The sequence below is a fragment of the Salmo salar genome, chromosome 07, assembly GCF_965601325.2.
Source record: "Salmo salar chromosome 07, fSalSal1, whole genome shotgun sequence".
Lineage (NCBI taxonomy): Eukaryota > Metazoa > Chordata > Actinopteri > Salmoniformes > Salmonidae > Salmo > Salmo salar.
In genome coordinates this window covers 49,630,170-49,772,837 of record NC_138297.1, presented here as the reverse complement: position 1 = coordinate 49,772,837, position 142,668 = coordinate 49,630,170, and the positions used below count along the sequence as shown (strand labels likewise).

The window sequence follows — 142,668 nt, the reverse complement described above, 5'->3', positions numbered from 1 at the left end:
CATTTTCAATTGACCAGGTGACCCATTTTGAATACAAATGACTAAGCTAATTGGGGCAACTGGGCCGAAGGACAAGTCTCACACCTTGCCGTTTCAATTATTGATGCAATAAAGCAGTCAAGAGACTGCTTAAAGACAACAATACACATGCCTCAACTTAATGACCTTCGTTGTGAGATGGAGAGGAAAAGCTAATACAATGTATTTTCCAAACAAGAGGTACTTTGGGGAAAAAGGACAGATTGAGCCCGCTTGGGATAGCCAGAGGATGTGCAATTTTCGGACAAATTGGGGTGAGTTTTTTTTTTGTAATTGGGCAAAAATGGGGGAGGAAATAGAGTCAGTTATGCTGCAAGCAATCAGGACTTATTAGAAGCATGCATTATTCAGGTTGTTTTGCCTCAAGGATCTCACGGAGTGAACTGCAATTCATGGAAATGTAACCAACTGGTATCAGACCCTAGCCAAAGTACACCTACAGTATGTCCACAGTTACACCTAATAACATGGGAGATTGAATGATAAGCCGAAGAGAAACAACAGAAAAGAGAATTTACAGGAAACTGGTCTTTCACACTCTGCTTACAGAAAGGCTCCATACATTACAATGGGCCATGAAGTGTCATGATGTGTCTTTCACATGGTAATAAATAATGACACAGGAGTTTCTTCAATTCTCATTGTAGTTCTTGTGTGGTTTTTATTCTTACTTTTATTTTATGTTCTATTTTCTATTATCTACATTATTATCATTGTTGGAAAGAGCTCTCAAGGTGAGAATTTCACTGTACTGTTTTACAACTGTTGTATTTCACATGGTAATAAGCAAAGAGAGTGGAAAGTAGCCTTCATCTTGCTGATGTAATCATTTATCAGCGATTACACATTGTTAAGCTTTCGCGAATTTACAACCAGTAATAAGTCATAAAAACAAATGACCTTTGGCCATGCATTCGCAAAAACCTTAGTTTTATCTGTGGTAAGACTGTCTTCGACACACACTAGCAAATATTTCTGTGAAATGTCTCCATTAAACAATAAGCAGTCTGTTTGTGTCATCAACATTACGGTGTACACAAAGTTGTGTAAAATTTGAATAAAATTCAACTGGAACAGTTGTAAAATGGTTGCTGGATCGAATCCCCGAACTGACAAGATAAAAATCTGTCGTTCTGCCCCTGAACAAGGCAGTTAACCCACTGTTCCCCGGTAGGCCTTCATTGTAAATAAGAATTTGTTCTTAACTGACTTGCCTAGTTAAATAAAGGTTAAATAAATAAAAAAAGATAGGCCTACTATCCACACTCCCCTCCCGGTGCGCATCACTCCAACAACCAATAGAGAGGCAGGCTGTTGGGAGCCTTGGAAGTAGTGGCTGCTGCGAGGGCAAGGCAAAAAGTAGGCTAGTACAGGCAACAACTTTTACGGAGGTATGGAGAAGTTTAGGTCCCGTAAAAATATTTTACATGTTCGTAGTGTTAAAGGAATACGGACGATGAATTGGATTTAAGGACTAACCTCTGACTAAACCGTACAACATTGTCCTTGGGTTGTAACTTTTACTATATTGGATTTTCTCGCGCTTTTCTCTAAAACTTGGGGAGGACTTGTGTGGCTAAAAGTGTGGCTAAAATGTCCGCATCTATGCAGCCTCTCAACGCTGCGATGTATGCGGTCGTTTTCTTACTGTTTTCCCGAATAGAAGTTATACTTGGATATAATGAAAACACAAGGACGTGTCCGTCTCCATGCACATGTTTTGGAGACCTGTTGGACTGCAGTCGGTTGAAAAGGCTTGGAATTCCTGAAAATCTTCCCGAATGGACCGTACAGTTGTAAGTCAATTTAGAGAGCTTTTGTTGACTTGCCATTTTATCTTCACTACCCATGTATACGAACAGCTATCTTAATTACTTTTCACACCTGTTTGAAATTAGTAATTTGATAGATACAGGTTTTAACATAGTTACAACAAGTGTATGAATGAATACTTGAATAGATAAATTACACATATGCAGAGAATTACGTGATTTCTTACATTGTTGCCAACTTTGTTAAATTGTTGCTTACTGACGATTCGAAGAGAATGAAACCGTTTGAAAACAAAGTTTATTTCCCATCACGTCGACAAGGAAGGGAAATCAGTCCTAAATCCTTACTTTTTAATCCCAAAGATTGTTTTGCAGTTTAGAAAGTATTTCGCAATGACGCAGGATAGGCCATTCCAATTCAGCAGACGCTGTAATCCAGAGCGATTTGATACATTTTTTTACTTTTCCCCGTACTGCTCCTCTGTGGGACTCGAACCCACAACCCCGGCGTTGCAAGCGCCATGTTCTACCAACTGAGCCATAGAGATATTTATTGAATAAAAGTTGTGTTTGTCACATTTAGAATGATATTATTGTTTTCTTAATATTGATTTATGGTGATTTCTAATTCTGAAAGATCTAGTGATATATTGGGTCACTTTACCCCATTGTTTACCATTCCTTAGCAGCATTTGGTGTTATTTCAGATATAGAAAAATACTCTAAACATGAAGGAAATAGGGATTTTGCACTCGACCTATGCTGTAATTTAAATCAAATGTATTTCTTGCAATGTCACGCTGCCTACAATTCTTCCATGTGAATACCTATAGGATATGTGAGCCATACTCCTCAGGAAGAGCAGAGAAGCTCAGTCTTGTGAATAATCAAGCAGGCCGTTTTAGAAGATATAACACAAATGACCTTTGTACATCAATGTCCCATTGTCAGTCTTTCTACACTAGTGAATCATTAGTTGGCCTACCTACTGCACAGAGTTTTTATATTAGGATTTTTCCAATCACCCATTAGGCCCAACAAGACATGCCAACATCAGTAGGCTAGTGAGTTGGTAGTACTGTTTGCTTTTGAGTTTGTTGTTAGTGCAGTGAGGTACAATAATTTGCTAACATTATATAGTTCATGGAAAACTTTCAACGGGCTTTTGGGATTTTGGAGCTATCACAATTTCCATGAACAAAGAGCCTAAAATGCCATCATAAACAATTGATCACAATTCATTTTGACAACTTGTTGAACCTGAAGAGGTTGGTCAACTGTTTTTTTCAGCATGTAAATATCAGGTGACATCATGATAAGGAGCTAATGCAGAATACAGATGTCCATTACAATAGGCCCTAGATGAGACCAACTGCTGAATGACAATTGTTTTCCTTTTGTTTATGAGGTGATACCATCATTGGGCCTTTCCATATTCTGTGAGCTCAGTAGTTCTTCAGGCCCCAGGGCTATTAAGACAATAAATACATAATGTCAAATGAAGTCATAGGCACTCCAGGCCAATCTCCCATGGTAACGCCTCAAATAGTTGTTTAACATGTATTAATAAGCAGATGTTCATAGGTCTGCCTCCCTGGCTTCCATTCAGACTGCACCATGTTGATGTATCCTCACTACTAGCTTGTGTTTTTTCTAGTTCATATTTCACAACACAGCTAGGCTAGTTAGTCCCCTGTTAGAATGTTTGTTTGGCATTTACAAAATGTGTGCTGCCTGCTCTGGAAATGTCACATTGCCAGAAAACACAGGCACAGCCTCGTAACCAAGGCAAGCCGACCAAAAAGGGAGAAAAAAAGTTCCACATGGGGGGAAAATTCTTTGCCCTCCGGCATGCTAATTTACGAGTGTCTCTCCAGCACATCTTAAACTGCCCGGCCCTTTGTTTTCCAGCACCCCATTATTTCTGCTGAATTTGCATCTCCAGAGCCACCGATGGTACTGATTAAGGAGCCACTGTTGGATTAGTTCGTACAAACTCTCTGAAAGAGATAGAAAGTGAGGGAGGGAGGGAGGGAGGGAGGGAGGGAGGGAGGGAGGGAGGGAGGGAGGGAGGGAGGGAGGGAGGGAGGGAGGGAGGGAGGGAGGGAGGGAAGGAGGGAATGTGGGAGGGAGAAGCATTTAGTTTGAGCTTCAGATTTCTCAGTGAGTGAGTGAGGGGTACAGATTTTATGATTCAAATGTAGACAAGTTTAAATTCTTCCTAGTTTTTTAGGGTTTATAGCCTGGAATGTAGCATAATATGCATTTGAGGAGGTAAGCACTCTCAGGAGACTCACTCAACATTGCTTTATTACCAGACCATCCCATCCACAGCCAGTTCTCACCTCACTAAAAGCCAATGTGATTGACTATTAGAATAACTTGGCATCATAAAATAACTTTACATTTTCACAGATTTACATGAGCGAGACGGGCTTCAGTGTCTACTGAAATAATCCCAGTTAAAGTGTGATATCAAGCCCTTATGTTATGGCACTTCAGAGATAAGGAGAGAAAGAGCTCTGGATTATAACGTGAGCGCTTTAGCTGGTGGGAAAGGGTATGCCTTTTATCAGCTTGGAAGTCAATGACCTATTTTCCCTTGTGAATCTGTATTAGTCCAAGTGCTTTATAACCACATCAAAGAACCAGCAGGTCTATCTTATCTCATTACTAAGAGGATGGATAGCTTGGTTTCATTCACTCATCAGACACGGATAAATGTGTGGCGCACATTTTCAAGTCTAATAGACACAGGCTAAAGCCTATATAGCTGTACTGATTTAATCTGGTCCACTTCTGGACCTGGATTTCTGAAGGAAGTGTAAGTGTCAGAAACCCTCAGGGTTTATCTGGACATTTTTGATACTACACATCTCCACTTCTCCCATATGGCCCGATTAGTGGAACAGAAACATACAGCTGCGTGTTGGGAAGGGAGAAAAGTTTCAGAGAGAGAAGTAAAACTCTTGGTGAAGAGTTGAAGAAACTATTTGCTGAAGAATAAAACCAGGGCCAGATCTAGAAAAATGGCTTGGAAACTCGCTTTCCCGGCATTGTGAATAGATTACCAGTTGTTAGGTTTTTCCCCTCCCTCCTCTCAGCTCCAGTTGATGGATTCCAGATGGGGGGCAAGCCAAAAAAAGGGTCTGGCACCACAATGTTGATCGTGCGCAGCAGCGTCAATAACTCCACAGCTTTATAACACTCTGGGCCAGGCAGGCTTCTCTAGGCATGTTTTTCACCCCCTCTTAAAAAGGGGAAAAAATTGAATCTCTCCCTTCCATAACTTAGCTGGTTGTCTGTTTTGGCTCTGTGATTCAAGAGCGGATTGGATGCATGAGCTTGTCTGGCTGGATTTTCTCTCAATGTTTTAAAAAAGGCTGCTATGTCAAAACTAGGCCTATAGCTGGTTAGCTTACATTTTTTTGCATACAGTGGTTTGTTTTGAAAATGACTCAGTTGCTTTCTGACATTACTTCAGTCGGAGCTGTATAGGCTAGGCTCACTCAGACAAGTTATGTCTCCTGTTTAAAAACAGAAAGGCCAGTATATGATTGGTTGTGAAGTGAACGGCCCTCCATGTTGTGTAACTTTCCTCTAACAAACGTCCTTTTTCACAGGGACCTGAGCCATAATAAATTGCAGTCGCTCGACAGCACTGTGTTTAGGAAACTGCGGCACCTAAGTGAGATGTAAGTATACTCTGTGTTCTGTACTTCCTAGAGTAAACAACATCAGTCACAAACACTCTCCCTCCACCGCCCCTTCACACCACATGTGACAAACAACCTTTGCGCCTGTGTGTTTACAGAAAGCTAAACAACAATGAATTCGAGACGGTACCTGATTTGGGCCCTCATGCGGCAAACATCACCACCCTCATTCTGTAAGTATTACTTTTGAAACACCCCTCCTACCCACCAATCCACCCATCAGAGTTGTCAGTGCTAGTTAACAATGTAGAGCTGCTAAGCCCTGATCCTCCCTCCTTGGTGGAACCCCTTTTGGCTGAGCTGGTTCCCAGACTGGGTTGTCCCAGGCATGGCAGCCAGTTTGAGACAAGTCAGTCACATGTCTGAAAATAAATGTCATCGTTAAAAATGGAATCGCCAGAGGTGGTTCCAGTGTTTCCATAAGTGCTGATCCAGGATCTGTAAGATTAGAGTTTTCTGTCTGTCCATCTCATTTCCGTTATAGAATCGTCTGTATGAATAGTGTGGTATTTCATCCATCTGGAGGTTGAGTGTTTGTATACACTCCTAGTAGGATGGCCCCAGAACATGATGGAGCAATGTGGGGCTTTCATGTGTTTTCAAAGACAAATAGACCCGTCAGTGTCAGAGGTTTCAAAGGCATTGATTTCAGACTTTTCCCCCGGCACAATGTCTCACAAAATCAATGGATAGGACATTTTCCCCCCACAAGAATGCATCCATCTCAAAAACTAGAAGAGGCATATTCCTCATCAAGCCTGAACTTGACAAGCAGTAACACCAGAGAAAGAAGCCAACAGCTAAAGGGGATTCAGACGTCGGCTATTAGTCAATTTGTCTTCAGACTTTTAGGTGTATCGCCTATGGGCCACAGATGCGGATGGAGGTATTACCTGGAACTATAGCAAAATACAGTACACCAGGGTATGTTTGATTTCCAGTAGGTCTGATGAATTTTTGAACTTGTAAACATTATCGGTCAGACAACATACAGAGGCTTTAGGAGTTGTACAATAGTATTCCCCTCTACTCTCAATTCTCCGCTCAAGATGCATATTTGGTTGATGTTGCTCATTGAAACACATCATGTATGAATTGGAGAACAATTCCAATAGATTTCACCATTGAATGTTCCAAAGTATGTCAGGCAGCCTAGTTGTCATCCTCAATGTGCATTTGGGAATGATCAATTCATACTTTCTTACCACAACGTGTGTTCATTTGTGTCTGTGAGTGCGTGCATAGCATTCCCAGTTGCATTGCTTAGTGTCTACTGGGCAACTAAAATCTCTGAGGGGGGGATTTAAATACAAAATCCCTCTCCCCACTCTTTATTTTTGTTGCTGGTATTGGCATCATTGATGGAGAATATGTGTGTGGTATTTCCTATTGGAAAAAGAACAGAGTTTTGAGAAGCCATCAGATGACTTATTTTTCTGACTGGCGCCTGTAATGAGAAGCAGGGCTGCTGCGTTAGCTGGGGCGGCTCAGGCACACATCAGACTCCATATTAAACAATACACCAGCATCTGACCCAAATGGCTAATACCACAGTAAACACATCATCACAACTAGGACCGCATCAACTACAGTGCTATAACCGATACATAATACACAACGTCTATCTGAAGGGAAACATGGTTAAACGATGAGAGAAAGAGTTATATTGTTGGTTTCGTACAGTGTTTCTAAACACTGATCCTCCAGTACCCCCAACAGTACACATTTTTGTTGTAGCCCTGTACAAACACACCTGATTCTTGCTAATTGAGGGCTTGATGATTAGTTGACCAGTTGAATCAGGTGTGCTTGTCCATGGTTACAATAAAAATGTGTACTGTTGGGGGTACTTGAGGACCAGGTTTGGGAAACACTGGTTTAGTAGATTTTAGGTTATTGCAGTATTGAGTTCCAATGTTTGTTGCCAAAAGCTTTGTAAGCAAGACATCCAGGTATATCTGTCAGCTTAGTTACCCACAGAGCTAACACTTTATAAGAAAGAATGAACTGGTAGATAAGCAGAATATGAAGCTCTTTCCAGTTCCAGCTTAGTTACCTTTTCCATACACAGAGATTCCATCAAACCGTCTTCTCCAAATACCTAATCAGCCCTGGAATCACCAGATAATTTGTAGATCCCACCAAACTCAATGAGAGGTGGTTTCACAGCAATCTGGTTAAAGCCCCCATTCCCTACCATAAATTCCTGGGAAATTATTCAGTTCATTAAGATGATCACGACTCAATTACTACCAGCTGCAGGGTTATTGCCGTTTGTTTCTACTCTGGGCTGTGGGGTCAAGGAAGTTGACGAGAGCTGCCGCTATGTCTGCCTGGCTGTTTGAATAAGTGGCATTTGATACCCCGGGTGTCACGCCCTGACCATAGAGAGTCCTTGTTTCTCTATGGTGTAGTAGGTCAGGGCGTGACGCAGGGGTGTTCTAGTTAAAAATTTGTATGTTGGTGTTTTGGTTTGGTTCCCAATTAGAGGCAGCTGGTAATCGTTGCCTCCAATTGGGGATCATATTTAAGTAGCTATTTTTCCCACCTGTGTTTGTGGGATATTATTTTGTGTTTGTGCATGTGCACCACGTAGTCACAGTTCATTGTTCGTTTATTGTTTTGTTTTGCTGAAGTTTCACTTGATATTAAAGATGTGGAACTCTACGTACGCTGCGCCTTGGTCCAGTTCTTACGACAACCGTGACACCGGGACTTTTTTCCCCCCATACTCCCCTCCCAGGCCAGAGTAATGAAGGAAGGGGAAGAAAATCTCCAGTATGTGCGAATGGAAGGAAAAAAATCAGACTGTACTAAATAGAGAAGAAAAGGGGGGTTCAGGATTAGGAAGCCTCCGTTGTTGATTCAATGTCATTGCGTTATTAAAAAGTGGAGTGTTGCTGCCTTTGGGGTAACTTGTTTGTGCATGTGTGTATCTGTTTGACAGCTGCTTCTGCTGTTTAGCTATAATTTATGTGGATTTTTTTATTCTTTAATTCAAAAAGGAACATTTCTGTTGCAGCGTCACCTGTCTATAATCGTCTCACACTGTGGTCTTGTTTATGTAGGTCATATTTCTTCAGATAAACAAATTCAGGTGTGAAGGCAACACAGTCCAAAAATATGGAGTAGATTTGCTCAAACTGCCAAATTAGACACAAGTGTAAATCAAATTGAGATGTGCTGCTGTGTGGTCTTATTTTTTTGAATGTTTGCTTTTTTTGACTGATATCAATCAAATTCCTTAGAGTACACTTTAATGAGTCTGGCAGCACATTTCAGCTGATCTAGGATCAGCTTACCATTAATGTAGGGTACACCGCCTTCTATTCAAATAGTTATTAAGTTGTCTACTATACCCAAAGGCTTGGAGTTTCCTCAAGTTGGGACACATGCATGTGCTACCTGCTTAATTTCATGAATAAACAAAGCACAGTTTGATAGATGCTTTAAATTCCCCTGGTCATACATTTCAATGTGTGTTAAAATGAGAAGTTAAAACCTGACGAGACCCAAACAAGAATGACAGGCAGGTCTTGAAACTATTAACATAACGGTGCATAGTAACCTTATTTGCGAGAAAATTGGTTAAACAAATTTGAAGTGTGTGCCGTCCAAATGGACAATGCCCCCGCTTGTTTGTCCGTGGAGTTGGTCCGTGGAGTTGGCCCGACGGGTGGAGATCAACAGATAAGCACATGGAACTCTCCGGTACACAGCGTTTAGGTTGGCCTTTCAAAAGATCTCATTAGATCTCTGGGCAGATGTAGGGGAGTAGGGGAGTAGAGAAAGATGGAGAGAAACTGATTTGTTGAATGGACCGTAGCCAAGTTCTCCTTCACATCTCTCCCTGTAGGCCTCAACTGCACAGTCTCAGTTGATATCACAGTTCTCATCTGCCACAATGTTTAAGGTTAGAGTTGGCTGGGTGTTGAGATTCTGTAGTATGTTGTACTTACAGGTTAATACAACAGGATTCAATGATTTGCTCAGTGGTCTCTGAGATTCAAGCAAGTGAAGCCATTACAGTTCCTGTAGGTCCTCACCTAGCCTATCTCCCTGTCTATCTGGAGAGGGCTGGCCTCTGCTGTGTGTAGTCCATGTTTTACCAGATGGTCTTGACCACATCCTTCAAAATAGGGGTCCTCATGGGGGTTATAAAAGGCGTTGACTTGTGTGGTCTCTGATTCGGACACATTTCAGTTGAAGGCATTCAGTTGTACAACTGACTAGGTATCCCCCTTTCCCTTTCTTTGTACTTCCCATGACATTACTTTTTTATGGATTCTCATGCTCCATATGGGTCATGTCAAGTTTTCAAAGCCATATGAGAGGCTCATTTGTAGCAGCACACTGGGTTCAAGTGGGAAGTGTGTCAGGGAGTAAGCATTAACAACATCAGCTTGGGACACCATGTTGTATTTGGGGTTTTCTCCGATGGAGGGGCTGCTCATTCTCCACAACTTAGCTGAGGGTTAGCATCACATGCAGCTAAACGGAATCCTTGATGTATCTGGCCCATTTGCACTCAAGCTAAAAAGGTTTGTTCATATATGAGTTGTCTGGTCGTGGAGTCTAGGCTTCAGGGTGATGCTCCACAGCTGGCCAGATGTTTACTGTGGGGGGAAGGGAGAGGGTGTTGGGGTACAAAGACCAGGGACTCATCATCATCATCATCACCAACACATCAGACCTCCCTCCAGCTGACAGGCCCCAGGGTCAGTCCGTCTTTTGTAGAGGAACATGGACTGAGCAGCCAGCGTTGACAGTTGCTTTCCAACCGCCCCCTCGCCTGAAAATATATTGAAGTCCGGGGCTCCACAAAACTGGAAATACAGGTTCTTTCTTTCTTTTTTTCCTCGCAGCCCCTCTTCTCTTCTCTCAGCGACCAGTCAGGGGAACATGTAAACCCAGGCCCAGGTGGTGTGTGCCCCTTTTGTTTGGGACCACAGAGGCCGTGGTGCGTGGAAAGTCCTTTGCAAATCTGCACACAAAAGGCTGTCTTGTACCGTTTCTACTGCGGGTGGTGTGCTGCACTGCACCTAGCTCAGCTTGTGGCTGTTGCCTAAATTGTGTTATTATTTAAAAAAATTAATTGAAATAAAAACATTTTTAGGCAGTGACTGAGTGTTTAAAATGAAAAAAAGAGGGGATTGGGTTTCAGCCTCCCAGAACCTACCCTCTACCCCCACCCTCAGCCCCACAGTCTTACCGTTGGTTGGCATAGAACCAAGCTTCGAGTCTTGGCCTTGCCGGAGGCTAGGCAGAGGGACGTGCTGTGGCAGGTTCTACCCCTACGTGCCCCAGACACCCCATCAGCCTCTCCTCCCTGGGCCTCTATCCATATATCCTCCTGGTGCTGCCTTTGTTCCAGGTTGGACTGACTGACAGACACACTCGTCTGTTTTCCTCTGTATGTTTTGGTGGTAAGGCTGCCAAGGGGTGTCACTGTCTCAACGTGGGGAGCCTAGTCATAAGAGAGGTATGGATGGCAGATTTAGGGAAATGTGTGGAAAATGACTGCTCCGTCCAAGTCAAAGATCACACTTTCTGAGGCTTTATGATGGACTGAGAAGCTATGTTGCCACTGTGCTCAATTTCTCGCTTGATTGTATCTTCAGTGCTTTTTTAGTCTCGCTTTGGCCAGGCGTACAGCGCAGCTGAGCCAGTTTGAGACTTGGTGTCTGGCTCTTGACTAGTGCTGGTTCAGTGTGTTCGTTTCATTGTTGTTTTCTTATTGGCAGCTTCTTGAAGGGTACTAGTGTTCACATAAACTAGTACTTCTCAGCCATGTCAATGTTCATCCATTTCTCCGAAGGGCTGTATGTTGACGTGTGCATTGCATGCATGCACAGTTTAGGGAAAACGCTAACATTCACTTAGGTCAGTATAAGGAAAATGTTCCAAAAATATGTATCATAAAGAAGATAAAATGAAGAACTGATGCGTTAATACAAGTTATAATTTTGGGGGGTGTTGTTGTTATGTTAGCCTTGCAATTAATACTGAAATGGGGCCTGCAGTCTGGTGTATTAGAGGGAATTCCTACTCTTTTCCCTCACTCTCCCTTTCCCTCGCTCTCTCTTTCTCTACCCGTTGAGGCCCATACACAAAGACGGCTCTGTACAGACACTGTTTATAACTAAGCAGTCCCTGCACTGCAATTTAGGAGGCGTGCAGCTCAGGAAATTGCCAGCCTCTGCTGAGGCATGCTTTCACTGAGGGAATGGTATTCATCAGCCAAGTAATTGGCAGGTTATTTTTTTAAATACCTTGTTAGTAATTACCTTATAAACAAAATAACACAGCACTAAACCAAACGGCTGTTTTGACCTTTTGAGATGAGTAGTGACATTGGTTAGCCCAAGTATTGCCCCGTCCTCCCCCCTTTCCTAGACAACGGTGTTATTTTTCATGGTTCAGGGAGAGACTCAATGTTCTAGGACAAATGTCTAATATTAACATCATAATAATGGTAAAACAGGGGTGGCGAGGGTCAAGGGCAACACTCGGGTGAGGTTGGCCATTTTTTGAATACCACCCGCTAATTGACTGCTCTGAGCGTTTGTATGTCTGGAAACGTTAGACTGGTGACCCGCGTTGTTAAAATACACTGTATTTTCTATCGTTCATTGGAGCCGTTCTATCTGTGTTTTCAGAGCAAACAACAGGATCACGCAGATCTCTCTGGAGCAGCTGAGGCCCCTGCAACGCCTGGAGACCCTGGACCTCAGCAATAACAGCATAGTGGATATCAAGGCTGACTCCTTCCCTGCGCTGCCTCTCAAGAACCTGTGAGTCCGTCCGTTTGGACTGTTTAACTAAAATGCATGGTTAAACTCCGTACAAGAATACTATATAAGTGTTTGGATCAAATAGTAACATTTTGGTGGAAGTACAACAATGTTTGGTCGTTTTTTTTCCTCTTTGGAATGAATTATGTGATCAATATCTCATTATGTATTTTCTTCTCCTCTAGTATCATGAACAACAATCGCATTTCCACCCTGGAGACGGGCTGTTTTGTCAACCTGTCCAGCACTCTGCAGATCCTCAGGCTGAACCGCAACCGCCTCTCCACCATCCCTGCCAAGATCTTCCAGCTCCCCAACCTCCAGCACCTGTAAGTCACAATTGCACTTTGAGCGCTGTTGGGGTTGACCACAAACTATACTATGACTGCTCTTTGAACGGTTGTGTAACAGTCCACGACGTTTCACTACTCTTTGATGTTTCTCTGACTGCTCTGTGAACTTCCTGAAAACGCTTTGTGACTGCACTCATTGACAGTGTGTTGACATCTTCAGCCACTCTTTGACCACTCTTCCAACAGTCATTGACATCTTCTTGGCTTCTCTTGGATGAATTAGATTCCTTTTTAGCCTCACTTCTTGAGCTGAGTGAACTCTTAATCCATCCCTGCATATATGATGCTGCGGTTCTCTTACGGTCTGGTTGTGGTCCAACCTTGCAGGGAGCTGAACAGGAATCGGGTGCGCAGGGTGGAGGGCCTGACGTTCCACGGTCTGCACGCGCTGCGCTCGCTGAAGATCCAGAGGAACGGTATCAGCCGCCTGATGGACGGAGCCTTCTGGGGCCTCAGTAACATGGAGGTCCTGTAAGTAACTGTCCTCTGTGACAAGAAAATGTGTCTTCCTTTACTAGTGTACATTGGTGGATTTAACAGCATATGTCTGGGTGCAAGTGTCTGCATACTATCTTTGGATACATATTTGTAGCCATATGTCTAGACAACGATAGTTGACTATAGCCTATACAGTGTGGTATCAGTCCAGGCTAGCATACGTCTTCATCTCTGTCTGTGTGTGTCTATATGTCTATATGTTGATGACTGACCTCTGTTTGTATGTCTCTGTGTGTCCCTGCAGGCAGCTGGACTACAACAACCTGACGGAGGTGAGTAAGGGCTGGCTGTACGGCCTGCTGACTCTGCAGCAGCTCCACCTGGGCCACAACGCCATCAGCCGGATCCGGCCCGACGCCTGGGAGTTCTGCCAGAAACTCAGCGAGCTGTGAGTGACCCTTTTTTCTTCTTCTTCTCCCTCCCTCTCTTTTTCCCTCTCACTTTCTCTCCTACTCACACTGTGAACTCCCAACACCTCTCTCTTTCTCTCTCTCCCTTGCTCTCGCCCACCTTCCTCACAGTCTCCAACTCTCCACTCCCCGCCTCTCTTCCTCCACCCCTAGTGCTCAGTGCCAACACCAATGCATGTCTCCTGACAAAGTATTACTCCCCCACTTCACCGCCGCCACTATAGCCCCCTTCCTTTAATGCCTCGCCACGTCTATAGGGGAGAAAGGGGGGAGAAGGAGGGAGGGATTTCACAACCAGAGTGTCTGCAGCGACATATTGTTTCCTTTGTTGTTAACGTTGTTTATGGCACCGGCCAATTTTCTAATTCCGCCATGTTTTTTTTGTTTCTGAAAGGGGAGTTGTTTTTTGACATTTCTCTTATCAAGTGAACCTGAGAGTTAACCAAATTGGCAGTTGACTGATCTTTTTTCCCCTTCTAAATAGCCTTCTTCCTGGTTTGTTTGTTTTTTTCGTCTGATGTTTGCGTTTGAGGATTTCTAGTACAAAGTTAATACTTTTTATTCTGTCTGCATACGGTTAAACAAAGTAGTCCAGCGGTGCAAGGTACGATCTAAATTTCAAAACTTAGTTTAAACTAGTCTATAACCAAAAGGTCTTTTACTGGATATGCCTTGATAATAATTAGATAACAGGTTTTAGTAGTGGTTATTAATGCTTATTACAAAGTACTTATTAGTAATTCACAGACTTATCTGGCTTATCTGGCTAGATTTGGTGCACGTTCCTAGTGATCTGAGGCCAGTTTATCCTCTACCTCAACTGTTTATTTCTACACCCCTTCCATTTGCCCTGGGTCTATGAACTGTGTGATGCTGATGCTCCTTCTCTCTCCACCCGACAGGGACATCTCGTCCAACCACTTGACAAGACTGGAGGAGTCCAGCTTTGTGGGCCTCAGCCTGCTTGACGAACTCCACATCGGGAACAATCGTGTGAGCTTCATCGCAGACGGAGCCTTCCGAGGACTCTCCCACCTACAGATGCTGTAAGTTTGAATAAGGATGACTAAACTCAATTTCAGTGAATTACTTGTCAGAGATGACAGCTCTATTGTATAATGGTGCCGAAGCATTAAATGATTATTTTCAACGTCCCACTGGCAGTGAGTGCATTAGCCATGGTTAATATCACTAATCCTGGTTCTTACTTTCCCCTAATGTTGTTTGAGAAGCCTCAAGGCTCATGAGAGTTTAGGGATGAACTTGATTTAAACTCATCAGTGACATGGTTATAACAGTCATCAGTCTACACTGTTTTTAAAATATATATTTGACCCCTTTTGGTAGTTACAGTCTTGTCCCATTGCTGCAACTCCCGCACCTCGGGAGAGGTGAAGGTCGAGGGCCTGCCGCCCACGAAAAATGACCCCGCTAAGCCACACTGCTTCTTGACACACTGCTCGCTTAAGCCAGCCGCACCAATGTGTCGGAGGAAACACCGTACAGCTGGCGACCGAAATCAGCATACATGCGCCCAGCCCGCCACAAGGAATCGCTAGAACGCAATGGGACAAGGACATCCTAACCTTCACGCCGCTGGGCCAATTGTGCGCTTCCTCATGGGTCTCATGGGATCGAACCCGGGTCTGTAGTGATGCCTCGCCTTAGACTGCTACTCCACTCGGGAGGCCTCATCAGCCTACACTTTATCATTGCTTTGTGTTCTATAAGAGAAGCCCTATCTCACATCTATGAGAGTACATTATCTGCTAGCTAACTTCTCAGATGCTGCCTGCTTGTTGGATTTCGCTCCCTGTCCCTCTCCACACTCATCGAGGCGTGAGTGGAAATATTCTGCCTTGTTTGTTTTCGGTATGTGAAATAGCTGAACGTACTGCCTGTGGTTTCCCCCCACACATAAAAACCTCAACAAGCCAGCAGAGTGAGACTGAGTCCACCGCTCCATCCCCCCATCTCCAGACCGGCTCCATAACATTGCCCCTGGTCCCTCTCTTAAATGGAACCAAATGTTAACTGTGCGTGAAAGGTCAGCAGAGGGCAGGTGTGTAGGTAGGTGGACGGGGAGTTGGGGTGGCTTAGAGGGCTTTACCCCCCCAGCCCCTCTCCACAACCCACTCCTCTACCCCCTCCACCCCTCCTCAACCCCAATCATTTGTAACCAGGCATGCAGAGGAGGAAACTAGCTGTTTGAAAGTATTTAAAGAGACTTGAGAGAGAAGGAACGGGGGAAGGGTGAAGAGGTCCCACAAATCTCTAACAGACATGAGGTACTGCTGTGTGCACATGACATTCAGTTAGTTTGAAAGATACTTTTTCAAAACCCTTTGATATTTAGTTAAAACATTTTTTCCCCCCAGCCATTAAACTCATTACTAAAAACGTATAATTTTTCACTAAATTTAGTAGCACCGACGTGTGGGTTTGAGTTCCTCCCTGTTAAACACGTTGCATTGCATGTGAAGCAGTATTATGCTGCGAGACACAGAGAAACCATCACAAAAATTTAAAAAAACCCAAAGTTAACGAGAAACATCCTCTAGTGATGGGACCACTTTGAATACAAATGTAAAGCCTTTGACTTCTTTCTCGTCCTTCAGACGAAACGCAAAGCCGCACCAAGGTTTGTGAAGACTATAATAAGTGCAGTTGTTTTCTGGGTGTGGATTTTTACAGTGTGGTTTGTCTTTGTTTCTCTGGAAATAGAGATCTGCAGAACAACGAAATCTCCTGGACCATTGAAGACATGAACGGACCATTTTCTGCTCTGGACAAACTGAGGAAACTGTAAGTAGGCTTGACTTTGCCATGGCGTTGTCTTCTACCTGTTGGTTTCCAGAAGATAGATTAGGAACTATAAAATGGACCATGGGAACGGATTTTAACTGGAAGTATTTGCTTCTTATCATAAAATAAATAGCTGTATTTGAATGAAAACTCAAATATACTTTTCTCAGGTTCCTTCAAGGAAATCAAATCCGCTCGGTGACCAAGAAATCGTTCTCTGGTCTGGACACACTGGAGCACCTGTGAGTTGACCTTCAAATCAATATCCTCATACGTCTGTCTCAACTGTGCTAAAGCTGTTAACTAAATATGGGAGAATCCATAACCATGAGAAACAACGCCTGTTAGTGAGAACCACACAACCTTATTGTCTCTGCTTCTTGTCCATACTTTGATGAAAAACAGAGCTGTCTGGTATTCACCACCTCCATATGTGGGGAGACTATTGATCACTAACTGCTTAGGCATGGCGAGAGGAGTGTGTGTGTGTGTGTGTGTGCGCCTGTGTGTTCGTGCTCATGTGTGCAGCTTTCTGTGTACAAGTGTGTGTGTGTGTGTGTGTGTGTGTGTGTATGTGCACATCTGTGTGTGTATTTCTATCTGTGAAACAGCTGCATTTGATTGTAATTAACTTTTTTCCCCAGTCGTGTCTGAGCTCAAAGGAGCTGAAGTCGGGCCCCTCTTGATTAACAAAGCACTGTGCTGCCCAGATTCTATTGTTCTCAAGACCTTTTCTTCCCTCTCTCTCTCTGATTATTGAAGTGTTAGCAGTCTTCCTCCAGATAGACCTAGACAGAGGGGAAAGTTTGCCATCTTTCTGTGTACATTCCCATGGTTCTGATCCATCCGTTCTTCCCTCTTTCCCCCTCCTCCTCAGAGATTTGAGTAACAATGCGATCATGTCAGTCCAAGGGAACGCCTTTGTGCAGATGAAGAAGCTTGAAGAACTGTAAGTATCTCTGGGTTCAGTCACACTGTATTCATATTCTGCAATGCCAATAGACCAGAGTCACTGTTCTGGACTAACTGAGGAAAGGAAAGAATCTTTCATAGACAATTACTTCAAAAGCACCTATACTGATAAAAGTGATTATCTTAAAATGTAACAACTATAACATTTCGCAAGTATTATGGATCATCTTTGTGCTGGGTCTCTCTTGTGATTCCTGGCTCAAATGCAGTACCTTCTCCCCCCCAGGCACCTGAACACATCCAGCCTGCTGTGTGACTGCCAGCTCAAGTGGTTTCCTCTGTGGGTGGCAGAGCAGACCTTCCTGCCCTACGTGAACGCCAGCTGTGCCCATCCCCTGATGCTGAAGGGCAAGAGTGTGTTCACCGTCAGACAGGAGGACTTTGTGTGTGGTGAGTGTGACAGACACACACACACACACACACTCACAAACCTCTTAATGTAGCCCTTGTTAAAAACAACCATTTAGCCGTGACAGGTTTTCCATTTTATGAACTGACCCAGATTGTTCCATATTTTCCTTCAACTCATGGACACTCTGATGGAGCCAGCATTGTAATGGGACCATGTGGAAACTGAGTGAGTTAACAGCTTGGCCGAGTGGAGTCAGAGAGAGCAGGGAGAAAAGAAATCATTGTTGAGGAATTTCTGGGATCAGTTTCTTTAAGTAATGACTACTATTAGAGCTGAGGTGCTTTGCCTTCAGAGCTTTCAACATTTCCCCAATCAGGTAGTTTGAATCTTGGCGGATAAAATAGTATAATTTCCATATTTAAGCTGTTTGTCGACCATCACGGTTTAAACAAAAACTGGTTAGCCTCAAAATGAATGTCAATTTGAGTTTAGCCCCATTCACATCAAATAGAAACGAATGTTTTTCCCCTCTTGTTTTCCAACCAGACGACTTCCCCAAACCTCAGATCACGGTGCAACCTGAGACCCAGTCGGCCATCAAAAGCACCAACGTCACCTTCGTGTGCTCGGCGGCCAGCTCCAGCGACTCACCCATGACCTTTGCCTGGAAGAAGGACAATGAGGTCCTGAATGACGCTGAAATCTACAACCAGGCACACCTCAGAGCCCAGGGGGGAGGCCAAGGCCGTGAAACAGAGGTTACAGAGTACACCACCACACTGCAGCTACGCAGTGTAGAGTTCACCAGCGAGGGGAAGTACCAGTGTGTCATCTCAAACCACTTTGGTTCCTCCTACTCCACCAAGGCCAAGCTCACTGTCAACAGTAAGTTAAATAACCTACTGGTATAGATTTCACTGGTTATTTCATGAGTTTTGTCTTTCTTAGTATAACGCTCAGCGTGATAAACTATGACGAACCAGTGCACAAGTACACTGCAAATATCAACTTGGAGTGACCTACAAACATATAAGGAATCTCATTATGACTGACATTGCAAAACCTTGTAACTTTGATGTTGCTCTTGAAGTGGTGCTGCCGTTAGATGTCAAATAAAATGTCCACCCCTTTTGTCCCTCCAGTGCTTCCGTCCTTCACCAAGATGCCCATGGACCTGAGTATCCGGGCCGGTGCCACGGCCAGACTGGAGTGTGCCGCCGTGGGTCACCCGTCTCCGCAGATCGCCTGGCAGAAAGACGGAGGTACGGACTTCCCCGCTGCCCGGGAGCGCCGTATGCACGTGATGCCTGAGGACGATGTGTTCTTCATCGTCGATGTGAAGACAGAGGACATCGGGTTGTACAGCTGCACCGCCCAGAATACCGCCGGAGCCATATCAGCTAATGCTACGCTAACTGTGCTAGGTGAGAATTATTCTTTCTATTTTCACCAGCTGTCAAAGAACTTTGCATTTATATGTGGGCGCCGCTTCATTTTGACACAGATCAATTTTATTTTATGGTATTCTATGAGCGTTTTCCCCCACAAATCAACATATAAATCAGGCGTTTTGAGACTGTAAGGCAGCTAACACGCGCCTTTACCCCATTCTCCTCCAGAAACGCCCTCCTTCCTGCGCCCTCTCATGGACCGCACCGTGGCCAAAGGGGAGACTGCGGTCCTCCAGTGCATCGCCGGCGGCAGCCCTTCCCCCAGGCTCAACTGGACCAAAGACGACAGCCCCCTTGTGGTCACAGAGCGCCACTTCTTCGCCGCCGGCAACCAGCTGCTCATAATCGTGGATGCAGCGGAGGGAGACGCCGGGAAGTACACATGCGAGATGTCCAACACGCTGGGCACCCAGCGGGGCAACGTGCGCCTAGCCGTACTGCCCAACCCTAACTGTGACTTTGGGGTGGGCGCCTCGGGAGGCGTAGACTCGGACGAGGACGGCTGGACCACGGTGGGCATCGTCATCATCGCAGTGGTGTGCTGCGTGGTGGGCACCTCGCTGGTCTGGGTGGTCATCATCTACCATACGCGTCGGCGCAACGAGGACTGCAGCGTCACCAACACAGGTGATGAGAGGGTGCCATTTTATTTTGTCAGCACGGGATTGGTTTTGAGGAGTTCAGTACTTGCATGCCCATGTTGCCTCCTCCTTCTAACAGAAAATAACATTTTTGATGGAGCTTGAGTTTTGGGCTCCAGCTCCACATACTTTGGCTGGCATGTTGTTAAAACAACACCTTTTACGAATGCTTTGAAATGAATCAGTGACGACCATTGCCTTGAACAGATTATTATAATTATTGTATTTCTCTATGAAAACATTTCTGAGACTTTTCCCTCCCTGGTGTTTTCCCTGCAGACGAGACCAACCTGCCTGCAGACATCCCCAGCTACCTGTCCTCTCAGGGCACGCTGGCCGACAGACAAGATGGCTACATCCCCTCAGAGAGTGGCAGTGGCAACCACCAGTTCATGGCTTCCTCCATGAGTGGATTCTACATGCAGCCTAAAGACATGAATGGTAGAAGAGGAGCTCTTTCATTGGAAATGCATGGGGACTTTTTATGTCATGAATATATGCATCAGTCAACTGTATTCTGAGCATTTTTCTATGTGTATTGTTTCACCTGAATACATATTGGAATAGTGTAAGTAATTTGAGGCAAGTACCAATGCATTACTAATGTGTCATGTGACTCGTACAGGTCTGTGTCAGCTGGACACGGGAAGTGAAGTGGACATGGAGGCGGCCATAGATCCCCTGCTCTGCCATTACCAAGGACCCATCAGCTCTCTCCTCAGGAGAGGCAACATGTACACCGGAGAACCCTCAGAGGCTTTCACAGGTTGGTGCAACAGATATATATTTTTAAAAAATATTGTAGCATAAGAAGTATTTTCCCCTAAATTAAACAATATCATCATGTGTTGCTGTCATACTACAGGCTGTGCTATGGACCAGCGGCCCATCTGCATAGACTCCTACAGTGGCAGCCTGACCAGCTCCAAAAGGAGAGACTACTATCCGTGTGGCGGGGCCCTCCAGGACCCCTTTGACCACGGGAGCCCCAGTGTGCTGATGCAGATGCCCAACAGCAGCAGCTTCCACGGGCCACCCCACCTACAGGGCGAGGGCCCCCCCTCCATGGACGAGGGAGATGGAAGCGAGTACGGCCGACCTCGGGAGACAAGGCTCTCCTCCTCCAATACTTTCATGGGTATGTCTGAGGACATTTCTAAGTTTGGATTTGGGTCAAGTCAAGCACATTTTAAATCCACTCAGAAATGTAATTCACTCAATTAGTAAGTGATTTATTGAATATTCATTTTCTTGACAACTAGCACAACATGTGAATGTCTCAGGCCTTACCCTGTATCTCCCTCCATCTTTCCCTCTGGCAGGAACGTTTGGGAAAGCCCCCTGGAGGCCTCAAAAGGAATTCTATCCCGGATTTGGACCACCGCCACTGGCCCTGCACAACAGCATGATGCTACACGAGAATCCCTACGCAGCCCTGGACACAGACTCGGAACACGAGGAAGACAAGAACAGCGTCCAGTCAAAGAATTCTAAATCGGAATCGGAAAAGAGCGGCAATAATATCTATGAACAACCATATGATCTCAACAGGACTGCTACTAGTCAGCAAGGTCGAGCGAGCACATAGCTGAATATGTGCGTTCAAACAAACTGACATTCCTTTGAGTATTTCTTCGTTATGAGGATGACCAAAAACAATACTACCTCAGTGAATGGACACTGCAAATGTGCAACGCTTGAATGTAAAAGGATAATGCATTGTGCCTACAAAATGCTGAAAAATTATATGAGGAGATATTAACAGTGAGGACTGTTCTTTTTTTTTAAGAAAGAAAAATGGGAAACATCTTCAATTGAAGATAGATATTGAATATATATATACGTTTTTATACAAAGTTTATTATATTTTGTAAATTAAGTGTAAAAGTAGAATCCATTATTTTTGCTGTACTTATTCCTGTAAATGAGTATTTTGTGTTGTGTGAACGACCACGCCTGTTCAGTTATTCTAGCTTTTGTTTTGCTTTGAGTTAAGCACCCCTTTGCACATACCTATACATAATAAAACACCATAACATGTGCTGCTACGTACATTAAAAGTACTGTGACTCTTTCTAATCTTTAAATGGCTGTACCATGCACAGACACCACTGTTCTGTAATGGAGGACAAAGAGAATAGAGGTATAAGAGAGTATTGCTGAATACTGCCGGGAATGAGAAGGGGGGTTGATGTGGCTTTTCCGAGCCGAACCACAGACCGCCAAGGACGGCTTGCGCCTGCCACGAGGCCCCCCACCATGCTCTCCAAATAGAATCCAACAAGTGTATGCTGGGAAAGTGTGTGTGTGTGTGCGTGTACGTTTGGCATTTTTCTGTGTGTGTGGGAAGTTCAGGGCTAGCTTCTTCAGTCTTTGGCTCAGTGTAGACTCAGTACCCTGGAGACAATCGATGGAGGGCCAAATTAGGGCAGACGTCAAGGAAAGGAACAGTCACATGAGGTCTCTGGAACTGTTGGAGCTGGCCGTCTGGTCTGGTCCTACTCTCTCCCAACCAGCCAGTCACAGGGCTCCCCTCTACCCCTCTTTGGGCCTTCGTCTCTGGGAAGGAGGGTGGGGGTTGCTGCTCTTGCTGTATCCAGCACATGGAAGCTTTTCACCAGATGAGTCACTCCCCAAGCCTGTCCCCTTCTGGCTTTTTCACATCTTGGGTTTGTTTTTTCAGGCCTCTCCTTTTCAACGTAGAGGAAAAAGGTGTTCTTGTCCGCTAGCTGTCGTAACTTGCACTTGGAAAGTGTCTTGCGGGCTCTCTCACTGCCACACTGGAGATGTGTGTATAAAATGGCTGATTCACTGAGTTCGGATGGTGGTGCCAGTATTTTGAGGTGGGCTTATAGAAAAATACCTTACTAAGGGGATTCAATTCAGCCATCCACTTCATTTGCCAATCTTCCAATGTGGAATATATTACAAAATCTTCTAAAGACATTGAGTTATAACACATTTTCTAGATGTATTCAAATGTTTTGTTTAAACCTTTTGTTTTATGGAATCATATTCAGAGTGGTTTGTTTGAAAACCCATCCATGTCCTTGAGCCTCAGCGACACACCTTGTTATTCACTGAGTGCTTATTGGGGAGTATGCATTCACCCCAGTGTAAAGGAATGAAACAATCTGTTGGAAGTCTTGCCAGCTCTTTGAGGAACTTGGGATAAGCACAAGATGGTGGAACCAGAACCACACACATTTAAACACCTGGAAGACAGCTGCTGAAGCTAGTCCTCAAACACAAGGCTTCCCATTGGTTTAGGGAAGCTTGTGGGGTCTAACAAACATGACCCGATACAGATGAGGTGGTGCAGAAAGATGTGATGTTTGATCAACTTGGAGAATTACCAAAGCCTGCAAGCATTCACATCAAACCTTCCTGAATTTAAACAGTGTAGCGAATTCATGGCTAGATAATTGATGTTTGATGAACACAAAGAATGCTGAGGTTGATGTTATTAGTCAGTTAAACCAAACTTCAACTCATGTCTTTTTCATTGATCTAGGAAATGTATATGTTGTTCCCATTACTGAGTTAGTTAGCTGCCCGTGTAAATAAAAAATCCTAGTTCATGAACTATCACCAAGGATTTCTTTAGGTTAAGATTATACCTTGTTGATTTCCCCACAATGTTGTTCAGATGAGACTTCTCACTAGCAAACATAGTTTTGCACTTAACTATTACTATGTATTACTATAACTACACACCAAACTACTATGCATATAGCAATTACCTGTGTGGATGTAATTTACCTCGACACATTTGGGTGAGGCCAAAATTGTTTATTTATTCCTCTGGGAAAGTTCCGAAAACAACTGCAATCGAGAAACAATTTGTGCCATAACAAGGGACTGAGGGGGGTTTAAAAGGTTTACTTGAGAAAAAAAAGAAATTATTTAGAGCCAGTAAACTCCTGCAGAGACTGCAGCCAGCGAGAACCTTCACGTTTCCAGCCAGGGGAAAAAGAAAACACTGGTCAGATTGCAGAATAATTTCCCCTCTTTGATTTCGGCTCCAGAGAAACGAGACAGGAAGCCGACTATTCCTCAGACCACCAATGACTGACAGTAGGGGTTAGTGAGTCCCCCCCCCCCCCCCCCCCCCAACCCCTGGTCCTGGATCAGCTTCTGAACCCTACACATTGACCCACACCAGTTTACTGGGAGCCATCGAACACTGATCTTGGATCTGTTCCTTAGGCCAGCATTGGACTCCCCACCCCTGTGAATGAGCCCAGAAAAGGAATTTAGCACGCCAGAGCCTTATCTCATTGCCAGACACTCTGAAATTCGTAGCTAATTTGTCTTCATTGTTGCCAGATGTGGCAACATGGATACAGATGTTTATGATATTAAATAGCCACGGGCGGCTCGCTGAAATTGTATTCTTTTGTTGTGAAGCTCAGAAAATCTGCTGGGGGAATGGAGTCTAACTCTTACTACCTTCCTCAACATCCCTATGTTCAGTTTTCAAACTCTGTCAGTGAGAAGTTTACAGACCGTGCATAGAGAAAATCATGTTTACTCAATGACATGAATAATTATAATTATTAATAAATATTCTCTTAAAAAAATGTTTTTCCTTTATCTGCTTCTGAACATGGTGAGGCCATACATTAACTGGTCTGTGGATATTATTTCAAGCCCTTCCAGACAACTACAAAACAAAATGGTGAGCGCTTGCTTCTTCCACGCATCATGTACTTTCTAAACAACACTACCACCCCCAAACCAACGCAAATTTGACTTTGTTTGCAAGTTTGTTCATGCAGTCACAGTTTACCCTTCTCAAGTAACTCAAACCCACTGCTGGTTTTGCCTGAAGGACGTTCTCTGTTTTTGGCTGATTGTCATTAACCGCATGATAAAATATTTAGATCTTCCACAAGCGGGGAGCTAGCTGTAGCATCTTGAGAGTTGGCTGATAACACTGGAGTAGTGGCCAGTGAGAGATACCTCCCGACCAAAGACTTTGACTGTTCTCTCCGCTACCGCATGGCAAGCGGTACCGGAGTGCCAAGTCTAGGTACCCCCCCCCCCTAAACCCCCCCCCCCCCCTTTGTTTTTACACTGCTGCTACTCGCTGTTTATTATCTATGCATAGTCACTTTACTCCAACCTACATGTACAAATTAAATCGACTAACCTGTATGCCGCACATTAACTCGGTACCGGTACCCCCTGTATATTACCTCATTATTGTTACTTTATTGTGTAACTTTTTTTAATAACTTTTTTTAACTTTTGTTTGTTTAGTAAATATTTTCTTAGTTATATTTTCCTAAAACTGCATTGTTGGTTAAGGGCTTGTAAGTAAGTATTTCACTGTAAGGTCTACACTTGTTGTATTCGGAGCGCATTTGACAAATACAATTTGATTTGATCAATTATGCAGCAGCATACAATACATTTTTAGACTCAGCTTGTTGTGCTGTGCTCACTTGAAAGGGAAGGTGGCGCGGCGGTCCTTCTTGTGGGCTCGAGAAAGAGGCCTGAAATCCCGACTTGGAATTCAGAGTTGGATGACCGTTAAGAAATATTTTCCATATTTTGAACTCACTGGTCTGAGACTTCCTAGATCTGAGTTTCCAGTTGTTTTGAACACAGCAGAAGTCATAATGGATTGACAGCCAATGTATTCAAACTTTTCTGGCTCATGGCGTTACCCCCTTTTTCGTGATATCCAATTGGTAGTTACGATTTTGTCTCATCACTGCAATTCCCCATTGGACTCGCAGAAGGTCCGCACTGCTTCTTGACACACTGCTCAATTAACCCGGAAGCCAGCCGCACCAATGTGTCGGATAAAACACTGTCGAGCTGATGACCGAAGTTGACCGACTGGCCCGCCACAAGGAGTCGCTATAGCACGACGAGACAAGGACATCCCGGCCGGCCAAACTCTGCCCTAACCCGGACGACGCTGGGCCAATTATGCACTGTCCCATGGGTCTCCCGGTCACGACCGGCTGTGACACAAGCTGGGATCGAATCCGGGGCTGCAGTGGTGCCTTAGCACTCATTGTTGAATTTGTGATTTCCAACTTGTTGTGTAATATTTATGTCCAATGGCCGATGAGAACCGATACGTTTTATCTATCATTTCTCTTCATATGACAAGGATTGAAAAGGATTTGCCAGTAGATTGACGACTTGATGCATGATGATAACTTCTTGTCTAGCTTGCTAGCTAAGATTTTGAAAGTATGATGTTGACATGCTCAGTCCGATCAAAGCTAAGGTAGATATAACGTGATTTGACGTAATTTTATCTGTGGCCAATGACCTTGAGCCTTCTTGGATGGGCACTTCTAATGTAAGTCTGCGGCAGGGGGCTTGAATGTTCGAGCTCTACCCGTAGATTTTGCAGTGACGTAGTGTTTCCATGAGTGACAGAACACTGAGTCAATCACGGTGCAACTAAAGAACATTACCAACCCCTACGCTCCGTATTTTCCTCTGGTTGCCCCACCACCACAGAAAGCACTGATCTAGGCTGAAACACCTTCATTTTGGAGCTGCCTTACTCAAGAAAGCAAAAAAAATACCATGTTTGTATGCGGCTTTATAACTCAATTATTATTTTTATATTTTGCCCCACCTGCCCTGAATGATGCGTCGTCACTGTAAGACAGTTATAATGCTCATAGATTATGCATGTATGAACTACAAATTGACAAATCGAGCCCAAAGCGGGAGGTTTAAAAAAATACTTCCGTAGTCGCCAAAGTTCCGGAACGTCTCTTTAAGTTAACCATCAGTGAATCCCACCCTCTCCGCCACTAAAAAGCTCTCCTTTGGCTCTCACATCGAACCATAGGGGCTCATATGATTAAAAGCAGATACAAGCATTTTTTGTCTTGCAGATGTTGTAATAAATCACTAGTTGGCCCTGCCTAGGCAACTGGCTGGCTGACAAATGTTCCACAATAACTAAGCCCCCCACCCACCCTTCCCGTAAAAACTATTTGAAGAAAAAAGTCTGGAATTTCTGCCAGGTTGCTTGTAACTCTTTCGGGACAATTGTAAACTCCCAGCCATGTCAGCACAGGTGAAAACCTGAAGGAACCATAAAAGGAAGGAAACAACGCCCACAGCCGGCTTTCTCTTTCTCTCACACTGGTTTATTTTCACCATGGAGGCTACAGTTAAACTCCCTTGTCTCCAATGCAGTCTACACTGTGACTAATTCCACACAAAACGATGGCGGCTGAACCAGCCAGACTGCCTAAGCCTCCATGGATGGTGTTAGCTAACACCCCCACCCCATAAAAAAGCCATAATGGCTGAGACGACGGCCAAGGCCATGAATCTGTCCCTTGACGGCTTTGAAAAAGATGCTGTCTCACTATAGCCTCAAAGCCACACTACTCACTACTCCCGACCCATTGCATTTCACACTGATAATGGTGGATTAGGACAGGGTCCCAGAGGATTTTATGTTTATAACGCAGGGGAGAAGACATCTTGCTATGCAGACACAAATACAAGAATAGTGACTAACACTGTACTGTCTACACAACTAATCTACTGTTAATTAGACTCAAATACAGTAAAACATCTTGTCTTCAGACCTTCAAACTCTAGATGGATTTGAATTCCAGTTCTCCCCATCTATTAAACCAAGACTTGTCTTATTCATCACCGTTTAAACTTTCTGTGCTTTAGTGTACAGTTACATGCCCCCATTATAGTTGACACAAACCCTGCAGGTGAAATATAGTCTAACTAACTCATAGTGGTGTGCCCCCTTTCATTCTCCATTTCCTGACCTTGTAACAGGGGTTTGTGACATTTTGCTCTGAGTGTAGTGGACTGGGGGAGTAATGTAGTGAGGGATAGGGGTGAGAGAAGAATAGGGGAGTACAGCGACGAGAGGCTAAGTGTCAGGATTTATGGAGGTGATGGTGACAGCAACCCACTAGAGAACATCAGTCTCGCCTGCACCAGGGTTACCTCAGACCCTATTAAGGTTTTTGTTTTGGTTTAAAGCTGCTTTGAAGGCTGACTGCGAGGCGTCCTTTCTTGTTTCATAAGTAGTACGTTTCAGTCAATTTATTTGTGTTGTCAGAGTGAACAGTTTTATTAATTCCATGGCATATTCCCCTTGATTAACAAAAGAAGGATTCGTTACTTTGTTTTGTTGGAAAGGGATAGTCATTATCATAGTAAAAACAAGAATAGAAAAGTTAGTGTATCAATAAAATAACAGTAGCTAATGGATCTAAACATAGTGTTACAATATTGATGGTGTCAAACACTCCAGAAATAATCCCTTAACAAATGACCAAAAGAAAAGAGATAAATGTTGTCTGTGTTTAGCCTGACTGAAATTACAGCCTTGGATAAACCCAGACTGGTTAAGTGTATGTCTTCGGGGCATCTTTTGTGAGCGGAGAGAGATATATTTTTTTTTAAAGAAAGGTGACCTTGCCTGTTTAATTTAACTCCAGGTGGTTTCCGCTCGTTCTGTTAACACGATCGACGTTCCAGCCTCTTTGCATTCTTTCACTGTACTGTATGCAAAGAGCCACTGCAGGGAGCAAACAATGTTCTTTGTGCCCAATGGGCACTGTAATTGGCAGGCTATCATTATGATATTTATTTGTTTGGGCTTCTCTGATCCCTCTTGAAACTCTGTTTCAAAATAAGCTGTGTGAAAAATAGAAATTCTGTGTTAAAATTCTTGTTAAAATTCATTTTGATGTGAAGAAACTCATATTGCAAGATGTAGAGTGGGGCAGGTGTTTGTAGATTTAAAGGAAGAATAAGGCAAACTTACAAACTTTATCACTGTATCATGCTTTGACCTCAGCAACTATGACATTATTGGTCATTGACACAAACCCACACTTCATGGCTTACTTCACTTAGTGAAGGACCTTGGAGGGCACCGGCACAAATATCAATCAATCAAGGGTGCCCCATGCTCTCTGTAGATAGAAGATGCCCCTAGGCACTGATAGATCTTCCACCGCCTTCATATTACAACTTCATATTAAAACAATATATTCAGTATTACAATGTTTCGTATTAAAGCTGTAGAAAACAGCAAAGTTGGGGAATAAACTAAAATATGCACGAATATTTCCCTTTTGTGGTGCTTTCACCAGCCACATGAAACTTCTAAGATCATGTGGCTAGTACCCCCCTTAAAAATGTGTGACTAGCCAGAGGGCCAATTCTCTTGTCTTTAGGGGATCTGCCTTGCACGCTTTAAGATGGAGAGAGGGTGATTCACTCGTGAGGAGGGCCTGATTGGCTTGACCCTAAGGCTATTCCATGTAAAATACCCCCCAATCTATCCATAGTGAAGCGAATAATATGTCTGGGTCTGTGTTGTTGAAGTGAATGCCATGCTAATTTCATCCGATTCAAGAATTTCAGAATTTATTTACAATTACAAGGAACCTAAAGATGAATGCTAACTTGAGGCACCTGCTCGAAATTGAGATGGTATTGTACATCAATGCCAATAGGAGATTTGCTCAAAGATAGGTCGATAGGGGGTTATTAAGTCATACATTCTTGGAGCAACTGACAGGTAAAATGGAGCAAAACTCAGGGTGTGACACAGTGTCTGATCATGTAGGCGACGGTGACACTCCCACACCGAGGCACCACCTGACTGATCTGACCCTTGACCTGTTGGAGCACCGCCACTTCAGACACTCCAGGGTCAAACACGCTGACACAACTCAGGAGAACCTCACCATATGCACACACAAATGTTCAAACCAAACACCCTGCAAAAATGGGCAAAGACCTGACCTCAAGGGTCTTTCACTTATTTGCTTAATTTCTTAAATAAAGAGAGCTTTCCTTTAAAGACATTGAAGATGCTGTCCTGGAATTGAGGTGCAGATAAGTCCTTGTCAAGCAATGACATGACATATCTTCAATTCCACCTTTGGGAGTCTACATACCGCATTGCAATGGATGGCCTGGGACAAGTCAATGGATGTACTTTGAAAAGGTGTAAGTGATGCTCCTCCATAAATGGATGGAAGAGGCCCTTTTGTTGACTATGAGCAAGCAAACACCAAAGGGCTGTAATGTGAAGCCAAGCCCCCTGTCATCAGCTCAAACAACACCTGAATGAGAGGAGGGATAAGGGGGAGGAAGGGGTAGGAAAGCAGGAGGAGGGCACACAGACATCGACCCCCCCTCCCAAAATGACTCCTTCATTGATTTGAAGTGCTCTATGTAGAAACCTGCTCTATGTATAAATCTGATGACAGAAAACAAACAGGGGAAGAGGTTTAGAGTAGCGGGGGTGTTTGGGTTGGTCTTTTACCATGGTAACCAATCCACTGTTTACTGAGAGCCTAAGCCACCAAATAGCTGCTGTTTTAGAATACTCCAAATGACTCAGCCGAACAGAAGGTGGACCAGGAATGGCATTGGGGAGTAATATGGCTACATACAGTGTAGGGAAGATAGCTAGCCAGTACTGTGCTATGGAGATTACCTGAATGTGCCAGAGACGTTTCATTATAGGGAGTACTTCTATATTCCCATAAACAGTATTATAGGTAGGCAGCTCCAAGAGTTTCTCTGTGGAACATCAGGGAGCTCTGCAGAAATGTTGAGTTCAAGTCTTCGCTAGTATGTTAAGGCAATTATCTAATGTTTTTCTGGGTTTTGCCAGTGATTAATGGAACGATCTGTTCGATCCCTTCACATGCAAAGAATCTACTCTTGGCTCCATGGTGTATTTGTTTGCCTCGTGCTCTACTGGTGCTGTCTGGGGAGTCCTGATGCGCCGCTGCCCTCAAAAAAAAGCAATTTGAAACACATAACTTGTGTGTTTTCCAGGCTAATCATGATATGTGCAGTCAATCTGAAACTGTACACACTTGACATATACCATGTGCCTAAAGACTATTGAACTGATAAAATCTTACAGTTGAAGTCGGAAGTTTACATACACAGCCAAAAACATTTCAAATCCGTTTTTTACAATTCCTGACATTTAATCCAAGTAAAAATTCTCTGTCTTAGTTAGGATCACCACTTTATTTGAAGAATGTGAAATGTCAGAATAATAGTAGAGAGAATTATTTATTTCAGCTTTAATTTCTTTCATCACATTCCCAGTGGGTCAGAAGTTTACAGACACTTAATTAGTATTTGGTAGCATTGCCTTGAAATTGTTTAATTTGGGTCAAACATTTCGGGTAGCCTTCCACAAGCTTCCTACAATAAGTTGGGTGAATTTTGGCCCATTCCTCCTGACAGAGCTGGTGTAACTGAGTCAGGTTTGTAGGCCTCCTTGCTCGCACACACTTTCTCAGTTCTGCCCACACATTTTCTATAGGATTGAGGTCAGAGCTTTGTGATGGCCACTCCAACACCTTGACTTTGCTGTCCTTAAGCCATTTTGCCACAACTTTGGCAGTATGCTTGGGGCCATTGTCCATTTGGAAGACCCATTTGCGACCAAGTTTTAACTTCCTGACTGATGTCTTGAGATGTTGCTTCAATATATCCACGTAATTTTCCTCCCTCATGGTGCCATCTATTTTGTGAAGTGCACCGGTCCCTCCTGCAGCAAAGCACCCCCACAACATGATGCTGCCACCCCCGTGCTTCACTGTTGGGATGGTGTTCTTCGGCTTGCAAACCTCCCCCTTTTTCCTCCAAACATAACAATGGTCATTATGGCCAAACAGTTATATTTTTGTTTCATCCGACCAGACCACACATTTCTCCAATAAGGACAATCTTTGTCCCCATGTGCAGTTGCAAACCGCAGTTTGGCTTTTTTATGGTGGTTTTGGAGCAGTGGCTTCTTCCTTTGCTTAGCGGCCTTTCAGGTTATGTTGATATAGGACTCGTTTTACTGTGGATATAGATATTTTGTACCGGTTTCCTTCAGCATCTTCACAAGGTCATTTGCTGTTGTTCTGGGATTGAGTTACACTTTTCGCACCAAAGTACGTTCATCTTTAGGAGACAGAACGCGTCTCCTTCCTGAGCGGTATGACGGCTGCGTGGTCCCATGGTGTTTATACTTGCATACTATTGTTTGTACAGACTAACCTGGTAACTTCAGGCCATTTGGAAATTGCTCCCAAGGATGAACCAGACTTGTGGAGGTCTACCTTTTTTTCTGAGGTCTTGGCTGATTTCTTTTGATTTTCCCATGATGTCAAGCAAAGAGGCACTGAGTTTGAAGGTAGGCCTTGAAATATATCCAAGGGTGCACCTCCAATTGACTCAAATGATGTCAATTAGCCTATCAGAAGCTTCTAAAGCCATGACATAATTTTCTGGAATTTTCCAAGCTGTTTAAAGGCACAGTCAACTTAGTGTATGTAAACTTCTGACCCACTGGAATTGTGATACAGTGAGTTATAAGTGAAATAATCTGCCTGTAAACAATTGTTGGAAAAATGACTTGGGTCATGCACAAAGTAGATGTCCTGACCGACTTGCCAAAACTATAGTTTGTTAACAAGAAATTTGTGCAGTGGTTAAAAAACGAGTTTTAATGACTCCAACCTAAGTGTATGTAAACTTCCGACTTCAACTGTATATGTAAAGGTACAGATAGATCTGTGCTGTTGGAGAACTTGCAATAAAGTTATGTAAGAGCCTGTGTGTGAAACCTCATTTGGGTTGTGTATAGTAGGTTACAGTATGTTTTGAGGCTGGTGGTTGACAATAGAAAAAGCCTCCACGTCGCCATAAAGCGAGCATGTTCGGGCGTGTACTTTTGTAGAAACACTGCTGCTTTTAAAACAACTAAACTGTCTAATATTTATTGTTTGGTTTTGGGTTACAACACTGAATTATGACACTGGACTTGAGTAGCAACAAGGCCCACAGTGGAGACAGAGAAAGGGGGATTTCCCCCAGCCCAGACCTGTACATCCCAAATGGCACCCTATTCCCTATGTAGTGCACTACTTTTTACAAGCGCCCCATGGACCCTGGGACCAGAGTGCTATGGATCCTGGTCAAAAGTAGTGCACTAAATAGGGAATAGTGTGCCATTTGGCTAGCAGTCTGTTGGTTCTGTTTAAGACATAACACCAACTCCAGTTGATAGATGAAGAGTTTCCATATCAGGTGAATTTGTCCAAAGGGGCTCTCCGTTGATGGATAGGTCTACCTTAGCCAGGGTCTTTTTGAAGCTGATGGCTCTCTCTCACCCCAAAATGATGGAGAAGTACAGAATAAGCCCCTGGAGACATCTTCTGAGAAGCCCACCCAGCAGAATATTACAATAAATGTTTATTAAGTTACACAACCCTCCTCTCTGTGAGTTGACTTTCTGGGTATGGTGCCAAAGTCTTGTATACATTACCCCCTCCTCCCCACATCAATTTAGTATGATCCAAATGGAATTATCGTTTTTTTTCTTCTTCTTCTTCTTCAAGACTCTCTACGACATGAAGACTGAGGCAGAGGAGCTCAAACGTGCAGTTAATTTTGGTGAGCATCACACTCTTTTCATAACAAAGATTTTCTAATGTTTTCCAGACCAGCGAAGGGGGGAAAAGCAGCAGCAGCAAGCACTGTGGTGGCTCCATCAGTGTGTTAGATAATGTCCTGGCACTGCTAGCTTTCTGAAACATAAATAAGATGATTATAAAAGATGGTGGTGGTGATGGCAGAATGAGTCCAGCAGCTCTCTGTCTCTGCTGCCTTGTGCCCCCTGCTGGAAAACTCAATGCACATGTAAAATAACATTTGATCCCTGCCTTGAATCTAGGGGGATTCCAATTATACATTCAGACTAATTCACTTCAGTCAAAGGCCTCAATCAGCTTTTGAGTGGGGCTAACCTGTGCTATTTCAGATGCCAATGTGTGTGTTCACAGTGAGTGAGAAGTATTGGGAGATATTAAAGTGAAACACAGACAAAGGAATTAAAGTGGACGGGAGGGAGAGAGAAAGTGAACGGACAAGAGGGGGAGAGAAAGAAAGAGAGAGGTGGAGGGAAGGAGGTAGAGAGAAAGCCTGCAGAGCTCTACATCAATCCTGGCTTGAATTACTATCATTATTGTAATGGCTCTGTAATGTTTTCTCTCCTGGGGCCAGTAATTGTTACCAAACCTGGTGTTCAGAAGTGCAGGTGGACAAATTACTCCCTACAGAAAAAACAGCATTACTTTCCATGGTAGTGGGTGGAACTTGCTTCGCTGGAGTTAAACTAATCATGTCCACAATAGAGGAGGTATCTGGGGAGAAAACATGCACAGTTTGGTGGCAGAATTGTCTGATTATCTCCCTGAGGAGATCCTTTCCTTGTACTGTTTGTTCCTTTCCATCCCCACTGTTATATCCTAAAATTATTCTAGGTTATGTACCCCGTGTGTATGAAACTGTTTTCCAACCTCCCTCCATTGCCCAGCACTATTGACTTTGATATGCCCCCTCGGTTAGCTAGCAGACACCACAACAGCACTCAGTTCTGAAAGCATTTGGTCATGCTGTTCCTTTGTACAATAAAGGCTGAAAAGTACTGCTAATAGACTTTTGATCAATGGCCTTCCTACTCCCTACTAAAATCAAGTGGGAAGACATCCACTCTTGGCTTAATGTGACATCCCTCATCTGTAGCCTGGTGGGTAGGAGCGTTGGGCCAGTAACCAAAAGATTGCTGGATCGAATCCCCAAGCTGACAAGGTAAACATCTGTTGTTCTGCCCTGAGCAAGGTAGTTAACCCACTGTTCCCTGGGTGCTGATGATGTTGATTAAGGCAGCCCACTGCACCTCTCTGAATCAGAGGGGTTGGGGTAAATGCGGAAGACACATTTCATTTGAATGCATTCAGTTGTTCAACTGACTAGGTATCCTGCTTCATTCAGACTTCTGTGTACTACAACTACATCACACATTTATGTGGTTATAGGGAAACGGCCCTACCATTTCCGCATGGACATACTACTCATGTTCCAACCGTGTACTGACCTCTTTAAACCTCCACGCTCCATATAACCCATATGAAAACCTCCCTCTAGCCGCCTCAAACTACCCATGAGTCTTAAAAACCACCATATGGTCCACTACGTCATGTAAATGCTGGACACGTCACAGCTCTCTCCAAAGTCAAGAGCTGAGAACTCTTGGCTCTGTTCAAACGACTTGTTGCACTGCGTTTTCAGACATGAATGTCACTGAGTGGCTTTTTTCCCTTTCTTTTCCTGACGAACGTCTTTCTTTTCAAACCCAGATGGCCTTTAGTTGGACTCTTCAAAGTCGATGCAGACGGACGCACATCAAAAGGCAAATTCCACGGCTTTCAAAGTGTTGTAATTACCAGAGTGCAAGAACACATATGTGGGCCATATTGCATCAACCCTCAAAGAAGAACGTCCAAGTTTAATCACTTCACCACGGTTGCAATGTTCATTCTGACACCCACAAAGTGGTTCAAACTTATATTTTGAGATAAGAAAAGAAAGAGAGGGGAACTATGTTGTTTATCTGGCATGAAATGGTTTTTGTATCTGTAACCAGAGAAGGTGACACTGTTCGTTTCTGTGTAGGCCGTATAACCAGATCATACCCACCAAATTCACAGTTCTTCAGATCAGTGGTCGTGTTGTTATGAACTTGTATGGCCTTGGATAAATAACATGAAAACCTATTGTTAATCACCACGTAGAACAAAAACTAAATGGTCTTTCAGTTTTTGTGGCAAGTACTGCTTAGGGGGAGCATGCATTCCCAGATTAGCATCTGACTTCACCACAATAAAGGGTTTTTACCTCAAATTAATTTCACTCAATTGACTTTTTCTTCAAGCAACTTGACTCCTATTGTGTTAACTTTGACACAAATCCTGATAAGGAGTGTTATATATTGTCTGATTGAAATTTTCATGTACACACCTCTTGAACATTATCCTATTATGTGTCCAGCAATATTTTGGGTTGATACACTCCCCCATTCTATGTGAGAAGAGTCATGTTTCTGGTCAATGACTCACAACCCCAAGGCCAACCGCAGGCCAGTGCCCTTGTGAAGGTTCCTTCAACCCTCTCCTCTCCCCCCCGCTCTCTCCACCCTCTTGTACAGTGCTCTTGTCTGATGGAACGTGCCTCAGAAACCATTTCCATGCTCTCTCACAGAGAAAACTTGCAAACAGCTGCATTTTCCATTAGAAGTGGTTAGAAAGTCGTTTTTCTTTCGGAGGGCGTAGGGGAGCGAGGGAACAAGTAGAATGGGAGGGAGGGGTGTAGATGAAAGCCAGAGAAGTCTAGAGAGTTTAAGTGAGAAAACATGTGGCGGTTGGTCAGCTGCATGGTACCTACCTTCCTTTATCAGCAAAACACAGCCTTGGTGAAACATGTTAGAATACAAATTCTATGACATACGGACGGACGGATGGATGGGCAGACATGCGGAAAGACAAGTACAGTGAGGGAAAAAAGTACTTGTTAATGCAGTGTGTTTTGTGCATTATACTATTCCCAACAGCACCTGGTCATCTAATTCTCTCCCAATCTAATTGTCTGGTAGAAAATAAACATGAATCGCCATTGTCTGTGAACTTTCTACAAAAAAGAAGTGTCAAACAAGACATTTGCAGGTTGAGAAAGGTCTCCTCTTTGGCATAGATATCATCATGTCATTCCGTCACCTGTAAATATTCACAATTCTTCAGTGCCTTGGCCATTCAGAACCTCTTTGATAGACAGTACGGTTGACCATAATGATTGTATAATTACTGTACTTGGCCATACAATGGAATGACATTTAGGAGGTTTTGAGGCTCTCTTTCTGTCTAAGGAACAAAGTCAGTTGCTATGGGTAAAGCTGAGAACAGTAATGAACACTGTGAATGTCACGCCTGCTCCCGCTCTTCCCCCCTGGCGCTTAAGGGCGCCAGGCTCCCCAACATTACGCACTCCTGCCACCAACATTACGCACACCTGCCACCATCATTGCGCACACCTGCTTTCCCCGTCACACGCATCAGCGATTATTGGACTCACCTGGACTCAATCACCTCTGTCATTACCTCCCCTATATCTAACTGTTCCCCCGCTCTGCTCCCCGCTTCCGCATTCATTGTCGTATGTCATTGTGTTACCCGTGTGCTGACGCTGTTCCATGTCTGTTCCTTATTAAATGTTGACTCCCAGTACTTGCTTCTCTACTCCAGCGTCGGTCCTTACATTGAAAGGTTGTGCTGCTTTGAGGACAAGATGTGAGGACGCTTTACCACTGCAGGTAAAGTGTCGCCATAGTAACATTTGGTGGCTTTGAGAAAATTACTGCCAGAACCTTTTTCAAGACAAAATGAATCTCATCTCATCTTATCTTTGGTTTGAGAATGTCTGTCTGATCTTATCATTACATGGTTATCCTTTACACTGGAAATATTTGATTCACTTTCTTCAAGACATGCTATGATGATTACATACGTATATAGGATCTTAATTTGACCAGTACTGTTGTAGAAAAATAATCCTGCAGCGCAAGGATTTGACTGTTTAGTCCTTAATGTTGCTTGATCAGTGGTGAGCTGGACAAAAGTAAGCTACATGAAAAGTGCAATACTGTTAATATATACTGAATAAAAATATAAATGCAACATGTAAAGTGTTAGTCCCATGTTTTATGAACTGAAATAAAAGATCATAGAAATGTGCACAAATTTGTTTACATCCCTGTTAGTGAGTATTTCTCCTCTGCCAAGATAATCCATCCACCTGACAGGTGTGACGTATCAAGAAGCTGATTAAACAGCATGATCATTACACAGGTGCACCTTGTGCTTGGGACTATAAAAAAACACTCTAAAATGTGCAGTTGTTTCACACAACACAATGCCACAGATGTCTCAAGTTTTGAGGAAGTGGCATTTGGCATGCTGACTGCAGGAATGTCCACCAGAGGTGTTGCCAGATAATTGAATGTTAATTTGTCTACTATAAGCCACCTCCAACATAATTTTAGAGAATTTGGCAGTATGTCCAACCGGCCTCACAACCACAGACCACGTGTAACCACACCAGCCCATGACCTCCACATCCGGCCTGTTTCCTTGTGGAATCATCAGAGACCAGCCACCTTGTTACGTTCGTCGATTGAAGGATCGGATCAAGGTGCAGCGTGGTAGGCGTACATTTTAATTTATTAAATGAACACCGAAAACAAAACAAAATACAAACGAAAACGGAACGTTCAGTAGGGCATACAGCACAGTACCAAAAACAAGATCCCACAAACTAAGGTTGGAAAAAGGCTGCCTAAGTATGATCCCCAATCAGAGACAGCGATAGACAGCTGCCTCTGATTGGGAACCATACCCGGCAAACAAAGAAATAGAAAAACTAGAATGCCCACCCAAATCACACCCTGATCAAACCAAATAGAGAAATAAAAAGTCTCTCTAAGGTCAGGGCATGACAGTACCCCCCCCAAAGGTGCGGACTCCGGCCGCAAAACCTGACTCTATAGGGGAGGGTCCGGGTGGGCATCTAGCCTCGGTGGCGGCTCCGGTGCGGGACGTAGACCCCGCTCCGCTCGCGGATCAGCCATCTTCGGTGGCGACTCTGGTGCGGGGATCGTCGCCGGAAGCTCCGGACCGTGTATCGTCGCTGGAGGAACCGGACCGTGGATCATCGCCGGAAACTCCGGACCGTGGGTCATCTCCGGAGACTCCGGACCGTAGATCGTCGCCGGGGACTCCGGACCGTAGATCGTCGCCGGAGACTCCGGACCGTAGATCGCAGCAGAAGGCTCCGGACTGGGAACCAGAATGCCCACCCAAATCACACCCTGACCTAACCAAATAGAGAAATAAAAAGGCTCTCTAAGGTCAGGGCGTGACACATCTGGACAGCTGATGAAACTGAGGAGTATTTCAATCTGTAATAAAGCCCTTTAGTGGAGAAAAACGAATTCTGATTGGCTGTGCCTGGCTCCCCAGTGTGTAGGCCTGGCTCCCAAGTGGGTGAGTCTATGCCCTCCCAGGCCCACCCATGACTGCGCCCCTGCCCAGTCATGTTAAATCCATAGATTAGGGCCTAACGAATTTATTCCAATTGACTGATTTCAGTATATGAACTGTAACTAATTTTTTTATGTATATCACAAAGCTCACCTGTATTTTCTGCAGCACAGGAAGATTCTCAGCAACAAAAGAATGATCAAATTAAGATCCTACATCTGTACTTTGTTTGTTTTCACTCTCTCCTCAACACCACTGTCTGAGAGTGCACAGTTTCTTTCCTACTCTCAAATGAAATAATTAGCATGCATTCATTATGTCACACTAAGTGTGTATGGTTTCACAGCTTTTGCTTTTTAATTGCTCACTGCCTCGGGGCGACCACAGCATAATACAAAGGCTGATCAATAACAGTGGGTTGTATTGTAGCACTGGGCTCGTGGCTCGGCTGCCTCGCTCGCCTAGCTGTTACTAATGAGAGTGAGATGCAACGTCGACGTGAGCCAGGTCAAAGACTGGGTCAGAGACGTACCGTGGAGGGCCATCCTCCCGGATAATGAACCCCCTGTGGATTGTGGGCCAGCGCAGGTTAACGAACATGCAAAGTGCAATTAGAGACTCGTTTGACCGGGGCACCCTAAAGAAGTTGATGAGGAGTTCATGTGGGTGAGAAGTCTTTCTGCTTTGACGTTGGATCAAAACATTGGATGGTTGTTTGGTTTGGTTGGATGAGAGAGAGAGAGAGTTGTGATTGTTTTTGTGTGTTCCTTTGTGTTCCTTACGGAACATAGGCCATCGATGAATCGCCTCCATCCCTTTCTGTCTTTTGCCTTCCACTCCAGGCGTTGCCATGTCAGACCCTCAGCCTTCATCTCCTGCTCCGTGCTTTGTCTCCGGGCCATTCTAGGTCTTCCTCTTATGCGTTTGCCTTGTGGGCTCCATGTTAGGGCCTGTTTTGTTATTTAATTATTGTTTCTTCAGAGTGTGTGACCTGTCCGACTTCACTCTCCTCTTAAGTTGTTCTTCTAATGGTTATTGTTTAGTTGTTTCCCACAGCTTGATGTTGCTGATGATCTCTGGCCAGTGGACTCCCAGAAGGTGTCTGAGACAGTGGCTGTTGTAATTTGTTCAGTATGTTAGTGGTGGTTCTCCATGTTTCAGATCCGTACAGAAGAATGGATTTCACCTTTGAGTTGAAGATTTTCCATTTTGTTTAAAGTGAGATGTTTTTGGTGTTCCAGATCTTATTTAGATTCAAGAGAGAGAGAGAGATAGAGAGAGGTCATGAGCAGATGAGCTCCCACATTGTATAGCATGTTTTTTTTTAAATAGATAGATTTAGAGTTAAACAAACTTGGATTTTTTGGCAGGGACATATACAGGATGCTACCCTAAACAATATAACCTTCACTCCAAATCAAAACTCCAAACCTACAACCTGATTTTGGACGGAATTATCTGGAATGCTTCTTACACCCAACGATTATTATTCTCAAGCTATACAGTAAATGCTCTGGCAAACAAACAAACAAAACACCATCCAACCTGGAACTGGGTGAGTAATGCTTAGTCTGAAGCTATTTTTTTACTTTCAAAATCCAAGAAGAAAAATACATTACAATTATATATTTTATAAGGACTGAATGCTAAGGCTACCAAGCTTGCTAGGACAAAGAGATACAACTTAAATTAGCACTGACGTGTGAAGTGAGATGTGTCGAAGCCTTTGAGCCCAACAAATGGCAGGCTACCCTACCCAAATCCAGAGGCCTTGAAGCCCCCTCCTGCTGTTCAGGGCCATCCACTGGCATGTTCTACAAGAAATGTACCTCCACAAATAAAAGCTTATCCCAAAGTGACTGAACTTACAATGGCTAGCCCCAAGTCATTATACATTTTGTTTTTGTCTTGTGCATTTTGCTATTTGCCTCATAACTCCTGCATGCTTTGTTGACAACAAACTTTCTTTACCCAATCGTGGGACAGACTATGTTTGTTCCCACACTCAGGACTCTGACTCTCTAATGGTTACACAGACTTTTGGCCTCCCATCCCATTCTAACCACCTCTCGCCGGCTTTGTATTCATGTTACCTGATGAAATTGCTGTTCAATATGATCTTGTTGCCATCTGATTCACATTCAGATGTCATAAATCAGCACTGCAGAGCTCTCCCTGTCCTATGCCCTGCCCTGATTGTACTACTGATGATAATAACTGGAAATGTGCATGTATATCCTGGCCCATCTACTGTTGCTAGCCCCAATTCTGACTTGTGCTCTGATATCTGCTTCACTGATTTCTGCTCTCGTAAAAGCCTGGGTTTTCTCCACGTTAACACTAGAAGCTTATTACCTAAAATGGATCAATTGAAAGTGTGGGTTCACAGCTCCAATCCAGATGTGTTGGTCATTACTGAGACGTGGTTAAGGAAGAGTGTTTTGAATACTGATATTAACCTTTCTGGTTACAACGTTTTTCGGCAAGACAGATCTTCCAAAGGTGGGGGAGTGGCAATATTTACCAAGGATCACCTTCAATGCTTGGTTGTCTCCACCAAGTCTGTCCCCAAACAATTTGATTTGCTGGTTTTAAGTATGGAACGTTCAAATAGCTCTTTGCTGACTGTTGCTGGGTGCTATCGTCCTCCATCAACACCGGCCTGTATGCCCTAAGCTCTCTCCTGGCCTTTTACACTATGTCTGAATTTATCCTGCTAGGTGACCTAAACTGGGACATGCTTAAACTACCTGACCAAGTCCTAAAGCAATGGGACTCCCTAAATCTTTCTCAGATTATTACCAATCCCACAAGGTATGACTCCAAACACCCAGAAAGGCTACTCTTCTTGATATCCTCACAAATAATCCTGATAGTTATCAGTCTGGTGTTTTCTGTAATGACCTTAGTGATCACTGTTTTACAGCCTGTGTTCGTAATGGCTGCTCAGTGAAATGACCTATCCTGATTTGTCATAGACGCTTGCTAAAAAACTTTAATGAGCAAGCCTTCCTTCATGAACTGGCCTCTGTAAAGTGGTATAGAATCAGCTTGATCCCCTCTGTCAAAGACATTTGGACCTTCTTTTTTGATATTTTCAGTGGTATTGTTAACAAACACGCCCCCATAAAGAAAATGAGAATTAAAAACAGGTTCAGCTCCTGGTTCGACCGTGATCTTGCAGAGTTAATCCACCTCTAGAATTGCATTTGGCGAAAGGCTCGGCACACGCATACTCAGGCTGACTGGCTCTTGTTCAGGCAAATGATAAATAAGTGCACTCAGGCTATCCGGAAGGCCAAAGTTAGTTACTTTAAGGAGCAGTTCTCTCTCTGTGGATCTAACCCCAAGAAGTTCTGGAAAACGGTTAAAGACCTGGAGAATAAACCCTCCTCCTCACAGCTGCCCATGTCCCATAAAGTTGATGATGTGTTTGTTGCTGACAAGAAACACATGGCTGAGCTCTTTAATCACCACTTCATTATGTCAGGATTCCTATTTGACTCAGCCATGCCTTCTTGGCCGTCCAACATTTCCTCATCTCCCACCCCTTTTAATGCGACTATCCCCGATGCTTCTCCTTCTTTTCCCCCTGCCCCGATACAAAGTTTCTCCCTGCAGGCAGTCACTGAGTCTGAGGTGCTAAAAGAGCTCCTGAAACTTGACCCCAAAAAAGAGGGAGATGGTTTAGACCCTTTCTTCTTTAAGGTTGCTGCCCCTATCTCTGACCTTTTTAACCTGTCTCTCCTTTATGGGGAGGTTCCCATTGCTTGGAATGCAGCCACGGTTCGTCCTTTATTTAAAGGGGGAGATCAAGCTGATCCTAACTGTTATAGGCCTATTTCTATTTTGCCCTGTTTATCAAAAGTGTTGGAAAAACTTGTCAATAATCAACTTACTGGCTTTCTTGATGTCTATAGTATTCTCTCTGGTATGCAATCTGGTTTCTGCTCAGGTTATGGATGTATCACTGCAACCTTAAAGGTCCTCAATGATGTCACCATTGCCCTTGATTCTAAGCAATGTTGTGCTGCTATTTTTATTGACTTGGCCAAAGCTTTTGATACGGTAGACCATTCCATTATTGTGGGCCGGCTAAGGAGTATTGGTGTCTCTGAGGGGTCTTTGGCATGGTTTGCTAACAACCTTTCTCAAAGAGTGCAGTGTATAAAGTCAAAGAATTTGCTGTCTCGGCTACTGCCTGTCACCAAGGGAGTACCCCAAGGCTCAATTCTAGGCCCCACGCTCTTCTTAATTTACATCAACAACATAGCTCAGGCAGTAGGAAGCTCTCTCATCCATTTATATGCAGATGATACAGTCTTATACTCAGCTGGCCCCTCCCAGGATTTTGTGTTAAATGCTCTACAACAAAGCTTTCTTAGTGTCCAACAAGTTTTCTCTACCCTTAACCTTGTTCTGAACATCTCCAAAACAAAGGTCATGTGGTTTGGTAATAAGAATGCCCCTCTCCCCACAGGTGTGATTTCTACCTCTGAGGGTTTAGAGCTTGAGGTAGTCACCTCATACAAGTACTTGGGAGTATGGCTAGACAGTACACTGTCCTTCTCTCAGCACATATCAAAGCTGCAGGCTAAGCTAAATGTAGACTTGGTTTCCTCAATCGTAATCTCTACTCTTTCACCCCAGCTTCCAAAATAACCCTGAGTTAGATGACCATCCTACCCATGCTAGATTATGGAGACATAATTTATAGATCGGCAGGTAAGGGTGCTCTCGAGTGGCTAGATGTTCTTTACCATTCGGCCATCCGATTTGCCACCAATGCTCCTTATAGGACACATCACTGCACTCTATACTCCTCTGTAATCTGGTCATCTCTGTATACCCGTCGCAAGACCCTCTGGTTGTTGCTTATTTATAAAACCCTCTTAGGCCTCATTCCCCCTATCTGAGATATCTACTGCAGCCCTCATCCTCCACATACAACACCCATTCTGCCAGTCACATTCTGTTAAAGGTCCCCAAAGCACACACATCCCTGGGTCGCTCCTCTTTTCAGTTCGCTGCATCTAGCGACTGGAACGAGCTGCAACAAACACTCAAACTGGACAGTTTAATCTCAATCTCTTCATTCAAAGACTCAATCATGGACACTCTTACTGGCTGCTTTGCGTGATGTATTGTTGTCTCTACTTTCTTGCCCTTTGTGCTGTTCTCTGTGCCCAATAATGTTTGTACCATATTTTGTGCTGCTACCATGTTGTGTTGCTACCATGTTGTTGTCATGTTGTGTTTCTACAATGCTGTGTTGTCATGTGTTGCTGCATTGCTATGTTGTTGTCTTAGGTCTCTCTTTATGTAGTGTTGTGTTGTCTATCTTGTCGTGATGTGTGTTTTGTCCTATATTTATATATTTTTTTAATATACTTTTTTAATCCCAGCCCCCGTCTCCGCAGAAGGCCTTTTGCCTTTTGGTAGGCCGTCATTGTAAATAATAATTTGGTCTTAACTGACTTGCCTAGTTAAATAAAGGTGAAATAAAAAAAATACAAAATAAAAATGTAGAGTGTTGAATGCTATTCTTGCTTTACCAATTATTTATTTCCCATCTTCCTCCATCCACAGTTATCACACTACCTAGGTAGGATACTCTGACTACAGTACCTCCTCTAGGTGGTTGCTTCCATGGTTATTGGTGCGTTGTCTTTATTGGTGATCCTCGCGACTTTCATTTTCGGGGGGTTGATCTTAAGTCCAAGCACAGCTGCTATTGTTTCTACAGTATGGGAGTCGTGCTGTTTCTGCTGGTGAGTGTGTGCTAATAGTGCCAAATCATCAGCAGAGATCCTCTAGCTGCTCGGTCAGGCTCCTCTGAATACGGCTTCGGTTATTGTTGGTTGTGTAACGCTGGACGTCGTGGGTGTGGAGTCAGGCGCAGGAAACAAGAGCGTTTACCATAGTGCTTTATTTGACGCACCACCAAAAAGAGTATTCACCCAAAATACAACAGGGCGTAATCAAAATACAAAGTCTCACACAAAACACGTTCCACTACACAACACACAGGGTGAAAGAACGAAACAAGGCCGCACACAGAACAGGTGGGGAGACGGGCTTAAATACCCATCTAATAACTAAATAGAACACAGGTGCAACAAATAAAGGCAAAACCAACAGAAAAGGAAAAAGGGATTGGTGGCAGCTAGTAGGCCGGTGACGACGACCGCCGAGCGCCACCCGAACAGAGAGAGGAGTCACCTCGGCAGGAGTCGTGACAGGTTGCTTGTTTCAAGATCCAGTCGACACAAAGGTGGAAGAGGAAGGAACAGAGCAGGCTGCCCTGCCGGACCCCGGTAAGGACTTGGAACTTTTCTGATGGACTTCCCTCATGAAGGACTTGACACTGCGTTCCTTGATAGGTGTGCTTAATGATATCCTGAATTTTGGTGGGATTCCATAGTGTGCCATCAGTTTCCAAAGCATCTCTCAGTCTATACTGTGAAACACCTTTTCAAAAATCAATCAAATTGATGTAGACAGGAGAATTCCATGCTATGGATTGCTCAAAGATAATTCTGAGGGTTTTTCATCCACCACTTCTTGGAGTCTCTCTAATCACCTTAGTAGTAGCTAATGAATGTAAACACACAGTACACTTCTGATCCTAAGTTGATAAAATGTTTGACCTTTCATCAAAATAAAACTAATTCCTACTGTAACTGTGTGCTAGGCAGTATGTGTTATACAATCCATTTTCCCCCAACAAAGTACTGAACATTTTCAGTGAAAGGCATCAAATCTGTTCTTATCTGTGTCCCTGGCTCTGCGTCTCAGTGAAGTCAAGGTAAATCCCTGTTGGTCAGAGTTGTTCAGGTTCACTTCCTTCTCATCGCTGCAGGACCACATGCACAGGGGTGTGACAAAGCCCCCAGATTGAGGGGACACTTATCAGGACTTCCAAACGCAGGGGACAACTCAAGGTCACTCTAAATTGGCTCACGAGAAATCTGCCCACCACCTCAAGGCAATCCTAGTCCTGCTCCTCCCTTCAATGATGTGTAACTCCCCTGGCCACTCTGTGGCGCAGAGAAGGCCGACCGCTGTCTTGCAAATGGGGCGATAGCTAGGAGAATGGAGTGATTCTCCTCTGTGTCCTTGGAGCAGAAACTGACAAAGAGCTCAACGTCGGGGAGCGTTTAACACAACCATACTGTTATGTTATATGAAGTTTGATGGTAGGTTTGGCCTTCATATCGACAGTATGTTTCAGGACATTTCACATCATAGCCACTACAGTAAGCTCTGACCTCAGGCTATCAAAGCCATGGTCAAAGTGACTTTCTTGTCTTGCATCTTACTCACAGACACTACACAGTGGGATCAGAGAGAAAGTTTTATTCACTGTTTCAAAGTCAAGTGTATGCAAAGGCTCTGCTGCACAAACTTCAAGCTAATTGCCTCCCAGTATCAGGGGGATCCCTCCTTCCCTCTCAGAGCAGCGAGAAAAAGCAGAGCCGTGGGCTGTGGTGTTTACTGGGGTGCCATGCCTCCTCAGTGGAGCTCTGGGACAGTCCTGTTGTGCACAGCAGAGGGGAGCAAATGCCGATTATCTCTTTCTCAGTTCCCTGTAGAGGAGTCATACTATTCTATAGCCCTGGTCCTCTCAGAATGTTGATCCTTGTGGCATATTAGTCTACATAGTAAATATGGATTACACTACCCTTCCCCCACTGTAACTCTACCTAATTCTTGTTCCTGCTGTTGATGTCTATATTTAAACATTTGATTAAATATGAATAGGCATTGAGTAATTTCCCCTTGCCTTGAACGTACATGGATTGAATCATCCTGTTAATTTTGACCCTGCACACATACACTAATGATAAACAAATTTCCATCTTCAGTGATGCTTGAAAAACTTTGCTTTCATTCAAATGCATTTTTAATCAATAACATCAGTAATTCGAGGCCAAACTGTGTTATTTTGCAACTATGTGCTTGGGTGTTGCTTCAAGGTGGACGAGTGAGGTACATCAAATTTGCCTCCAGATTCACGGAAAGAGAATATTAATGAATTAGCCAATATTAATGACAAAAATGTTTGTGGAGGAAAGTTTGTTAAGGTTATTGGAGTTAGCTGAAAGCATTCATTAATGAGCACATGGCTCACAGAGAGAAAAAGCAGCCCCCTTGCTCTTCCCCCAGGACATTGTCCAATGGTTGTTATGCTAATCACTTAATTAATACCACGCATATCATTAGTGGAAAATGAAGATTCAAATGCCAGCAGACATTAATTACCGCTGAAGAACTTGTCGAGCATTTCTGCCATGAATGCTAACAATCTGCCAAGAGTCATTTATGAACATTCGTTTCATCTCTGTCATCTAGCAGACACAATGAGGTGCGGTGCTAAGATGCTTCGTATCACTAAACCACCTGTTGTTCTGCCCTGCCCTTACATGCTATGTATGTCTGAGAGCAGAGATTAATACAACTGTTGTTGACTATGTTACACAGTTCCACATTTATTATACTGTGGTGATGTAGATACAGTGATGACTTCATAATGATCAAGCCAAAGTAGGGACACTAAATTGAAAAGGGACTAGCCTAATTATATTTTTCACTCATTAAAATAATTTCGCAAGAATACTAAGCCTACAGTGTTTCATTGGATCGTTCATTGCAGAAGCTTGGTAATGAACACATTCTGTGGGGGAGGTTGAATATATAGGTGTTTTAAATTATAAATTGATCTCAGTAATTTGAGTGACCTCTGTGTTCACATAAGAACTGTTTAGCCAGGTAATTGATTTGCTAATATGTGCAGTTCACCGTTAAAACTAGCCCGAGACTCAGTACCAAACCTTCATTACATTTTAAAATATATATAAAGAAGATGATGATGGCCATTGGGTCTGTGCCAACCTATAAACACCTTCTTAATTAAATTCCCTACACACATAATTAATTGATTTCCAACGGCCATGCTGAGCACCTCTTACAGCAATTACCTGCTGGGCAAGTTAATCGTCAGGTTAGATGCTTAGCCTGAGGTGCCTTTGTGCTGTGAATTATAATGATAGCTAGTCGTTTCAATTCCGTCAGAGTGAGCTGGTAACAGTTTTCCTAATCATATTAATACCCATAATGCCACAATGTGGGCACTTCTTCATTTACAGTAGGCCTACATATTACATATATTTCAATTTTATAATTCATAACATAAGTGATAATTTAACATCCTTTAAGGCGGTAGTAAACCAGCTGATATTTGTTTAGTTTTATTACATCATGATATTTTCATGTATTGAGTGATTTACAAGGACATTAAATGATTCAGGAATCCATCTTTAGAGAAGCAACCTTGTCCTCAATAAGCTGAAAGTCATTGTCCACTTCAGACTAAAGAACAGGCACTGATGGACTCAATATTTTTCTTTTGTTATAGCATTACCCACGAGCGAGGGAGATTGGGCGGTGCATGACCATCTTAGCAAAAAGAGTGACTTAACCTTTTATATCACTCCTCAGAACTCTTAATTTGGGCTTAAATGAAACCTCATAAAACATCCTAAAAAGTGTGAGAATGTACTGTCATTTATGGTAATCACCATACACAACAGATATGGAGAAACAGGCAATAATTAGCTAAAATACACCTTTAACATAATGGTGGACACATGCCAGGGTATTTTGAAAGACAGATAACATCAATATACTGTAAATTCTACTGGTCTAGTCTCTCTCCAGCTGGTTTTTACCCATGTTTCATGTTTACCGGTAAGTAGTGTATTACACTTCAGCATGCTTCTTAGCTCACTCTCTGGACTGGAAGAGCCATCCAAATAGAACGAGTACCTGCTTCAGTCCTGGCATAATACGCTTGGTTTCACACCTGCCTCTTCAAAACTGTACCGTGGCACAAAGCATCTCCCCAGGGCTGTCCCTGCCAAAAAGTCAAGAACAACCCAGTGCCAACATTACTAATGAGCCATGCTTTCAAAATGCTGGGAACCTATTTGTGGAATTTTGGCACAAACCAGATTCTTGTCATAGTTCCTTCTGTTTTTCAAGTTTAAAGATGACTTCCAAAAACACAAGTGAATGTTTTTAGTGTCTCTCTCAACCAAATCTGGAATTATTCAAATTAAACACATCAGTTCATCAGTGAGGTCTGGGTAAATGTGTTGTCCTATAGTAGATTAGAGAAGGCAAGGGGATTTAAATGATGCTGGAACATTCTAATTAGAACTCAGTGGGAGCTGCCTGTTTAAATGGATGGAGTAATGAGATAAGTCATTCTCTCAGTGGTAACTTAATCACCATGCTCTATTTTACCCTATAAAGGCCTGGCATTCACCTGAACCAGGGCTCATTGAAATGGATTAAATCATCTGTATCACTAAAACTGTGATTGCACTTTCTTCTGTCTTCTTTATGGAGTCTAATCGACCACTGTAGCCTGAAGTTTGATACATCAAGACTGCCATCCTGAGGACAATGATGGAACTACAGATAAGATGACTCATGATATGTCATAGGTCTTGAATGCAAGGATCAAACTTGAGCATGCAGATGTGCGGAGCATTTATATGTTCGACATTGGTGAAGTATACTACACTTCAACTGAGTTGTGTGAAATCACCCAATATGTACAGGAGTCAACTGCTTGGTCCTTTGTGCACCAAGTCAGTCAGTTCCAATTCCAAAATCATGTTGCTAAAGTTAACATGAGGCAGATTTGGGAAAATACCCTAAAATAAGGACCTATTGAATTAGAGTACAAATTACACCAGCCATTCAAACAAGTATAAAAGTCATAAATCCACATACTCAAGTACATGTATGGAAAAAAACAAGGAGAATGTCACAAAGCACAGTGTCATTCAATATGGCAATTAACATAGTTAAGTATATTTTATTGTGTTGTATTCCCATAGTCCTTTGGTTAATCTCCTCTAACTGCTGTTGTTGACTAGTTATTATGCAGTTAACACTAATCCCCTGCTTGCCTATGAGGGTGCAATGTTTTGTAAACTACTTCATTTCTTTGTCCTATTCAACCAACTCCTCTTGCTGTTTGATCCCGTGTAAATTGTATGCCCTCTGTAGTGCCTGTTGGTGGAGTGTACATTAAAGACAAGTACAGTGTAACTTTCACCACACAATTTTTAATTACAATTCAAATGTCGATGTCTAGACTCTTTGCGTCATTGTCTGGACTCTTTGCGATAGCCTGAAAGCCACCATATGCAGCAAATGGTGGTGGAAGATTATGAGGCTAATTCCCGCGTAACTGTTCCTCATTAATCCAAAGAAGATGGATAAAGGATTCTCAAAATGCTAATGTGCTATAAAAATGTCCCCAATTACATTTTACAGAAGTTCATAAGGTGTAGAGGTAGCGTTTGCCATCATCTGTCTGTGGAATAAGTTTAAAAATATATATTTCTCACACTGAGAAAGAGAGAGCCACACTGAAAAAGAGAGACACACTGAGAAAGAGAGAGCTCAGCTGCACTGACATTCAGAGGGCAACAGTGGAGGCTCCTCAGAGGAGGAAGGGGTGGACCATCTTCCTCAGTGAATTTCATAAAAATGTAAATTGTAAAACATTTTTAAAAGTGATCCTTTTTAGATAAAACTATATTAAATATAATCACATTTCTCCAAACAACTGTTTAAAACACACTATTTTGCAAAGAAGGTCTACATGAAAAAAATGGCACCGGAAGAAATGGCAGCAGTTTTATGGGTGCCCAACCAAGTGCTATTATGTGGGTTTTTTCATGTTATTTGTAACTTATTTTGTACATAATGTTTCTGCAACCGTATCTTACGGCAAAAAAGAGCTTCTGGATATCAGGACAGTGATCACTCACCTCGGATTAGAGGAAGATCTTTTCTTCAACAAGCAAGATGCACAGGACATTCTCCAAACACCCGACAGGGCCAACATCCCCGTTATTTGCAAGAGGAAGAAACGCAGGTACAGGGGACACAGAGCGGGATGCCTCGTGAGGACCCGCAGAAGGTGAGTGGGAAAGCTGCCGTTACCGTCAATATTACTCGCCAACGTGCAATCATTGGACAACAAATTAGACGAGGTACGATCACGAATATCCTTCCAACGGGACATAAAAAACTGTAATATCCTGTTTCACGGAATCGTGGCTGAATGACGACATAGATATTCAGCTAGCGGGACATACACTGCACCAGCAAGATAGAACAGAACACTCCAATAAGACGAGGGAGGGCGGTCTGTGCATATTTATAAACAACAGCTGGTGCACGAAATCTGAGGAAGTCTCTAGATTTTGCTCACCTGAAGTAGAGTATATTGTGATAAATTGCAGGCGACACTACTTGGCTAGAGAGTTTTCAGCTATACTTTTCGTGGCTGTTTATGTACCACCACAGACAGATGCTGGCACTAAGACCGTACTCAGTCAGCTGTATAAGGAAATAAGCAAACAGGAAAACACTCACCCAGAGGCGGCACTCCTAGTGGCCGGAGACTTTAATGCAGGGAAACTTAAATCAGTTTTACCAAATTTCTATCAACATGTTAAATGTGCAACCAGAGGGAAAAAATTCTAGATCACCTGTACTCCACACACAGAGACGCGTACAAAGCTCTCCCTCGCCCTCCATTTGGTAAATCCGACCAAAACTCTATCCTCCTGATTCCTGCTTACAAGCAAAAATTCAAGCAGGAAGCACCAGTGACTCGGTCTATAAAAAAGTGGTCAGATGAAGCAGATGCTAAACTACGGGACTGTTTTGCTATCACAGACTGGAACATGTTCCGGGATTCTTCCGATGGCATTGAGGAGTACACCACATCAGTCACTGGCTTTATCAACAAGTGCATCAAGGACGTCGTCCCCACAGTGACTGTACGTACATACCCCAACCAGAATCCATGGATTACAGGCAACATTCGCACTGAGCTAAAGGGCAAAGCTGCTGCTTTCAAGGTGCGGGACTCTAACCCGGAAGCCTACAAGAAATCCTGCTATGCCCTGCGATGAACCATCAAACAGGCAAAGCGTCAATACAGGGCTAAGATTGAATCATACTATACCGGCTCCGACGCTCATCTTATGTGGCAGGGCTTGAAACTATGACAGACTACAAAAAGGCAAGCACAGCCGCGAGCTGCCCAGTGTCACGAGCCTACCAGACGAGCTAAATCACTTCTATGCTCGCTTCGAGGCAAGCAACACTGAGGCATGCATGAGAGCATCAGCTGTTCCGGACGACTGTGTGATCACGCTCTCCGTAGCCGACGTGAGTAAGACCTTTAAACAGGTCAACATACACAAGGCTGCGGGGCCAGACGGATTACCAGGACATGTGCTCCGGGCATGTGCTGACCAACTGGCAGGTGTCTTCACTGACATGTTCAACATGTCCCTGATTGAGTCTGTAATACCAACATGTTTCAAGCAGACCACCATGGTCCCTGTGCCCAAGAACACAAAGGCAACCTGCCTAAATTACTACAGACCCGTAGCACTCACGTCCGTAGCCATGAAGTGCTTTGAAAGGCTGGTAATGGCTCACATCACCACCATTATCCCAGAAACCCTAGACCCACTTCAATTTGCATACCACCCAAACAGATCCACAGATGATGCAATCTCTTTTGCACTCCACACTGCCCTTTCCCACCTGGCCAAAAGGAACACTTATGTGAGAATGCTATTCAGTGACTATAGCTCATCGTTCAACACCATAGTACCCTCAAAGCTCATCACTAAGCTAAGGATCCTGGGACTAAACACCTCCCTCTGCAACTGGATCCTGGACTTCCTGACGGCCGCCCCCAGGTGGTGAGGGTAGGTAGCAACACATCTGCCACGCCAATCCTCAACACTGGAGCCCCCCAGGGTTGCCTGCTCAGTCCCCTCCTGTACTCCCTGTTCACCCACGATTGCATGGCCAGGCACAACTCCTACACCATCATTAAGTTTGCAGACGACACAACAGTGATAGGCCTGATCACCGACAACGACGAGACAGCCTATAGGGAGGAGGTCAGAGACCTGGCCGGGTGGTGCCAGAATAACAACCTATCCCTCAACGTAACCAAGACTAAGGAGATGATTGTGGACTACAGGAAAAGGAGGACCGTGTACGCCCCCATTCTCATCGACGGGGCTGTAGTGGAGCAGGTTGAGAGCTTTAAGTTCCTTGGTGTCCACATCACCAACAAACTAGAATGGTCCAAACACACCAAGACAGTCGTGAAGAGGGCACGACAAAGCCTATTCCCCCTCAGGAAACTAAAAAGATTTGGCATGGGTGCTGAGATCCTCAAAAGATTCTACAGCTGCAACATCGAGAGCATCCTAACTGGTTGCATCACTGTCTGGTATGGCAATTGCTCGGCCTCCGACCGCAAGGCACTACAGAGGGTAGTGCGTACGGCCCAGTACATCACTGGGGCTAAGCTGTCTGCCATCCAGGACATCTACACCAGGCAGTGTCAGAGGAAGGCCCTAAAAACTGTCAAAGACCCCAGCCACCCCAGTCATAGACTGTTCTCTTTACTACCGCATGGCAAGCTGTACCGGAATGCCAAGTCTAGGACAAAAAGGCTTCTCAACAGTTTTTACCCCAAAGCCATAAGACTCCTGAACAGGTAATCAAATGGCTACCCGGACTATTTGCATCGTGTCCCCCCCCCCCCCCCCCCCCCCCCAACCTCTCTTTTACGCTGCTGCTACTCTCTGTTTATCATATATGCACAGTCACTTTAACTATACATTCATGTACATATGCATCGAAGTCCACAAACGAAGGAAAGAGATGGAATACAACGTGGCTGTTATGAGAGTGTACTCTGTTTACGCATGATCAGGGGTGTGTTCTTCCCTCGATTCTGTTGAAAAAAAAATAATTAACGGACGCAAACGGAATAAAATGAGGATAAACATTCCTGAATTTGTCCAATAGAAACTCAGCTAGATGTAGGCAAGAGTGTACAACGCTGTATTGAATGTCACTGTCTGTCACCTCAAATTTGTCTCTCGACCTGTGTGCACCTACGTTGTAAACTTTAATTCATAGGCTAGGTTGTAGCAACCTCATGATGGGTACAGGGAAAATTTGAGTATCATGTAGTTGCCTAAACCTATCGCTGTTACATTGAACTGGGTGAATGAAATATGAATGAGAGTCATCCAATATTCTGTAATAGAAATAAGGCCAGGTTCATGAAAAAATAATCGTCCTTCCTCATCTTAAACGGGACTGACCGCCACTGGTGAGAATTGTCTCTATAGTGCCTTCAGAAAGTATTCACACACCCTTTTCCACATTTTGTTGTGTTACAGCCCGAACAAAACATTTATGAAATTTAGATTTTGTTGTCACTGGCCTACACACAATACTCCATAATGTCAAAGTGGAATAATGTTTTTAGACATTTTTACAAATGAATAAAAAATGTAAAGCTGAAATGTCTTGAGTCTATAAGTATTCAACCCCTTTGTTATGTTGCCGGAGAGGAAGGAAACCGCTCAGTGATTTCACCATGAGGCCAATGGTGACTTTAAAACATTTACGGAGTTTAATGGCTGTGATAGGAGAAAACTGAGGATGGATCAACAACATTGTAATTACTCCACAATATTAACCTGAATGACAGAGGGAAAAGAAGGAAGCCTGTACAGAATAAAAAATATTCCCAAACATGCATCCTGTTTGCAATAAGGCACTAAAGTAAAACTGCCAATAATATTGGCAAAGAGATTAACTTTATGTCCTGAATACAAAGCGTTATGTTTCGGGCAAATCCAACACAACACATCACTGATTACCACTCTTCATATTATCAAGCATGGTGGTGGCTGCATAATGTTATTGGCGTACTTGCCATCTGCAAGGACAAGGAAGTATTTTTTTTAAAGAAATCTGAATAATGCTAAGCACAGGCAAAACCCAAGAGGAAAACCTGGTTCCGTCAGCTTTCCAACAGACACTGGAGATGCTTACCAAGATGACATTGAATGTTCTTAAGTGGCCTAGTATAAAGCGTTGACTTACATCTGCTTGAAAATCTATGGCAAGATTTAAAATTGACTGTCTAGCAATGATGAACAACCAACTTGACAGAGCTTGAATAATTTTCAAAAGAATGATGCGCAAATATTGTGATATCCAGGGATGCAAAACTCTTATTCGAGATTTATGGACAATTTATCCTTGCTCCAAAGATGTGGTCGGAGGCGCAGTATGGCTTGTGTGACGCAATTGCGGAGCCTGGCGGAGGCAAAATTGAGCTCTGTACTGCATCGGCGTGCGTCCCTCAAATGTTATAACAACACTGAGGGCTCCGTATAGCTCCGCATTGACATGATTGGTTGACAGTAGGTGAGGGCAGGAGGTCCTGTATAAACACAAACTCACTTCCTTGACAACAGCTCGGAGCTGCTCGGCGAAGCGCAAGTATGAATGCCCTGATTCTGCAGAGGCCATATAACCATAAATTCTGCACGGCCAATGCAGATTCAACATGCAGCGTCTTTCACCCAGAAAGACTCACAGCTTTCATCGCTGACAAAGGTGATTCTAGCATGTATTGACTCAAAGGGTTAATAAATACATATGTAATGTTTTATTTTTCATATTTTTACACATTTTAATCCTACTTTGGAACACAATTTTATTTATTTTTAAGTCGAAGGGCGTGCATACTTTCAGAAGGCACTGTATATTAAGGTCTTGAGAAGTAACATCACTTGCCCAACTTGTTCAAGAAATGATTTGCTCATTTGATGGATAAAGGAATGATGCTAACATGGACTAATGCATGCTTCTTGATAACATATTTCTTGATAACATAAAACATGCTTATTTAGATTTCATACCGTCTTCGGGAATGCTGTGTCTGTTTAATGTAACTTGGGTATTAACTGAGCACTTTGTAGAATTCGTTTTTGAAACGTCTTTGTCAATTCATAAATGCTAATGCGATAATAATCAAGGATCAATATCATATTATTCATAATAATCACATATTTATTTCAACAGGTTGACTTATTCAGTACAGTACAATAAAATCTATTTACAGTGAACTCCCAGTTCAGTCACATGTTCAGTCACATTTCCCCTTGGAAATTTGTCCCCACCTTTCAGTCTTGAAATAAGTTTTAGAGGCATAATATACCCTTCATAAACACCAAACTTTGGAACCTCTCTAAAAGGATGACAAAAAAAATATTTGGGCCACATCAATGTTCAAAAGGAAACCACTCCATCACATTCTTTAGTTATAGCATTAGAGTCCACAAAAGTGTGCCATAAAAACATATAATTTATTATATCCTTTGATTTATTTAAATGACAGAGAGAAAGAACTCTGAATATTTCCCTTCAGGAGGTAATTTCATACCATTTTTGACATAGTCATTCGGCTGAGGGCAGTGGTAGGTTGCCCAGCTTTCTGCAAAGATCCTCACAATAGCACCCATGGAAATTAAATTACAATTAATTTGTGCATGTAACAACACATTAAAGGTTTGCGTAATACCGATCTCGGTTCTCAAAATCTCTGTAGGCAAAATTGGCATCCTTCTTGTCATGTGGGATGCGGCCAAAGGGGGCGTGGTCATTGAAGCAGGTATCGAATACCTCATCCACCACTTTCTCTGCCTCCTCTCGGCTCACCTTCCTAACAGCAAGGATGGAGCGCAAGGCACGTCCCCGAACACATTCCTGATAGGTAGTAGTGGATGGGTTAGGTAGCGAGTTCTTCATGTGAATATTGGCCATCATAAACACTTCTTGTTAATCGCTAAGCACTGAAAAAGGCAGTGCTATACTTGACATTACATTCAACTACAGTTTCAACTAAACCAGTTGTCAATTCAGACATACCAATTCACACGATTGGAAAAATCATGTTATGCTATACCATGAAGGATACTAGTTGACTGAAATACATGCAAGTAAGAATGTAATTTTGTTTGCAGTGAATTCACATAATCTCCAGATATTACCTGATGGTGCTTCTTGAGGCCAAAGTTGAACCTGGATACTTCATTGTGGAAGGAGCAATCTCCACTGAGATTGGCTGCTCGAATCTGAAAAATAAGAACCAAACAATTAACGACTTCCTTTAAAACACAATTAAAACTGAGCACAAACACAACGCCCATAACATGCACGTTTATCTCTTGGTCTCACCTCTGAGCAGGCCAAGTGCTTGAAGTTGTTAAACCAATCCACATGCGCCCGGCAGTGGTCAAAGGCATGGATGAGCTCATGTGTAACCACTCGGTTCATGTGGGACTGCTGGTGAATATTATTCTGACACAAAACAATCTAGAATTGGGAGTGGGAAAAAAAATGGTATCTTACAGATGTGATACAAAGTACATAGTGTAGCATGTGAACCTGTACACAAAGGTAACGGTTCTAGCTTTCTTACTTGTGATGACGTTGCATCGAAACCACCACTGACAGTCCCATCACAGTCTTCACAGGAGAAATGTCTGTCTTTGTACACTGCACTGAAGAGACAGGATAATACTTTACTAAGGGGCGGCATAATGAGGTCAAATGTACATTAGCATGAAAGTGTACATTAGCATAAAAAACGAACAATATAATGGCATGACATAGCTATTAAATCACATGTCAAACTCATTCCACGGAGGGCTGAGTGTCTGCGGGTTTCCGCTCAACCCCTGTACTTGACTGATGAATTAAGGTCAGTAATTAGTAAGGAACTCCCCTCACCCGACTGTCTAGATTTTAATCGAAAGGAGAAAAAAAAGAAGAAAAAAAAACACAGACACTCGGCCCTCCATAGAATGAGTTTTACACCCCTGTATTACATAGTGAGTACACAAAATATTAGGAACACCTGCTCTGTCCATTACAAACTGACCAAGTGAAAGCTTTGATCCTTTTTCGATGTCACTTGTTAAATTCACATCAGCGTAGATCAGTGGTATTCAAGGTCGTGGTTGCGACCCCACTAGGCGAACTGCAGTGTGGTCGCCAATTAAAAATGAATAAATAAATAATGAATACAAATATTAAGAGCACAGATTATTGTATGGGACAATGTACAAACGTTTTGGAGAAAGATCATTTGAAAGATACAATTAAGTAAATGTTTTTATTGGTTTATTTTCATTTTGATAAGAGATGATGATGCAATGAATTTAAGGTTATTTGTTGATCTGAATTTTCTTGGGGGGAAAAAAATGGGGTCCTCAGAAAGAGAAGAAGGGGCATTACCAGCAGTGTGGAAACATGCCATAGTGGTGCCAATTGTAAAACCGGGAAAAGAAGCATCACACCCGGGTTCATACAGACCCATAGCGTTGACCTCTGTACTGTGTTAAGTAATGGAAAGAATGGTCACAGACAAATTAGTACATATGTTTGAGAGTACATTTATGTTTTCCTCACACCAGAGCAGATTTAGGTTGGAACGGTGTGCTATGGACTCAGTGCTAGCACTGGACTGTGATATAAAGAAGGTGCTGGCCAACAAGCTGGCCAACAAGGAGGGAGTGGTGGCGGTGTTTCTGGACATTGAAAAGGCATACGACATGCTCTGGTAAGGGGGACACCTGCTGGAGCTGTATTCTGCTGGGGTGAGGGGTTGCTGTTTAATTGGATCCAGGATTCCTTGAAGAACCGGACCATACAGGTCAGAGTTGGTGGAGCTTATTCTGAGTTAGTGGGGATAGAGAAAGGGACACCGCAGGTAAGTGTAATTAGTCCAGTTTTGTTTAACATAAACGGTGAATTCCATGTTCCAGGATATTGGGCCTGGTTTTGGCCTTTTCCTGTTTTTGATTATAGGGTGCTCTGGAAAAGAGGAAGGAATATCCTGTTTGTGGTCCAGAAGGTGCAAAAGGCATTGGAAAAGGTGGTGGACTGGGTAGATAGGTGGGGATTTAGAAATTAAGCAGCAAAGACCAAGTTTGTAATTTTGGGATATAAAAGAAAGAAGGTGGTGCAAGGGCTTTAAATGTATGGTTCACCGCTGGAACGGGTCAAGGCGTTCAAATTCCTGGGGGTTTGGTTGGAAGAGAATGACCTAGAGGATCCATGTGGGGGGAAAAAAATAGTTGAAAGGTACGGTAAAGTTATTAATATAATATGGTGCCTGTCAAGGATATCTTGGGGAGCAGACAGACGCTCCATAAAAATGATTTACCAAGCAATGATCCGCTCAGTGCTGGACTATGGGAGCCCCGAATTTGGTTCGGCAGCAGCTACAACACTGCAGATGTTGGATGTGGTACAGGCAATTGCGCTGCAGTTGTGCTGTGGGGCATTTCCAACTACCCCTATCCCTGCATTGTTGATTGAAATGGAGGAGGTTGCAACAAGCTAAGCTGGCCATGCGCTATGGGATGAAAGTGCAGGGGCATGTATCATCTCACCCTGCAAGGTGTCTGTTGGGAGAGGCATGGGAATGGGGAGGAGAGGGAACTGGAGTGAGAAGAGGTAGGCCAATCTATGTGCCCCAAGTGCAGGAATGGGGGGTGGAGTCGGCAATGGGAGGTCTGGAAGTGGGGGTCCCTGTCTGCTGGCCGTATGTTCCTCGGTGGCTGTTGCCAGAGCCTGATGTTGACATGACCATTCTTGATGTAATAAGGGATAAGGACTGTAGAGAGCCTTCTCTGGTGGTTGAGGCCCATCTGCCATTGGCCTGGGGTCCCTACTTGCACATCTTCACAGATGGGAGAGCAGAGTTTGGGATACATGTTCCCCGGTTTCGGATACATCAGGGGAGGCGGCTGTCTGATGGAGTTTCAGTCTTCTCTGCTGAAATGCTAGCACTGGTGTAGGCATTGGGATGAGTGGAAGAAGTGGGGACTAAACTGTAATTTTGTGTTCAGACTCTGCAGCTAGCCTGGTTGCACTGAGAGAAGGGAAGTCAAAGGCACACCCAGACCTGATAATAGAGCTGATGATGGCACTTTATAAAGTGGGGCAGAAAGGGTGTAAGGTAGGTATTCTGTGGGTCCCAACTCATGTTGGGGTAGGGGGAAATGAGGCAGCCGATATGGTGGCAAAGGCCGCTTTGAGGAGGGAGATGTGGTGGTCCCATTAGGGGGGATGGAATGTAGGAGCATCATAGCAGAGGGGTTGACCCAGGAGTGGCAATGTGAGTGGGAGAGAGAGGAGCGGGGTAGGCAGTTTTTCTCTATCCAGAATTCTGTGAGGAAGGGCAGTAGGTATCCGGAAAGGGAAAGGAGGGATGGGGTTCTGTTGACGAGGCTGAGGTTGGGGCATTGTGGATTGGGAAGTGGGTTATTGTTAGTGGAGAAACACCCAGATGGCAAGTGTGAGGAATGTGGGGAGGTAGAGACTGTACTACTGTGAAGCATGTTCTGTTATAGCAGACAGTATGCTGAGGATAGGATGATATTTTTCTGTGAGCTGACTGAGTTGGGTGTAACCACATTTTCACTTGTAACTATTTTGGGCTCAAATGACAGGCAGAGCAAAATAGCTGTTGTGGTTTCTTTATTCCACCGGCTTGCACCTAGGCTATTTAGATAATTAAGTGTGTTTTTCACACTCCAGCCTGAGAAAGGCAGCAATACGCATTACAGTGTCTAGTCTGCCAAAAACTGATAGGAGGAAGAAGAAGAATTATGGCAGCTGACAGCTGTGTTGAGTTGTGATTGATGATGATTGTGGCTGGCTGACACTTACCATCCTGAACTTTTCATGGCTCCACGGAGAAGCTTTGCATATGGACCTGAAAGGGAGATAGAATGAGATTAGGCCTAATCAGTGCTGCACCATGACAGCAATCAGGTCATTCAACAGTTAGCGTATTGCTAACTAGCTTACTCATGACAGTCTCTTTATTGTTCAACGATTGCTAGCTAAGCTTGCTAGAAACATGGCTATGACGTATATGACAAATGTAAACACGGCATCAATGGTTACACGGTCATCTAGCTAACTACTGCCATGAGATATATTTTGGAGGATGACAGACATATCAGCTTGCTAGCCTGTTCGCTTACTTGTTTCCATTGCGAATTGTAGCATGACCTGACATTTGTGATTGAAAGTGAACAAGCTTTCTGCTATCGATCCCTTTTGGAACTTTCCCGAATTCCTCTCCGGGAATAGGTTATATCCATAGTCCTCTTCTTGCTGTTTAGTTTGATCCATTGCATGGAAATTGTTTCTAAAATAGCCACTTTTGCTTCTAGGAACAAGCACTGCCTAGCTTCGCGGGGTCATTCTTTGTTTTTCAAATCACGTGGTAAACCAGACCGAGGTCAAATTAGTTTTTACGGGATATTCGGTGGCTATTCGTATTTCAATCTTCAATAGCTCTTACACAGTGTGCCATGACTATGATAATGATATACTGTATTTTTCAAATCATATATATCGAGAAAAACCCACACCTTTTTTTTCTATCCACCCATGCTGATTCAGAATATACCATTTTCATAGTCACGGCATGCTTGGATCAATAGCTATTGACAAGAGAAAACAGAATATCTATTATAAAACTAATTTTACCTTGTAAGCCAGAGGTGAACGATTCAATTAATGTCTGCAACAACATTGTTGCTAGCTAGTTTTAACAGAAAATACATTAGCTTTTTCTAATATAATTGCAAACAAGGTTTATTGAAACACATTACTCCATGCATTGGCAAGTGACATTGACTGTGTGCACGTTCGCTGCTGGGAGGTGTTGTCAAAGGGAGAGTCGGATGAAGCGAGACTGAAGATGGTGGTTGGAAGAGCGCGCTTATTTGAAATGGAAAAGCGTCGCGGTAGCTTTTGAGAAAGAAGAACATCAAGATGAAGCAGCTGCTTTATAAGATGAGCGCTACATCCCGAGGAGTTCGTGCTGATTGTATGGAGATTGTGACAGTCGGTTAAATGGCGTCCTTTGAGAAGGCAAGAACAATATTGTAATGAAACAGGCAGGGAGCATGTCTCGAACCCTCGCCCTTCTAGGCAGAAGTCCAGCGCGCTATCGAGTGTGCCGCAAAAGCATGCTCGAGCAGCAGAGTCGATATACGCGCTTATAAACCCAGGGTCGTTACAATATGTATGTCAGGGGAAGTGCAGTATTATCATAAGGAGATGTATACTTAGAGAGAGCGCTTGAGTCTGTTAAAAATGGTGCGGATAAGGGAGATGGTTTGTTGAAGAAGAATGGTAGAAAGCGTGAACTGAGGAGAAATGGAAGTGAATGAGGTTGAAGTATTGGAGGTGGTAGGTGTGGGGAAGTTCTCGCAGCCGAGGCTTGCACCGAAGGTCAGGATAAAGATGAGTCTGACAGTAGGAGTGAAGTTTTTGGAAAAAGGGGACCCTTGCCTTTTGGCTGATCCATTTGTGGTTTCAGGGTGGATGAAAACAGAGTTGGGTGCTGTGGAATTGGTGAAGGTAACCAGAAGTGGTCTTGTGATAATTGTTTGTTTCTGCTGGTCAGAGGGAGAAGGCACTCCGCGTTAAAACGAATGCGGGCAGGAAATGTCAATTGTTTTGCTCAAGAAAAGGGTGCCATTGAAAGGAGTGATTACTGGGGTAGCAGTAAATGTAAAAGTTGACCAACTGAAGAGAAAGATTCCCAGTGTTTGTGATGCTCGTCGTTTGGTGCGACGCATACAGGGCGGCGTGAGTGGTGAAACAGTCATTGTCTGTTCTTTTGTGTTTTGATGTTGAGTCTTTGCCCGACAAAGGGATGTTAGGATATATAAGTTATCCTGTACAAGCTTTTGTGCCAAATACATTACGTTGTTACAGGTGTCAAGCTTATGGGCATGTGGCAGCAGTGAGTAGGAGGGAGGTTCCTATGTGTGAAAGTGTGCAGAAGGGCATGAGACAAAGGAATGTGTAGCATTGGGAAAATAGTGGTATGTGTTAATTGTAAGGGTGCCCATGGGGCTGGGGATCAGAAATGTCCTGTGCGAGAAAGACAGGTTTAGGTTTCCAGGTTTAGAGTAGTGGAAAAGCTGTCATATATGCTGAGGCAGTGAAGAAAGTAGAGGAAGATGGGTCAAGGGGGACAGATCCTGAGAGGAGTGGTGTGAGTAGTAGATCTGTACCAGTACAGATGGATAGGCCAACAAGTGATATATTTTTCAGTAAGATTAGATTTTTTGCATATATAGCAATGGTTATCAACTGTACTGCAGGGATGGAATGTAAATCGCAGAAAATTGAGGTTGTGGTGGCAGCTGCAAAGAGGTATTTGGGTGTGCAAGACATCAGAAGACTTACAGGGTGTGTTAAGTGGTGGTGTCCAATCCTTTCAGGTTGTTGGCCTGAGGAAGGACTAAATATACACTGCTCAAAAAAATAAAGGGAGCACTTAAACAACACAATGTAACTCCCAAGTCAATCACACTTCTGTGAAATCAAACTGTCCACTTAGGAAGCAACACTGATTGACAATAAATGTCACATGCTGTTCTGCAAATGGAATAGACAACAGGTGGAAATTATAGGCAATTACCAAGACACCCTCAATAAAGGAGTGGTTCTGCAGGTGGTGACCATAGACCACTTCTCAGTTCCTATGCTTCCTGGATGATGTTTTGGTCACTTTTGAATGCTGGCGGTGCTTTCACTCTAGTGGTATCATGAGACGGAGTCTACAACCCACACAAGTGGCTCAGGTAGTGCAGCTCATCCAGGATGGCACATCAATGCGAGCTGTGGCAAGAAGGTTTGCTGTGTCTGTCAGCGTAGTGTCCAGAGCATGGAGGCGCTACCAGGAGACAGGCCAGTACATCAGGAGACGTGGAGGAGGCCGTAGGAGGGCAACAACCCAGCAGCAGGACCGCTACCTCCGCCTTTGTGCAAGGAGGAGCACTGCCAGAGCCCTGCAAAATGACCTCCAGCAGGCCACAAATGTGCATGTGTCTGCTCAAACGGTCAGAAACAGACTCCATGAGGGTGGTATGAGGGCCCGACGTCCACAGGTGGAGGTTGTGCTTACAGCCCAACACTGTGCAGGACGTTTGGCATTTGCCAGAGAACACCAAGATTGGCAAATTCGCCACTGGCGCCCTGTGCTCTTCACAGATGAAAGCAGGTTCACACTGAGCACGTGACAGACGTGACAGAGTCTGGAGACGCCGTGGAGAACGTTCTGCTGCCTGCAACATCCTCCAGCATGACCGGTTTGGCGGTGGGTCAGTCATGGTGTGGGGTGGCATTTCTTTGGGGGGCCGCACAGCCCTCCATGTGCTCGCCAGAGGTAGCCTGACTGCCATTAGGTACCGAGATGAGATCCTCAGACCCCTTGTGAGACCATATGCTGGTGCGGTTGGCCCTGGGTTCCTCCTAATGCAAGACAATGCTAGACCTCATGTGGCTGGAGTGTGTCAGCAGTTCCTGCAAGAGGAAGGCATTGATGCTATGGACTGGCCTGCCCGTTCCACAGACCTGAATCCAATTGAGCACATCTGGGACATCATGTCTCGCTCCATCCACCAACGCCACGTTGCACCACAGACTGTCCAGGAGTTGGCGGATGCTTTAGTCCAGGTCTGGGAGGAGATCCCTCAGGAGACCATCCGCCACCTCATCAGGAGCATGCCCAGGCGTTGTAGGGAGGTCATACAGGCACACACACTACTGAGCCTCATTTTGACTTGTTTTAAGGACATTACATCAAAGTTGGATCAGCCTGTAGTGTGGTTTTCCAAATCCAGACCTCCATGGTTTGATAAATTGGATTTACATTGATTATCTTTGTGTGATTTTGTTGTCAGCACATTCAACTATGTAAAGAAAAAAGTATTTAATAAGATTATTTCATTCATTCAGATCTAGGATGTGTTATTTTAGTGTTCCCTTTATTTTTTTGAGCAGTGTATTTAAATAGTGGAGTAGTGTGGTTTTATTTTTTTGGTGAGTGTAGTGTTTTTGTTACTTTTTAAAGCAAAGTATAAGGGAGTACTCCAGTCTAGTAGGTGGCAGTAATGCAACATTTATTGGATGTCAACCGCCGTTAAACCTCATCGACGAAGAAGTAGAAGAAGACACGCTGTCATGGCGCCCAACACAAACAGAAAACGACAGAATGGTGATAGTTTGTAGCTAATATTAAATGCTAGTAAGCCTCGTTTAAACTTAAACTGATAAATTACAATCAATTTGGGACGCAAGGGACAGGTACTCAAATATTATAATGTAATCAGCTCTTATTGGCAGGTCGAAACTCGTTAAAAGCGTTGCGTTAGTTTAGGCAGCTAGCTAGCTAGTTACCATCTATAAATTACTGCTTTTGCGAGACAGCCGTGACTAGCTGACTAGCACATTTCTCAACTGTAGCTAACGTTAGCTTCTTGGTGTTATAGTAGTTAGTCAACAGCAGCGTAACGTTACTAGCGCCACCGTTTTTGAGTAAACTCAAAGAACTCACTGTTAGTTAACTAAGTTAGTGTTTCTATTGAATATCTGTCGCCGTTGACTAGATAGTCAGCTAGCTATCTAACATCTTAAATTAAAGTGATCCTATCTCCTGTTTTGTCAACCTAGTATATTCAATGTATTTGACAGGTAGGCATGTCTGAAAACAAAGCCATTGAACTCCAACTGCAAATGCGACAAAATGCAGAGGACCTGCATAACTTCATGAAAGATCTTGACAGCTGGGAAACTGACATAAAGAAGAAGGATGAGCAACTAAGAAGTGGGAGTGTTGTCGAGTCTCAAGTATGTAACACTTGAAAATGTGTATGTTTTATGTTTAGCTATAGAGTTGAGATTGTGCTATGTTAGAAAGATCCTGAACTATGTATTCCTGCCTTAGAAAAGCCTCCCACCAGTGCGAAACAAAGACTACAAAAAGAAGAGGGAGAAAAAGAAGCCATCAGACAACAATGCAAAGACTGAACCAAAACAAGTACCCAGGATAAAGTCTTATGACTATCAGTCATGGGACAAATTTGATGTGGTAATGGATTAGGTGGATCTTGCCTGTTTCTCATTTGATTTCAATAGTGAGTTTTTAAACTAAGTCTCTGGTTTTAAGCTGAATGGCAGCAGTGCACCCTGTTAAACAGTATGTACTGCTTGCTGTTACACTAAACATTTTTTGGAATGTTTTTGTCTTCTGGTAGGACAAGGTTTTGGAGTCCATGGATAAAGAGGACAGCGCTGCTGAGTCCAATGACTCTGAATCTGAGGATTCTGGGGTTCCTGCTACTGACCAAGACAAAGCTCTTGCTGAGAAGGAGAAAGTATGGCTTCACCCTTTAGTATTGAAGTCAGACTCAGCAACACCAAACCTGACAGACATGCAGAAATATGAATTCCCACGTAAATGTTGTCATTTTAAAATATTACTTATTATTATTATGACACAAGGACCACCATTGAAGGGCATTTGTTTGCAGTATGTTGTGATTTTGATCCTAGACAATTACCCATACTATATACCACCATCGGGGCCTCGTTAGCAACTATCACCAGTCATTGGTGGTAGTAGTCAGTAATACTCAGTCAGTAGTCACCTGTAGTCAGTAGATGTTACTACTTTATTGTATGTAGAGATTGCAAATTCTTATATTTGCTGTACTGAATTTGACGGTTGTTTTTCAGGGTAATCAGCTGTTTAAAGAAGGGAAGTATGAGGATGCCATTGAGTGTTACACCAGAGGCATGGGTGCAGACCCTTATAACCCCATTCTGCCTACAAACCGAGCTGCCTGCTTCTTCAGACTCAAAAAGTAAGCAACATGTAAGGAAATAAGCAACATATGTAACACTTTAAATGACAACATTAACGTGAGAACCTATATCTGTCAGGTTTGCTGTTGCCGAGTCTGACTGCAACTTGTCCATCGCTTTGGACAGTAACTACTTCAAAGCATTTGCACGAAGAGGAGCGGCTCGATTCGCCCTGCAAAATTATGAATCTGCCCTAGAAGGTGAGGAGTAGTAACAAAACATGTTTTCAAATGGGTAGAATGCCGGCAGAGGATGTATCGTTTTTATATGCTGTATTATCTTAGAATAATTGGTCACTTAAAACAATTTCTGCTTCCTTCCTCTACATAACTAGATTATGTAATGGTGCTCAAGCTGGATCCTGGGAACCTGGAGGCACAGAATGAAGTGATGAAATGCAAAGAGGTGAGACATTATCTGGTGTTGGGTCTATTACTGTATCTCTGTATCCCCGCCTACCTCTGTATCTAACCTCTCCTCTATCGGTAGGTCATTGCTAAACTGGGTGGAAAGGCAGAAAGCCCAGAGGCTGCAGTGGTGACGCCACCTGTGGTGGACGTCAAGCAACAGCAGCTCATGGAGGAACAGCAGAGGAGACAGGAGGCGGTGGTGCAGAAAGACAGGGTAGAGCCACCAGCTACACGTATCTTTCGATGTTAGAGTAGGCCCCCTACATATTGGGAACCAGTTTCCCAGTGACTCTGAGACACTGCAGCGCTGAAGACATACCGCAGGTGTACTACAGCATGCTATTTGCCTGTGTTTAAGTGCATTGTTTTCTAAATGGTTACCACGGCACTAAACCTTGACTCTTTCAGGGGAACGCATACTTCAAAGAGGGGAAGTATGAGGCTGCAGTAGAGTACTACACCAAGGGCATGGAAGCAGACAGCACCAATGTCCTCCTGCCTGCCAACCGAGCCATGGCTTACTTAAAGCTGCAGAGGTAAGCAGCAGGGAAGGCAGGATAAGCGAGTATTGGATAAGTATAAGTTCTGTCAAAGCTGTGCATTGATTAAGCTTGATTGTCTCCCTAGATATAAAGAGGCTGAAGAGGACTGCAGTAAAGCCATAGCCCTGGATGGCACCTACTCAAAGGCCTTTGCCCGCAGAGGGACAGCTAGGGCTGCTCTGGGACTGCTAAAACAAGCTAAAGAAGGTACAGTAGACAGGCATCCAAGAGGCTATATCTTATTAGTAGGTCACATGTCATTAGCAACCATTTTTTGTAGGTTAGGCATGTTTCTATGTAACTACCTTGAGCAGGTTGAAGTCTTTATGTGAATGGTAGCAGTAGTCATGGAACTGTTATTATGTCCATGTTTTTTTTTAGATTTTGAGGAGGTCCTGAAGCTAGAACCAGGAAACAAGCAGGCATTTCATGAGATGAAGAAGATTGCAATTGTACGTATGTGGTTCCCTGCTCACTAAGGTTTTTGTGTTAATGTTCTTACACCTGTTGTCTTTGTTGACAAATCCTTGACATAGCATCTCTGCTCTTGTGTAGGACATGGGCACCAGTGGTCTGCTGGCAACAGAGGAGCATGCACAGCGGAGAACAATACTGCCAGTTAACAAACCACCTCACCTGCAGTCAACCGTGAGTCTCTCAGATAAAACAGTAAAAATATTCTCAGTAGGCTGTTTCTGAACTTTGCTTTAAAGATTCACACAACAATGTTGCTATTGGATTTCTTTGTATCTCAGAAACCATTGAGGAGAGTGGACATTGAGGAGGTTGGTGGAAAGATCCTTGTCCAGAAGGAGCCCTCAGCTGTTTTCACTTCAACCACAGCCCCCTGTGTTAGGCCCCAGAAGACCACATCCATCGCAGACACCGTGAGAGAGGCCTCACCTCCCTCTACCTCCCCCAGCGCTAAGATCCTGAAGATAGAAGAAATATCAAACATCCCCTCACATTCCCCTGTCAAGTAAGTGATATTGTTTAATTGCTTAATCTCAAGCCGAACAGTTTGAGGATTTTGATACATGTTTTGAATAGAACTTTTGTCAACAGTTAGGCTTTTGACAATAGCACCACTGAGGCTGTTTTCTTATTTCAGAGGGCCTGAGGGGGATGCTGTGAGAGCACAGACACAGAAGCACAGGGAGGAAACCGTCAGTAAACCAACAGAACCGCCTGCTACACCCTCAACTGAGGTCGTACCTCCTGCCCCCACCAACAGCTTCCAGCTAGAGGCAGACCTAAGGAAGATTGGAAATGGCCCTGAAGTTATCTACAAGTATTTGAAGGTGGGTGTGGAATTAAAATATGATGAAAAACGCAATATTACACATCCAAAAGAATAAAGACATTTCAAATGTCATATGTGCAAATAAAGTACCAAGGGGAAAATAAACAATATGGGTTTTATTACTGTCCTTTTTTTTATGTAACCTTTTATTTATAGCCTATACAAAACGGTTGCTAATGACATGTGACCTACTAATAAGATATAGATGCCTGTCTTATTGTGATCATCTACTCTTCAACAGAGACCTGATCTCTTGTTTGGGGTTCTATTTGTACACTAACAAATCACCATACAACGAAAAACATGTAGATGCCACCAAGGACTGATGTTTATTTGTTGTGTGTCTGTGTTCTGTTTTAGCAAATCCAGCCTCAGGCATACGCAAAGATCTTCCAGAGCTCTCTGGAGCCAGACATGCTCAATCAGATTCTAAGGACGTTACAAAGCTTCTACATCAAGTAAGTACTGTGCGAATACCATGCTATTACGACTGTTATAGCTCATACAAGAAATGTGACTGTTATCACATTGTCCTTATCAAATTAAGGAATGAAGAGCCATCTGTCATACTGGAGATCCTCAGGAATCTGGCCAGTGTGAGGCGGTTCGACATGGCTGTCATGTTCATGTCCATCCCTGAGAAGAAAGGTACCGATTGGTTGTTGATCTGGCACAGTTTGTGATACATTATTTAACCCCAATACAAAATGATTAACAGATATTGATAACTGCAAACTCTTGTTTTTTTTCTAGTTCTACAAGAATTGTTTGACTTTCTTCGTCAAGCAGGACTTGAGGACGCTTCAGTAGGAGCACTGCAAAAGAAGTATGGAGTGTGACGTGAGTGCCGAACCCTAAAAATGGACATCCCCACAGACAGCAAAATTGCTTTTTTCTTAAGCAAGCAGTCGATTGAAGTAGTTTTTCAATGCTCTAGTACATGTTACTAATTCAAACATTGCTGTATGTACACAATGCATCACTTAATTTTGCCTGCCATATTGGAAGGTCTATAACATTTGATGTAATGCTATACTGTTTTTTTTCTTCTATTGCTCAAAACATGTAAAAGTTTCATCCTCGTATGAGAACCGCATTTACTATGCATGGCCAAAACAAGAATGTTCTGACTGCGGCCCAACAGAACCATAGGGGTAATAGTTCAGATATGCATCTGGCGCTCTCTCTGATTGCCAATACAATTTTTGTTTGTTATTTTCAATTCTTCTGTCCAGGACTGTCCATCTCATGTTCAAGACGTTAATTGCAGTGAATGAGTGTGAATACCTAATAAATTGACAATCTTTATTGATGATCACTGGAAGTGCAGATACGGAAAAGATACTTTTCAGCAAATAGCATTTTCACACATTAACTGTAAAATATAGGTTTTTGTGTCCTCTACACATGGACTAAGGTTGGCACGAAAGTATAGACTGTGGAAAGTAAACCAATTACAGGAAGTCTGTCGATCTTCATTAATAAAGCACACATTTTCCAAACAGCAGTACAAGATAATAAAGACACTGTTAGATTGCATTGTTGTCCCACCGCCATTGAATGGAATTCTTCTCTTGACTTTCAACATCCACACCAGTGAGAATCTTTGGGAATAAGGGGAGAAATGTTAATAGCTGGCTGAACTTTGTGGCATGTCTACTACACATGATAATTGTATTAGCGTGTAACTGACAATAATGGCGAATAACCGTGAACAAAAAAAAATGGTCATCGTCTTAATGCCTATATTTTAGCATGGGGGGATTCAACATTTTTCTCAGGTAATAGTTTACCCAATGGCAGTTTTTCATTTTTATAAAGTGGGGGAAGTTGATAATCATTTTACGAGCAGAACGGCACGGTCGGGAGAAGCTTCATTTCCAAAAGTTCCAAGCAGTCAACTATTAGTTATTGAGATGCCGGTTTCACCAAAGCTGTGTTGTATTCATTAGGTTTGTTTTAGCTCATTTTCAAACATGCTTTATGATTCATTACAAGCTCAAAACATTTTTCTACTAAAATGACAATTATGGCAGTAACTGGCCGGTTGCATGACAGTTGTTACCTGAGATGCCGTCCCCAGTTGAATAGAGTAGTAGAAAGTGTTATAAGACCAATTAAGTTGATGAGTCATAGTAGTTTGACCATACCTGTGACACTGAGTGTCTCATTGGCTGTGGCTGTCTTCCCGGTGATCGTGTTGTGTGCCTCGCAGCTGAAAGACTCAGTGGCCACGTAACGGTTGACGGTTATATCAACCACACGGCCGTGCATGGTCCGACCATACACACTCCAGGTGTAGCTGCAAGAGGGAGAGCACTGGGCAATACACTTGAAGCTGGCCTTGATCCCTACCTCTAGGGCACCTGGTCCTGAGATGGTCACGTTAGATGGTCCATCTGAAAGAAAGGTCAACATTAGATTTAAGCTCAGCAGAAAATAAATGTCCTCTCACTGTCAACTATGTTTATTTTCAGCAAACCTAACATGTGTAAATATTTGTATGAACATAAGATTCAACAACTGAGACAAACTGAACATGAACTGACCAACAGAAATGGAATAATGTGTCCCTGAACAAAGGGGGGGGGGGTCAAAATCAAAAGTAACAGTATCTGGTATGGCCACCAGCTGCATTAAGTACTGCAGTGCATCTCCTCATGGACTGCACCAGATTTGCCAGTTCTTGCTGTGAGATGTTACCCCACTCTTCCACCAAGGCACCTGCAAGTTCCCTGACATTTCTGGGGGGAGCGGCCAAAGCTCAGTCCGATGATGCTGTGACACACCACCCCAGACCACGAAGGACCCTCCACCTCCAAATCGATCCCACTCTAGAGTACAGGCCTCGATGTAACGCTCATTCCTTCGATGATAAACGCGAATCCGACCATCACCCCTGGTGAGACAAAACCGCGACTTGTCAGTGAAGAGCACTTTTTGCCCGTCCTGTCTGGTCCAGCGACGGTGGGTTTGTGCCCATAGGTGATGTTATTGCCGGTGATGTCTGGTGAGGACCTGCCTTACAACAGGCCTACAAGCCCTCAGTCCAGCCTCTCAGCCTATTGCGGACAGTCTGAGCATTGATGGAGGGATTGTGCGTTCCTGGTATAACTCGGGCAGTTGTTGTTGCCATCCTGTACCTGTCCCGCAGATGTGAGGTTCGGATGTACCGATCCTGTGCAGGTGTTGTTACATGTGGTCTGCCACTGCGAGGACGATCAGCTGTCCGTCCTGTCTCCCTGTAGCGCTGTCTTAGGCGTCTCACAGTACGGACATTGCAATTTATTCCCCAGGCCACATCTGCAGTCCTCATGCCTCCTCGCAGCATGCCTAAGGCACGTTCACACAGATGAGCAGGGACCCTGGGCATCTTTCTTTTGGTGTTTTTCAGAGGCCTCTTTAGTGTCCTAAGTTTTCATAACTGACCTTAATTGCCTACCGTCTGTAAGCTGTTAGTGTCTTAACAACCATTCCACAGGTGCATGTTCATTAATTGTTTATGGTTCATTGAACAAGCATGGGAAACAGTGTTTAAACCCTTTACAATGAAGATCTGTTTTTACGAATTATCTTGGAAAGAAATGGTCCTGAAAAAGGTCAGTTTCTTTTTTTGCTGAGTTTAGCATGGCTCATTTGTTCTGCACTACCTCATTTCATACGTCATACAACAGTGACAAGACCACTCAGTTTCAAGGTCTGCACAGAAATATTTTTTGACAAATACAATCTAACTGCTGCTCACCAATTAACACAACTGAGGTATTGGCAGTGCTGTTGTCATTGGTCACTGAATTGTAAGCCACACAGCTGAGTGGTCCTCCGTCCATGGTGGTCTCAGGTGTGAGGGAGAAGGAGGCGTTCATCTCTGCCAGCCTCCCCTCGTATATCCAGGTGTAGGTACAGGTGGGGTAGCACAGGGCCGAACACTGAAGGTCTGTCTTTGATCCAGGCAGGAGATACAGGACTTTACCTACTGGGCCTTTGCCAGATTGGATGATAACAGCTTGAAGTGGTCCATCTGGAAAATGTAATGAAATATCTTTATGATTAGCTTGTAAACACACACACACACACACACACACACACACACACACACACACACACACACACACACACACACACACACCACACACACACAGGGGTGGCAGGTAGCCTAGGGGTTAACAATTGTGTTGTGCCATTGAGCAAAGCACTTAACCCCTAATTGCTCCTGTAAATAGTTTCTGGATCTCTTCTATGATCTTTCTTGAAATACTGGTGTATGGTGAGCAAAAATGTCTGTATAAATATAATTTATCTCTGCATACTCATACTCACAATTTACATTCAGTTGGTACCCAACCCCTTTGATGGGTGCTCCCCCCTGAGAAACGATGCATTGGTACAGCCCACCATCAGACTGGAGCAGAGGACTAAAAGACATAGTGATGTTGTTGGGGGAGAGACTGACCCTGCCGGACACAGCTATAGGGAGGCCATTTTTTAACCACAAAATGGAGGCTGGATTCTGAGAGCCCACACACTGCAGTGAGAAGGGCTGGTGTGCCAAGGGCTTGTTCTGGGATGCCGGCTGTACAGAGATAGGATCTGGAAGACAGAGGAGTGGAAAAGAGGTGAAGAGGACAGAAGTTAAACAGAGAGATACCAAGTTAAATACTTTTGAGTTGGCTTTTATAAAATGGTGGGTTTCACCTTCAAACATCTGATTCTAAATAATGACTTGTGACAATTCTTTTGTCACAAAAACTCTGACTTACCAGTGACGGTCAGGATCTTGGTGCTAACAGCAGTGACCCCTGAGGCAACATTCTTGGCCTCACACGTCAGTGCCTCATTGTGCCTGTACTCATCAACAGTAACCACCAGTTTACTGCCAACCATGGGCTTATCGCCCTTATGGAAAATGGGCAACTGGATCTCGTCGCCATTGAAGATCTTTCCATTGAATGTCCAGGTAAACGTACAGGAGGGGGTGCAGTCAACAAGGCACACAAAGTTGTAAGTGTCTCCTACTGTCACTGAGCTGGAACCCGTGATCAAAATGGCCTCCGGTCCGCCTGGGAAGAGGAAGAAGTAAACACTTGATTGTGTGTTTAATTGTAAACTCTTAGAACTTTCTAAAAATACAGTTTACACAGAATATATGACTAACATAATAAAGTAATAATTATCCAATGTGACTTCAATGGACCACTCCAAAGTTGAAAAGAATGACAATTCCACTCACGGGCCACATAAGGTGTAACATAGGTTGAGATGAAGAGGAGTGAGACAGTGTCCTGAGCCTCACAGATCAATTCCTCTGCAATCTCCCAGGAGTCAGGTGTGACGGAGATGGTTTGACCATATTTGGTTGTCACTGTGCTTTGTGCTTCAGAACTAATTGTCCAGGTGTAGGAGCAGGACGGGTAGCAATCAGCAGAGCAGGAAAAGTTGGACGTCACTCCACTGGACAGTGTATCAGGACCTGTGATCTTTATATTGGACGGTCCAGCTAGAAAATAGATAATTGTCGTGGGTTGAATTAGGTTGGAGAGTGTAGAACAGAGCTCCGCAAACTTTGCATGTGCAGTACAGAGGCTCAAAAGCATAACATCTGTTGGCATAGTATGATTTCTAAATATTGGTTTAGATTGATGAAAACTGATTATAAGTAGCCTACACGTCACGTTGACTGTTTTGCTGACCGTCACTGACTTCCCAGTGGTGGGGTTTATAGCCATACAGATCAGGACCTGTGGAGGAACCTGCTCCTTCAGCTGGAGGTTGAGCTCTGGGCCCTGGGTGGTGAGCCCTCCTCTGGTCCAGGTGAAGGTGCAGGCTGGAAAGCAATTGGCTGAGCACTGGAAGCCATAAGGAACTTCCACCGTCACTGTGTTCACCCCACTGATCTTCACAAAGGACGGCCCATCTGACAGAATGGAAAACAAGCCCCTGAGTCATACACATAATGTGAACAAAATTAGGACGAAGTGGATTTGAATGTTTTATTGTTCACCATAATGTTATAATGTTAGCGTAAGGATAAACAATGGGTGATGAATGCATATAGATTTATGGCATACATTTATTTTGTACACTTAGAAATTATGCCAGAAACCTAATGTATCTTACATGGTGTGGTTTCCTCCGATGTCCTGCCCTGCTCTCTCTCACTGGCAAGTGTTCCTACAGAAACACATAAAGAAAAATAATCCCATGCCATCACAATGGTTCACCTTACATGAACTATCTTATAAAGCATTAATAACGTTTAAATGGCCTAGGCCCGAGATCCACATTACATGCTGTTTACTGTTTAAAACATTTGGATTTTCATTACAAAACAATTTGTTATTGGCTACTTTGACAATTCAGAAAAATTCAGAATTTGTTTTACAATACAAATTGCATGAGCAAATGTAATTCCTGACTTGAAGAAGATTTGACCTCAACACTAACAGATTCAGTTGAATGTGGCATCTTACCTGCCAGGCAGGTGAGCAGCAGAGACAGACTAAATGTGCAGAGGAGAACCATGGTTCTGCTGCCGAGATCCAGGTTACTAAGTGGCTGAAATGTCCACCCAACAGCTGTTCTACCCTTATACCTCAGAAAAAACTGGCTGACAATCTTATCAGGAACCAATTCAAAAACAAGACATTATCCAACAGTGCCAGAAAAGCGCCGCTAGTGTTTGGACCTTTATGTGGGTTATCAGCTTCAAGGCATTGTGTTCTGGTTAGGGTGTGCGTGCTAGTTTCTTGTGTTCATAGGCGTTGATCTACTGCGACTGAGCCTTTTGATACTGCCAAGTGACATGTCTCTGAGCTAGGGAGCATTCACCTTGTCTTCTTCTCGTCCATTCAGACAGGTGAAGGTTACAGACAAAAGAAAGTATGTAGAATAGCTCTTATGTAGATACAGAGGTTGTTGGTATAATAATTATATTAGTAAAGGATACTTATTGTTTTTCCATTTAAAATGCATTAATTCACTGTAACTATAACTGTAATTCAAGATGATAAAAGGGTTATGCATGGAAAAACTTGAAAAGATAGAGAGGGTGTGTGTGTAGGTGATACCATTGCCTCTCTGGAACATTGATTGTTCTTATGTACCATAAAAGAAACTCGTGATATATAATCAGTGATAATCAAAAACGGACTAATCGCACTCCATGGTCAAGTGTGTTTTAATATTTACTCGTGTTGATTACATTCAAGAGCAAAATGTAGATGTAGATGCAGGGTGGGCCCCTCATCTGTTGAGAAGTTAATGCTACTCATCAGTCAGACGATATGTGAACATAGCACTTCAACTAACAATCCGGAACTATCTCACATTTCAAATATTTAATTCACTATGATGGTAATTGATTTAAGGTACTTGTTTCAGAAGTTATTTGAGAGAAAATACTAAGAATTTCAAAAACAGTTTGTCATGTAGTTTATTGCAGTAATGCAGTTTGTAGACAAATATTGGGAGTGTAAATTATTTGGGCAACAAGATCTATATAAATGTAACTTTTCTTTTCCAAAGGTACAGACTTTGAAGTAATGTATTTTAAAGGGTGTGTTGATCTGGACCTGCCCTGCCTTGAGCCTGTCCACCTCAACACGTCATTTAAAATACATTACTTCAAAGTCTGTGCCTTCCATGAAGATGGCATGCTTGCAGGTTTCAACTCCATCTCAAGTCTGGAAAAAGTTACACATTGCAAAAAAGACATGTTACTAAATTAATGTAAATGTTTCTTTATTAAATATTTAATCCAGATAGGCTATACACGTGATGATGCTTGCACAAACACACATAGTGCTTTGATAGTGAAAGATTCAGCCAAGCCTTTCCACTTCACTTATCATCAGCAAATATGGTTAACATCCTGATATGAGAGGCACTGTTTGTTCTTTGTTCTTTACCAATAAACCACATGTTCCATCACTGTCTGTAATAATGATGACATGTTTTCAAATTATTCAGATATGCGTGTGGAGAACAGATCACTTCCTTGTATAAAACCACCTTCTCCTGGATTATGGTGATATTACGGTGTAGAGTGAGAGTGTGAAGGTGAACAGAAGCAGGTCTATAGTCTGTTCAGCCTGTGTGGCCATGGATTTTTCATCATCTGTAACACACAAAAAAATACATTACAAAAGGAACACCAAAATGCCAACAGACATTTACTCCTGAGGTGCTGACCTGCTACACCCTCTACGACCACTGTGATTATTATTTGAACTTGCTGGTGATCTATGAATGAACATCTTGAAGAACAATCTAGCCTTAATGGCCATGTACTCATGTACTCTCATGTATCTAGCACTAATCCAGTAATCCAGACATCATGTCCGTAAATTACAAGACATTGAATTATCACTCCATTCCAAATATCACAAAGACCATGCACCACTAATTTCAGGTTAAGTGTCATAAAAACAAACCAACAAACCACCCACCCACCTAAAACCTGCAGTATCTTTGATACTGTAGAGGACCTCCCAGAGTCATCATTCCTTGCGGTGCATGTGAGGTTTAGGGACTCTTCCCATTGGCGAGCTGTGAAGAACAGCTCGTTGCCTTGTCCAATCTGCCCGTCGATACTCATTCTGTAGCTACAGGAGGGAGAGCACTGGGCGGCACAGTCAAAACTGCATGGCACACCCACAGTCACAAAGTCAGGTCCCACAATGGTTAGTTCCAAGGGACCATCTGAAAATTACAGTGCACAATCAGGTAATGTAGGCCTACCGGAATAATGCAGGGGCTTACCTGGGCCGAAGCCCCTGGGCTGAAGCCTGTATGGGGTTCGAGAGGACCCCCCAAAAAATCCTACCAGGGGGCCTATTAAACAAAGCGCCGGGGCCTATGATTTCTTAATCTGGCCCTGGATGTGGAGATGAACAATTGCATTACACTAATGACAATAGAGAATCTACAATTGTTTGAGTAAGCTCTAAATCTCCCAATAACCTACATGTCACAGGTATTGTCCTTGTTGCCATGTCATAGAGCCCAGACACACTGTTGATGGCCTTGCAGTTCAGGGTAACAGAGGTGGCCAACTCTTCGGGAGTTACGGTAATCTCGTTCCCCTGTCCTCCGAGCCATCTGCCCTTTATCCCCCAGGTGTAGTTGCAGGAGGGATGACAATCGGCGTAACACTGGAAGCTTTTTGGGGCCCCTGGGGTCATCAAGTCAGGGCCCGTGATCGATACGTTGGTGGGTCCAGCTAAATGGAGGAACACATACACATTTACATAATAGTCTAGATCCTACGACCAATGTGAAAAACATGAGCAAAATAATTGAATCTAGCACTAATCCAGTAATCCAGACATCATGTCCGTAAATTACAAGGCATTGAATTATCACTCCATTCCAAATATCACAAAGACCATGCACCACTAATTTCAGGTTAAGTGTCATAAACACAAACCAACAAACCACCCACCCACCTAAAACCTGCAGTATCTTTGATACTGTAGAGGACCTCCCAGAGTCATCATTCCTTGCGGTACATGTGAGGTTTAGGGACTCTTCCCATTGGCGAGCTGTGAAGAACAGCTCGTTGCCTTGTCCAATCTGCCCGTCGATACTCATTCTGTAGCTACAGGAGGGAGAGCACTGGGCGGCACAGTCAAAACTGCATGGCACACCCACTGTCACAAAGTCAGGTCCCACAATGGTTAGTTCCAAGGGATCATCTGAAAATTACAGTGCACAATCAGGTAATGTAGGCCTACCGGATTTTCGGCACACAGTGTGTAAATTTACTTGTAATAGGGATAAATTACTACAACGATAACAAAATAAAAAGTCATGGCATTTCAAATTGACCACTCATTTCTGTACAGTAGTTAGCTGCTAGCTGCTAGCACTACCGCCCTACCACAGGTACAATCCAGAGGACCCAACACTCCAAATAATGATGTTGCCATACTGTAATACGTTGACTGGTATGTGTCTGTGGTTTACTTACCGGTACTGTCCTTCCCTCCATCAGTGGTCACAGCTGATCCTGGAAGTTCATAAAAACAGCCTCACAGTCTATCATCAAGACATTATAATGTATATGTAACACTAAAAATATCATTAAGCTTAGACCCAAATATGTTGTTTTTTTCATATCATATTACCTGCTAGGTACACTAGCAGCAGAAGCAAATTGAGCAGGGTGTGTGTATCCTTCATCGTCTCGCAGTGATGGAGTGAATTGAATGGACACCAGGAAATGTGGCACTGTTACAGAGTCAAGTAGTAGAGTGAGAAGGTGCACACCTTATCAGAGAGAACAGACTGAGAGCAAACCTGCCCTGCCTTGAGCCTGTCCACCTCAACACGCCATTTAAAATACATTACTTCTGTAGTGACCATTAAATAGGGCGATACAGAACTGGCAGCTTTACTGTGAACTAACATGTAGAGGGCAATGTACTGAGGTATAAAATAGGTGGTCTCCAACTCTCCATCTCTGGTCCTTGAGAGCTGAAGTCAATTAATTCCCTATTTGTAATAGACAACCAATTGGAGGGAAAGATTAGAAACAATATGTGTAACACATGAGTGTACGACGAATATAGGAGTGTCGAGAACTTGGTTTCAGGGCGTGGCTTGTACCAGAATCTGTTAGTCAAAGTCAAATACAGTGCAATGATGTCATACTTTTGGTTCTTTTAATGTAATTACATTTAACCTCACACAGTTTTGTATGTGTCACGAGTGTCGTAGGTTAGAGACCAAGACGCACCGGGAAAATATATACTCATCTTCTTTTTATTTGGTGAAGAAGGAAAACACAAGAAACGTATACAAAACACAAACGAACTGGACAGTCTTGTCACGCAAACAGCTAAACAAGAACAATCTCCCACAAACTAACAGGTGAAAACAGGCGACCTAAGTATGACTCTCAATCAGCAACAACGATGTACAGCTGTTCCTGATTGAGAGCCACACCAGGCCAACACAGAAATACAACACTAGACCAGCCCCCTAGAAATACAATACAAGAACATACCCAACAACCCGGAACACCTAAATCAAACACCCCATCTTACATAAATACATATCTAATAAACCACGAACCACTTAAATCAAATACCCTTTCTCATCGATACACCACTAAACCCAGAAACACTCTACACAAAATAACCCTCTATATAAACACATAACCAAAAACATGTACAACAAATACCCTCTGCCACGTCCTGACCAAACTACAATAACAAATAGGCCCTTTACTGGTCAGGACGTGACAGTATGAAATAGTCTTTGACTTGGTTGTGTCAACAGTGTCAGGAACTCTGGTTTGAACCTAATTTCGCATAAACATTTCACACAACCATTTCTTGCAGTTGTATTCCATCATCCATGTAATGCTTTTCACATTGTAGAGCCCATCACAAGTTATACTAGTTGTCGTGTTGGAAGTGGACTCTGGATACAATAACCCTGAATCCTTGGAGCTCCACAGTATTCAAAAAAGATAAATGTCAATGTGTCTTCATGCATCTACACTCAATGTCTACATATTTAATCACTAGACTCCTTTATTTTGTGTGTTTAAAACCGTTATATATGTTTACAAAAATGACATTTTAATCCCAGTGCTAAGGTTTTTGGGGTATCTGTACTTTACTATTTATATTTTGGACAACTTTTGCTTTTAGTCCACTACATTTCCAAGTAAAATTATGTACTTTTTACTCCATACATTTTCTCTGACACCCCAAAGTACTCGTTACATTTTGAATGCTAAGCCGGACAGGGAACTGGTCCAATTCATGCACTTATCAAGAGAAAATCCCTGGTCATCCCTAAAACAAGAAAATCGTGCAGCCTGGTTTGCTTAATACACTGCTCAAAAAAATAAAGGGAACACTTAAACAACACAATGTAACTCCAAGTCAATCACACTTCTGTGAAATCAAACTGTCCACTTAGGAAGCAACAATGATTGACAATAAATTTCACATGCTGTTGTGCAAATGGAATAGACAACAGGTGGAAATTATAGGCAATTAGCAAGACACCCCCAATAAAGGAGTGGTTCTGCAGGTGGGGACCACAGACCACTTCTCAGTTCCTATGCTTCCTGGCTGATGTTTTGGTCACTTTTGAATGCTGGCGGTGCTTTCACTCTAGTGGTAGCATGAGACGGAGTCTACAACCCACACAAGTGGCTCAGGTAGTGCAGCTCATCCAGGATGGCACATCAATGCGAGCTGTGGCAAGAAGGTTTGCTGTGTCTGCCAGCGTAGTGTCCAGAGCATGGAGGCGCTACCAGGAGACAGGCCAGTACATCATGAGATGTGGAGGAGGCCGTAGGAGGGCAACAACCCAGCAGCAGGACCGCTACCTCTGCCTTTGTGCAAGGAGGAGCAGGAGAAGCACTACCAGAGCCCTGCAAAATGACCTCCAGCAGGCCACAAATGTGCATGTGTCTGCTCAAACGGTCAGAAACAGACTCCATGAGGGTGGTATGAGGGCCCGACGTCCACAGGTGGGGGTTGTGCTTACAGCCCAACACCGTGCAGGACGTTTGGCATTTGCTAGAGAACACCAAGATTGGCAAATTCGCCACTGGCGCCCTGTGCTCTTCACAGATGAAAGCAGGTTCACACTGAGCACGTGACAGACGTGACAGAGTCTGGAGACGCCGTGGAGAACGTTCTGCTGCTTGCAACATCCTCCAGCATGACCGGTTTGGCGGTGGGTCAGTCATAGTGTGGGGTGGCATTTCTTTGGGGGGCCGCACAGCCCTCCATGTGCTCGCCAGAGGTAGCCTGACTGCCATTAGGTACCGAGATGAGATCCTCAGACCCCTTGTGAGACCATATGCTGGTGTGGTTGGCCCTGGGTTCCTCCTAATGCAAGACAATGCTAGACCTCATGTGGCTGGAGTGTGTCAGCAGTTCCTGCAAGAGGAAGGCATTGATGCTATGGACTGGCCCGCCCGTTCCCCAGACCTGAATCCAATTGAGCACATCTGGGACATCATGTCTCGCTCCATCCACCAACGCCACGTTGCACCACAGACTGTCCAGGAGTTGGCGGATGCTTTAGTCCAGGTCTGGGAGGAGATCCCTCAGGAGACCATCCGCCACCTCATCAGGAGCATTTGAAATTATTTATACTTTTACTTTTGATACTAAAGTATATTTGAGCAAATACATTTACTTTCGATGCTTAAGCATATTAAAACCTGATGTATAAGTAGTATTTTCCCGGGATACTTTCCCTTTTTCTTGAGTCTTTTTCTATTAACGTAACTTTACTTTTACTCAAGTATGAAAATTGAGTTATTTTTCCACCACTGTCCTTGAGGCAAATTTGTTCAGTGTAAGGAAAGACACCTACATACAAAGTTTCAAGTCTCTAAATCAAACGGGGTGGTGGATATGAGGGTTTAAATGGGACCACTTTTAACAGCACCACCTATAGGCCAACATAGCTCCAGTGTGTCAAATTAGAAAAAAGTTACCAATCTATGCTTGAAATATTTGAAGATGTAAAAGTAAAATTAAATCTAAGAATAACAATAGGTAGCTTCACTGTGAACCCCTAATAAGGAAACTATTAAGAATTGGGTGTGTGACATCACTCTGAGCTCTTACCAAAATACAGGACATGATAGTTTCTCTCACCTCGGATTTGAACCAGTAGTAACCACTTACTTCAATTACATTTAACTCAAAATTAAAAGACTAATCCAACATTGCCGCATCCCAATAACATTTTTGCTGAGCAGGTCTTGCTAGCTAGCTACAGTGTCTGGGGGAATCATCTAACCCAAGGTCGTCAACCTTTTCATGCCCAGGGACCAGGCAAACCGGCGACCAAGGAAACCCCATCATCTGTTAGCAAAAATATGTTTTCTTGTAAACCAGCTCAACTAGCTAGCAAAATGCTAATTTGCGACACTAGCTCATTAGCTAGACTGCTTCTCGACTCGGGAGCTCATGGGGGCTTCAGAAGCCAGCGGGTTAGATCAGGGGTATTCAACCTGGGGTGCTGCATCGGTGTCTGCTAAAATAGAAAAATATCCAACTCTCTTATCCAGAGCGACTTACAAATTGGTGCATTCACCTTATGATATCCAGTGGAACTTATTTCAAATGATTTTTATTTTACTTTATTTCTGAACAAATTACACTAATTGGGAGCTAATTAAACTCACTGGAATATCTGACAGCTTTAATATTACAGATAGGTTGTGGCTTCCATCAATGTAATTGTCTGCATCCTTTCCAATCCCCCATAAATATATTTTTTGTAAATATACAGTGTATATAATCATATATAATCATATATATATATACATATATATGTTTTTTTTTTTTTTTGTTTTTTCCTTTGTTATTTTCCCCTAACCCTACCACCCCTCCCCTAATTGGAGTAAACTAATGGACAACAACACTTAGGCTACTACTTCCAGCGTTTACATTTTACAGACACAGTATCTTTTACAATAGTTATATTTTGTTTGTTTTTAGTCCCAACCTTCAGCTCCACTCCACCCCTCCGATCTATTTCTGAACAGTTTTGATTTCTATTTGGCATATATTTTTTAACTGTGCTGTGATGTTTCACAAAAGTTCAGAATCTTTCTATTCTCATAGTTTATACAGATTGTAAATTAAAGATAAACATTTTTGCTAAGATTATTATTATATTATTGATCGATTGACTATGACTTTTTAAATCACCCAGCAGTTCTATTTGCAGAGTTAGCTACCGGTAAATGTTGCAATTCTTCAGCCATTCCTGAACCTGCAACCGAAACAAGCTACAGTACTGTACATATGGACAGTAACAAAACAAATGATCTAATAATTCTGTCTCTTTGCAGCAAAATCTGCAGAGCTGGGATGATTGTATCCCCTATCTATATAACATTCTATTGAATTTGTTTACATGACCCATCAACTTACCCATGTGTGTCAGGGTAAGCCTCATATTTTACAAAATATTTTTTTGTTCTGGAATTTGTCTTTCAGCAGAAAGACCAGAGTGAACACTTTGTGAGAGATTGCTGGCGTGATGAAGGACAGCACTGTGACAGGGGTAGACCAATTATTTATATATTCAGTAAATTCCATTCATTCCTATGGAGGACTGCTCCTACTGGGGAGTGCCAATATGGCCGACCGATGGCTTCATAGCCTCTCAATGGTCAATACGTAGCATCAGCAATCCAGGGTTTATAGAAATCATTGTGCTCAATATCCCACAGCTGGTTGGACCGGAGGATGGTACAGTGCAGTACAGTGCTGGTGGAAAGCAGTGGTGTAAAGTACTTAAGTAAAAATACTTTAAAGTACTACTTAAGTAGTTTTTGGGGGTATCTGTACTTTACTTTACTATTCATATTTTTGACAACTTTTACTTTTACTTTTACTTCACTACATTCCTAATGAAAATTATGTTATCTTAACTCCATACATTTTCCCTGACACCCAAAAGTCCTTGTTACATTTTCAATGCTTAGCAAGACAGAAAATGGTCAAATTTGCACACTTATCAAGAGAACATCCCTGGTCATCCCTACTGCCTCTGATCTGGCGGACTCACTAAACACAAATGCTTTGTTTTTAAATTATTTCTGAGTGTTGGAGTGTGACCCTGGCTATCCAATAAAAGAACATGAAAATTGTGCCGTCTGGTTTGCTTAATATAAGGACATTTTAATTATTCATACTTTTACTTTTACTTTTGATGCTTAAGTATATTTTATCAACTACATTTTCTTTTGATACTTAAGCATATTTAAAACCAAATACTTTTAGACTTTTAGTCAAGTAGTATTTTACTGGGTGACTTTCACTTTTACTTGAGTCATTTTCTATTAAGGTATCTTTACTTTTACTCAAATATGAGAATTTAGTACTTTTTCCACCACTGGTGGAAAGTTAGGATTGGCAACAACAACTGACTCCATACTTCAGGCCGATGCCACAGACCAAGCAGGACCAGTCATTTTCATTGTCATTGCATTGTATGAGCTTATTCATATCAGATTAACTTCACTTTTTCAACATTTTGTTGTGTTACAAAGTGAGATTAAAATTGATTTAACTGTACTTTTTTTGTCAACGATCTACACAAAATACTCTATAATGTCAAAGTCGGGAAGAAATTCTACATTTGCAAATAAAATATGAAAATAAAACACTTATATCTTGATTAGATAAGTATTCAATACAATAGAATCACCTTTGGCAGCGATTACAGCTGTGAGTCTTTCTGGGTAAATCTCTAAGAGCTTTCCACACCTGGACTGTGCAACAAAATTCTTCAAGCTCTGTCAAATTTGTTGTTGATCATTGCTAGACAACCATTTTTAGGTCTTGCCATAGATTTTCAAGCAGATTTAACTCAGAATATTCAATGTCTTCTTGGTAAGCAACTCTTGTTTAGTTTTGTTTTAGGTTATTGCCTTGCTGAAAGGTGAATTCATCTCCCAGTGTCTGGTGGAAAGCAGACTGAACCAGGTTTTCCTCTAGGATTTTGCCTGTGCTTAGCTCCATTCCATGATTTTATTTAGCTGCAAAAACTCCACAGTCCTTGACGATTACATGCATACCCATAACATGATGCAGCCACCACTATGTTTGAAAATATGGAGAGTGGTACTCAGTAATGTGCTGTATTGGATTTGACCTGACAGATCCGTTTCGGATCGAAACATTGTCAATAAAGCGGTGAATTGGGAGCTTCAACAGTGTGTGGGCCGTCTTGTTCTTTACTTGTATTGGATTTGCCCCAGGACAAAAAAGTGAATTGCAGTATTACTGTAGTGCCTTGTTGCAAACAGGATGCATGTTTTGGAATATTTTTTATTTTGTACAGGCTTCCTTCTTTTCACTCTTTCAATTAGGTTAGTTTTGTTAATTACAATGTTGTTGATCCATCCTCAGTTTTCTCTTATCACAGCCATTCAACTCTGTAACTGTTTTAACGTCACCATTGGCCTCATGGTGAAATCCCTGAGTGGTTTCCCTCCTCTCCATCAACTGAGTTAGGAAGGTCACGTATCTTTGTAGTCACTGGGTGTATTGATACACCATCCAAAGTGTAATTAATAACTTCACCATGCTCAAAGGTATATTCAATGCCTGCTTTTTTATTCATTTATACCCATCTACCAATAGGTGCCCTTCTGTACAAGGCGTTGAAAAACCTTTGTGGTCTTTGTGGTTGAATCTGTGTTTGAAATGCTCTCCTGAGGGATCTTACAGATAATTGTATTTGTGAGGTAGTCATTCAAAAAGTCATGTTAAACAATTTTGTGACTTGTTAACCTGTTGGGTCTAGGGGGCAGCATTTGCACGTCTGGATAAAAAAAATGTACCCGATTTAATCTGGTTACTAATCCTACCCAGTAACTAGAATATGCATATACTTATTATATATGGATAGAAAACACTCTAAAGTTTCTAAAACTGTTTGAATGGTGTCTGTGAGTATAACAGAACTCATTTGGCAGGCAAAACCCTGAGACATTTTCTGACAGGAAGTGGATACCTGATGTGTTGTATTGACTTTAAACCTATCCCATTGAAAAACACAGGGGCTTAGGAATATTTTGGCACTTCCTATTGCTTCCACTAGATGTCACCAGCCTTTACAAAGTGTTTTGAGTCTTCTGGAGGGAGATCTGACCGAACAAGAGCCATGGAACGATGATGTCCCATTAGACACCTGGCGCGCGAGTTCATGTTGGGTACCCTCGTTCCAATACGTTATAAAAGAGTATGCATTCGTCCACCTTGAATATTATTCATGTTCTGGTTAAAAAAGGCCCTAATGATTTATGCTATACAACGTTTGACATGTTTGAACGAACGGAAATATTTTTTTTCCCCTCGTTCATGACGAGAAGTCCGGCTGGCTTACATCATGTGCTAACGAGACGGAGATTTTTGGACATAAATGATGAGCTTTTTTGAACAAAACTACATTCGTTATGGACCTGTGATACCTGGAAGTGACATCTGATGAAGAGAATCAAAGGTAATGGATTATTTACATAGTATTTTCGATTTTAGATCTCCCCAACATGACGTCTAGTCTGTATCGCAACGCGTATTTTTCTGGGCGCAGTGCTCAGATTATTGCAAAGTGTGATTTCCAAGAGATGTAAATCTATAATTCTTTAAATGACAATATAATATTTTACCAATGTTTTCTAATTTTAATTATTTAATTTGTGACGCTGACTTGACTGCCGGTTATTGGAGGGAAACGATTTCCTCAACATCAATGCCATAGTAAAACGCTGTTTTTGGATATAAATATGAACTTGATAGAACTAAAAATGCATGCATTGTCTAACATAATGTCCTAGGAGTGTCATCTGATGGAGATTGTAAAAGGTTAGTGCATCATTTTAGCTGGTTTTATGGTTTTGGTGACCCTGTCTTTGACTTGACAAAACATTACACACAACTCTTGTAAATGTACTGTCCTAACATACTCTAAATTTATGCTTTCGCCGTAAAACCTTTTTGAAATCGTAAAACGTGGTTAGATTAAGGAGATGTTTATCTTTCAAATGGTGTAAAATAGTTGTATTTTTGAAAAATTTGAATTTTGACATTTATTTGGATTCAAATTTGCCGCTCTTGAAATGCACCTGCTGTTGATGGAGTGCACCACGGGTGGCACGCTAGCGTCCCACCTAGCCCCAAGAGGTTTTAAGCACATTTTTACTCCTGAACTTATTTAGGCTTGCCATAACAAAGGGTTTGAATACTTATTGACTCAAGACATCTAATCTTTTCATTTTTAAATAATTAGTTAAAAAAAAATACAAATAACCATAATTCCACATTGACATTATTGGGTAGTGTGTAGGCCAGTGACAAAACAATGTAAATGTATAACATTTTAAATTCTGACTAACACAACAAAATGTGGAAAAAGTCAAGGGGTGTGAATACTTTCTGAAGGCACTGTAGCTGGTATGCAAGGTTATAATGTCTTGTCTATTTTCAGTCTATTTTCCTGTTTTACAGCTTTAATGCTTTGGAGCCTGGTGTTGTTGTCAGCAAGGAGTGTTCGTACTCAATCGGGACCCGGTTTCAGCTGCTGTCCAATGCTGACGCTTCCTCCCAGAGATGGTCTGGTTGTACAAACACAACCTGGACACAGCTTGACAAGCATATTGTTTTGAGAGGATCTTTTTTTTGTCATTGTCTGTCACACGCACAAAAACATTCCAAAAGGAACACAAAAAACCATGATATTAGGACAAATAATGTTTATGACAGCATCATAAAGACCATATACATCAGTTAAAGATTTAGTCTCCTAAAATTAAGGTAGTTGCTAAAACGTATAATCATGAGATTTCTGTTGTACCTTCCACTCGTACGGTCTTGGTGACCACCTCAAAATGAGTTGAGATCGTATTCTGAGCGTGGCACATAATCTTCTCTGGCTTCACATGTTGCTCGACCGTCATCTCCATCTCACTGCCATGGACAGTGTGACCATCAATGGTCCAGTGGTAGTCACAAGCGGGAGTGCATTTGGCAATGCACTGAAACATGGACTTGAAGCCGACTGCAACAGATTCTGGGCCTATGATGTGGACCTCTGATGGACCAGCTGGTAGGAGACAAAAATTAAAGGAAGAAACTGGTTCAAATATAATTTCCACCAAAACCCCAACATCACTCTTGAATCATCAAATATACACTATATACTATGTAAGGGAACGTGTGTATATTGATAGATGAAGCTATTGATGTGGAGATGGACAATTGCATTACACTAACAACAAGAGGGAAACTACAATTGTTAGAGGAAACTCTAAATCTCCCAATAACCTACATGTCACAGGTATTTTCCTGGTTGCCATGGCATAGAACCCAGACACACTGTTGATGGCCTTGCAGTTCAGGGTAACAGATGTGGCCAACTCTTCGGGAGTTACGATAATCTCGTTCCCCTGTCCCCCGAGCCATCGGCCTTTTATCTTCCAGGTGTAGTTGCAGGAGGGACGGCAGTCGGCGTTACATTGGAAGCGTTGAGGGGCCCCTGGGGTCATCAGGGCAGGGCCTGTGATCGATACGTTTGTTGGTCCAGCTAAATGGAGGAGCACATACACATTTAGATAATAGTCTAGATCCTACAACCAATGTAAATAACGTGAGCAAAATCATTTAATTTAGCACTAATCATGTAATCCAGACATCTTGTGAGTAAATTACAACACATTGAATTATCAATCCATTCCTAATATCAGGTGAAGTGGCATAAAAACCAACAACCACCCACACACCTAAAACCTGGAGTATCTTTGATACTGTAGAGGACCTCCCAGAGTCATCATTCCTTGCAGTGCATGTAAGGTTTAGGGACTCCTCCCATTGGCGAGCTGTGAACAATAGCTTGTTGCCCTGCCAAATCTGCCCGTAGATACTCATTCTGTAGCTGCAGGAGGGAGAGCACTGGGCGGCACAGTCAAAGCTGCGTGGCACGCCCACTTTAACAAAGTCAGGTCCCACTATGGTTAGTTCCAAGGGACCATCTGAAAATTACAGTGCACAATCAGGCAATGTAGGCCTACCGGTTTTAGAATGAAGGATTTATTTGATACAGGGTGTAAATGTATTCTTGTAACAGTTATACATTACTTCAACGATAATCCAACAAAAGGCCTTCACTTCTGTAGTTAGCTGATAGGTGATAGTACTACCCTACTACCACAGTCATTATTCAAAGTACCCAACATTCCCATCAATGCAGCGATGTGTTCCATCCTGTATAATTTGGCTGGCTATTATGTGATGTGGTTTACTTACTGGTACTGCCACTCCCTCCATCAGTGGTAAAAGCTGATCCTGGAAGTTCATTAAAATAGCCACAGTCTATCATCAACACATTATAATGTTTTTCACTATTTTCACCCAAACAAAAGCTGGACCTCTGTAGACATTGAAGGTATATATAATTACAAAGCTTAACAGGAAGTGTCCAGACCTACTGACTGATATCAAACCGACTTTTGCATCCTCAAAAATAAATGTTCACAAAATATTATCATAAAACAATGTTGTTATATATTTTTTTAAATCATATTACCTGCTAGGTACACTAGCAGCAGAAGCAGAATGAGCAGGGTGTGTGTATCCTTCATTGTCTCGCAGCGATGGAGTGAATTGAATGGACACCAGGAAATTTGGGACTGTTACAGAGTCAAGTAGTAGAGTGAGAAGGTAAACAAACACATCTTATCAGAGAGAACAGACTGGGAGCAAACCTGCCCTGCCCATTTAAACCTGCCCATTTAAAATACATTATTTCTGTAGTGACCATTAAATAGGGTGCAACAGAACTGGCAGCTTTTACTGTGAACTAACATGTAGAGGGCAATGTACTGAGGTATAAAATTGGTGGTCTCCAACTCTCTTTCCCTGGTCCTTGAGAGCTGAAGTCAATTAATTCACTATTTGTAATAGACAGAACCAATTGGAGGAAAGATTAGAGACCATATGTGTAGAACATGAGTGTATGACAAATATAGGAGTGTCAAGAACTTGGTTTCAGGGCATGGCTTTTACCAGAATCTCTTATCGAAAGTCAAATAGAGTGCAATGATGTCATACCTTTTGTTATTTTAATGTAATTACATTTGACCTCAAAGTTGTGTATGAAACATACTTTTACTTTAGCTTTATGAAGCAGACTGAACCACTTCGATTTTCCTTTCGGATTTTGCCTGTGCTTGGGTCAATTCCGTTTATTTTTATCCTGAAAAACTCCCCAGTCTGTAACGATTACAAGCATACCTATAACATGATGCAGCCACCAGTGGTACTCTGTAATTGTATTGGATTTGCCCCAACCATAACACCTTGTATTCAGGACCAAAAGTGAATTGCTTTGCCACATTTATTGCAGTTTTGGAAATTTGTATTCTGTACAGGCTTCCTTCTTTTCACTCTGCCAATTAGGTTAGTTTTGTGGAGTGACTATAATGTTGTTGATCCATCCTTAGTTTTCTCCTACCACAGCCACTAAACTCTATAACTGTTTTAAAGTCACCATTGGGCTCATGGTGAAATCCCTGAACGGTTTACTTCCACTCCGGCAACTAGCTTAGGAAGGACGCCTGTATCTTTGTAGTGACTGGGTGTATTGATACACCATCCAAAATGTAATCAAGGGTATATTCAAGGGTATATTCAAATCTACTAAGGGATGTGAATACTTATGTAAATTAGATATTTCTGTTTTTCCTTTTTTATAGATTTTTGTTATTTTTATAAACATAATTCCACTATGGGATATTGTGTGTAGTTAGTTTGGTGAGAAAAAAAATATATTAATAAATTTTGAATTCAGTCTGTAACACAACAAAATGTGGAATAATGAGACCGTTGGTGTCACGGATTCCCCCGGTACTGCTGCTCATTCCATTCACCAGCTCCGGAGGTCTACGTCACTGGCCTTCTAGGTGTCACTGAACTGGATCATCACCCCCAACCCCGGACTGTCTTGTCTCATTACGCACACCTGGTTCCCATTCCCCCTGATAGTATGTGCATATATGTGCCCTCTGTTACCCATTTTCCTTGTCGATCATTGTCCTATGTCCATTGGTCTTGTGAGTACCTGTGCTCTGTTTTATTCCGTTTTTGGTGCTACGTATATTTTTGTGCACTTGTTATTTTTTTAACCTTTATTTAACTAGGCAAGTCAGTTAAGAACAAATTATTATTTACAATGATGGCCTACCCCAGCCAAACCCAGACGACGCTGGGCCAATTGTGCGGCACCCTATGGAACTCCCAATCACAGCCGGATGTGATGCAGCCTGGATTTAAAGCAGGGACTGCTGTGACACCTCTTGCACTGAGATGCAGTGCCTTAGACCACTGCGCCACTCAGGTTTCATCCCGTGAATTATATTAGAGGTTTACACCTCTCTCTTATGTTTTGGGTCGAGAATTTAAAAACCCTATTACATATTCCTGCACCTGTCTCCCATCCTTATGCAACGTGACACTTGGCACCGGTGGCTTTGTAGGTGAATGCCTCAACCCAGTAGTGTACTTCAGTTGACCCAGGGTGTAATATGGAAGTCAAAGGTACAAATCCCAAGGACAGCACAGCACAGCACAGCAGTAAAACCTCCATCTGAAAAGGGACAGAAAATAAATCCATATTAATGTTGGTTAATTGACTATTTTCTCCCTTCATTCAACATTTATTTTGGCAGTTAAGTACTGGAGAGTGGCTAAATCTGTCTTTGCAGTAACATGAGGGCACTGATCTTGTTGGTAGTTGATCAGGATTCTCAGACATTTGTAACTGAGGATAATAATGAAAATGAGTAAAGAAGGTAATGTTTCTTAGGCCTCATCTGACTTATTACAATGTAAATTGTTCCTCAGCCTTGCTCAAATTGAAATTTGTGTTCCTAAGAAATTCACTAAATGCCTGAATCTGAATGTGATTATTCTAAATACTGAAAAAGAAGAGGCCCACCTCCTGTGCTCGTGGTGGTTACTGTGGTAACTGAAACAAAACAATATCAGATGGTATAAGTCATCAAACATCACTATAAAACAAAAGGTATGGCTGATACTGATTTAAGCATCTCTTCAGCACAACAGTTACAATTGGGGCAAAATAATGTTTTCCATAACACATGAAACACACATATTTCCTACCAGTCACCCCTTTTACCTTATTAACTACATAGATTTGGAAGGACAAAAACGGTGCATCAAAGTCATTATCCCACCCTGCAACTCTATATCCTGCTGGGAAAGACCAATTTGTTGGCACCAGAGCTCTGTTCCAAAATTCACACCATCATACTACTTAGAATGCATGTCAAATGAATTTGTTCATTCTAAGTGGTCTGCTAGTATGGACATTGGAACATAACCATTGGGAATGTTATCCATACACTACAGGAAATGGATTGAGATGACTGCTCTTACCTGTCATAAGGATAAGAAGCAGAGAGATGTGAAGCCTGATGAAGGGATTCTCTATGTTTGGCCCTCTGCAGGGAATGTTGTCTCCTCAGACAAGGGATGGTATTTTCTACCCTTACATTAGGTAATAATCACATATGTGATTAAATCTACTTACCCAATCATCTGATAGATCAGATATCTCTGGTAAAAGGCAAGAAGGCATAGCTACATACCTGTGACAACATTTTGAAGAATGCGAAGTAGCATCTGTTGTATAATAAACATTGCATGAGCCATCTTATCAAGCCAGTAACTTACCACACAAAGTGGCACACTTTTTTGTTGTTGATTCCGTCTATGCAAACTTTCTGAAGTTTAAGCCATTCTACATGACTGTAATAAACATTAAATGTACAATGATAAAATAATCTACCCAGTGCACATACAGTATTTTATTGTCAATTGAAAATATGAACTATGAAATCGAATGTTTTCTGTCACCTCAAAAACAATAGAACAATATTTCAGGGTGCATTCTATATGATCTGCATATTCAAATAGCACTTAATGTAAGATAATACAGTTGAAAGCGGAAGTTTACATACACTTAGGTTGGAGTCATTAAAACTTGTTTTTCAACCACTCCACAAATTTCTTGTTAACAAACTATAGTTTTGGCAAGTCGGTTAGGACATCTACTTTGTGCATGACACAAGTAATTTTTCCAACAATTGTTTACAGAAAGATTATTTCACTTAAAATTCACTGTACCACAATTCCAGTCGGTCAGAAGTTCACATACACTAAGTTGACTGTGCCTTTAAACAGCTTGGAAATTTCCAGAAAATTATGTCATGGCTTTAGAAGCTTCTGATAGGCTAATTGACATTTTGAGTCAATTGGAGGTGTACCTGTGGATGTATTTCAAGGCCTACCTTCAAACTCAGTGCCTCTTTGCTTGACATCATGGGAAAATCATAAGAAATCAGCCAAGACCTCAGAAAGAAAATTGTAGACCTCCACATGTCTGGTTCATCCTTGGGAGCAATTTTCAAACGGGTACCACGTTAATCTGTACAAACAATAGTATGCAAGTGTAAACACCATGGGACCACACAGCTGTCATACCACTCAGGAGGAGACGCGTTCTGTCTCCTAGAGATGAACGTACTTTGGTGCGAAAAGTGCAAATCAATCCCAGAACATCAGCAAAGGACCTTGTGAAGATGCTGGAGGAAACAGGTACAAAAGTATCTATATCAACAGTAAAACGAGTCCTATATCGACATAACCTGAAAGGCCGCTCAGCAAGGAAGAAGCCACTGCCACAAAACCACCACAAAAAAAGCCAGACTGCGATTTGCAGCTGCACATGGGGACAAAGATCGTACTTTTAGGAGAAATGTCCTCTGGTCTGATGAAACAAAAATATAACTGTTTGGCCATAATGACCATCATTATGTTTGGAGGGAAAAGGAGGAGGCTTGCAAGCCGAAGAACACCATCCCAACCGTGAAGCACGGGGGTGGCAGCATCATGTTGTGGGGATGTTTTGCTGCAGGAGGGACTGGTGCACTTCACAAAATAGATGGCATCATGAGGGAGGAAAATGATGTGGATATATTGAAGCAACATCTCAAGACATCATTACATTTACATTTGCATTTACGTTATTTAGCAGACGCTCTTATCCAGAGTAACTTACAAAAAACATCAGTCAGGAAGTTAAAGCTTGGTCGCAAATGGGTCTTTCAAGTGGACAATGACCCCAAGCATACTTCCAAAGTTGTGGCAAAATGGCTTAAGGACAACAAAGTCAAGGTATTGGAGTTGCCATCACAAAGCCCTGACCTCAATCCTATAGAAAATGTGTGGGCAGCACTGAAAAAGCATATGCGAGCAAGGAGGCCTACAAACCTGTCTCAGTTACACCAGCTCTGTCAGGAGGAATGGGCCAAAATTCACCCAACTTATTGTGGGAAGCTTGTGGAAGGCTACCCGAAACGTTTGACCCAAGTTAAACAATTTCAAGGCAATGCTACCAAATACTAATTGAGTGTATGTAAACTTCTGACCCACTTTGAATGTGATGAAAGAAATAAAATCTGAAATAAATCATTATCTTCTTCATTTTCTTAAAATAAAGTGGTGATCCTAACTGACCTAAAACAGGGAATTTTTACTAGGATTAAATGTCAGGAAAATGGAAAAACTGAGTTTAAATGTATTTGGCTAAGGTGTATGTAAACTTCCAACAGCAACTGTATATCTAGTGGTCAATGAATTACATTCCTTAAGATACTGTCGTGTCTTTGGCTATGCCGGATTAAGTGATATGACATGCTAACCTATAAAATCCTTTCTCTGTAATTAATATTACCTGATTAAGTTAATCATGTAAATGTAATTAACTAGAAAGTCGGGGCACCACGGAAGAACGTTTATAGAGCCGTTATCTTCCGAATAAACTCTTAAAATACTTAGTCATATTTTACATCGATAGCAGTCAATATTAACCCTTATCTTATTTTCAGTCTCATAATGAAAGTTGTAAATTCTTGGCTATCTTCACGAACCCTGGCTAACAAGTTGAATCAGCAATACAAAATTGGGTTTAATTATTTATTTACTAAATACCTAAACTAATCACACAGAATTACAAATACACCGAATACAAATGATGTCATACATGATGGCTGGTTACACAAAGGAAAGGGGGTTGGGCTTGAATGAAAGAGCGGGAAGATTTAGGAACAAAGAAACAGCAGCTATGCTATCGTAAATACATTATCTTATGCATTCTAAATTACCGCCCATTTGGAAAAGGAAAATGCAATAAATATTTACTCTGAGCTGCGCTTCGGTAGATTGGTCGTAGATGCTGGCCGGGTTGGCCAACAGATCTTCCTGTCCTCGGAAGAATGTCTCTGGTGTTAAATTGGATACGTGGTGGTATCTTCGTCCGTCTGTTAGACTGGATCCGTCGTCCGTCCTTTCCTAGCCCACGTCTACAGCGGCCGCTGCTAACTCAACGGCTAGGAAGTATCACTTCTGTAGTGAATAAGCTCAAAGTTCATACCATTCGCCACCAAAGCTCACGCCGAGGTTGGCTTAGTTCTGTACTTGACATGTGTGTCCTTCTAACGTAGAGGCTGCAGACCTCACATACTGGAACATGTGGTTATCTTTTCATCAAAGGCTTATATAGTTGAGAGGGGGAAGGATGTGTTTCATCGTTTATAACCCCTGTCTCTTCACAGGGGTGGGCCACTGATCAAGCAGGGCACTTTCCTTATGAAAACCCAATTCTCTCATTTGGAAGCTAAAGTTACATTTAATCTCCTAACAAACAATTTCAATATCAAACATTTCAATTGCATAACAATTCCAAGTTTCTCTGATAACTAGAGGGTGTATTCTTTCTCAGGTACAGTTTATGTCGTCCTGTCATCAGTCATAATGTCTCAGATGACAACCGAACTGACATCCATACTCATTACGTTCCCAAGCATATTTCCAACTGGTTTTATTACCAAAATATGGTTGCTTTTCCCCATTTGTTTGATGTTCCCAGACTCTCTATATTTAACACAGGCTATTCAAGTCCTTCAGTAGGGTCAGAAAGAGAGGGGAAGGGAGAAAGGTATTTATGGGGGGGTCATAAACCTTACCCACAGGCCAACGTCATGACAATACATTTGACATTTTAGCAGACACTCTAATCCAGAGCGACTTACATCTCATACATTTTTTTCTCCGTACTGGTCCCCCATGGGAATTGAACCCACAACCCTGACGTTGCAAACACCCATGCTCTACCAGCTGAGCCACACAGGACAGATAAACACTACTTGTTAAATATCACAGAGCTATATTGTTTGTGTCTTAACAAACAAATCATTCCAGTTTGGATTAACCTCTATGGGCAAGGCGGGACGAATTCGTCCCACCTACGTAACAGCCACCTGAATTCAGTGGCGCGATTTTTGAATCGTTTGAAATACTATTACTTCAATTTCTCAAACATATGACTATTTTACAGCTATTTAAAGACAAGACTCTCCTTAATCTAACCACACTGTCCGATTTCAAAAAGGCTTTACAACGAAAGCAAAACATTAGATTATGTCAGGAGAGTGCCCAGCCAGAAATAATCAGACACCCATTTTTCAAGCTAGCATATAATGTCACAAAAACCCAAACCACAGCTAAATGCAGCACTAACCTTTTATGATCTTCATCAGATGACACACCTAGGACATTATGTTATACAATACATGCATGTCTGTTCAATCAAGTTCATATTTATATCAAAAAACAGCTTTTTACATTAGCATGTGACGTTCAGAAAAAGCATACCCCCCGCAAACTTCCGGGGAATTTACTAACAGTTTGCTAAATTACTCACGATAAACGTTCACAAAAAGCATAACAATTATTTTAAGAATTATAGATACATTACTCCTCTATGCACTCGATATGTCCGATTTTAAAATAGCTTTTCGGATGAAGCACATTTTGCAATATTCTAAGTACATAGCCCAGCCATCACGGCTAGCTATTTAGACACCCGGCAAGATTAGCCTTCACCAAAATCCTATTTCCTATAAGAAAAATGTTCTTACCTTTCCTGTTCTTCGTCAGAATGCACTCCCAGGACTTCTACTTCAATAACAAATGTAGGTTTGGTACCAAATAATCCATCGTTATATCCAAATATCCTCTGTTTTGTTCGTGCGTTCTAGACACTATACGAATGGTAAATAACGGTCGTGCGCATGGCGCATGGCGTGACAAAAAATGTCTAAATATTCCATTACCGTACTTCGAAGCATGTCAACCGCTGTTTAAAACCAATTTTTATGCCATTTATCTCGTAGAAAAGCGATAATATTCCGACCGGGAATCTGCAATAAGCTAAACAGCCGAATGAAATTTCTCCACGGGGGCGAATCGTGCACGCGCCTCATTCAATGGTCCTCTGATCGGCCACTTGGATAAGGCGATAATCTGCCTCGTCATCGTTCAGGTTTTTCCCGGGTTCTGAGAGCCTATTGGAGCCCTGGGAATTGTCACGTTACAGCTAAGATCCTTACTCTTCAATAAACAGATGCAAGACGCACGACTCCTTGTCAGACAGGCCACTTCCTGCATGAAACCTTGTCATGGGCACATATTTTTCCAAAATTCTCAATACTGCCCCCTAGCCCAAACAGGTTAAAATGCAACGGCTGTTTGGCGTACTGATCGGCTGGCATTAGGATCATGCGGAGAATCGCACAGAGAGAAGCTGCTAGAATGTGCCCTTGAGAGATATTCCAGGGTGCATTCTCAGAACATGCGCAGATCAGCTGGCAGGCATATTCACAGTCATTTTCAACCTCTCCTTGTCCCAATCTGTAATCCTTAAAATGACTACCATCATTCCTGTTCCCAAGAAATCTAAGGCTTCATGCCACAATGACTACCGCCCTGTAGCACTCACATCTGTAATCATGAAGCGCTTTGAAACGCTGAATATGGCACACATCAACTCCATCATCCCACACACCCTAGACCCACTCTAATTTGCATACCGCCCCAATAGGTCCATAGACGACGCAATGTCAATTGAACTCCACACTGCCCTCACCCATCTAGATAAGAGGAATACCTATGTGAGAATGCTGTTCATTGACTACATCTCATGTGGGAGCATTCCCACATCAACATCAACAGGGCTGCAGTGGAGCAGGTCAAGAGCTTCAAGTTCCTTGGTGTCCAAATCACTAAGGATTTAAAATGGTCCACTCACATGCGCACCGTCGTGAAGAAGGTGCGACAGCGCCTCTTCCCCCTCAGGAAGTTGAAAAGGTTTGGAAAGGGCCCTAAAATCCCTCAAAAGTTCTACAGCTGCACCATTGAGAGCATCTTGACTGAAAAATCCTGAAAAACTCCCCAGTCCTTAACAATTACAAACATACCCATAACATGATGCACCCAGCATGATGACTGAAGATATGGAGAGTCGTACTCAGTAATGTGTTGTATTGGATTTGCTCCAAACATAACACTGTATTCAGGACAAAAAGTTAATTGCTTTGCCACATTATTTGCAGTATTACTTTAGTGCCTTGTTGCAAACATGATGCATGTTTTTGGAAGCTTCCTTCTTTTTACTCAATTAGGTTAGTATTGTGGAGTAACTACAATATTTCTTGATCCATCCTCAGTTTTCTCCTATCACAGCCATTAAATGTTTAAAGTCACCATTGGCCTCATGGCAGGTATCCTAGTGGTTAGAACATTGGGCCAGTAACTGAAAGGTTGCTAGATCGAATCCCTGAGCTGACAAGGTATAAATCTGTCGTTCTGCCTCTGAACAAGGCAGTTAACCCACTGTTCCTAGGCTGTCATTGTAAATAGGAATTTGTTCTTGACTGACTTGCCTAGTTAAATAAAGGTAAAATAAAAAATTGTGAAATCCCAGAGTGGTTTTCTTCCTCTCTGGCAACTGAGTTAGGAAGGATGCTTGGCTTTTTGTAGTGACTGGGTGTATTGATACACCATCCAAAGTGTAATTAATAACTTCACCATGCTCAAAGGGACATTCAATGTCTGCTTTACATTATTTTTACCTATCTACCAATAGATGCCCTTATTTGCGAGGCATTGGAAAACCTCCCTGGTCTTTGTGGTTGAATCTGTGTTCGAAATTCACTCATCGACTGAGGGACTTTACATATCAAATCAAATCAAATGTTATTGGTCACATACACATGGTTAGCAGATGTTAATGCGAGTGTAGCGAAATGCTTGTGCTTCTAGTTCCGACTACGCAGTAAAATCTAACAAGTAATCTAACAAATTCACAACAACTACCTTATACACACAAATACACTCAAATGTAAAATGATGAATAAGAATATGTACATTTAAATATATAGATGAGTGATGGCGTGTGGCATAGGCAAGATGCAGTAGATGGTGTAGAATACAGAATATACATATGAGATGAGTAATGTAGGATATGTAAACATTATTAAAGTGGCACTATTTATAGTGACTAGTGATATATTTATTAAGTCTGTTTATTTATGTGGCCAGAGATTTGAGTCTGTATGTTGGCAGCAGCCTCTCTATGTTAATGATGGCTGTTTAACAATCTGATGGCCTTGAGATAGAAGCTGTTTTTCAGTCTCTCGTTCCCAGCTTTGATGCACCTGTACTGACCTCGCCTTCTGGATGATAGCGAGGTGAACAGGCAATGACTCGGGTAGTTGTTGTCCTTGATGATCTTTTTGGCCTTCCTGTGACATCGGGTGCTGTAGGTGTCCTGGAGAACAGGTAGTTTGCCCCCGGTGATTGTGCAGACCGCACTACTCTCTGGAGAGCCTTGCGGTTGAGGGCGGTGCAATTGCCGTCATACCAGGCGGTGATACAGCCCGACAGGATGCTCTCGATTGTGCGTCTGTAAAAGTTTATGAGTGTTTTAGATGACAATGTCACGTCCTGACCAGTAAAAGAGGTTGTTTGTTATTGTAGTTTGGTCAGGGCGTGGCAGGGGGTGTTTGTTTTATGTGTTTCGGGGGTTTTGGTATATGTTCTATGTTAGTATATTTCTATGTCCGTGTCTAGTTTTTCTATTTCTATGTTTAGGGTTTTTGTTTGACATTCAATTGGAGGCAGCTGTTTCTTGTTGCCTCTGATTGGAGGTCCTATTTAGTAGAGGTTTTTCAGCTTGTGTTTGTGGGTGGTTGTTTTCAGTCTAGTGTTTTGTACCTGACGGAACTGTTCAGCTGTCGTTCATTTCTTGTTTTGTTTTCGTGTTCAATAAAAGTAAAAAATGAGCACTCAACCCGCTGCGCCTTGGTCTACTCCCTTCGATGGCCGTTACAGAACCACCCACCACAAGATGACCAAGCAGCGGGGATTGGAGCACCGGCCTGAAGGATGGACCTGACTGAAGGAACGGCAATTATGGGAGGACAAGTTACGGGAGCTACGGGAGCCTGAGAGGCAGCCCCAGGGGGGGGGCACACGGGAGTTGGGCAAAGTCAGGCAATAGACCTGAACCAACTCCTCGTGCTTATTATGGGGAGCATCGAGTCAAGAAAGCACCGAGCTATGGGGATATGCGCACTGTAGTGAGAAGAAGCATTCAAAGGCCGGTGCGATCGGTGGAAGCTCCTCAGCGTGGCCAGGCTACATTGAACACTCAGCCAGGAAGGGTTGTGCAGGCTGTGCGCTCCAGTGCTTACCCATAGTCCAGTTCGTCCTGCTCCCGCTCCTCGCACTAGCCCTGTAGTGCGTGTTTCCAGTCTGGCGCCTCCAAAGCCAGCACCACGCACCAGGCTTCCAGTGCGCATTCCCTGTCTAGGACTTCCGGCAACAGTGCCCTGTACCAGTGTGATTGACTTGGAGTTACATTGTGTTGTTTAAGTGTTCGCTTTATTTTTCTGAGCAGTATATTATTGTTCAGTATAGTTTGCAACATCTCACAAGAAAGGGTTTTTGTTTTTGATTAACATTTGACGACATTTTGATGAACTATCCCTCTAAACTCTCAGTTTACAGTCATGGTTTACGGGGAAGCAAGTAAGAATTTCTTTCCCAGGGGCTCATTGGTTGGCTGTTACAGTAGTTCCACAATTACACAAGATTGACAATATCTTTGAAAATGTTTATTTGGCAGAAAATCTATTTATAATCAATAAACTACATTCTGTACATTGCATTCGATCTATCTGCACAATACAACAACACCTTATAATAATAATTGACAGGTGTGGGTGTACTCTCAGAGTGATGTCTCTTTGGGGTCCTTGGTCTCTGTTGCTGCAGGCCTGAAGGACAGAATCTCTGTGAATGTGTGACCTGTAGGAGATATCACAAGAAATTACTAATTAGTTACTCTGTACTGTATAGCTTTTTCTTCCCCTTTCTTTCTCTCAAGCTGAATGTGTTATCACACATCCATCTCCCTCATCTCTTCCTTGTCATCTTTCTCTCCCTTTATCATGTGGAATGAGCAAAGGAATTTTTTTCCTTAAACCCTCTTCCTAGGGAAAGGGGATACCTAGTCAGTTGCACAACTGAATGCGTCTTCTCCATTTAACCCAACCCTTCTTAATTAGAGCGTTGCAGGGGGCTGCCTTAATCGACTTCCATGTCATTGGCGCCCAGGGAGCAGTTGTTGCCTTGCACACGGGCAGAATTGCATCATTTTCTACCTCGCCAGCTTGGGGATTCGAACCAGCAACTTTTCAGTTACATCCCCAATGGTCTTAACCTCTAGGCTACCTGCCACCCCATCCTCCATCTCTGCCCCTTTTTTCCTCTGCCCGTATCTCTCTCTCTCCCTCCCTGCTCCCCAGCCATCTCTCTCTCCCCATCTCTTCCTCCTCCCTCCCTGTGCTCTCCATCTCTTTCTTCAGCTTCCCTCCATCCATCCATCCATCTCTCACGTTTCCACTGTTCCAGAGGCAGGTCTGTGTTGTCCATGGAGTGATCGTAGGACTGGGCCTCAGTCTCCTCCTCTGGTTCTCTGAACTCGCTGAAAAAAGGCATGGCCAGCGCCTCCGACGCACTCACCCTCCGCTCAGGGTCCAGCAACAGCATGCGCTCCAGCACACACACCGCTGCCACACACAGAGGTATACATTGTCTTTAGTGGTGTTATGTTCAGAAGGACACTCCTGACAATAGTTAGAAACAGTTGTTGTTTTGTAAACCACTTTTTTTTATCCTTTAGTAATAGACTGTCAAATTCAACTAACTGCGTGTTCACATCATAGTATTGAATGTCTGCTCACCGTCTGAGCTAGCTTTGGAAAAAAGAAAGTGCAAATCTTTCTTTGGTACTTTGGGAAGGCTCCGTATGTAGTTTTTGGCCTGTTGGAAGAGGAGCAGATTTACATGGGAGTGTATATGGTATTCTGTTGGTATGTACGCCAGTAGGCTGTGTTTGCTTTGAATGTGTACTATCTGAATGTACAGTTGAAGTCGGAAGTTTACATACACTTAGGTTGGAGTCATTAAAACTCATTTTTAAACCACTTCACAAATTTCTTGTTAACAAACTATAGTTTTGGCAAGTCAGTTAGGACATCTACTTTGTTCATGACACAAGTAATTTTTCCAACAATTGTTTCCAGACAGATTATTTCACTGTATCACAATTCCAGTGGGTCAGAAGTTTACATACACTAAGTTGACTGTGCCTTTAAACAGCTTGGAAAACTCCAGAAAATGATGTCATGGCTTTAGAAGCTTCTGATAGGCTAATTGACATCATTTGAGTCAATCACAAATGGTCCTTTTGTTCGATTAATTCCGTCGTTATATCTCCAAAATGTCAATTTATTTGGCGCGTTTGATTCAGAAAAACACCGGTTCCAACTCGCCCAGCATGATTACAAAATATCCAATAAGTTACCTGTAAACGCTGTCCAAACATTTCAAACAACTTTCCTAATCCAACTTTAGGTATTTTAAAATGTAAATAATCGATAAAATTTAAGACGGGATAAACTGTGTTCAATACCGGATAAAAACAACGTGAAGCGCGTGACCTGCAGTGCACATCAAAACAGTATAGTCCACTAGGCTGGACCCTCGTTCTGAATAGCCGTACTTCTTAATTTCTCTAAAGAAAAACATCAACCAATTTCTAAAGACTGTTGACATCTCGTGGAAGCAATAGGAACTGCAACCAAGTGCCACAGAAATCTAGGTTCCCATAGAAACCTAATTGAAAACTGAGTCACCTCAACAACAAAAAACATTCCTGGATGGTTTGTCCTCGGGGTTTCGCCTGCCAAATAAGTTCTGTTTTACTCAAAGACATTATTTTAACAGTTTTAGAAACTTTAGAGTGTTTTCTATCCAATTATATGCATATCCTAGCTTCTGGGCCTGAGTAGCAGGCAGTTTACTTTGGGCACGCTTTTCATCCAAAATTCCGAATGCTGCCCCCTATCCTAAAAAAGTTAAAGCTTGGTCGCAAATGGGTCTTTCAAATGGACAATGACCCCAAGCATACTTCCAAAGTTGTGGCAAAATGGCTTAAGGACAACAAAGTCAAGGTATTGGAGTGGTCATCACAAAGCCCTGACCTCAATCCCATAGAATAATTGTGGGCAGAACTGAAAAAGTGTGTGCTAGCAAGGAGGCCTACAAACCTGACTCAGTTACACCTGCTCTGTGAGGAGGAATGGGCCAAAATTCACCCAACTTATTGTGGGAAGCTTGTGGAAGGCTACCTGAAATGTTTGACCCAAGATAAACAATTTAAAGGCAATGCTACCAAATACTAATTGAGTATATATAAACTTCTGACATACTGGAAATGTGATGAAAGAAATACAATTTGAAATAAATCATTCTCTACTATTATTCTGACATTTCACATTCTTAAAATAACGTGGTGATCCCAACTGACCTAAGACAGGGTATTTTTACTAGGATTAAGTGTCAGGAATTGTGAAAAACTGAGTTTAAATGTATTTGGCTAAGGTGTATGTAAACTTCCGACTTCAACTGTATTTTGAGTGCCCACATGACTTACATCTTGGCTTTGTAGCTTCGTAACAAAGTCTGCAGTTGGTGTACCAGTGATCTTCATGATCTCTTTCAGTTGGTCCAGGTCTGTGCTCACCCAGGGGTCAAGTGTCATAGCTCATGTGGTACAGGAAGTCACATTCACATGCTGCTCATACTATATATGCTTAGCCATAATAAGCTTACAGAACTAGTCTTTGACTGGTCGTTAACAAATAATTATGACTAATGCACCCGCTGACTTGCCTGGCAGGATCATTATAAGTACAAAGACTAGTGTCTCTCTCTCTGCAGTAGGTGTGTGGGGTGATGACAGAGAGTAGTAAACACTGAAAAAGGATACGGTCATTTCCTCTGAACAGCGGCTTCCCCAGCAGCATCTCCGCCATGATGCAGCCCACCGACCAGATATCCACTGAGGATAGAGGACAGACATACATAGGATTGCCATAGGATTGAATGGTCTTTCAGTATCACGTTGCTACCAAACTGCTACCATACCAGTGAGTTCAGTTACAAAGATACTGTACACAAATTGTACAAAGAGATAGATCTCCATAGGACCTCATACTTTAGGATATTTTTCTGTATACAATAGCATGATTAATCATGGCGATAACACTGTTTTTTACATTAGAAAGTACTGCCATCTTGTGGACAAAGAAGGCAGCCACGAATAAGTTTATGAGAGAGACTCACCAGTCTGGGTATAGTGCATCCAATTGAGGATTACCTCTGGGGCTCTGTACCAGCGAGTGACGACGTACCCAGTCATCTCTGTGTCCGTCTGCCGAGCCAGCCCGAAGTCAAGGATCTGAGACAGACAGAGAGAGAATTGGTTTGGCTTCATTGGATTGTCCCTTTCATGACAATAAAGCACAGGTTGGTGGCACCTTAATTGGGGATGACGGGCTCGTGGTAATGGCACGAGCGGAATAGTAGAATGGTATCAAATCCATGGTTTCCAGGTGTTTGATGCCATTCTATTTGCTCCGTTCCAGCCATTAGTAAGAGCTGTTGAGCTGTCCCCCCCACCCAGCAGCCTCCATTGCAATAAAGTGATTTTCAGTTAAATTGAGAGAGTGAGACTGAACAGGGAGAGCACAGTGCTTATCACAGGTCTGGTAGCAATACGTATATGTAGTACCTTCAGCTCACAGTCTTCGTTGACCGACAAATTTCCAGGTTTGAGATCCTGTTGGTATTTAGAAATATTACATTATCATGCTGCCAGACTGACGCAAACACACGCAAGCACCCACACAAAGACCTTATGATATGGAAAATGGCATGAATAGCAGTGGGCGTGAAAAAGTGCAAGGGCCCCAACCCCAATGCACATAGTTGAAAGGTCAAGGGTTACACACCCTGTGGATGATCCCTGCAGAGTGGATATACTGTGGGGAGACACGAAAGACCATAGAAAGAGAAAGTCATAAAATTAGAAAAAGAGGTTGGTATTCAAGTATATTCTGGGAAACATTTAAACCTTCTGTATAAACTGCCTTAACTTTGTATCATATTTGAATGTTGGAGATAAAATTAGCATTTCTAAGTATATCTCTTTTTTTTTGTGCATGTGTATGTATGCAACTCTAACCTTGAGTCCTTTCAGGATTTGATAGACAAGGAATTGCACCCTATCCTGTGACAATCTCTCCATCTTCATCAGTTTCCCCAGATCAGTACCCATGAATGGCATTACTAGGTAACTGAGAATGACAGGGGAAAAGCAAAAAAAATACTTTATTGTGAATAAAAACATTCAATATATGAACAGGAAGGGTACTGGACAAAGAGGTACTTACAAGTCATGAAACCTGTCCAATGAGATCTCAGAAGTGAACACATCCAGCAGTCCAATCACCTAATCCAAGCCAATCAAAGAATAACAGAAAATAAATAGAATAGCTCAATTATAGATTAACTGGAGAATTTTTTTGGTGCATCATGTATCTCAATTACAGTATCAGGAAATGATTCCCACTTGAAGTTACACACACACACAATTGTGATATGGGGTGTGTCTCTGTCATTATAGTGTGAGCCACTGACTAAAGTAGATGTTGCTATGAGGCAATTTTTCCACAACACGGATTGGCTTCCTTCTCAGACTTTCCTTGTGTACCCTTATTAAACTCTACCTACTCCCTGTATACCCAGTATACCAAGTCCAACCCTGGCCCAGGAGAGCTACAACGTGTACATGTTTAAAAAAATATATATATTTTTTTTATTTAACCTTTATTTAACTAAGCAAGTCAGTTAAGAACAAATTCTTATTTACAATGACAGCCTACGGGGGAACAGTGGGTTAACTGCCTTGTTCAGGGGCAGAACGACAGATTTTTACCTTGTCAGCTCGAGTTTTGAATCCAGCAACCTTTCGGTTACTGGCCCAACACTCTAACCACTAGGCTACCTGCCGCCCCAAGTTGAATGCCTGATTCAACTTCTCAAATCAAGACTCAGAACCTGTGCCTGCCTCAAATGAACATCTCTATAATCTTGATATGATGTGTTTCTGTTTAGTATTATGGGTTGTGATGTGAATATTACCAATGTGATCTTTCTGACAACTCTGCTACTGACTAATTGCCAATCATAAGGAACAGCTGTGTTTATCTCACTGAGTGCAAAAAAAAAAATGTTACTGCTCTCTGCATGCAGCCTAGGCCATAAGGATTTTAACTGTTTGCTATGGACAAAAGTGAGTTTTAAATGCAGTACTGTAGAGTTGAGTCCTTACATTTTTAGACAAGGCCTAATTAGCGGTGTGAAACAGACACCTTTTCTATTTATGTGCATTAATCATGAGGTGCGTATTTCAGGAAAGGCCCTCACATTTTCGTGCTTCATGTGCTTGAGAAGCCTGAGCTCTCTGTAGGCCCTCTTGGCAAAGAGCTTTGACTGGAAGGGTCTGTGGAGCTTCTTGATGGCCACCCTCACCCCAGTCCTGCGGTCCTGGGCAGAGCTGCAGCAAGAAATATAGGTACAGGGAAGAAAACATTTAAGCAATGTAGGCCATTGGTGGTAGCCTACTGAAGAAGGACCCAACTCTTATGTTTTATTAAGTGCTTGATTAATTATTTATTTAAAATAATTTACATCCAAATATCATGTTTTATAATCAAGTGGTTATGCATACTACAATGACATTCTTGGGTATTTCAAGTAGAAACATTTGGGGTAGGCATATCCCAAGAAACATTGCGCAAAGACCCAGAACAGATGTAGCCTTGTAGGCCGATGCACTTAAATCTAAATCTTCTGCTCACTAAAATCCAACAAACAATGAGGCCAATGGGGGTTCTTTGTTATGCTTTTCCCGACTAAACAAAACCAAAAAAGTCCCTGCCGTTTAAGCTATGCTTAGGAAAGAAACATAAACCGCATAATGTAACAGTTATGTCTTCACTATTCATCAAATGGCACCGATGTTTGTTGATGACTTAATTCGGACACAATCCAGCGCGCCACTGCACAAAAACTTCATTTTGATATAACCACATGAAGAATGAATGAGATGAACAGTTCCTAAAAAAAACAACCGCGATGCTTATTTTAAGAACGAGTCACGTCTTGTTGTGGCTTGGTTTGTATTGCCAAACTCCAAATTCGACATTTACGAAGAGTAGCCTACCACCCATGTTTGATGATTAAACTCGTATAAAACTCACCATACTGTCCCATAGGCGCCAGTCCCCACCTGCTTTAGCTCGCGGTATCGCTCTGGAACCTCCCATGCCGTTTTGTTTACCTCCTGACGGTAAAATCCTGCCCGCGTGCGGACCGACATATCCAAATCGATATGGGGGTCAATGTATCCCCAGCTAACTCTTAATTCAGGGATAATGACCCGCTGTTGTGCACGAGACACTTCGTTCACTTGCTCTCATGTAGCCGTCACCACCACCTACACACTCTCTATCACCCGGCAAATGCGCAATGCGTTCTGTTGTCCGACAGTGGTCTCCAGTGACACGACTGAAGAACCGTAACCAGTGACTGGTCTCACTCGTTTTTTATACATCAATGGTATCGCTGGTGAACACACCATCGCCTGGTGGCATGACCTCTCTGTCTTTTGTCGGAAAAAGGTAAACACTAGAGTCCCCTGTGCTATTGATGGGTGTGTCTTTGTCCAGACTCATTTTTACATTTTAGTAATTTAGCAGATGCTCTTCATCCAGATTAAGGTTAAGAGCCTTGCTCAATGGCACATTGGCATATTTTTCACCTAGTCGACTCAGGGATTCGAACCAGCAACACTCTTAACAGCTAGGCTACCTGCCGCCCTGGCTCCTTATTGTCTTACAATAATGTTGCCAAAATGCTGTCTGTTGCCATGAGATAGCAAAGAGAGCTAGCCTAGCCTAAAAATAGGGATGAAAGTTATTTTAGTATTTTCCTGGCCTCCATGGTTGCACTTCCTTTAAGCTTTGATGATAGTGTTGATGCTGTTTTTATGCAGGCTCAGAAGTAAAAATGTACATGTAGGCCACACACGCACACACACACACACAATTATTATATAAGTCTATGACACACACAGTAAGATAACTGGTGAGGAATTGAGCTTTTATTGATGACAAGAGGAAGAAGAGGATACATGCTTCGTCATGATGATCAGAAGGGTGGTCTCTCATAATACTGTCTCTGTTCTGTGGCTGAGAGATTATGGCATAGTTCGATGCCTGCAGGCATGTTTGTTGGAAACATGCAAGAATGGACCTTGAAGGCAAATTGACACACACACAAACACACACACCACACACACAAAGGCCATATATACTCAGACTTGGAACCCATAAAGCACTGGAAAGCTACTGTGTGTGTGGGCTGGGAGTATAGATGTGGAGGAGGAATGAGTAGGCCATAACTCGGGAGTAAAGTGGTCTTTCATAATGCCACAACATGCTATGCCCATGACAGATTCTCACCACTGACATAGTGCTGCATACCGGCTGATAGGCTGATGCGTGATACTTGGAAAACATAAAGGAATTTATCCATACAACAACAGACTTAATCATTTTGGGAGTAAACAAGGCTGGATTGATGCATGCATTCATGACGTTAACAAGACAGGGAATAGATCGATTTGATTTATCCTGAATATGTGTAACCAAATGTTTACTTGTTCATGCTTGCATAATGGTGTAATAACTGTTGTAATAGAGTTGAGCTGGTTGACGTCAACTGTCATGAGTTGTCATGGCATTATGACACAGAGTTGACATTTGGTTATTGATTGGAAATGCATATGGCATAAATTTTACAGTTAAAATTCATGCCACCATAGAATGAAAAGACACTTGTTTTTTTAAACATACAGTTTTGTATACATTCATCTTTTTTGCAGTTCTATTTAAATCCACCAAGTTTCCAATATCAACATTTGTACATGACACATACAGGACCGTAAATAGTCAAACATCAACCGAGAAAGAGTATTTTGGATTATCTCTACTGTAATTGAGGCATTGTGTATATGATTGTTGTTGTAGTTCTTGGGGTAATATATGTTGCAATTCCAGGACATGTTTTTTTATAAAAAAATGTAATTATTTTATTCCCCTGTAATTCGTTCACCTCAGTACGCCCCTTTAAAACATGCTGAATATTAGACCTCTGAAACTACAACATTCAGACCTATTGTAAATCCAATTTAAACTGCATAATGCATCTGGGAGTCACTGTGGGTAATGGTATCTCTGTGGGAATCACTGTGGATAATGGTATCTGTGGGAGTAACTGTGGGTAATGGTATCTGCTGAATGTTCAGATGTAAACTTCAGCTATAGGTTTGGGTTTCTCAACAGAGCCAGGGACTAGTAAAACCTGTTGGACTAGAGCCTAGTGGAATCTGAAATGGGTGATACCAGCAACAAATGCATAGCCTACATACAGGTAACTGCCAAAATAATGGAAACTCTTGAGTTAATAAGCGATACAAATCTTATTGAAAGCAGGTGCTTCCACACAGGTGTGGTTTCTGAGTTAATTAATTAACATCCCAACATGTTTAGGGTCATGTATAAAAATTCTGGGCTGGCCATTATTTTGGCCACCATGACTATGCCCCCATAGGATGACAAAGCCCCCATCGACAGGGGACGAATGGTCACTGAATGGTTTGATGTGCATGAAAACGATGTAAACCATATGCCATGGCCGTCTCAGTCACCAGATCTCAACCCAACTGAACACTTACGACAGCGAAATGCGTGGACAATTCTTGACAACAATTCACTAGAACCCTCTGTCATTAAACTGTCATTACCATGACATTACAGGTGTTATAAGCAGACTTAAACTGACATCCATTATGACTACTTATAAAATGTCTTTATGACAAAGATTTCCAGTGACCTGTAGCCAATGCCTATTTATCAGTTGGACCCTTAGGTAGGTTTGAAAATCCTAGTGCTACTTTCTCTCTCTCTGTCTCTCTCTCCTACCTCTCTTCGACAGACTGTAAACATATACCTATCAAAACATGCTCCCTGTAATCGTCGTAATGTGCGTATTCTCATCCCTATCAGTTCAACCAGACCTCCCCTCTCCCTGCTCCCCTTTTACAAAACTCATGACAGGCAGTCAAATAGCCAGTCACAGTGAGCAAGGGGAGGGGTGTCATGCCTCTAGGGGACACAGGGTTGTCTCTGATTGGCCCGAAGTCTCTCTTTCTCTCGGATCCTCCCGCCTCCCCAACGCCGGCAGACAGACGGAGACAAGGCGGCGGTCCTTCCTCAGCTGACGGAGCAGAAGGAGGCAGGGTTTGTCTTTCACTGTTCCACCTGTAGACTGCTCGTCTCGCTGACAGGCGCTTTGATTCCATTCATCTCCTCAAACACCAGCTCTGTATAGGGGGATGGAGAGAGAGAGAGAGAGAGAGAAAGAGAAAGAAGATGAGGTGAAGAAAGAGGGATGAACAAAAGGTGAGGAGGAAGAGAGAACGTTTAGTTCTGGTCAAGAACATAGCAGAAAATAACGGTTGAATCTTTAAAAAAGACAATCCCTCTTAACCTCCTCCACTCCAGTCACCATCCATCTCTCTCTCTCACTCTCTCACCTTTCCACTCCTCTAGCGTGCGGTCCTTGCTCTCCAGCGTCTGGTCGTAGGGCAGGGCCTCTGGTTCGTCGTCCGGGTCGTGGTACTGGGAGAAATAAGGGTGGGAGAGAGCCTCACTGGCCGAGATACGCCCGTCACAGTCTAGAACCAGCATGCGCTTCAGTAGATCCACAGCTGAGGGAGAGAGGGAGAGGGAGAGAGAGAAGAATGGAGATGCAGAGAGAATGATGGAGACCGAGATTAAGATGCAGGCACAAAGTGAAAAATACTAACAAAGCTGCATTATGTAATCCATAGCCTTGGATGACTATAGCCTTGGGTTAAAATTAGCCTCCAGCAAATTCAGTTATCGGGTATGACTCAGTCTCACCCATTGGGTTGGCTCCTCTGAATATCTTCTCCAAGTCCTGCTGGGGCATGAAGGGTAGAGACTGGATATATTTCTGAGCCTATGAATAGGAAGCAATGTACAACAACACACGTGACAATGTGTACAGTACATTGCAGGGCCAATTGATCCATCAATTGAGAAATCAATCATGCTACAAGCAAAATATTGAATAATCGATCATCAAATTAGTCAATCAATTACACCTATCAATGCATGTCAGGGGATCTTCAGTGTCATTAAAGCAATTTGCATTGATATAGCTAATGATCCATTCAACTTTCCCATCTCTCCCTCTATTTCTCCATCTTCTCACATGTTCAGAGGAGATCTTCTGTAGAAGGTCAGGGGCCGGGGTGCCCACCACCTCCATAATCCTCTTCAGCTGGTCGATATCTTAGATCAGGAAGGGTTAATTAAGGGTCATCATGGTTGTGAAAAAGTCATTTGGTTGGCAGGACCAACTCTTTAGGTAGAACAACTGACTGAGGTTAGGCATACTTGACTTTGCTAGAACAGTGTTCTAGTGTTAGTTTTATGCAGACAGCAGACTCCTACATACTCCTACATACTCCAACATTTGAGGACCCAATACATACATACAAAGCACGAAATCACATTCCTATTTGTTTCAGTCTTTGACTCTGTACAGTGACAGCCAATACAATTCAGTCCATTGTGAACTTCCTTTCCTTTCAGTCACTCTCAATACACCTCCCCTTCAGACAGAAAGGCTATATCTCTAGATGGGATTGTGATGCAAATCTGGGAGGAGCTGATATGTGTCCATACAGCAGTATTGGTGGTAACAGCGCAGGAGAGTGGTTGGGGAGTGTAGTGCACTCCGTTTCAAGCCATGTCCGTGTTAGTGAAGGATACAGTCGTTGCCGGGAAACAGGACCTTCCCCTTCAGCAGCTCTCCCATGATGCATCCCACTGACCAGATATCCACTGTAACAGAGGCGTTAACATTCAGTCGTCATAACAACAGGATTTTATGATTAGCCATAACAGCACAGATATAGCTAGATACTTTTTCTTTCTGGATAGAACTGTATGATGATAGAGTATGTGTTTGGTTGAAATATTAGGTGTTTGGCAAGATGTGGTGTGAAATGAGGATTTTGGGTTTATGATCCTTCTTGGGTTGTGTGAGTGTGGATCTGTACCTGTCTGATTGTAGTGCATCCAGTTAAGCATGATCTCTGGCGCTCGATACCAGCGAGTCGCCACGTACCCCGTCATCTCATCATCCGTCTGTCTGGCCAATCCAAAGTCAAGGATCTGGGGGAGAGAGAGAGAGACACAGGTTGTCATGGTGATAGCCATTTCCGAGTGGGGGAAGGTTGTGTTGTGATAGTCTGAGGCGTTGAGGAGTTGGGCGGCTGGGTCACTGGTCTTACCCTCAGCTCGCAGTCCTCGTTCACTGCCACATTACTTGGTTTCAGGTCCTGTGAGTAAGACACATGAAAAGACAGACCGGTCAACACAAAGACTGTCTGAAGGACAGGGGAAAAGAAAGGGAGAAAGCCAGACAGACAGACAGACAGACATACATACATATATATATATATATATATATATATATATATATATATATATATATATATATATATACTGGGTTTTACAAGCTGGGTGTAAGGCCTACAGGCACATGCAACAAGAAGCTCTCAGCACACAATCTCTCTCTGACACACTCACACAATATGATATTATCTACTTACACACATACCGGTACATTCTAAATACAGAACTGCCTTTAAAGACAACAAAGCACTCAGGAGAGGCAATTGCTCTCCAGAAGACTGCCTTTATGAAAAGAGGGGATGAGGAAAAATGAAAAGAGTGGGCAAGAAGAGAAGAAAAGAGGAAAGCCACCACTCACTCTGTGGATCAGTCCTGCTGAATGGATGTACTGTTCAGGGGGAGACGGAAAAGGGACATGGCAGCAGGATGGGGGGAGGAGTGGGAGGAGAGAGGAAAGAAAGGAGTGCGAGAGAGAGAGAGAGGTCAACAGTGTATTCTAACATTGGCCCCTGTCTAAAAGGGTCTACATTTTTTTGTTCATTCCTTGGTAACTAGGTTTGCTAGCTACTAGGCTGGCTGGTCAGTCCCTGTTAACTGTGTTGCCTAGTGAGGCAGGCATAATGTAGCTTTCAAACTTAGCAGTATATCTGAGTTTGTAATCAAATGTGAAGGTACAGTATATACCATTTCAGAGGATGTTAAGGGATATTCTAGTAAATTATAGCCAGTAGATTTATAGTATAAAAATGATCATGATGGTGTTTGAGGTTTAATTGTGGCATCTTGAAATACGTAACAGTTGTCTTTGTGAGTAAAAACAATTATAATCAGGGAAGGTTGCTTTGTACTGTGAGTGTATGGGATAGTATGTAAAAAAAATATGTCTAAACATGATACGTTGGGGGGTTAACTACCTTGAGGCCCCTGAGCAACTGGTAAATAAGAAACTGCACATGCTCATCAGAGAGACGCTGGAATTTGACTATGTTGTTCAGGTCTGCCCCCATCAAGTTGGTTACCAGGTAGCTGGAAAGAGGAGGAGGGGACTTTTAGAACCGTGCGTGGTGATGTTCCAATTCAGTTATACAGTACACGCCTTGAATCCTGGTGAAAAGCTCTATTTAAATGCAATATGTCATCATCAGAATAATCATGACAGTATAATTACTGTATGGGTTATGTTGGACATCCTAGTGCTCGTTCAGTAGCCACTCACACTTCATGGAAGTCCTCTAGCGATGCAGCAGGGGAGAATACATCCAGTAGTCCTATCACCTGTTCAGGGAGAAGGTTGATGCCAAATAGTTACAACTCTATTGTGCATTATCAAGGCAATTTAGGTCAACTAGCCAAAATGGGAGGTCTTCAACCACTCCTTACTCACGTTCTCATGTTTCATGTGCTTGAGTAGCCGGAGCTCGCGGTACGAGCGCCTACTGTGGATAAGGGACTGGAAAGGCCGGGACAGCTTCTTCACCGCCACCTTCTGCCGTAGCCGCACGTCATACGCTGAGCTGTGGGGAGCAAAGAAGAGAGAGAGGGAGACAGAAAGATGAGCAACAGCAGATTACAAAATGAAATGCATTGCTTCTAAACATGTTGCTCATTAAATTATTAGATTCATTATTAGTGCAAATGTATGTCTGGGTAGTGTATTGGTGTTGCGCTGCCGTCTCCGTTGTTGACAGTGTTATTTCTACTTCGGCAGCATTTGGAGCAACATCTTACTCAATTCCAATGTTGCACAGAGAGAAGGAGTGTTAGGGGAAATGAAAAAGAGACTAGGCAATAACATTATAGAGGAATGAAGAGACAAAGGAGTGTAGAAAGAGAAGAGGAGGTCAGAGAGAGATTGAGGGAGAGCAAGAGATGAGGGAGGGGACAGGAAGTACCAGACAGGAAATAAAAGTGTTTGAGAAATCGAAAGAAACTAGACGGAAGGAAAGAAGAAGCAGTAAAGGAGATGATAAAGAGGAAGTGTGAAGAAAAGAGGAAGGAGAGGCAGCACAGAGCCACAACGCCACAAGAAGCTAAAACAACATTCATGTAAATCACTGTCATTATCAACCTGACCGCTAACCCCTTTAACCAGCCTGTGAGGAGCGCTACACCATTACTATGTCCTTACCTGGGGCCTGCCATGTGTACAACACAAGGCCATGTACACACCATAACCAGACCACATCGCCTTCAGACAAGGCCAAGTGCATTCATTTCATTCACAGCCACAGAAGTACCTGCTGCTACCCCAGATGCCCGTGTTAAATGTTTGCCAAACAGGCAGCTAGCATACCATCATCTTTCCATGACACAAGCCAGACATTTCCGTCTCACACACACACACACACACACACACACACACACACCACACACACACCACACACACACACACACACACACACACACACACACACACACAAGTCCTCTGCCATCTCATCTTCCATACATGACTGTCCACCTCACTGCCAACAACTCCATAAGCAGTCTATGCATCGATTTCTGCAACTGCCTCTGTCTTCCATCTCAGAATGTTTTATCAGCTGTTACATTAATGCACCTCAAGTTTCAAAAACAGAAAGAGTGGGTGAGGGGGAAGGGTGGCGTCAAAGGCAACGCAATATCTGATGCAAAGTAATTTTGCTTTCTCTCTATCTCACTCTCTCTCTATCTCACTCTCTCTCTCTCTCTCTCTCTCGTAATCTAGCTATCTATATTGACTTTAGTCTTATGCATATACAATCATTCAAAGGAAATAGTGGGGCATACATGAAAGCATCTGCCAGAGCATCTTGTTTGCACCTAAAATTCAAAATGAAGGATGCTTGCTTTTATTCTCCAGCATCTTGCTCCCCACAGCAGCTTGTTAATACTGTTAGACAGTTCCATGTACTTGATATTATATTTCATGTGTGCTTTCATCCAAGAGCTTTGGTGGCCATCGCTTGTCCTCTCACGTTGTAAACAAACTCTGCACAACAGCGTCGGCTAAATGGCACCGAAGTGACATGATAATAGCACTTTAAGCAGCCGAGCCCCTACAAACAAATTCATATGGATATGCCATCTCCAAGGTTACACAATGTGCTGACAAATACCACTGTCACGTCCTGACCATAGAAAGCTGTTATTTTCTGTGGTAGGGTAGGTCAGGGCGTGACAGTTTTTTTTTCTAGTTTAGATTTTCTATGTGGTTATGTTCTAGTTTTGTATTTCTATGTTGGGCTTTTTTTGGGATGATCTCCAATTAGAGGCAGCTGGTCATCGTTGTCTCTAATTGGAGATCATACTTAAGTAGTTGTTTTTCCCACCTGGGTTTGTGGGAGATTGTTTTTGAGTAAGTGTATGTTGTAACTCTTCGTCACGGTTTGTTGTTTTGTTCATTCAGTTTATTTATTGCATAGTTTCACAGTTTAATAAAGAAAATGTGGAACGATACACACGCTGCGCTTTGGTCCGCTCCTTCATCCTACGACAACCACACACTCACAGTAGCCATGATTTGCATAGTGTTGCTGCAACAGTTGAAATAGGCACATCGAAATTAGTTCTTTTGACTAAATGAAACATTCATGATGCAAGCGCAAACATTTGCACAACGCTAAATTACTGTTACATAACGTTACACCAACAGAGAGTTTCCCAGTTCCATTGTGAAGAATATGTTCTGTATCATGGACAAGTTCTAAACCCATCAGTCAGAATGATTTAGAGTTATATTACTGGCCAAGACGTTCCAACTTCCTTTCAGGAGACAGATGGAAGGAGAAGTAAGCATTGAGATTGAATTAGGGCTTTGCAGTCTGCATGCTGAGCGGGAAATTAGAAATGATACGACTTGGGAAAGCGAAGGGAAGTGGCAGTACGATGTCTCAAGAATGACAACTTTTGTCATTACGTGTGACTGATGTTTTGCAGTCTATGAAAAGCTTTCCGGTTATTGGAATAAAGTCTATTTTAAGTAGCAACCACATTTGTGAAAATCTCAGACATTCCAATGCATTTTAAATGTGCATTTTCACTTATATATGATTTTTGATGTCTGCTGGTATAATGATGGAAAACTAATACGTGTGTCTATGTGATGTTCTGCATGGTATGCAGTGAATGTGTGATATGAGTCTGCTTTAGTGCAGGTACGATAATACCTCTGTCTGATGGCTACGCCATTGACAGCAGCTTGGCTGGCTGCATCTCCGCTTGGTATGGCAGCTGCTTGGTATCCGACCATAAGGCGCTACAGAGGGTAGTGTGTATGGCCCAGTACATCACTGGGGCCAAGCTAGGCGGTGTAGGAGGAAGGCCCTAAAAGTTGCCAAAGACTCCAGCCACCCAAGTTAAAGACTGTTCTCTCTGCTACCGCAGGGCAAGCGGTACCGGAGCACCAAAGGATCCTGAACAGCTTCTACCCCCAAGCCATAAGATTGTTGAACAGTTAATCAAATGGCTACACTGACTATTTGCCAGTGGTGTAAAATACTTTAGAGTACGCTTAGTAGTTTTTTGGGGTATCTGTACTTTACTTTAATATTTATATGTTTGACAACTTTTACTTCACTACATTCCTAAAGAAAATGATGTACTTTTTACTCCATACATTTTCCCTGACACCAAAAGTACTCGTTACATTTTGAATGCTTAGCAGGATAGATGTCACGTCCTGACCAGTAAAAGGGGTTATTTCTTATTGTAGTTTGGTCAGGGTGTGGCAGGGGGTGTTTGTTTTGTATGGTTCGGGTTTTTTGGTTTATGTTCTACATTTTATATTTCTGTGTGTTTATCTAGTTTTTCTATTTCTATGTTGGGGTTTTGGTAGGACCTTCAATTAGAGGCAGCTGGTTGTCGTTGGCTTTAATTGGAGGCCATATTTAGTTGGGGTTTGTTTCACTTGTGTTTTGTGGGTGGTTGTTTCCTGTATAGTCTGTGCACCTTACGGGACTGTTTTCGTCATTTGTTTTGTTTAAGTGTTTTTTTGTCTTTCAATAAAAAAAGAAGATGATAAATATACCCGCTGCATTTTGGTCCACTCCGTACGACGACCGTTACAATAGAAAATTGTCCAATTCACACACGTATCAAGAGAACATCCCTGGTCATCCCTACTGCTTCTGATCTGGTGGACTCACTAAATACAAATGCTTTTATTTTTAAATTATGTCTGTTGGAGTGTGACCCTGGCTATCCGTAAATTTAAAAAAAGAAAAGTGTCGTCTGGTTTGCTTAATATAATGAATTTTAAATGATTTATACTTTTTACTTTTAATACTTAAGTATTATTTTGTAACTACATTTACTTTTGATACTTAAGCATATTTAAAACCAAATACTTTTAGACTTTTACTCAAGTAGTATTTTACTGGGTGACTTTTACTTTTACTTGAGTCATTTTCTATTAACCTGTTTGGGATAGGGGGCAGTATTTTCACGGCCGGATAAAAACGTACCCGATTTAATCTGGTTACTACTCCTGCCCAGAAACTAGAATATGCATATAATTAGTAGATGTGGATAGAAAACACTCTAAAGTTTCTAAAACTGTTTGAATGGTGTCTGTGAGTATAACAGAACTCATATGGCAGGCCAAAACCTGAGAAGATTCCATACAGGAAGTGGCCTGTCTGACAATTTGTTCTCCTTCTAGGGCATCTCTATCAAAAATACAGCATCTGTGCTGTAATGTGAAATTTTCTAAGGCTTCCATTGGCTCTCAGAAGGTGCCAGAAAGCGGAATGACGTCGCTGGGCGAAAAAAAGCAGGAGTTTTTGTGAGTGGTCAGGCAGGGAACAATGACAATGGAGTGCGCGTGCACGAGACGACTCCATGTTTTTCTTTCAGTCTATGAATGAATATAACGTCGCCCGGTTGGAATATTATCGCTATTTTACGAGAAAAATCGCATAAAAATTGATTTTAAACAGCGTTTGACATGCTTCGAAGTACGGTAATGGAATATTTTGACATTTTTTGTCACGAAATGCACCCGCGCGTCACCCTTCGGATACTGACATGAACGCACAAACAAAACGGAGCTATTTGGATATAACTATGGATTATTTCGAACCAAAACAACATTTGTGGTTGAAGTAGAAGTCCTGGGAGTGCATTCTGATGAAGAACAGCAAAGGTAATCCAATTTTTCTTATAGTAAATCTGAGTTTGGCCCTCACCAAACTTGGTGGGTGTCAAATTAGCTAGCCATGATGGCCGGGCTATGTACTCAGAATATTGCAAAAAGTGCTTTCACCGAAAAGCTATTTTAAAATCTGACACCGCGATTGCATAAAGGAGTTCTGTATCTATAATTCTTAAAATAATTGTTGTGTTTTTTGTGAACGTTTATCGTGAGTAATTTAGTAAATTCACCAGAAGTTTGCGGTGTGTATGCTAGTTCTGAACATCACATGCTAATGTAAAAAGCTGGTTTTTGATATAAATATGAACTTGATTGAACAAAACATGCATGTATTGTATAACATAATGTCCTAGGAGTGTCATCTGATGAAGATCATCAAAGGTTAGTGCTGCATTTAGCTGTGGTTTTGGTTTTTGTGACATATATGCTTGCTTTGAAAATGGCTGTGTGATTATTTTTGGCAGGGTACTCTCCTGACATAATCTAATGTTTTGCTTTCGGTGTAAAGCCTTTTTGAAATCGGATAATGTGGTTAGATAAAGGAGAGTCTTGTCTTTAAAATGGTGTAAAATAGTCATATGTTTGAGAAATTGAAGTTTTAGCATTTTTGAGGTATTTGTATTTCGCGCCACGCTATACCATTGGATATTGGTGAGGCGTTCCGCTAGCGGAACGTCTGTCCCTAACAGGTTCTTTACTTTAACTCAAAGTATGACAATTGGGTACTTTTCCCACCACTGCTATTTGCATTGATCACCTTTTTATTTGCACTGACTCTGTTGCACTGGCTCTATGCACACTCACTGGACTCTACCACACACTCACACACTCACACATACTACACTGACACTCCAACACACACACGCACTGCGTACGCTCACACACACAAAACACACACCGATGCATATTGACGCCACACACAAACACACACACACACTCACGGATAGACACACTTTCACACTCTTCACATATGCTGCTGCTACTCTGTTTATCATATATCCTGATTGCCTATTCACCTTTACCCCTACCTACATGTACTGTGCATACTGGATTACCTCAACTACCTCGTACCGCTGCACATTGACTCGGTACCGGTGCTCCTTGTATATATTTTTTATTACTTTTTAATTCTGCATTGTTGAGAAAGGGCTCGTAAGTAAGCATTTCTCAGTAAAGTCTACATCTGTATTAGGCGCATGTGACAAATATTTGATTTAGATTTGATCTGATATTCATTATATGAGCCTTTCTGATCAGATCCTTGACCTCAGGCAAACAATCCTTTGGAGGCTGTGCATAGAGATTGAGGAGCAGCAAGGATTAATATAATGACTCCAATTCTTCAATCCTCTAGTTCCTCAGAAATAATGTCCCTGGACCCCCAAGGCTCTCCCAGTCCCAACCCCCTATAAAATACCTCCCCAATTCACAAACCCCCACCCCTCTGCTAATCAATCAGCTCTGCCATGGAGAAGACGGTGACAATGGCTGGAGCTCAGCCTGAACAATGCAGGTCTCAGAGAGAGAGAGAGGGAGATTGTGTGCAAGAATGTGAGTGTCCTTGCTTGCTAGACTGGTACTATGAGTAGTGGTGCCATTTTGTAGGTTTAACAGATCATGTGACTGCATTGCTCTGCATCTTGGTTGATGGTGTATTAGATGTGTTTGTGAATCCACATAAATAATGAGTTTTGTTTTTAACTGTTGAGAATTGTATTAGTCAAAAGAAGCAGACACAGGGATAGTCTTTGAATTGTTGCTGTTTGCATTGTTGCTAGAGCAATGCTATCATGTCTATCTACTCAGCTTCCAAGGTCTTCATCAAATCAAACAGACATAACTGTGCCGATTTCACCATGATTCCTCAGTGGAGTAGTAAAACACTGCAGTTCTTCCCATCAATCAGCTAGGCTAAGCTTCCATTAAATCTAATTGACCAATAAAGGCTTAGATATTGCTAACATGTAGTTTCTGTGCCTTCCTTCTCTTCCATGTCTGCTGCATCACAGATGTCTGTTGTTTGTCTCCCTGGGCTGATCCTCAGAAGATCACATCCTCACATCCCTCTGTCCTAGGAGATGCAAAAGCCTTGGATTGACAGGCCATTGTTGGCTGTTTTACCAGCATATAAACAACAAAGAGAGCTGTGCCCACAATGTAAATCTAATCTATCTACCAGTGTTGTTACAGTAAAGTTGATTTTGAAACCGGCAAGCACTTCATTTCCCTTCCCATGCATGGATCAATATGGATTGCGTGTATGACACTCAAGCCGAGGTGCACACATCACCATGACACCTCGCCATGGCAACAGTGTCTATTCTCCCGCAACAGACAAAGATCCAAAATTAAAACAAGGAAATATTGCCCAACCCACTTGTGAGAAAAGAGGAACTCATTCATGTGGAAATGTAGCCTATAAGAAGCACCTCAATGGACTAGACAGATGTGTGTGTGTGTGTGTGTGTGTGTGTGTGTGTGTGTGTGTGTGTGTGTGTGTGTGTGTGTGTGTGTGTGTGTGTGTGTGTGTGTGTGTGTGTGTGTGTGTGTGTGTGTGTGTGTGTGTTGAGATCTCTTCCGTTGAGATGTTGAGATGAGATGTTGAGATGAGATGTTGAGATGAGATGTTGAGATCTTTTCCGTAGGTCCCTCTTCACTATCTGAAGTGAACATACACATATCAAAGATAAAAGTCCATAACAGCATAAATGTCTGAAAAAAAACAAAAAAATTCAACATATTTGCAGTCAGCAACACTGAGGTGGCCCCTACACATGCCCATGGCTATACAGATGTGTCATGCATCCTTCGGTTGTTCAGTGCAGATCCCGCCGAAGTGCTGTCCCTGTTATCAGTAGCTCAAAAAGCCTTATAGAAATTAAATGTATCCTATTGAGAACTGTCACGATTGAGAGGATCTTCCGTAGCGCGTGGTTGCAGGTGCGATGCTCCGATAACTCCTTGTTGTTTCCTTTCGGTACAGGAATCGTATGGGGCAGACTGAATCAGCTAAGGTGGTTAAAGTCTCCGCACCGAGAGGCAACAACTGTAGACAGTCTGCCGTTGGACTGATGACGCCCACTATTTGGGAATGGTGTCAACGACAGATAAACCAATACAATTGGAAACGTAGCCTAAATGACAGCATCATATTGATACCAATAGAGTAGTCTAGTAAATCCACATTTAACAAACATGAAAATAACATTGAGGATTTTCTCGTGCATAACAACTAAAATAACTAGGCTACATGAACATGAATTATATTAGACTATTTGAATTTAAATCGGCCTAATAACTGCCTAATAACAATAAAAACATCCTCAGTAATAATAATGATAATATGCTGGCAATTGCACAATAATAATGAGAATAGGCTATAAATAGGCCTGTTGTTTTTCCAATATTATCCAATAATGCATATTCATAATACAAATCATAAGGCTAAATTATGTTTTCCATCTGCATTGTATTGTGTGTATGGACAGCCTCGCCCCTCCCTCTTTCATATAGCCTACTCACCATACCGAACCGTAGGCCCCAGAGCCCACGGGAGTCAGGTTCTGGTACCGCTCGGGAACCTCCCATACAGTCTTGTTCAGCTCCTGCCGATAGTAGCCTGGTCTGGCCGACATTTTTACCGTGAATAAATTTTTTAGAACTGGACTGATAGCTCTGTCTGCACAATCCGCGGTAACTGATGCACAGAGGGGAGCTGCTTGGCCGTCTCTCTCTCTCGCTCTCTCTCTCTCTCTCTCTCTCTCTCTCTTGCTCTCTCTCTCTATCTCTTTCGATATTTCTGAGAAGGGGGTAGTAAGTAGAGAGAGAGAGCTGGTAATAGATTCTGAGCACGATGTCTCAGACATGGGGTTGCTGAGCGGAAAGGGGGGATGAGATAGGGGAGCGATTCCTCTTATTGATCTATTAGGATAGGCTACTGCAAATAATATTCTTACCCATAACCTTATTCATTTCCCTTTTCTTATGTCTCCAAAACGCATGTTTTTGCAAAGCTCAGAGTTTATGGCACATTGTTGCATCAATATAGCAGCCCATCAGTGTCAATTTCACAGAAGTCGCATGAAATGCATACATCTTAACACAATACCAAATGTAATTATTTATTTTACCTTTATTTAACTAGGCAAGTCAGTTAAGAACATATTCTTATTTTCAATGACGACCTAGGAACAGTGGGTTAACTGCCTTGTTCTGGGGCAGAACGACATATTTTTACCTTGTCAGCTCGGGGATGCGATTTTGCAACCTTTCGGTTACTAGTCCAACGCTCTAACCACTAGGCTACCTGCCGCTCTAACCACTTGGCTAACTAGTCATCTTCTACAGTAGGCTATAGTGATCACACAAGAGTTATCTACTCTATTTTTAAACAAACAAAGTAGTACAGTTAATAACAGTCAAATAGCAATGGTTATGAGTGAACATACAGTATCATTAAGTAATACAATCGAATAGTGAAAATGATAAATACAAGTAATAAAAAGTTGTAATCATCATAATAATAATAATAATAATATAAATAATAATAACAGTAATAATAATAATAACAATAGTAATAGTAGTGTAACAATATAATGAATTGAAATGCAGGTTCCTTCCAGACCTTGAGTGTGGTAGTCTCTCTGGTAGATTAGATCAGCTATGGTGTTACATAGTGTCTGTCTGCAGACTGTCCAGGCTGCCATGGTGAGCCCTCTAGTGGAGATCTGTTGAAACATCATATACAGTATGGGTGGACATGGAGGAGAGGTCATCAATGTATCTTATATTGCCAGGCCTTGCATTTTGTTTTAGATTATTAAGCTACAGTATACCACTGAGTGTAGTGAGTATAGACTCTGAGCCCCTCAGAGCAATTCAGATGGTAGCCAACTGTAGAGAGGGGGTGTCTGGGATGTATGTTGAGCCTTATTCAATGGGAGCACTTCATTAAGTAATACATTCCATAGAGCTGACATGAGAGTCAAGACAGTAAATCTCTCTTCCGCAGTAAACCATGACACTTCTATGTAATATTTGTCTATCTGCTACGTTCTGAATGTTCCACCCCACTGAACAAGCCCCAAAATAGGAGCTCCAAAGTTGAGCAACGCACCTTGACAGATGAAGGGTAATTCCTGATGACAGGAAGCATCCAGCCACTTCAGTTCTACGTTATCAACCCGGACCATCTTACCACAGTGGTAATTGATGGGGTTGAGGGGGAAGCAGCTGTGCCACTCGCTGTACTTCACCACCTTACCAACATACCCACTGGTCCACAGCCAGGGGGCGCTCCACTCAAAGATGGACCGCTCCAGACCAATCCACACCCCCCCACATGGCAGCTCAACATTGGCCAGGAGCTGGGTCAAGTCAGCCTGAACTGTCTGGTTGGTGATGTGCACCAGGTTGGACTTGGAGCCATGACTTTTACAGAACTCCAGAGCATTGATCCAGCTCCTGGACTCGTTGATGTAGTGCAGGTGATCTGCATGGACAAGACAAAAACATGAAATTGCACAAATGTAAATGCAAGTTCATGAACACAAAACCACAAATACACTTATGGTATTATCTACCATTAAAAGCCCAACAATTGTCACTTGTACACCTTTGTACAGATAGGTACAGAATGTAGTTCCATGTCTGACACTCACCAGGATGGAGTGGAGAAGTTGTACTACTGGGTGAGGATGTGGGCTTCCTGTCTGGGGAGGTGGGACACGATGAGGTCAGTTGTCCACTGGAAGTTGAGATTGGTGGTGTTGTGGACTGTCCATTAGTAGTGGTAGGTGGTGAGGTGGTAGACTGTCCATTAGTAGTGGTAGGTGGTGAGGTGGTGGACTGTCCATTAGTAGTGGTAGGTGGTGAGGTGGTGGACTGTCCATTAGTAGTGGTAGGTGGTGAGGTGGTGGACTGTCCATTAGTAGTGGTAGGTGGTGAGGTGGTGGACTGTCCATTAGTAGTGGTAGGTGGTGGTGTGGTGGACTGTCCATTAGTAGTGGTAGGTGGTGAGGTGATGGACTGTCCATTAGTAGTGGCAGGTGGTGAGGTGGTGGACTGTCCATTAGAAGTGGTAGGTGGTGAGGTGATGGACTGTCCATTAGTAGTGGTAGGGGGTGAGGTGATGGACTGTCCATTAGTAGAAGTAGGTGGTGATGTGATGGACTGTCCATTAGTAGTGGTGGGTGGTGAGGTGATGGACTGTCCATTAGTAGTGGTAGGTGGTGAGGTGGTGGACTGTACATTAGTGGTAGGTCGTGAGGTGATGGACTGTCCATTAGTAGTGGTAGGTCGTGAGGTGATGGACTTTCCATTAGTTGTGGTAGGTGGTGAGGTGATGGACTGTCCGTTAGTAGTGGTAGGTGGTGAGGTGGTGGACTGTCCATTAGTAGTGGTAGTTGGTGAGGTGGTGGACTGTCCATTAGTAGTGGTAGGTGGTGAGGTGGTGGACTGTCCATTAGTAGTGGTAGGTGGTGAGGTGGTGGGCTGTCCATTAGTAGTGGTGGGTGTTGCGGTGCTGGACTTTCCATTAGTGGTGGTAGTTGGTGAGGTGATGGACTGTCCATTAGTAGTGGTAGGTGTTGAGGTGGTGGACTGTACATTAGTGGTAGGTCGTGAGGTGGTAGACTGTCCATTAGTAGTGGTAGGTGGTGAGGTGGTGGACTGTCCATTAGTAGTGGTGGGTGTTAAGGTGGTGGACTGTTCAGTAGTTTTAGTAGGTAGTAAAGTGGGAGGTGTTGTGGTGGATGTCTTGATAGAGGGAGGTCCAGTTGAAGTATGGCTGGTGGTTTTAGGGGTAACAGGAGTGGTCAAATCCCCAGTGGTGTTAAGTGGACGTTCATCTGTCAGAATGAAGTAGAATACATATACATTTAGGCACATTTTTATAATTGATAGAAAAACAAAGTAGGCCTACTCTATATAAAATGTCATCATATTAAAACATATATTAGGATTTTCTTGGTGTAGATTATGTACAATTTAGTCATTGATTATGACTGACTGAAAACGCTTCAGTTTAATAACAGTCTCACGTGGTTCAACTTACCTCCATAGCAAAGGAAAGCACTTTGACTAGAGCAATCTTTTGGTGTCCATTTTCTGTCTGAGTCCAGCTGTACAGTTTCCATCTCCCGTGTTATTTTTCCATTGATGAAATGGTTCTCCATTTGACCACTTCCATAGTTTGTCGTTCTTCTCAAGTCCAATCCAGGTGTTCCCTGTAGTCACCTCATCAAAGGCTTCCTGTTCTTTCTGGTTACAGATACTCGCCAGTTCTCTGCCGTTTATTTTCTTGCAGTCTGTCTCAGCATCCTGCTGAGTCTTTGGCTCAGGCATCAGCTCATACATCTTCTCTGCTGTTCCATTACCAGGTTGAACTTATAGGAGGGAAGGTGAAAACTGACACATCAGATTTCATGAGACAGTTAATGACTTTGCACAATAAGAAATAAACCTGGAAGTTACAGGTGATGAACTAATGAATAAAGTGCTTTGAGATCTGATGTCATGACTTGCCCTTTGGGTGAGGATCATATACACCTAAATGAGATAATTGTTTTTCATGTGAAGTCTGAACCAAGTCAGTGGCCACGCCCACGTGAGCACAGACGTTATGACAAAAGGAGGGAACGCCCTTTTTGCCTACATTTACATAAAACCAAGCAGGCGGAGGGTGTGAACCAGACATCACGAATGGTTAAGAAATCTACAAAACTAAAGACTAGAGAACGTGCGTCCCCACACTGAAATGGTTACCATTCTATAGGCCAGCGAGACCGACAACGTGAGCTGAAAGGTACGGAATTACTAGAAACTCTGAAACTTTCTCGAGTGAAGAAGATGAAGACTTCAAAGGAACATTCAGTCTGCAGCTGTTTAATAAGTACTTTAGTCTAGTAACCTCAACTGAGTATCACTGGGTGGTACTCTGAAAGATTCATTCTAAAGAACATTTCCCTATCAAACGACCATTGGTACGTCTGACGTAGACATTATAACAGAGCTACAACGACTAAAGACTTTGATCTCTGGTGGACAAACCAGAGACTTTCTGTCGAATTACTCCCCAGACGGATCGAGTGTTTTCAATAGAGAGACAGCAAACACATACACATGTAAATATGTACATTGCAATTCTTTCGAATGAGCAGCCGTTCATGTGCAAAGTATTCACATTTCCAGGAGCATAGTTCTCAGCTGTATGTATGTAGTGGGTCCATTCTGTCTTTCCCTCTCTTTATCTGTCCCCACCCCTTTCCATTGTCTACCAAGCCGTCATATCGGGTTTAGTCCACTAGGGACTTTTCATTGCATTATGTAGTAATCAATGTGTAAGCTATTCTGTTTGTGTGTTTATGTAATTCTGTGTGATTAGTTAGTTAGTTAGTAAATAAATAATTAAGCCAATTTGTATATCGCTGATTCATCATTTTATGCTAGGGTTCGTGCAGATATCCAAGGATTTTGCGACATTCAGAATGAGACTGATAGAAGGTAAATAACAATTCATTAATTGACTGTGACTGATGTAAGAGATGTTTATATCTTTAGAGTTTAGTCAGGAGATAGTAACTCGTTAAATAACTTTTCCATGGTGCCACAGATTACTAGTTAATTAATTGTTACATGAGTAATTTAATCACGTAATAATTTAACGTGGTATGTAATTATTTTTATAAAATAACAGTTAATCACATTAATGATAGTCAAGACATGACACTGATTAGATGAAGAATACAGTATTAGAGTAGGTGTTGTGCAATTAATCAAACCCATTTGTTCAATGACAATTTAGATTTTCCATTGATGAAAGAGTGAGTGAGTTAAAGAAAGACAGTGGGTTAGTCAGTGAGTCAGTCCTTACCTCGTTGACACATGTATTGATATTCAGCTGTACACCCTACTGTCATCCATTGAGATGAATAAGAAATGGTGCAGTCATGATTGTTCTGGCCACCATAGCCCGTTTTCCAGTTAAAGAACATGAAGTCCTCCCCATCAGACCACCTCCACATTTCATCTGGATTAGGTTTATCTCTATGGAGCCCAATCCATACACCACCATTGAAATGACTCAGAGTGGATTGAACTTCCTTCCAATCCTGTTCTGTGTGTATGATGGACAGGTTTGTGTAGTGCTGTCTGCAATACACTTGTGATTCAGTCCAGTTTTTCATTTCAAGGACAAGGTTGTACTTTTTGGTTGAATACGTGACTGTTTGAAATACAGAGAAAATGTTTATTAGATTGCTTGTTGTGTTGAGTGGCAAATATGACCATCTTTATGTTCCACCATCTTTAGCTTCCACCATCTTTAGCTTCCACTATCTTGTACTGTATAGTATTCTATAGACTACAGTAAATGAACTTCACACATCATTGGTCTGTAAAGGTATATTGAGAAACACCCGTTGACTAGATATTCAATGGCCAAAACAAATGATGAATCCAATAATTTCATTGTATGTACTGACCTTTATCATTGCAGTGTCTCAGAGAGTAGCCTGAGGTTGCATGTTCGAGGGGTTGTACTGTAATTTTACCAGTTGAGGCCATCAGTAAACACTTGTTTCTGTGGAATAAATATCACAACGTATGTGGTAGTAGTTATCAGAATAGTGCTGGTTTAAAAATTATATTGCTCCCTGTCGTGTCGTGACTTTGATTAATGTGATGACTGTTATTTATCGAATCAACTAACTATGTCTGATTGTTACCCGATTTAAATGAATCATGTAACAATTAACTCATTAGGAATTTGCGGCGCCACGGAAGAAGTTGTTTAATGAGTTACCACCTCCCGAATTAAACTCAAGATATATCGATAACAGTCATTTATTAATCATTACCTCTGTCATGACTCTCTCTCCTTGGTAAGGATCAAAGGTGCCAGATCAGCTTGGCAAATGGCTGACAGATAGCCAGACCCCCCCCCCCCCACACCCGATTATAAATAGTTTGCAGAAAAGGACTCCTTTTGGTCTCTAGTATTGGAAGGCTGAAATATCCTTTGATACTGAGAGACTCCTGCCGCCAAAACTTTTTATTTTAGTAAACATTAGAACATTATTCCTGACATCCAAATGTTTGGAGTGGTTAGTGAGGATCTAAAGAATAATCATGTCATATTGTTTATTATTTTGTGATGTCATTAAGGATGATATAACTAAATAACTGTACCTCTGAAAGTGTACACGTTCTATGTATCAAGTTTACATCTAAATGTTGTAGAAAATATATGATTAAGTATGAGAGTACTTTTGTGAAGATAGCAATGGGATTTCATTCTTCTAATGAGAATTATTTTATATAAACTTTTGCTCAGTCAGTAACCACAACCAAGTGAACACAGTCATTGTGTCGGCGTCATGGAACGCCTCCTTTTTACCCAAGGATAAAAGCCTTGGTAAGGAAATGTACACTATACCAAGCAGACGGACGGTGAGCCGGACATTACGAATGGTTGAAACTACCAGACCAGAAAGCGTGGATCGGTGGCTACACATTGAAATGGTAAGAAACTCTCAACACGAGTGAGGAAGATAAAGACTAGGCCGGAACATTTGACAGTCTGCAGCTGTGCATGTAAAAGACACGCGGTGGGAAGGAAGAATCCCATCTCAGACAACCGTTGGTGCATCTGAAGGGTATTTTCTAACAAACACTTCCCTACCAGAGAAGCTCTACAACTAAGAAGGACATTGTGACCTCTGGTGGACAACCAGATCCTTACATCGAGCCACTCCCCATAGACAGATCGATTGGTTTCAACAGAGAGACGACAGAGAAAGACATCTACGCGTAAATATATACATTGCATTTTTTATCTGAATGAGCGGTGGTTCATGTGCAAACTATTACTAGTCCTATGAGAGTAGCATCCAAATATATCCCTCTCTTTACCTACCCCTCCCTCTCCACATGTGTAACAAGCCATCATATCTTGTCAGTCCACTAGGGACTTTTATCTCATGTAAGTGTGTATGTGTATCCTGTGTTATTATTTAGTTAGTAAATAAATGATTAAATCAATTTGTGTAGTACTGAATATTCAGGAAGGCTGGGGTTCTTGTGGATCCAAGGATTATGCAACATTCAGAATGAGACTGATATGAGGTAATGACTAATAAGTGGCTGTTATCGATATATAATTTATATATATCTTCGAGTTTAATTCAGGAGATGGTAACTCGTTAAAAAACTTATTCCGTGGTGCCCCAAATTCCTAATGAGTTAATTCTAACATGATTAATTAAATCGGGTAACAATTTAAGATCGTTTGTTGATTCGATAAATAACAGTCATCACAATAATGATTGTCACGTCACGACACCTCATATTTGTCTCATTCTGAACGTCGCAAACTTCTTGAATCCACAAGAACCCCAGCCTTTTCTGATAATTCAATTCTCCACAAATTGATTTAATTATTTATTTACAGACTATAAATAATAACACAGAATACACATGCACACTTACATGAGACAAAATTCCCTAGTGGACTGACAAGATATGATAGCTTATTACACAGAGATGGAAAATGGGTTGGGGCAAACAGAGAGATAGGGAGAAAGGGACATGTATCGTACATTTGGTAACTACCCTCACAGTAACCATATATAGCTGAAGTCGGAAGTTTACATACACTTAGATTGGAGTCATTAACCTCTTGACGGTCGCCTAGGATAGGGGGCGCTACAGCGATTTTTGAAAAAGAATTGTGCCCATTTTAACCTGTTGGGGATAGGGGGCAGTATTTGCACGGCTGGATAAAAAACATACCCAATTTAATCTGGTTACTACTCCTGCCCAGTAACTAGAATATGCATATAATTATTGGCTTTGGACAGAAAACACCCTAAAGTTTCTAAAACTGTTTGAATGGTGTCTGTGAGTATAACAGAACTCATATGGCAGGCAAAAACCTAAGATTCCTTACAGGAAGTGGCCTGTCTGTCAAGTTCTTGTTCTTCTTGGCTCTGTTTATTGAAAACTGAGGATCTTTGCTGTAACGTGACACTTCCTACGGCTCCCATAGGCTCTCAGAACCCGGGAAAAAGCTGAATGATGTAATTCCAGCCTCTGGCTGAAAAACATTAGCGCGTTTGGATAGTGGCCGGTCAGAGTACTATGAGACTCAGGCGCGTGCACGAGGGGATCCCATGTTTTTACTTTCTCTCTCTTTGAACGTAAACACGCTTTCCCGGTCGGAATATTATCGCTTTTTTACGAGAAAAATTGCATAAAATTGATTTTAAACAGCGGTTGACATGCTTCGAAGTACGGTAATGGAATATTTAGAATTTTTTTGTCACGAAATGCGTCGTGCGCGTCACCCTTCTTTACCATTCGGATAGTGTCTTGAACGCACAAACAAAACAGAGGATATTTGAACATAACTATGGATTATTTTGAACCAAACCAACATTTGTTATTGAAGTAGAAGTCCTGGGAGTGAATTCTGATGAAGAACAGCAAAGGTAATAACATTTTTCTTATTACTTTGGTCAGGGCTAAACTTGGTGGGTGTCTAAATAGCTAGCCCTGTGATGCCGGGCTATCTACTCAGAATATTGCAAAATGTGCTTTCACCGAAAAGCTATTTTAAAATCGGACATATCGAGTGCATAGAGGAGTTCTGTATCTATAATTCTTAAAATAATTGTTATGTTTTTTGTGAACGTTTATCGTGAGTAATTTAGTAAATTCACCGGAAGTTTGCGGGGGGTATGCTAGTTCTGAACGTCACATGCTAATGTAAAAAGATGGTTTTTGATATAAATATGAACTTGATTGAACAAAACATGCATGTATTGTATAACATAATGTCCTAGGGTTGTCACCTAATGAAGATCATCAAAGGTTAGTGCTGCATTTAGCTGTGGTTTGGGTTTATGTGACATTATATGCTAGCTTGAAAAAAGGGTGTCTGATTATTTCTGGCTGGGTACTCTGCTGACATAATCTAATGTTTTGCTTTCGTTGTAAAGCCTTTTTGAAATCGGACAATGTGGTTAGATTAACGAGAGTCTTGTCTTTAAAATGGTGTAAAATAGTCATATGTTTGAGAAATTGAAGTAATAGCATTTCTAAGGTATTTGAATAACGCGCCACGGGATTCAACTGGCTGTTGAGTAGGTGGGACGATTTCGTCCCACCGACCCTAGAGAGGTTAACCTGTTAGGGCTAGGGGGCAGCATTTGCACGTCTGGATAAAAAAATGTACCCGATTTAATCTGGTTACTAATCCTACCCAGTAACTAGAATATGCATATACTTATTATATATGGATAGAAAACACTCTAAAGTTTCTAAAACTGTTTGAATGGTGTCTGTGAGTATAACAGAACTCATTTGGCAGGCAAAACCCTGAGACATTTTCTGACAGGAAGTGGATACCTGATGTGTTGTATTGACTTTAAACCTATCCCATTGAAAAACACAGGGGTTTAGGAATATTTTGGCACTTCCTATTGCTTCCACTAGATGTCACCAGCCTTTACAAAGTGTTTTGAGTCTTCTGGAGGGAGATCTGACCGAACAAGAGCCATGGAACGATGATGTCCCATTAGACACCTGGCGCGCGAGTTCATGTTGTGTACCCTCGTTCCAATACGTTATAAAAGAGTATGCATTCGTCCACCTTGAATATTATTCATGTTCTGGTTAAAAAAGGCCCTAATGATTTATGCTATACAACGTTTGACATGTTTGAACGAACGGAAATATATTTTTTCCCCTCGTTCATGACGAGAAGTCCGGCTGGCTTACATCATGTGCTAACGAGACGGAGATTTTTGGACATAAATGATGAGCTTTTTTGAACAAAACTACATTCGTTATGGACCTGTGATACCTGGAAGTGACATCTGATGAAGAGAATCAAAGGTAATGGATTATTTACATAGTATTTTCGATTTTAGATCTCCCCAACATGACGTCTAGTCTGTATCGCAACGCGTATTTTTCTGGGCGCAGTGCTCAGATTATTGCAAAGTGTGATTTCCAAGAGATGTAAATCTATAATTCTTTAAATGACAATATAATATTTTACCAATGTTTTCTAATTTTAATTATTTAATTTGTGACGCTGACTTGACTGCCGGTTATTGGAGGGAAACGATTTCCTCAACATCAATGCCATAGTAAAACGCTGTTTTTGGATATAAATATGAACTTGATAGAACTAAAAATGCATGCATTGTCTAACATAATGTCCTAGGAGTGTCATCTGATGGAGATTGTAAAAGGTTAGTGCATCATTTTAGCTGGTTTTATGGTTTTGGTGACCCTGTCTTTGACTTGACAAAACATTACACACAACTCTTGTAAATGTACTGTCCTAACATACTCTAAATTTATGCTTTCGCCGTAAAACCTTTTTGAAATCGTAAAACGTGGTTAGATTAAGGAGATGTTTATCTTTCAAAGGGTGTAAAATAGTTGTATGTTTGAAAAATTTGAATTTTGACATTTATTTGGATTCAAATTTGCCGCTCTTGAAATGCACCTGCTGTTGATGGAGTGCACCACGGGTGGCACGCTAGCGTCCCACCTAGCCCATAGAGGTTAAACGGCCTCCTACTCAAACTCAGAAGCTAGGATATGCATATAATTAATACTTGTGGATAGAAAACACCCTAAAGTTTCTAAAACTGTTTGAATGGTGTCTGTGAGTATAACAGAACTCATATGGCAGTCAAAACCCTGAGACAGATCGTAACAGGATGTGGAATTCTGAATTGCGGACTCAACTTCATCACTATGCCTATAAATCACACCGTGAGCTATGGTTCATTGAGCACTTCCTATTGCTTCCACTAGATGTCCCCAGTCTTTACAAAGTGGTTTGAGCCTTCTACTGTGAAAACTGACAGAATGAGAGTCTGTGGAACGTGGTCACATGGGGAGGGCCATCACCATTATGACGCCGGCGCCCCTGGCTACCCTCCCCTTTCGAAACGTTTAGAAAGACAATGCAACCGTCCCCCTTGAATATTATTGGAGCTCTGGTTGAAAAAGGCCGTAAAGATTTATGTTATACAACGTTTGACATGTTTGAACGAACTTAAGTATATTTTTTTCCATTTTGGTAAGAGAGGAGTCCTGCGGATGACGGTACTTTTGGTGCAGCCTTCAGAACGCGCTAACAACAACAAGCTATTGGGACATAAATGATTAACTTTTTCGAACGAAAATACATTTGTTGTGGACCTGGGATTCATGGAAGTGCCTTCTGATGAAGATAATCAAAGGTAAGGGATTATTGACAATAGTATACAAGAGTAGATTTGATATGCGATTGTTCCCAGATGGCGCTGACCTGTAACGGTAGCCTATTTTTCTGAGTATCGCATCCCCTTTTATCGCAAAGTGTGATTACTCAGTAAAGTTATTTTTAAATCTGGCATTGCAGGTGCTTTCAAGAGATGTTAATCTATAAATCTTAGAATGACAATAGTACATTTTAAAAATGTTTTCGAATAGTAATTTAGTAAATTGTAGCGCTGTTTCACCGGATGCATTTGAGGGAAAATAGTTAGTCAACGTTACGCGCCGATGTAAAATGCTGTTTTTATATATAAATATGAACTTTATCGAACAAAAGAATGCATGTATTGTGTAACATGATGTCCTAGGAGTGTCATCTGATGAAGATTGTCAAAGGTTAGTGCTGCATTTAGCTGTTTTTTGGTTATTTGTGATGGATGTGGTTGGTTGGAAAATGGCTATGTGGCTACTTTTACGATATAATCTAATGTTTTGCTTTTGCTGTAAAGCCTTTTTGAAATCGGACAACGTGGTTCGATTCAGGAGAGGTGTATCTATAAAACGATATAAAATAGTCCTATATTTGAAGAAAAAAAAATATTCAATTCTGTTAAGAATATGGCGATAGGATTTTTCGCTGGATGTTGATCCCGCATACGGGACGAGCCCGTCCAGAGGTTAAAACTCCTTTTTCAACCACTCCACAAATTTCTTGTTTACAAACTATAGTTTTGGCAAGTTGGTTAGGACATCTACTTTGTGCATGACACAAGTAATATTTCCAACAATTGTTTACAGACAGATTATTTCACTTATAATTCATTGTATCACAATTCCAGTGGGTCAGAAGTTTACATACACTAAGTTGACTGTGCCTTTAAACAGCTTGGAAAATTCCATAAAATTATGTCATGGCTTTAGAAGCTTCTGATAGGCTATCTGACATCATTTGAGTCAATTGGAGGTGTACCTGTGGATGTATTTCAAGGCCTACCTTCAAACTCAGTGCCTCTTTGCTTGATATCATGGGAAAATCAAAGAGATCAGCCAAGACCTCACAAAAGAAATTGGAGACCTCCACAAGTCTGGCTCATCCTTGGGAGCAATTTCCAAACGCCTGAAGGTACCACATTCATCTGTACAAACAATAGTACGCAAGTATAAACACCATGGGATCACGCAGCCGTCATACCGCTCAGGAAGAAGACGTGTTCTGTCTCCTAGAGATGAACATACTTTGGTGCAAATCAATCCCAGAACAACAGCAAAGGACCTTGTGAAGATGCTGGAGGAAACAGGTACAAAAGTATTTATATCCACAGTAAAATGAGTCCTATATCGACACAACCTGAAAGGCCGCTCAGCAAGGAAGAAGCCGCTGCTCCAAACCGCCATAAAAAAGCCAGACTACGGTTTGCAACTGCACATAGGGACAAAGATCGTACTTTTTGGAGAAATGTCCTCTGGTCTGATGAAACAAAAATATAACGGTTTGGCCATAATGACCATCATTATGTTTGGAGGAAAGAAAGGGAGGCTTGCAAGCCGAAGAACAACATCCCAACTGTGAAGCACGGGGGTGGTAGCATCATGTTGTGGGGGTGCTTTGCTGCAGGAGGGACTGGTGCACTTCACAAAATAGATGGCATCACGAGGGAGGAAAATTATGTCGATATATTGCAGCAACATCTCAAGACATCAGTCAGGATGTTAAAGCTTGGTGACAAATGGGTCTTCCAAATGGACAAAATGGCTTAAGGACAACAAAGTCAAGGTATTGGAGTGGCCATCACAAATCCCTGACCTCAATCCCATAGAAAATTTGTGGGCTGAAAAAGCAAAAAAACGTGAAACTGAAAAGGTGTGTGCGAGCAAGGAGGCCTACAAACCTGACTCAGTTACACCAGCTCTGTCAGGAGGAATGGGTCAAAATTCACCCATCTAGTTGTGGGATGCTTGTGGGATGCTTGTTTGACCCAAGATAAACAATTTAAAGGCAATGCTACCAAATACTAATTGAGTGTATGTAAACTTCTGACCCACTGGGAATGTGTTGAAAGAAATAAAATCTGAAATTAATCATTCTCTCTACTATTATTCTGACATTTCACATTCTTAAAATAAAGTGGTGATCCTAACTGACCTAAAACAGGGAATTTTTACTAGGATTAAATGTCAGGAATTATGAAAAACTGAGTTTAAATGTATTTGGCTAAGGTGTATGTAAACTTCTGACTTCAACTGTACCTTGCACACGAGCCAACGACCATTTGGGTAAGAAATGCAATGTATTTACGTGTATATGTCTTTATCTCTCGTCTCTCTGTTGAAACCAACCGATCCTTCTATGCGGATTCACTCAATGGGTGTAAGGCTCTGGTTGTCCACCAGAGGTCAGAGTCTTAGTTTTGGTCTTGTAGTAGAATGTTCAAATAGAACAGATACTCCGTGATTGACTGAGATGCGGTTTTCTTCCTTCCCACCTCGTGTCTTTAGTCAAAGTTCTAGATCCCTTTACATGCACAGCTGCAGACTGTCAATGTTTTGGTCTAGTGAGTTTTTCTTCACCTCGTGTTGAGTTTCAGAGTTTCCAACCATTTCAACGTGTAGCCACAGCTTCACGTCTGCTGGGCTACATGTTAATTCTTAGCGAGTCATTTTAAGCACTCTGGCCAAAAAGGACGGTACCATCACACTGACACGCTCTACTGACCTCATTTGGGGCATGGCTTAGTTAATGTGCAAGGGACATGAAAAATATGATCTCGTTAGAAAACTACAATCACATTCCTATCTTAACAAAAAAAGTTTCATTGTTCTTCATACTGTATTAACATCATATTGGATGGAAACTTAACAGCCGAAGGGGGTTTCCTTCCTAAATTACATTATTTGGTTCATAGAGTTTTTAATAACATCACAAAATTAAAAGCAATATGACATGATTGTACTTTAGATCCCCACTGACCATTCTTAACATTCCTATCTTAGAGATAATGTTGAAATATTCACTTTTTTGGAAGTTATAGTTTGGGCGGCAAAAGTTTCCTGGAGGACAAAGGCATTCCTTTGGTTGGTACTGAAGAGCATGAGAGGGTTCTCTGCTGCATAAGATTTATGATTGACGTGAGGTGTCATAAAACCGGCCCAGCCCCAATTATCTTTTTGAGCATGTACCTGTTGTCTATTATGTCTGCCTTTTCCCCAACAAATGTGAAGAACTGGCAGTTGTCTTTGTTGGTGCATTCCTGCCTGCAACGACTTGCATTTTCAGTTTTGAGTGGCTGATACTCAATATTGTTCCCCCGGAAATCCACTCCATACAGTAGGTCCCTCCCACAAGCTGTAACAAAGATGTACTGTTTTTCACCACACAGACCATCAGAAAGGGACACAGGATAAAGCACAACTAGGCACCAGCAAAATTAGTAGTAGTGATGCATAAATTCAACATTCATACAGTGAGGGAAAAAAGTATTTGATCCCCTGCTGATTTTGTACATTTGCCCACTGACAAAGAAATTATCAGTCTATAATTTTAATGGTAGGTTTATTTGAACAGTGAGAGACAGAATAACAACAACAACAACAACAAAAATGTCAAAAATGTTATAAATTGATTTGCATTTTAATGAGGGGAATAAGTATTTGACCCCCTCTCAATCAGAAAGATTTCTGTCTCCCAGGTGTCTTTTATACAGGTAACGAGCTGAGATTAGGAGCACACTCTTAAAGGGAGTGCTCCTAATCTCACCTTGTTACCTGTATAAAAGACACCTGTCCACAGAAGCAATCAATCAATCAGATTCCAAACTCTCCACCATGGCCAAGACCAAAGAGCTCTCCAAGGATGTCAGGGACAAGATTGTAGACCTACACAAGGCTGGAATGGGCTACAAGACCATCGCAAAGCAGCTTAGTGAGAAGGTGACAACAGTTGGTGCGATTATTCGCAAATGGAAGAAACACAAAAGAACTGTCAATCTCCCTCGGCCAGGGGCTGCATGCAAGATCTCACCTCGTGGAGTTGCAATGATCATGAGAACGGTGAGGAATCAGCCCAGAACTACACGGGAGGATCTTGTCAATGATCTCAAGGCAGCTGGGACCATAGTCACCAAGAAAACATTGGTAACACACTACACCGTGAAGGACTGAAATCCTGCAGCGCCCGCAAGTTCCCCCTGCTCAAGAAAGCACATATACATGCCCGTCTGAAGTTTGCCAATGAACATCTGAATGATTCAGAGGACAACTGGTGAAAGTGTTGTGGTCAGATGAGACCAAATGGAGCTCTTTGGCATCAACTCAACTCGCCGTGTTTGGAGGAGGAGAAATGCTGCATATGACCCCAAGAGTACCATCCCCACCATCAAACATGGAGGTGGAAACATTATGCTTTGGGGGTGTTTTTCTGCTAAGGGGACAGGACAACTTCACCGCGTCAAAGGAACGATGGACGGGGCCATGTATCGTCAAATCTTGGGTGAGAACCTCCTTCCCTCAGCCAGGGCATTGAAAATGGGTTGTGGATGGGTATTCCAGCATGACAATGACCCAAAACACACGGCCAAGGCAACAAAGGAGTGGCTCAAGAAGAAGCACATTAAGGTCCTGGAGTGGCCTTGCCAGTCTCCAGACCTTAATCCCATCGAAAATCTGTGGAGGGAGCTGAAGGTTCGAGTTGCCAAACGTCAGCCTTGAAACCTTAATGACTTGGAGAAGATCTGCAAAGAGGAGTGGGACAAAATCCCTCCTGAGATGTGGTCAAACCTGGTGGCCAACTACAAGAAACGTCTGAACTCTGTGATTGCCAACAAGGGTTTTGCAACTAAGTACTAAGTCATGATTTGCAGAGGGGTCAAATACTTATTTCCCTCATTAAAATGCAAATCAATTTATAACATTTTTGACATGCGTTTTTCTGGATTTTTTTGTTGTTATTCTGTCTCTCACTGTTCAAATAAACCTACCATTAAAACTATAGACAGATAATTTCTTTGTCAGTGGGCAAACGTAAAAAATCAGCAGGGGATCAAAAACCTTTTCCCCCACTGAACATGGAGAAGACTTTTAACCCTTCATGTCCCGTCCTACTGTAAGGTGACATCTGCACTGAGCAAAACCCATTGATAACCTATAGTCTGAAGTGAACAACACTTACCTTTGACTACCCTCAGGCTATATGACTGTTTAAGATCATTGAACCATCCAGGGACATGAACTCTGCAGCAGTAGCTCACACTGTCTGCAGGCGTTAGGTTTAAAATGGTGAGATTCACTGTTCGATCTCCAGCATTAACTTCATATTTGGATTGATCTTCCTCTATGGGATCAGTACACTGAAATGTTCCACAAGTTCTGCCCCAGCATGTCTCAAGCTTTCTATCCCAAAGGTATGAGCAGACAAGGGTAACAGCGGTTCCCTCTAGTACTGATATCTCAGTCCCAAACACTGGTGAGGACATGGCTGCTGTGGGGATAAATGTCACATCAGAAAGATGTTATTTTTGGGATGGTCAATCTCTTTCTCTGTTTAGATTGTGACACCGACATCAACCTTAGGACTAGCATTTCAACTTCATAATCACTGTACTAAAATATTATGTCAACTCAAGAAGAGAGTTCTGTAGATGTCATCTTAAATGTTGGTAAACTGAACCTGTTGACAGGTTCTGAACCACTACCCAAATACTTGAATACATGGTCAATTAGATAAGTCATAGCAGGTTGGTTTATAATACCAAGAGAGGAATATTCATCCCATCTGATCTCTTACCCAGTAGCAGGAGTGGAAGTGCTGGCTGAATCATGGCCACTGTGAAGAGATTATGGTTTAATGCTCCCAACCCTTATATTGTAACTCAAGAGAAGCATTGTTGTTGTGAACAAATGTTAAAACACAATAATTTATCAATCCAGACCTGTTTGAAAGATTTCATGTGGAAGAAAATATCTAAGAAAGAATTGTCTTTGTCTAAGTTTTTTTTCAATGTCTGAACTAATGTGCACAATTTCCTTCTGAGAGTTAACAAGCAGTGTTGTACCTTTCCAGTTAAACAAAATGACAAAGTGATGATAAAGTGATTTGACTACCAAAGAAGCCCCTCAATAGAGCAGTACAGTACATTTCAAACATAGATTCAACCACAAAGACCTGGGAGGTTATCCAATGCCTTGCCAAGAAAGGTACCTATTGATAGATGGGTACACATTTTTAAAGCAGACATTGAATGGAAACCGCCCAGGGATTGTCCAATGGTGACTTTAAAACACTTACAGAGTTTAATGGATGTAATAGGAAAAAAATGAGGATGGACCAACAACATTGTAGTTACTCCACAATACTAACCTAATTGACAGAGTGGAAAGAAGGAAGCCTGTACAGAATGAAAATATTCTAAAACATCCACTAAAGTATTGTTGCAAACATTTGTTCCTGATTACAAAGTGTTATGTTTTGGGCAAATCCAATAAAACATATTACTGAGTACCACTCTCCATATTTTCAAGCATAGTAGTGACTGCATCATGTTATGGGTATGCTTGTAAATGGTAAGGACTGGGAAGTCTTTCAGGACAAAAAGTAAACGGAATGGAGCTAAGCACAGGCAAAATCCTAGAGGAAAACCTTGTTCATTCTACTTTTCATCAGACACTGGGAGATTAATTCATCTTTCGGCAGGACAATAACCTAAAACACAAGGCCAAATCTACACTAGAGTTGCTTACCAAGAAGACAGTGAATGTTCCTGAGTTGCCAGTTTTCTCTTAAATCTGCTTGAAAATGTACTGCAAGACCTGGAAATGGTTGTCTAGCAATGATCAACAACAGATTTCAGATTTTTTTTTATAATAATGGGCAAATGTTGCACAATCCATGTGTGGATTGAGACTAACGCGGACGACAGAGCTGTAATCACTGCAAAAGGTGATTCTAACATGTATTGACTTAGGGGCTTTAATACGTATTGATATAATCAAGATAGAGTGCATTCGGAAAGTATTCAGACACCTTGACTTTTTCCACATTTTGTTCATTTCAATGTGTCTGAACTAATGTGCACAATTTCCTTCTGAGAGTACACAGGCAGTGCTGTACCTTTCAAAGGAAACAAAACGACAAGGAAAGTATGATAAGGAAATTTGACTACCAAAGTAACATTGCCATTACTCTATGGAACAGTTACATGGCATTAACTTTGATGAACTGAACACGCACTTTGAAAATAGCAGTTAAATGTATAATGTAAGTTGAAGTAAAATACGTGATGGAGATTTAAATCTATTGATTCCCACATTGTCTATGATATGCATAATAGGTATAAATAAAACTCACAAGCTTTGTTCCAGTATTAGATTTGACCTCTAGTCAGTCTCAACTTCATTTAAATACACATATTAAGCAAAGAGCACCATTCAAATAATTTAGAAGAGATACTGTACAAAACGGTTACAAAAGGTTGTTAATCATAAGTGAGTAAGTATCTCTTCAAAGAAAAGCACAGAGTGCAAAATCATTGGAATGATGGCACACCTACCCAGTTAGCTTTGTTCTTCCCTCCACAGGACGGTTGTGAAATAGGGAGACATGGGAAAGAGAGATGAGTTTATAGACGTGTCTTTCTCTCCTCCCTCTCTGCTGACAAGGTAACCAGGGGTGCGTTCAGTTCGATTCAACGTTTGCTACATTGCGTCACGGTTTGTACTGATCAACATGTTTCCCCAAAATGGTGAGCAGTTCTTCAACAGCCTTTGAGGTATGTTTCTCCCGTTTGGTGGGTGTGGTGGGGTGTGGCCTGATCAGTATGGGTGTGACCACTTAAAATCACATCTCGTTCAGCACACCATATGGTACTCGCCCTCTGAGCAACAGTAATCACAACGTTTTTCAACTGGTCATTCAGTACAGTACCATTTCCATTGAATTCAACGTTGCACACCATTCTGTCGTACTGAATGCACCCCAGTTGATGCTGAAAGTTCCGTTTTAACCCCTCCCTCCATGTATAAAAAACACTGACCAATAGGCCTAATGTATTTTCTCTGTTATTATAGTTAACTTCTTACATGTTTTTTTATAAAGTACATCTATGTTGCCTGATTGAATGTACATTTCTG

The 142,668-nt window shown here is 42.3% G+C and overlaps 9 protein-coding genes across 11 annotated transcripts; 2 read left to right on the top strand and 7 right to left on the bottom strand.

Moving 5' to 3' along the window:
* The first annotated feature begins 1,349 nt into the window (after positions 1-1,349).
* On the top strand, positions 1,350-21,866 carry LOC106609433 (leucine-rich repeats and immunoglobulin-like domains protein 3). The gene is made up of 19 exons (XM_014208268.3): positions 1,350-1,835; positions 5,435-5,506; positions 5,626-5,700; positions 12,187-12,321; positions 12,507-12,650; positions 13,002-13,145; positions 13,417-13,560; positions 14,485-14,628; positions 16,307-16,387; positions 16,558-16,629; positions 17,265-17,336; positions 17,586-17,749; positions 18,258-18,596; positions 18,854-19,135; positions 19,331-19,789; positions 20,083-20,244; positions 20,429-20,569; positions 20,669-20,941; positions 21,126-21,866. Exons 1-19 carry the CDS (start codon positions 1,633-1,635, stop codon positions 21,389-21,391), a joined length of 3,372 nt encoding a protein of 1,123 aa, XP_014063743.3. The 5' UTR covers positions 1,350-1,632; the 3' UTR covers positions 21,392-21,866.
* Positions 21,867-55,715: 33,849 nt separating this feature from the next.
* On the bottom strand, positions 55,716-61,124 carry LOC106609469 (mitochondrial inner membrane protease ATP23 homolog). Its single transcript, XM_014208334.3, has 6 exons — positions 60,728-61,124; positions 60,408-60,453; positions 57,148-57,229; positions 56,904-57,041; positions 56,717-56,800; positions 55,716-56,432 (listed from the first exon to the last, which is right to left on the bottom strand). The coding sequence occupies exons 1-6, from the start codon at positions 60,876-60,878 to the stop codon at positions 56,229-56,231; spliced, it is 705 nt and encodes a 234-aa protein (XP_014063809.2). The 5' UTR covers positions 60,879-61,124; the 3' UTR covers positions 55,716-56,228.
* A 3,545-nt stretch (positions 61,125-64,669) lies between these two features.
* On the top strand, positions 64,670-69,989 carry LOC106609438 (RNA polymerase II-associated protein 3). Of its 3 annotated transcripts, none has more exons than XM_014208280.3 (17): positions 64,670-64,767; positions 65,244-65,399; positions 65,497-65,640; positions 65,807-65,926; positions 66,288-66,415; positions 66,495-66,616; positions 66,751-66,821; positions 66,906-67,040; positions 67,235-67,362; positions 67,454-67,575; positions 67,750-67,820; positions 67,924-68,016; positions 68,124-68,347; positions 68,480-68,669; positions 69,032-69,129; positions 69,219-69,319; positions 69,425-69,989. In XM_014208280.3, the coding sequence occupies exons 1-17, from the start codon at positions 64,765-64,767 to the stop codon at positions 69,508-69,510; spliced, it is 1,992 nt and encodes a 663-aa protein (XP_014063755.3). In that variant the 5' UTR covers positions 64,670-64,764; the 3' UTR covers positions 69,511-69,989. The 3 variants fall into 3 exon arrangements, with proteins under 3 accessions (XP_014063755.3, XP_014063756.3, XP_014063757.3); XM_014208281.3 differs by having other exon boundaries at positions 64,700-64,856; XM_014208282.3 differs by lacking the exons at positions 64,670-64,767; positions 65,244-65,399 and having other exon boundaries at positions 65,497-65,686.
* Positions 69,963-75,285, bottom strand: LOC106609441 (cell adhesion molecule CEACAM5-like). The gene is made up of 9 exons (XM_045722059.2): positions 75,142-75,285; positions 74,789-74,842; positions 74,337-74,585; positions 73,902-74,168; positions 73,432-73,731; positions 72,992-73,261; positions 72,417-72,692; positions 70,822-71,070; positions 69,963-70,275 (listed from the first exon to the last, which is right to left on the bottom strand). Exons 1-9 carry the CDS (start codon positions 75,191-75,193, stop codon positions 70,253-70,255), a joined length of 1,740 nt encoding a protein of 579 aa, XP_045578015.2. The 5' UTR covers positions 75,194-75,285; the 3' UTR covers positions 69,963-70,252.
* Positions 75,286-76,394: 1,109 nt separating this feature from the next.
* On the bottom strand, positions 76,395-78,987 carry LOC106609460 (uncharacterized). The gene is made up of 6 exons (XM_014208324.3): positions 78,799-78,987; positions 78,642-78,680; positions 78,118-78,366; positions 77,637-77,891; positions 77,123-77,371; positions 76,395-76,787 (listed from the first exon to the last, which is right to left on the bottom strand). The coding sequence occupies exons 1-6, from the start codon at positions 78,851-78,853 to the stop codon at positions 76,693-76,695; spliced, it is 942 nt and encodes a 313-aa protein (XP_014063799.1). The 5' UTR covers positions 78,854-78,987; the 3' UTR covers positions 76,395-76,692.
* An 8,924-nt stretch (positions 78,988-87,911) lies between these two features.
* On the bottom strand, positions 87,912-89,880 carry LOC106609459 (uncharacterized). The gene is made up of 5 exons (XM_014208323.3): positions 89,756-89,880; positions 89,476-89,514; positions 88,953-89,201; positions 88,502-88,756; positions 87,912-88,276 (listed from the first exon to the last, which is right to left on the bottom strand). The coding sequence occupies exons 1-5, from the start codon at positions 89,808-89,810 to the stop codon at positions 88,008-88,010; spliced, it is 867 nt and encodes a 288-aa protein (XP_014063798.2). The 5' UTR covers positions 89,811-89,880; the 3' UTR covers positions 87,912-88,007.
* An 11,365-nt stretch (positions 89,881-101,245) lies between these two features.
* Positions 101,246-108,191, bottom strand: LOC106609457 (mitogen-activated protein kinase 12). Its single transcript, XM_045722056.2, has 12 exons — positions 107,826-108,191; positions 106,990-107,119; positions 105,954-106,012; positions 105,746-105,857; positions 105,513-105,542; positions 105,293-105,340; positions 104,845-104,959; positions 104,489-104,560; positions 104,153-104,232; positions 102,399-102,477; positions 102,051-102,224; positions 101,246-101,460 (listed from the first exon to the last, which is right to left on the bottom strand). The coding sequence occupies exons 1-12, from the start codon at positions 107,942-107,944 to the stop codon at positions 101,384-101,386; spliced, it is 1,095 nt and encodes a 364-aa protein (XP_045578012.1). The 5' UTR covers positions 107,945-108,191; the 3' UTR covers positions 101,246-101,383.
* A 514-nt stretch (positions 108,192-108,705) lies between these two features.
* LOC106609456 (mitogen-activated protein kinase 11) lies at positions 108,706-123,037 on the bottom strand. Its single transcript, XM_014208313.3, has 12 exons — positions 122,791-123,037; positions 114,523-114,652; positions 114,355-114,413; positions 114,053-114,164; positions 113,497-113,526; positions 113,015-113,062; positions 112,781-112,895; positions 112,491-112,562; positions 111,928-112,007; positions 111,594-111,672; positions 111,224-111,397; positions 108,706-111,010 (listed from the first exon to the last, which is right to left on the bottom strand). The coding sequence occupies exons 1-12, from the start codon at positions 122,901-122,903 to the stop codon at positions 110,937-110,939; spliced, it is 1,086 nt and encodes a 361-aa protein (XP_014063788.1). The 5' UTR covers positions 122,904-123,037; the 3' UTR covers positions 108,706-110,936.
* A 345-nt stretch (positions 123,038-123,382) lies between these two features.
* LOC123743779 (uncharacterized) lies at positions 123,383-137,964 on the bottom strand. The gene is made up of 7 exons (XM_045722053.2): positions 137,725-137,964; positions 128,751-128,848; positions 128,141-128,491; positions 126,323-126,653; positions 124,929-126,116; positions 124,385-124,759; positions 123,383-123,995 (listed from the first exon to the last, which is right to left on the bottom strand). The coding sequence occupies exons 4-7, from the start codon at positions 126,441-126,443 to the stop codon at positions 123,985-123,987; spliced, it is 1,695 nt and encodes a 564-aa protein (XP_045578009.2). The 5' UTR covers positions 126,444-126,653; positions 128,141-128,491; positions 128,751-128,848; positions 137,725-137,964; the 3' UTR covers positions 123,383-123,984.
* Between the last annotated feature and the right edge of the window lie 4,704 nt (positions 137,965-142,668).

Excerpts from the sequence above, each read along its gene's own strand:
- LOC106609460 (XM_014208324.3), bottom strand. The coding sequence starts at position 78,853 with ATGAAGGATACACACACCCTGCTCAATTTGCTTCTGCTGCTAGTGTAC. Across the intron at positions 77,892-78,117 it reads AAAGATACTGCAGGTTTTAG|CTGGACCCACCAACGTATCG; the intron begins GTGGGTGGGTGG and ends TCCTCCATTTAG. Across the intron at positions 76,788-77,122 it reads AAAGATACTGCAGGTTTTAG|ATGATGAAAAATCCATGGCC; the intron begins GTGGGTGGGTGG and ends TGTGTGTTACAG.
- LOC106609459 (XM_014208323.3), bottom strand. The coding sequence starts at position 89,810 with ATGAAGGATACACACACCCTGCTCATTCTGCTTCTGCTGCTAGTGTAC. Across the intron at positions 89,515-89,755 it reads GCTGCTAGTGTACCTAGCAG|GATCAGCTTTTACCACTGAT; the intron begins GTAATATGATTT and ends ATGAACTTCCAG. Across the intron at positions 89,202-89,475 it reads TGGAGGGAGTGGCAGTACCA|ATGGTCCCTTGGAACTAACC; the intron begins GTAAGTAAACCA and ends TGTAATTTTCAG.
- LOC106609441 (XM_045722059.2), bottom strand. The coding sequence starts at position 75,193 with ATGGTTCTCCTCTGCACATTTAGTCTGTCTCTGCTGCTCACCTGCCTG. Across the intron at positions 73,732-73,901 it reads TGTTACACCTTATGTGGCCC|GCGGACCGGAGGCCATTTTG; the intron begins GTGAGTGGAATT and ends TCCTCTTCCCAG. Across the intron at positions 72,693-72,991 it reads GTACCAACTGAATGTAAATT|ATGGACCACTTCAAGCTGTT; the intron begins GTGAGTATGAGT and ends TACATTTTCCAG.
- LOC106609457 (XM_045722056.2), bottom strand. The coding sequence starts at position 107,944 with ATGTCGGTCCGCACGCGGGCAGGATTTTACCGTCAGGAGGTAAACAAA. Across the intron at positions 105,858-105,953 it reads TTGGACAGGTTTCATGACTT|TTACCTAGTAATGCCATTCA; the intron begins GTAAGTACCTCT and ends TGTCATTCTCAG. Across the intron at positions 102,225-102,398 it reads TTCCAAAGCTAGCTCAGACG|CGGTGTGTGTGCTGGAGCGC; the intron begins GTGAGCAGACAT and ends TGTGTGTGGCAG.
- LOC106609456 (XM_014208313.3), bottom strand. The coding sequence starts at position 122,903 with ATGTCGGCCAGACCAGGCTACTATCGGCAGGAGCTGAACAAGACTGTA. Across the intron at positions 112,896-113,014 it reads ACGAGGACTGCGAGCTGAGG|ATCCTTGACTTTGGATTGGC; the intron begins GTAAGACCAGTG and ends TCTCTCCCCCAG. Across the intron at positions 112,008-112,490 it reads CCTGTTTCCCGGCAACGACT|ATATCGACCAGCTGAAGAGG; the intron begins GTATCCTTCACT and ends TCCTGATCTAAG.
- LOC123743779 (XM_045722053.2), bottom strand. The coding sequence starts at position 126,443 with ATGGAGAACCATTTCATCAATGGAAAAATAACACGGGAGATGGAAACT. Across the intron at positions 126,117-126,322 it reads TGCTTTCCTTTGCTATGGAG|ATGAACGTCCACTTAACACC; the intron begins GTAAGTTGAACC and ends TCATTCTGACAG. Across the intron at positions 124,760-124,928 it reads AACTTCTCCACTCCATCCTG|ATCACCTGCACTACATCAAC; the intron begins GTGAGTGTCAGA and ends TTGTCCATGCAG.
- LOC106609433 (XM_014208268.3), top strand. The coding sequence starts at position 1,633 with ATGTCCGCATCTATGCAGCCTCTCAACGCTGCGATGTATGCGGTCGTT. Across the intron at positions 16,630-17,264 it reads CTGGACACACTGGAGCACCT|AGATTTGAGTAACAATGCGA; the intron begins GTGAGTTGACCT and ends CCTCCTCCTCAG. Across the intron at positions 19,790-20,082 it reads CTGCAGCGTCACCAACACAG|ACGAGACCAACCTGCCTGCA; the intron begins GTGATGAGAGGG and ends TTTTCCCTGCAG.
- LOC106609469 (XM_014208334.3), bottom strand. The coding sequence starts at position 60,878 with ATGGATCAAACTAAACAGCAAGAAGAGGACTATGGATATAACCTATTC. Across the intron at positions 57,042-57,147 it reads TCGATGCAACGTCATCACAA|ATTGTTTTGTGTCAGAATAA; the intron begins GTAAGAAAGCTA and ends TCCCAATTCTAG. Across the intron at positions 56,801-56,903 it reads AGCACTTGGCCTGCTCAGAG|ATTCGAGCAGCCAATCTCAG; the intron begins GTGAGACCAAGA and ends CTTATTTTTCAG.
- LOC106609438 (XM_014208280.3), top strand. Across the intron at positions 65,400-65,496 it reads GGAGTGTTGTCGAGTCTCAA|AAAAGCCTCCCACCAGTGCG; the intron begins GTATGTAACACT and ends TTCCTGCCTTAG. Across the intron at positions 68,348-68,479 it reads CCCTCACATTCCCCTGTCAA|AGGGCCTGAGGGGGATGCTG; the intron begins GTAAGTGATATT and ends TTCTTATTTCAG.